Genomic DNA, 106302 nt, shown 5'->3' on the forward strand with positions numbered 1-106302 from the left:
TATATATTAACTATCTATTAATTATAAATTTTTTATTTATGTTCTATATTAAAATTATATATAAAAAATGTCTATAAAATTTATATATATATAATCGAGCCAATTTATAAATTATCAAACTGAATTTACTTAAACTTAAGTTTAACTCATTTAATTTATGAACTTAATTTTAAGTTTAAATTTGGTTTACTAACTTACAAATTTAACTTATCAAATTATTAATAAATTTAACTAAAATTGACTAATAATGAACTAACTTGACTCATTTTTAATCCTAATTATAACAAACGAGCAGTTTCAAACAATAGAAAATAGATTCTCTCAATTTTTTTTAATAATTAAAAAAATAATAAAATATGATCTTTTACCATTAATTATTATAAGTAGGACTAAAAAAAATATAAAAAAAATACATTAAAAAGTTATAAATCACATTTTATTCCCTCAATTTTTTTCAATAATTGAGGGTATCCATTCGCGAAGCAATAAGAATCATTAAACTTGCCACTACGCCTATACTTACGTAATCATTTATTATTTCATTAAAAGCTAATGGCTGGACAAAATATTTAGTGGCAAAGAATTAATGATTGAAACATGCATGTCACGTTTCATCATACATAAAATTTACCGTATTAAATGAATATTAAAATTAAACATTAAAATTAATTATTAATGTAAAATACATTAAATCACTCAGCCCATGACAATAATAAAGAGGTCTCATGGTCTACAAATTTAGCCCAATAGAATACTCAAATTCAATTATAATTTTGGTCTTTATCTTATCTTATAGTTATCTTTATCTTTATTTTTATCTTTATCTTATCTTTATCTTATATCTTTCATAGGCCAATGCTCTATATATACTTAGTTTTACCTTCATAGTGAACATTTTTCAATCAATCAACAATCAATAAAATTTCTTCATATTTTCTTTTCTTTCACAATTTTATTATCTTTGTATATTCTTTCCGTTTTATTATGGTATCAGAGCTCCTCTTGAGTTCTGCTGACATCCATGGATCAAGGAGAAATGGCACACCAACAACTTCATCCGGAGCCTCTTTTGGACCTTTCGTCAGCCCAACACTTTTCTTCTTTCATGGCACTTCCTTTCAATGAAGAAGCTCGTCCTTCAAACTAACTTAAGCTTTTGCCAAATCCAACTACTCATCTTTGTTCTTTCAATACTTTTTCTACTGTTAACAATTCTTCAAATCGAGATTCATTCTTGAATACTAGGATCATTGATTCTGGTGCCACAGATCACATTACATCAAATTTGTCTTGGTTTATTTCTTACACACAAATTTCTCCTATTATTGTTCATTTACCAAATGGTTCTCAAGCTACTGTTTCTTATAAAGGCATTGTTCAATTTTCACCATCCTTGGTTCTTCATGATGTTCTTTATTTACCTCATTTCAACTTTAATATTATCTCTATTTCAAAAATTACTTCAGCATTCACATGTGAACTCACTTTTTCATCTTCTTCTTGCACTTTACAGAGCAACAATTTAGGGACAATTGACTTGGCCAGAATGAGAGAGGGATTATATGTCTTTGAACCCGATTTCGGTAAAAATTCATTCACTACACACACTATAAATTCCATCCAATCTCCACCCATTACACCTTCCAATATATGGCATTTTCGTTTAGGACACCCTTCTGGACAAAGACTTAATCATTTACATAAACAATTTCCTTTTATCTCTATGCATCATGATGAGGCTTGTGACATTTGTCATCTTTCTAAGCAAAAGAAACTTTCATTTTCTCAAAGTTTTAACAAAGCCAATGCAAGTTTTGATTTATTACATTTTGATATTTGGGGTCCGTTTCGACAAAGTTCTATTCATAATCATAAATATTTTTTTACTATTGTTGATGATTTTAGCCGCTTTACATGGGTTACTTTGTTAAAATCAAAAGAAGTGAAAAATCAAATAAAAATTTTATTACTTTAATTGAAACACAATTCAACTCCAAAGTCAAAACTATTCGTTCCGATAATGGACCAGAATTTATTTTACCTGATTTTTATGCTTCAAAGGGCATTATTCATCAACATAGTTGTGTTGAAACTCCTCAACAAAATGGAAGGGTAGAACGCAAGCATCAACATATTTTGAATATAGCTCGTGCTCTTATGTTTCAATCTAATTTACCATCATCTTTTTGGTCTTATGCTGTTAGACATGCTGTTTATTTATTTAAAAGAGTTCCATCATTCGTAATTAATTTTAAAACACCATTTGAGATTATATTCAATCATCCACCAAATTATCATGACATTAAAGTTTTTGGATGCTTATGTTTTATTTCTACCCTAATGGTAAATAGATCAAAATTTGATCTAAGAGCCAAAAATGCTGTATTTATTGGCTTTCAAAGTGGTTTTAAAGGATATATTGTTTATGTTTTAGAAGATAAAAGAATTGAGATTTCTAGAAATGTGATTTTTTATGAAATGATCTTGCCCTTAGTCACAAAAAATGCCCAATTCCATACACTCAACCCAACATTGCCAAACACACCTTCTCAAAAACAAGATTCAGTTAGTCTTCCAGTTGAACCCTCACATATACCCATTGACCCAACTCCACCTAGTTCTTTATTTTCTCCAACAACCTCTCCCTCTTCCTCACTATCGTTACCTAGCCAAGTTGAACCCATGACCACCAAATCACTGTCAACACAAACACCCATCTCTCCTTCCGCACTAGACACTAGTCCACCATCATCTTCTCATCCCCCGTCACCTTCTTCACCACCTGAGCAACCCCATCTTCGTCATTCCGACCGGCCTCACCGACCTCCAGCATATCTCTCTGATTACTTGTGTAATTTCTCTCTCATCTCTACAAATCAATCTCCCTCAAAGTGCAAGTATCCCTTATCTTCAGTCATGTCTTTTTCTTCTCTTTCATCTTCACATAAAAAGTTTCTTTTATCTCTACATTCTGACGTTGAGCCAAAGTATTTTAAGGACGCCAATCAACACTCTAATTGGCGTAGTGCTATGAAAGATGAGTTGGATGCTCTTGAGCTCAACAAAACTTGGCGTCTTGTTGATTGCCCTGCAGGGCTTAAGCCGGTTGGCTGTAAATGGGTCTATCGCATTAAACGCAAGCCTGATGGTTCAGTTGATCGATATAAAGCGCGCCTTGTAGCTAAAGGGTTCACTCAAATTGAAGGTGTTAATTTTTTAGAAACTTTCTCCCCTGTTGTCAAGCCTGCCACCATCAGATTAGTTTTGGCATTGGCCTCTATGAAGCGTTGGCCCATACATCAGTTGGATGTCAATAATGCTTTCTTACATGGGAATCTTTCTGAGGATGTTTATATGACTCTGCCACCCGGATTTACATCTCCTCAACCGAATCAATGCTGTAAGCTACTAAAGTCACTGTATGGTTTACGACAATCTAGTCGTATGTGGTATGACAAACTTTCTCATCTTTTGCTATCTCATGGATATCAGCAGACCTCATTTGATTATAGCCTATTTGTTAAATTCATTGGTGATCAAATTTCTATCCTTTTAGTCTATGTTGACGACATTGTTCTCACTGGTAATTCTATTTCTGAACTTGCTACCATTAAGTCTATTTTGCACCAACACTTTCGAATTAGAGACTTGGGCCCATTAAAATATTTTTTGGGTATTGAAGTTGCTCAATCAGAGAAGGGAATTTGCTTATCTCAAAGAAAATATTGTCTTGATCTTTTAGAGGATTCTGATTTATTAGGTGCTAAACCTGCCTCTGTTCCAATGGATAGTACCACAAGACTATATCAAGACAAAAGTCCCTTGCTATCCGACTCCCTTTGTATATCGCCGTTTGGTTGGCCGTTTTATCTATCTCACCACTACTCGACCGGACATCATGTATGCCACTCAACAATTAAATCAATTCATGGCATCTCCTACTAAATCTCATCTTCAAGCTGCCAAGCATGTGTTACGATATCTAAAAACTAGTCCCGTCAAAGGACTTTTCTTTCCAAGAGAATCAGAAATTCAGCTTCTTGGCTTCAGTGACTCTGATTGGGCCGGATGTCCTGACACTCGACGATCTTTAACAGGTTATTGTTTCTTCTTAGGCAATTCTTTAGTCTCTTGGAAGACCAAGAAACAAACCACCGTTGCCCGCTCATCCACGGAAGCAGAATATCGTGCACTTGCCAACACAACTTGTGAACTTCAATGGATACTAAATGTGTTACAATTTTTACGCATCTCTCCTATCCGCCCACCAGTTTTATATTGTGATAACAGAGTTCTCTTCATATTGCTGCTATCCCGGTTTTTCATGAACGAACCAAACATTTAGAGGTTGATTGTCACTTAGTTTGACAAAAAGCTCAAGTTGGAGTGATGAAACTTCTCCCAATTCCCTCTTCTGGGCAACTAGCCGACATCTTCACCAAGCCTTTGTCTCACTTAGCCTATGACAACAATAAAGAGGTCTCACGGCCCACAAATTCAGCCCAACAGAATACTCAAATTCAATTATAATTTTGGTCTTTATCTTATCTTATAGTTATCTTTATCTTTATCTTTATCTTATCTTTTATCTTTCATAAGCCAATGCTCTATATATACTTAGTTTTAACTTCATAGTGAACATTTTTCAATCAATCAACAATCAATAAAATTTCTTCATCTTTTCTTTTCTTTCACAATTTTATTATCTTTGTATATTCTTTCCGTTTTATTAAAATATATATTAAAAATAAATTAAACTATAATATTTATATAAAAATATATAATAATTAATTAAATAATTAATTTTTTATACACATAATATTTTCGTATAAAATTAGTACGAGATATATCTAATTATTGTATAATTTTAATTTATGATATCGTAAATATCTTCTACCAATATTAATGCAATACCTTGATACTGCCTTCCACATGCTCAACAGTGTTAGATCTGCATGGTGAAGAGGTCCAATTGAAAGAAGCTATGGAGTGTCTGCATCTTCTTTTAGCTGTCGGATTTTGTAGGGAACTTCATAGATGCAGCATTCGGTCGGCTAGCATATCTTCCATCTCAAGTTCTCAGCTGCCACATGATCACCATTTGCATTTACAATCTTTTGCTTCAAAACTGAATACATATATTTAGTGTTTATAAAAAAAATAATTTTATGATTGTAAAAATATTTTATTATTTTGTTATCAGAATTATTCTTATGCTATGACAAATTATATTTTTTGTGGTGATTTGACAAAGAAAAAAAAAATTGCAGGGCAAGAAGAAGGAAATAATATCCTGTTAGACAGCATTAATCTTTGCTCTAATATCACATTAAATTCCTCTCTCGGAGATTACTATTTAGCATAGTATAGAAAAGTGCTAGGTAAACAATAACCATTTTAAACAACATGAACAACCACCAATCAAATAAAAATACACTACACTCTAATTTAATGTTACTAATTAAATTTAAGATTAATTTACTCTTTTAACCCTATTAATTCATATTATTCGCATATTGTTCAAAAATCAATGCTATTAGTTTCACGATGAAATAGATCAAAGTAGACTTTTCAATTGCTAAAGACAAGCTTTCACACACCACTTGCTTAATGCCGCAATCTCTACTTAAAACCATACTCCTCCAAAGAGCAAAAACCTCACACATCTCAAAACATTCCACTCCACAAAATCCCAAGACAACCTTTAACCCGTTTTCCTTTAAAATCTTTAAAAACACAACCAAATCCGGCTATAGTTCCAGCATGACCAACACAGACATTGCTATTTTTAATTCTCAGGAACAAAAATAATTTTCTTTGTCATAATACTTTCAAACTCATGTGCCATTTTCTTAGGAAGAAAAACCACATTGTTGACCACCCCAGTCTAATCCGAAACAAAAATATCATTGCATCGATCCCGCCAAGGCGCCAAATCCACCACAAATCAGCAGCAACAAGATAACAGTTCTCACTCATAGTCTTTTGAATTCAGATAGACCTCTAAGAAAACTAAATTAGCATTTCTCAATAAGGAATGATCAAGAGTATTCCACACCGCCTTAGGTTTGACGCGATCTCATATGCAATGAGCAACTGATTCCGCCCTTTCGTGACACTTAGGACAAGTCTCATTAACTATCAAGTCGCGCTTATGACGAAAGCTCTGAGTCAGAAGAGCATCATGAAGACAAATCCAAATGAGAAATTTGGTATTTTTTGAAATATTTGGTTTTCACACCCAATCCCAATTCAGATCATCTCTCCATTAAAAGTGTTGTTTAGCTAGCCAAGAGTAACTATCCCGAACGCTATACATTTTGGTAGTAGTAGATCTCCAATACCACCTTATTTTCATCGCAGTTTGGACTGTGAAGTGCAACTTTGCAAATACACACGGGGAGCACGGGTCGGTTTAGTTTGGTTCAAGGTAAAATTAAAACTGAACCAATTAAAATGTAATTGGTTTAGTTTGGTTTGAATTTGTATTTTTTTGTGTATGTATTTGAATTAAACTAAACTGATTAAGAACGGATTGGTTCGGTTCGGATAATTGGATACCCGATAACTTTGAGATTCATAAAAAAATCTAAATTTTTATCTTAAAAATTCAGCAAGTACAATAAACATATAACATCAATAGAAATAATCCAAACATGTTAAACACCAAATACATTAAAAACTAAACACATTAAAATTCAAACATATTAAACACTAAACACATTAAATACCAAACATATTAGAAGTTAAATACAAAAATGTAATAGAAATATATATTTTTTTATTTAATTAATATATGATCAAGTTCACGGGTTGGTTCGGATTCTGCACCCCCAGAACCGATATCCGAACCAATCACTAGAAATAGCCATCGGTTTGGTTCGGATTGGACCCGATTACCCGTTGATTCCAGAACCAATTTAATTAGTTTGGTTCGAGTTCGGACAGGTAATCAGATACCCGCTACCCGTGCTCACCCCTACAAATACATGTTTTATATGATTAGGAATAGGAGTTGTCAAAGTATCAAAATTATTCCAAGACTACATAGCTAAGGAGGTTTATAATTTTTTATTAGGTTAAAATAAAAAAATTTTAAAATCTATGAAGATAAAATTCAATCTAATAATTAAATAAAAAAATAAAAATATATTAAAATAAACTATAACTTTTAAATAACATTTGATCTTTTTATATCACAAATATTTAAAATACGTATCAACACATCTAAAATTTTAAAATCAAGTTCTGACATAAGGAACAATCTCCCCAAACTTTTCAAACGGACTTCATCCATCATGTCACAAGTACTGATCAAGACTACCAACACACTAATAAAACCATCCTCTAAAATATGAGTTAATAGTTAAATTAGTCCCTAAAAAATAAGATATTCTTTAAATTCGTTCGTAAAAGATTTTTTTAATCAAATTGGTCTTTCAAAAATTACGAATTAATCATATCGGTCCTTCCGTTACTCCACTCACAATTTTCGCCAACAATTAATGATGAGAAATGTTAACTGATAGCATACATGACACATAACATGTTCAATTGAACGTTGACTAAATATATTTACGAAAATCTATCAATTTAGTCATTATGACGGAATATGATTTTTGTAATTGGGAAAAACGACTAAATTAATAAATTTTTATAAACATATTTGGTCAATACCTAATGAGACATATCAAATATTATATATGTTATCAATTAACATTTTACAATATCAATTTTTAAAAAAAATTGTGAATGGAATGATTGGAGAACAAATATGATTAATTCATAATCGTTAAAGAATCAATTTAATTAAAAAAAATTTCAGAGATAAATTTAAAAAATATCTTATCCTTCCAAAACTAATTTCACTATTAATCCTTCAAAATTTTATAATCTTTAACAATGCTCTTCATTCCAACAAAAAGAGGTATTCTATTGCGCTATAGGTTCAACAATGACAAATTTAATTATTTTAGTAGTTAATTATTTTGTTGAAAAATATGAAAAAAAAATCTAAAAATATATAAATACATAGGGATAATTTGGGGTGACTAATTTTTTGTATTTATATTATGGAATATTATTTATGGAGTATTTTTGAAAAAGAACCGACAATTTTTCATTGTCTCTTTACATTAAATGTTCATATATGTGGTGGGACTTACTCCAACTATATCAATATTTAATTTGTACGATGAAAGACTTCAAAAGTGGTTGCAGATAGTTATTATTGAAGGAAATTGATAACTTCATATTGTCGGACACTGGTAGAGAAATGAATGCTAAAGAAGGAGACAAAGTTTAGTTAGGTATCAATAATTCTTAATTAATTAAATTATTCTTTTACTTTAATTTATTTTTATATTGTTGATTTTTAAGTTGTGTTTAAATTCTATTTTTAAGAGAGAAACATAAAAGGAGACAAAGTTAGGTTAATAGAGAGATAAGCTAATATTTGTTAATTTGTCTCTAGTTTTTCACAGTATTTAACTAATTAACTATCCAATTTCCAATCTTACGAGATTATGATGATTACTGAATTATAAATTAACACCCCCAATTAATCAAAAGATCCAACCAGATTATGATTTAGATGCGCTCCTCAAGAGAAAGGTAGCGTTTGAAAGAGAGATAGAAGTTGAGAGATAGCAACTCAGAAATAGAAATTAAAATAAATTTTAGTATTGTATTTGGTGTAAAGTAAGAAATAGAGATTGAAATAAGAATAAAATTATAATTTTATTTACACAAAGAATAAAATTAGAATTAATTAATTAAAATAAAATATTTTAGATATAAAATATTATTAAAATTTTAGTCTTCACTTCCAAAAATTTTTATCTCATATGTACTCACTTTTAGAAATACTGAAATACTGAAACTTTAATTTAAAAACAAAAATAAAATTTTAATACCAGTCACTAAAACATTCAGCATTATTATTTTATTTTAAATACATAAACCTAAAACCTACTACCAAATTTGGATAACAGAACAACACTGCGAATTAGCAGCGCTTTTGAGGTTCAATTGTTGAAATAATATAAAATTGTTTGATTCCAGCGTCTACTCATAATCTCTGAAATAATACAAAATTACGAAAGGCATGCATGAATAAAGTATTATATTGAAAACAATAAAATAGTACAATTTTCTCATATATTATATATATATATATATATATATATATATATATATAGCTGTCCTGAATAATAATTATTTGGATTTCATCACCATAGATCTTATCTTTCTAAGTTTCAAATGGTAACTCTATGAAAAGAAGTTGAAAACGGCCAAGTATATATGTACCATAAAACAAGTTCAAAATAAATATTGGTGGATTTTGGGTTATTAATTTAAATAAAAGTGTTGGAAATAAGGAGTATGACTAGAATCCAATCAATCATGTATCAAATAATTTGTTATTGTTATTATATTAAAATGTTAATATAATAAGGTCCTTGATTAAATTTATAGATTTATCATTGTGATAGTGATCATAATATTGAGAGATAAATCTTTTATAATTTTAATCTAAATTGTTCTTGGTCATAGAATTATTAAAAAGGACATTAATAATCTGAAAAGATCAATATATATATATAATGGTCTTCATTGGATGAAGATTAATAGATCTCATTTATTAAATTATATATATAGATGGTGCATATAGAGATATGACCATTGAACTGGCTCACTCTGAGAATTCCTAATGGTTATAATTACCGCATATTTGTCAATAGGATATTCTCAAGATAAACATGGTAATAGAGTTTCCTTTGACCTGCAACTATCATAGTAATTAACAATGTATTTATTATACTTTGATTCCGGACACCTAATACCCTAGGGTGCTAGTTGAATGGATATTGGGTATGATTTAAATACTTGTAGAATTAATGATTAGTCAATAAGGAATCCGTCAACTCTCGGTAAAGAGTTTGAGCTCTATGATTATAATGACTGAGATGAATAAAATGTTGGCCAAAAGAATTGAATGAATGAAGAAATGAGTTTCTTAGGTCATTCACAGTTCATTATAATAATGGTAACAAGTTAGAGTTTGACAATTAAGCCATACTCTAAGGGTTAACCAAGAACTGGAAAGATGGAAGGAATTATACTTTGTTCTTCTAAGGTTCTTAGTAAAAATATATTACTTCATACTATCGGGTCGTTGAGGAGTGTTGCTAGACGCCAACCTTGATTAGTAAATTTAGTATGACTAATTTACTACCCGCTTAGTATTGAACCTATTGGGTCACTGACGAATGAATTTTTGCCGGTATAGAAATTATCAAGTGATCAATCGTAGTATAGTCTAAACCGACGCAAAATCCATCATCAAACAAATCTACAATCTATATCCGAGAGTACTAGTCTCCCGAGTCGTTCTCCCTTGGAATTGCCAAAGTGTGCATCTTATTGATTTAGTAAGCCTTGTTGGAATTCTTTGAAGGTTTTAGCAAAGTAATGAGAAACAAACAATCAATTATCAAAAGACTTGCCTTAGGGTTGGCATTAGAAATTCTATCCTTATAGTCCGTTCAATGATGACAACAATTAGGCCTTGCTTCATTTAGTTATCCCCTAGGTATAGAGGGAGGTCAAATGAAAGCAATCAACTTGAGTCACAAGTCCTAGCTTCACCTTATGGGAATCTAGCTTTAGTGCACTCCAAGCCAACTAGCAATCCCTAATTCCAAATCAACTATTGATACAACTATTCAACTTCTTCCAATGACCAAACCCTATGCCAAGTGTGAAAATTCTACTCCATAGCTAGTGTTGACATTTTATCAAACATGTGATGAGCAAGAAAGAAAGTCATAGTAAAATGAGAAGAAAAGTAGAATTGAAAGTATTGCAACACAAGGATCTAATAACAAGTCTCAAAGAGTAACAATGAAAATCAAAGTCTCAAAGTATGGATGAAATCCGAAATTACAAAGTTGAATTCTAGATCTATGAGAATCGATCAATTACAACTACTACTTGAAATTGGAGAAGAAAATCTATGACATGAACAAAGTGGAGTGAGAATTGTAATGGATCTCACCAAAAAGTGATTGAAAATTCAGAAATTGGATGAAGATGAACCATAGTGAAAAGCTTGAAAATCTCCCTCTTCTTCTCCCCAAAGTGTAACTAACTATCCTCCCAAAATATCTAAAATCTAGAAAATGAACTAAGTGTCCTTAACCCTTGCTCCTTTGGTCTTCTTAAGCTTTTTCCGCCAAGGCATTTCCCCCAAAAGTGGGATTCTTAACTACCTCCACGCCTAAGTCACGTGACTTCTTAAAAATCATATTCGCAAATCGGCGCGCACGCGCAAGGTACGCGCACGCGCCATCGAGGCGTCTTGTAATGTGCGTGGAGGCGTGATGTACGCGTGCGCGCCCATGAAGATCATGGCTTAGCCGCTACTCAAGCCGGCTCGTGACTTGGCTCTTGGCTTTGGCTTCACGTTGCTCTATCCGCGCGGGCGCGCCAGGTGCGCGCACGCGCCCATGCGGAAATTTCCAAAGCTCAATTCTCATGCTTCCTTCCTTTGCACCCGTCTTCCTTCTCTCTTCCGGTCCATTCCTACTCTATATCCTGAAACCACTTAACACACAAGTCACGGCATCGAATGACATCAAGAGAAGATTAGAAATGTATCTATTTTAGTGCAAAATAAGCATGTTTTCATTCATGAGGCAAAACTAGAAAAGGAATGCAAACTCTTGTATTTTCATATAGAAAGTGTGTGGAATCATTGATAAAACCCCTGAAATCAGCACAAGATAAACCCTCAAAATGGGGTTTGTCAGTCACACACTAACGAGTGTTCTAATTTTTGCTGTAGAATTATTTAATTATTATTTTGATTTGATCAAATAAATAATTATATTAATTCAGATGGAATATTATTATATTTTTTGCTAGCACCAAGAATATAATAATAGTATAATAATTGAGAATATTAAACGAGATTTGAGAATAATTAGTTATTCTATTTCTGAATTTGAATTTTAAATTTGGATAAGATCTGATTCTGTTTTAAATTGTTATGATATGATTCATAAAATTTGAAGGATTCAGATTTTGAATAAAAAGATATGATTCAAATTTGAATTGAGAATCAAATTTAAAATCAGTAACAAATCTCATACTATATATATGTACGTCAAGAGTACAGGAAAGTCAAGAGAGAATAACAATGCGCCCAGCTTCCGTTGCAACGCCCCCAGCATCCGTTGCAACGCGCCCTGCCTCCGTTGCAACGTCACCAGCATCCGTTGCAACGCGACCTGCCTCCGTTGCAACGCCCCCAGCCAACGTTGCAACGCGCTCAGCATCCGTTGCAACGCCCCCAGTCAACGTTGCAACGCGACCTGCCTCCGTTGCAACGCCCCAAGCCAACATTGCAATGCCCCAAGCTTCCGTTGCAACGCCCCCAACATCCGTTGCAACGCGCAAATTACCCAATCCTGGCACGGGGAGGTAGTGACAATAAATAACAATACCGGACTCATAGAGTCTGGTAATTGGAATGAGTACAATCTAAATCCCTTAACGACCGCCGCGCCCTCCTACTCATCGCGGCATAGCCCTTGCCCCGACGGTCGGGTATAGGTCACGCGCTTCAGCGCCATCCATTTTCGGGGCTAGTTGATTCGGCAGGTGAGTTGTTACACGTTGATTCGCACAATTGGTCATCACGCTTGGTTGAAAAGCCAGTGGCGCGAAGCTACCGTGCGTTGGATTATGACTGAACGCCTCTAATACCTCTACGCACATAAATGTATGTGAGCCTAATTCTTGGAGAAGAATTTTATGGTGTGCAAAGAGTTGCAAGAGGTTTCTCAATTTAGATCAGATGTCCATTGGTCAAAGAGTTGATAGCAAAGGTTGGTCTCGGTGTGGATACGCATAGAGTCTTCGTACAATCGAAGAATAAAGTTTTTACTAAAACGTCTAAAGGTATCTAGATCTGATCTACTATATATTTATTATTGGAATAAAATTTAAGCACAAAAATAAATCTTTAAGGATTACTTTCTTTTCTACCGCTGCGTGTTATGAACACATGGTAATCCTTCAAAAAGAAATGTTAGAGACTATTAGAATTTTTTATTTTTTATCATTATTTAGTCATCAACTTAATTTTTTTAGTCTAGTTTTTTTAGTCTAACAATTCAACAACATACTTTATTCTATACTTTTAAACATTGATAATTAATTGATGGTTAAAACAATAAATTCTAATGACCTTTTAATATTTCTCTTTAAATAATATTTGAAAGATAATTAAAAATCAATTCAAACAGTCTAAAATTATTTTATTTAGTATTTATTAGTTATTGCTAAAATAATTATGTAATTTTAGATGTAATAAATATATAATTACATATTTATATACATGAAATTATGGATATTATATCATATAAAATAACTTTAAATATTATCTCTTTAGTTTATATATAAATTTATCTATTAATTAAGAATATTAAATTTATAATAAAATTTATTATAAATTTATTTTCGCATGAATTATTTATAAACACTTATTATAAGTGGATATGAAGAAATAATAAAAAATATAATATATTGTATAAAAAAAAATGAGACGCAACCCAAGGAATAATGATTTATAATAATTGAACAGATGTAACAAAAAGATGTTGACTATGTCTATCTTCGATTGTCAAACTGTTGATTATTAGTTTAAGCTTTTCATTCCTCTGTTCATTACTTGTAACACAAAAATAGATTGTCAAACTGTTGATTATTTCTCCACACTCGTGGATTCCGTTATGGTACCAGAGCTCTCAGAGCCACCGTGTAAAGTGTTTATGGTTTGATTAATCTAAAAATTAAACTAATTTTTTGGTTAACAAAAAATATAGTATTAATTAATTAATTAAATTAGTTTTATATGATGAAATCGATTATTAATCGGTTAGTAAATTTAAAATCGGTTTTTAGTCGATTATTAAAGCAAAAATTGTTTTTGAAAAAATAACTGATTTATATATAAAAATCGATTTTTACATTAAAAACCGGTTTTTACACTAAAAAATCGGATTTTATACTAAAAAATTGATTTTTATACCATAAAATTCGTTTTTACATGTAAAAATAGATTTTTACACAAAAATTAATATTTTTACATACAAAAATCCAAATTTTTAAATTTTTTTAATTGAATATTTTTAATCTATTTTTTTTTCTTTCTGAATGATACGAGTAACATTTGGAAATCGTTCCTTTTTTTTCTTATCTCTTTTCAGCATTTTCTATAAAAAAAAAATTCTAATATAAATAATTTTCTTTCTAAATGATACGAGTAACTTTTTCTTATCTATTTCTTTCCATTTTTCTCCTTTTCTCTCCCCCTCCTATTCTCTCTTCCTTTTCTCTCCCTTTCTCCCCCTCCCCTCTTTCTCTTCTCTCTCTCCCCTCTCTCCCATTTCTCTCTCTCTCTCTCTCTCCCCCTTCTCTATCTCTCCACTTATCTTCCTTCACTCTCTCTCTCTCATTTTTCTCTCTCCTCTTCTCTTTTTTTTCTCTCTCTCCCCTCCTATCTATCTATCTCTCTCTCCCTTTTCCCTCTTTCTGCCCCTCCCCTTTCTTTCTCTCTATCATAGTTATCAGAACCGAATCGGTAATCAATCCGGTCATATGACCGGATCACTGGGTTACTGGTTCAATCGGTGGGTCACTGATTCACCCGGTTAACCCGGTTATAACTAAAAAAATATAAAATTATATAAATAAAATTAAAATAATGTCTTAAAACTTAAAATTTGAGTCTTACAAATATTAATAATCAAATATCAGGTCTTAAACATAACTAAAAATACAGCAACCAGCAACCAAAAATACAGCAACCAATAGCAACCAGCAACTAAAAATACAACAACCTTTCCACAATTCAGCAGATTTTAACCAGCAACAATAGAACAGTTAACTAATATACCAACCAGCAACCACTAGGCACCAACAATACAATTCAAGAATAATTTTAACTAACTTTCGACCAGCTTCAACAACTACTATAAAAAAATCAAATTTATCAACAGATTCCATAACAATAGGTCAATAACAGAGGCACTGACCTGAGGGAGCAGAGGCACTGAGGCAGAAGATGAATTGTTGCTGAGCTTTCTGACGGCGAGGTGGGGGAGAAGCAGTGACGGACGGGAGAAGTAACGATGCCGCAGAGAGTGACCTCGTCTAATGAGGGTTAGGCGATGTGAGGCACCCACAAACCACAGAAGCAAAAGCAATGAAGTAGAAGCAGAAGAAGCACAACCCACAAACGACCAATATAACAACGAACACGGCAAGGTGGGGGGAGAAGCAGTGACGGCCGGGAGAAGTGACGCCACCACGGAGAGTGACGACGCCGCGGAGAGTGACGATGACGTTTGGCAGTGACTGATGAGGCCGATTGATGAATTTGTTTTTGGTCTCAGACACTCAACTCTCAACACTCAAAAGATCTGTCTCAGTCTCTCAGATCAGATGCCATTAGGGAGATGTGAGTGAGGCAATGGGGAAGGGGGGATAGCCTAAGGTTCATTGATTTCAGATTCAACGAAAGGGGGGGAATGTCTGACGACGCCGTTTAAAAGAAACCAAAAAAAAAATACACAGACCCGGACCGAGTCAAATCACCCGGCTGTGTCACCGGTTTTCATCAAACCCGCCGGGTTGAACCGGGTTTTGCCGGGTCAATTGCATCTCCGGTTCAATGTGTGGCTCGGCCCGGTTAGGTGACCGGGTGACCGGATTTCTGGTCGAACTGACCGGATCGAGCCGGGTCTGATAACTATGCTCTCTATCCTTCTCTCCCTCTCTCCCCATGCTCTCTCTCTTCCCTTCCCTCTTTCTCTCTCCCCTCCTCTCCCTCTCTCCTTCTCTCTCCCCTCCTTTTTTTCTCTCTCTCTTTCTCTTTCTCTTTCTCTTTTTCTGTCTCTCTCTCTTTTCTCTCCCCATCCTCTTTCTCTCTCCCCTCTCTCTTTGTCCTCTTTCTCTTTCTCTTTTTCTCTCTTCTTCTCTCTCTCCTATCCTTCTTCTCTCTTCTTATCTCTCTCATTTTTTCTTTCTCCTCCTTTATCTTCTCCTCCTCTCTCTCTTCTCTCTCGCTTTAGAGAGAAGAGGAGAAAAGAGATAGAAGAGGGATAGAGATTGAGAGAAGGTTGAGGGAGAAAGAGAAAAGAGAGAGTAAGAGAAGAAAGAGAAGAAGGAGAGAAAAGAAAGAGAGGAAGAGGAGGAGAGAGAAAATGGGAGAGAGAAAGAAGAAAAGGAAAGAGAGAGGAGCGAGAGAGAGAAAGAGAGAAAAGAAAAGAAAAGAAAAGAGAGGGAGGGAAAGGAGAGAGAGAGAGGAAGGAGAGGGGAGAGAGAGAGAGAGGAAAGAGAGGAGAGAGAGAGAAAGGGAAAGAGAGAGAAGGAAAAAGAGAGGAGAAAGGAGAGAGATATGGGAGAGAGAGAAGGAAAAAAAGAGAGAGGGAGAGAAGGAGAGAGAAAGAGGAAACGGGAGAGAGAGGGAGAGAAGGAGAGAGAGAAAGAGAAAACGGGAGAGAGAGGGAGAGAAGGATAGAGAGACAAGGGAGACGAGGTGGAGAGAGAGAGGGGAGAGAGAGAGAGGAGGGAGAGGGGAGAGAGAGAAAAAGAGGAAAAAAGGGAAAGAGAGAGATAGGGGAGAGAAGGGAGGAGAGAAAGAGGGAAAAAGGGGAGAGAAATAGGGGAAAAAGAAGAGAGATAAGGGAAGAGAGAATAGAGAGAGAAGAGGAAGAGAGATAGAGAGAGATGAGGGGGAGAGTGAAAAGGAGAGGACAAAGAGGAGGAGGAGAAAGAGGAAAATGAGAGAGAGAGAAGGGAGAGAAAGGAAAAAGAGAGATAGGAGGAGAGAGAAAAGGGAGAGAGAGAGAGAAAAGAGAAAGAAGGGAGGGAGAGAGAAAGAGAGAGGAAGGGGGAGAGAGAGAGGGAGAAGGGGGAGAGGGAGAGAGAGAAAGAGTAAGTAATTTGATTTTGAAATTAGGTTTTGATTTTAATTTGGTTTTAGTTTTGATTAACTGTTAAAAATCGATTTTTTTTACTTTGGTTTTAGTTAACCAATTTTAAAAAATATGGATATAATTTTTAAAATTATTTTATTAAACTGGTTAAGATTATAATTTTTTAACCAATTAACCACATTTTAGTTTTTTTTATGAACACCCCTACCATCGTGTATGAAAAAGTAGTTAAGGTATGAGAAACTCTCAAGCTCTCGCGATAGAGTTTGATGATACAACTTGTGGGGTACCCACTGCTCAATCTTTCAACATGTCTGAAACGGAAGTCGACCATGACATTAATAGTTCAGATTTAGAGTTTAAGGTATTTATTTTTTGGTTTCCTCTTCATTTCTACCTTTAATAGCAACTTAATTTTCATGGAGCACTGCACTACTTAATTTCTCGGGAGAGCATGAGCATTCATCCCTAAAATTATGATGCCCTTCTATTAATCTATTTGTCATAGGCAATTATAAAACATTAACCTTTTTATCTTTGTATTATTGATGTTAATCCAAATCTGAATCCTTTTTCAATATCCATGAAGCAACTTTCATTGTACTTTGTATCTAAGATTTTTATTTGACAAAGCAGGTTCATGATGAAGTGATATTGGAAGGGCCAAGTGAGTCAGCTGAGGTAGCAAAGGCCATAGTTGTAGAATGCATGGCCAAACCCTTCCATGGAAAAAACATTCTAAAAGTCGACCTCTCCGTTGATACCAAGTGTGCTCAAAACTGGTACTCTGCCAAATAGAACATTCCATTATACAGCATGAAGTCCATGGCTCTATTTGGTAAATAAGTCATTTTGTTTGAAAGGCAAAATTAATGCCTCAAATAGGTATTATTATTTTCCTTCTTTGATTTCTATAGAGGTTTGGGGTTGTTTCAAGTGTTATGTTATGGTGATGCTAAAACATAACACATTTAACTTCCAAGACGGAAGCAAAAGGCCAAAATCAATGGTCTCGGCATTTGATTGCTTTAGTTGGCAGTTTTTTTTTTTTTTTTCATTTCACTATTTTGAATTACACCTAATTGTCATGCCTTGCATCATGAACCAGTATAGCCATTTTGCATGATGCCAGCATTATGTGATGTATATAAAATTGGTGGAAAATTAAAGTTTCTATTATTCTGTTTCTCTTGATTAGGGATGAGATTTGCAAACTTTTAAGATTTGTTTCGTTGCCTGTGCATAATTTTTTTTTGTTTGATTTATTTAGATTTTTGTGGACAAAATATTTAATCTAAATTAAAGATACTTAGGAATTATAGATTAACTTATAAATTTTATATAAAAATATTTTAAATTTTTAGATCATGGTGGGTGTTCAGTTAATACTTATTTGTCAATGTTTAAATAACATCCTCTATTGGATATCCACTTAATAATATTAACTTCTGGTTTAGTTGTATGAATGTTAGTATTTCTTTTTCATGTTACTTTTCGTAGTTTGCATACTTTCAAGTTGATTCAAGACTTTCTACGACTTAGTCTATAGACATTCTTTATCTTACAATTGAAATTGAAAAGCATTCCTCGCACTATTTAAGATAAAACATGACGTTTGAATGAGTTAATACTCAATTTGATTTTTGAATTTGAACGAGTTTTAATTTAGTTTTTGTACTTTCAATGATTTTTATTAAGTCTTCAAATTTTATAAACGTAATTCACATTAGTCATTGGGATAATTTTTAACACATAAATGTTAATAGAGCCTTGACATGGACAGATAAATATCACGCTGGAACTTGTAAAATGATGGCATTTTGGTTTCGGCGTTCAAATAGTCGAAAAATGATGTTGGATCATTTGTTTTGGGAGTAAAAGTTTCAATAAACACTACTTATAATGTTTTTCAGCTATTTAAATGCCAAAACAAAAACGGCATTGCTTTACGGAATCTAACGTGGTATCTAACTATTTACGTCAGTATTTTGTTAACATCTGTGCATCGAAAATTATCCTAAAAAAGACTAACTTGAGTCAAGTTCGTAAAGTTTGGAGACTAAATAGAAACAATAAATATTTTAGAGACTAAATTAAGATTTACGTGTAAGTTTAGCAAATTTTTTTGTGCCTTTGAATTTGGCATGAATTTAGCTTCTGATAAATATTAAATATTTAAAAATAATTTATTTTTATAATTTTTAAATATAATATTAATTTTTATTATTTTAATAAATTAGACAGTTACATATAGACATTATAATAATTATCTTTTGTTTATGTACTTAAAAAAAAAGACGTGTAAATAACATATAGAATACAACAATAAAAAAAAAATCACATTCAAACTTGATAGAATTACAGAAAAGGGAGCTACCATATAAAGTGGTCTTCAATAAATACATGGTTTATTCATGTTGATAACAAACATTTCAATTACTTTAAAATACAAATATATTAAATCTACCACATCATATTGAATATTAACATAATCATCCAATCAAATTCAATTCAAACAACACAACACAAACATTAATATAGTACTAGAGTACAACTTGGAGGATCGAGAATACTGTCTGAACAACAGTGAGAATAAGCAGAAAAATGGCAGCAATGGAAGCTACCGTCCTCCACGGAGTGTTGCAGTAGTCGCGCTTCAAAGTTGCTACTTTTCTGTTCCAAGGCTTCTCACAGAAATCATTCAAGCCTTTAAGAATACAACAATATTTCTCATTAACATCTGAAGTCAAAATGTTCACGGCAAGACCATTGAACATTTTAGCCACTGCATTGCTATCACCTAACCAATTCTCAATTATTCCTTTCTTAATCAACAAATCCACATCTTTGTCTGTGTCGATAAGAAAATCAATGACAAAGATGAAGTCAGTGAGGTAGGCTTCGTCCATACAGTGACATTGCTCGAAAGCTAACAAATTTCTCAAAACAACTTCGGTAAAGTCCTCCACTCTAATGAATGGAATTCTAAAAGTATGACCAGAAAGTTGCAAGTCTAGTAAGCATTTACTAGCTTTGTTTACCTCAAACTTCACTCCTGCTTCCCTCAGCTGAGTTGCACTATAGAGGTGTGTTACATGTGCTTCTCTTGAGCATTTAGAGATTGATAAGTCAGAAGATAATAACAGAAGCTTTCTTGTTAGGTCTGTGAAATGAGCTATTCTACCAACATTGGTTAAGGATAGCCCACCCCTATTACCAGAAATGATAACATGAGGAAGGATAGAACGAGTGAGAGTTAACAGTGAAGGATTTGAGGTAGAAGGAAAAGCTAGATTGTAAAGCTTCTCAAGAACAAAGAAAGGGACTTGATTCTCAAGCAACAACAAATCATATTTCAAATAGGTCGATAACCGAGGTGACAGAAAAAAGGCATCATGACTTGACCGCTGATGGAAATAGGACCTGATTAAAATCTCTAATATGAAGCAGCAGTCCACCAATATTACCATAACATGTTCTTCCTCTCTAAGCTTGATGTCATCTGAGTAGCAACCACGAACCTTTGGCTCCAGTTCTTGCACGCAACTCACAAAACTTTCCAGGTTCTTTGTCTCGGTTCTTTCAATGAATTCTTTGAAATACATTGTTTTCTGGCCCTCCATGTTTACCAATTTTTCGTTTCCATGGTGAAAAGGACCAATCGAAACAACCTTTGGAGTATATGCATCTTCGTTGAGCTTGCGAATCTCATGAGGCACCCTATAGATGCAGCATTCATCTGTAAAGAGAGGGTGTGCCTTCTCCATCTTTGCTTTAATCTTCATTATTGCAGCGTCACGAGGATTCGAATTTGCCATCTATATGTAATAATACTTAGGAACATAATAAGATATATTGAAAACAAGACAAAGAATAAAGATACAAAATTTTGTATTTATTGTATTTGATGATAAATTAAAATAAATTATGAAAATTTAAATTTTTTTTATTTTTTATTTAAAAATTTAAGACGAAAAATATAATAAAAAATATAATTATAAAAAATTAACCAGAATAATAAAAAAATAAAAAATAAATTATGCTTCTTATTAGTGTTTCCGTAGTCTTCGAGTTAAGATGAACACAAAATATACTAATTCAATATTTTTGAACACATTATTTTTATTCATGTATTTTCTATCAAACACAATTTAATGTCTCTATATCTCTGTTTCTATGTTTTATCTCTATAAACAAACGCAGTCTTATTTATTATGACATCCTTTAAAAATTTGCCATCTCAACATCAAATTTATTTACTATACAACATGATCTATCTATATAGTTACATTATCATCTTTATAATATATAATAAAAAATAATATTTATTTATAATTAACCAAAAATATTATTTATTTAGCACCGAAAGACTACGGTAATAAAATTATTTACTTTTATATTCTTATGAGAGAACCTTTATATTTGTCCGTATGATTATTTATTTCTTTACCTTTATAATTACTACTATATTATTAGTTAGTGTAGAAAAGACAAAAAGATATTTTTGCAAGATAATATAATAAACAAACTCACCTTGCGGCCTTTCTATGTATAAGAGTCTTGGCCGCCTTTGACTCAATGCCCTACAGCAACAATTGAACTTTCTGTCAGAAATCATTATTTTATGTGGTTTGAATAATAAACACTTCTAATAAAAACAAGACATTGTATGACATGGAAGGAATAGGAAAGACAACCTTACACAAAAACAAGTCGTGTTAGATGACAACAATTCCAAATAAATGGCAATAGATATAGTGATGAAGCTGCGAAAAGAAGCTGATCTTAGCTACATAACAAAGGTAAGTATATCACTTTTTCTTTTTGGATGCTCCTATATATTTATTTTTTTCATGCTCAAAGGCAAGTATCACCAAGATTATGAAATGAGAAACACATTTATACAAGATTGGCATTTATTTTTGTATTGCGTTACAAGATTGATGGTTGAGATTTGATGACTAGAATCTAAGTTTTAATACCAAAAAAAGAAGAAGAGTTTTTGTATTATTATTTATTTATTTTAAAGTGTTTCTATACATTTCAACTTCTATCTTTGCACCATATTCTTTATTCCTCAAACACATTGTTTTTTGCACACGATGAAGGACAAAGCTGCTGCTGTTAGAAATTAAATCATCCTCACTAAGTTGAAAATAAAACCAATATAATTATCTTCTCTTAAAATTATTTGTATCTCTTCCAGATATGCTAATCTCTATTACTCTATATATGTCATGTTGGTTAGTATTTCTTTTTAATCACTCTTGCTAGTTTGTATGATTTCTAGCTTTTAATTGGTACGTTGAGAAAAATCATGGCTATATATATGACATTGTAGCTTTGAATACTAATTTCGGAATAAAAGCGTGTAAATAATGCAAAGAAAACAACAATATTCAAACTTAGAGGTCTTCAATAAATAATAATTACATAACATAGTGACCCTTATATGATATATGGACTACACATATTCATAACAAACATTTTAGTTCTTCCAAAATACAAACATATCAAGTCTACCATATTATAATCATCCAGTCACAACACAAACATTAATGTAGCACTAGTATCTAGTGTACCACTTGGAGGATAGAAAATACTGTCTGAATAACAGTGAGAACAAGCAGAAAAATTCCAGCAATTGAAGCTACTGTCTTCCATGGAGTGTTGCAGTAGTCGCGCCTCAAAGTTGCGACTTTTTTGTTGCAAGGGTGGCCACAGAAAGCATTCAACTCTTTGAAAATACGGATATATTGCACATTGAAATCTGGATTTAAAACAGGCAGTGCAAGACCATTGAACATTTTAGCCACTGCCTTGCTATCACCTAACCAATTCTCAATTATTCCTTTCTTAATAAGCAAATCTACATCTTTTTCTGTGTTGATAAGGAAATCCAAGGCTACAATATAGTCAGCGAGGTAAGATTCCTTCATACAGTGGCATTGCTCAAAAGCTATCAAATTTCTCAAAATAGCTTCAGTAATGGCTGTCACGCTAATAGATGGGACTCTCAAACAATGACCTGAAAATTCCAAATCTAGCATGCATTTGCTATTTTTGTTTACCTTAAACTTTATTCCTGCTTCACTCAACTCAGTGGCACTATAAATATGGGGGAACTCTGGTTCTCTTAAGCATCCAGAGGCTGATGGCTGCAATAAGCGAGAGGATGTTAACAGAAATTTTCTTGATAGATCTATGAAATGAGCTATTTCATCCTCGTTGGATTCTATAAAATGAGCTATTTCATTCTCGATGGATAAGGCTTGAATATGACCAAACAGGATATTATTAGGAATGATGATACTATACAGAACAATATAAAAAGCGAGCCCTAGTAATGGAAATGGAGGAGAATCAAAAGCTAGGTTATAAAGCTTCTCAAGAACAAAGAAAGGGACTTGATTCTCAAGCAACAACAAATCATATGCTATAGGACTCTTTAAATTTTGTGGCAGAATAATGGCATCATGATGTGTACTCCCAAAATGGAACTTGAGTAAAAATTCTAATATAAAGCAGCAATCCACCAATATCACCATAACATGTTCTTCCTCAGTAAGCTTGATGTTATCTGAGTAACAACTACGAACCGTTGGTTCCAGCTCTTGCACGCAACTAACAAAACTTTCCAAGTTGTTTGTGATAGATCTTTCAATGAACTGTCTACAAAATATTCTTTTTGGCCCCTCCATGTTTAGCAAATATTGATCCCCATGGTGAAAAGGACCAATTGAAACAACCTTTGGAGTGTATGCATCTTCATTTGATTTGCGAATCTCATGGGACACCCTGTAGATGCAGCATTTCTCTGTGAATCGAGGTTGTGCTGCCTCCAACATTGCTTTAATCTTGATTGCAACATGAGGATTCCGATTTGCCATCTAGCTGTATAAATAGTATACAAAGGAAACATGTTTATTATAATTAGGTGAATTCAACTTCACGTGAATTTGATATCAGTCAAATCATCTAATAGCTCTCAGGTATCAACTTTACGTAAAGTCGACTATACCTGAGTTTCCACCTAATTGTAATCAACATGTTTCCTTATGATTATTTATTTATTTACCTTTATAACTATTACTATATTATTAATTAATGCTAGTAAAAAGACAAAAAGATATATTTTGGAAGATAATATAATATAGTAAGACAAACTCACATTGCAGCCTTTTAATATATACGAGTGTTGACTGGCTTTGACTCAGTGCCCTACAACAACGGTTGAACTTTTTGTCAAAAATCATTATTTTATGCGGTTTGAATGAAAAACACTTCCAATCAAAACAAGACATTGCATGGCATGGGAGGAATAGGAAAGACAACCTTACCAAAAAAGAAACAGTGTTATGTGATGACAACAATTCCAAATAAATGGCATGAGCATATTCAAGATGAGATAGATATAGTGATGAGGCTGGGAAAAGAAGCTGATCTTTGCTGCATAACAAAGGCAAGTATATATCACTGTTTTTTTTTCTTTTTGGATGCTGCTATATATTTATGTTTTTCATGCTCAAAGGCAAGTATATATCACCCGAGATTATGAAGAAACACATGTATACAAGATTGACATTTTAATACCCCAAAAAATGAGTTTGTGTATTATTATTTACAAGTATTTTTTTCCATAATAATATCACAAAATTATAAATTTTTTTAAAATAAATTGTATTTTATTATTTAACTTTTTATTATAAAATTTTAAAAATTAATAATATCTAATGTTTTATAATAAATATTAAAAATTTAATTAAATGAAAGAAAACGAAGAATAAGAGATTTTTATTCTGCTTTAGTGTCTTTTATGCAGTAAATATTTTATGGGTTAGTATTTTACTATTTTTTTTGGTTAGAAATACTTTTCGAATAGACACCTTCTAGTCAAGATATCAAAAAAAAAAAATAATTAATTGTTATATTTTTATTTAAAAATAATTAATTTTTATATTGTTATTTATTTATTTTTAAGTGTTTCAACATTTCAACTTGTATCTTTGCACCATATTCTTTGTTCCTCAAACACACCATATTTTTAAGCTTCTAAGGCTGTTTCCAAAGTAACTCCTCATTGGAGGAAAATTTTATTCAAGTAAAATTCTTACACTCAAGAAATTCAGCAACATAGTTGATAGAAATTCAGCTACATAACATAAACATTAATAATATAGTATCAATGTACACCTTGGAAAATAGAAAATACTGTTTGAATAACAGTGAGAATAAGCAGAAAAATTCCAGCAATAGAAGCTACTGTCTTCCATGGAGTGTTGCAGTAATCGCGCTTCAAAGTTGCAACTTTTTTGTTCCAAGGGTGGTTACAAAAAGCATTCAATTCTTGAAAAATACAAAAATATTTCACATTAAAATTTGGATTCCAAATATTGACTCCAAGACTATTGAACATTTCAGCCACTGCATTTCTATCACTTAACTGATTCTCAATTATTCATTTCTTAATCAACAAAACTACATCTTTGTCTGTGTTGATAAGAAAATCAAAGAAACAGATATAGTCAGCAATGTAGGGTTCGTTGATATAGTCACATTGCTCGAAAGCTAACAAATTTCTCAAAAAAATTTCAGTAGTGTCGTCCACATTAATGAATGGAATTCTCAAAGTATGACCAGAAAGTTCTATGTCTAGTAAGCATTGGCTGTTTTTGTTTACCTCAAACTTCACTCCAGCTTCATTCAACTCAGTTGCACTATAAATTTGTGTTACCTGTGCTTCTATTGAGCATCGAGAATTAAAGTAATTGTTTAAATAGAATTTTTTGATAAAGTATAAGAAAAAAAAGCTAATATATGTATGCTTTCTTTCCTCTTCAATCGGTCTTTGTTTATTTTTATATTCACATATGGAAAATAATTTAACGTATGTCTTGGTGATTATTTATGTCTTTATCTTTATAACTAATTCTATATCAGTTAATGTAGCAGAAAGGTCAAAAAGAAAATTTTGGAAGATAATACAAGACACACTCACCTTTCAGCCTTTGTGTATTTGGAAAGTGAAACGATATGAGAGTGTCGCCTTTGACTTAGTAGTGAAGTACCCTATACAACAACACCTCACAAAAGTTTTGGAAGTATCACAAGTGATTATATGGCATGGTGAATACGGCACACAAGCTTATAGAAAACATGAGATAGATATATAGCTGAGATGGGGAAAAGAAGCTGATCTTAGCTGCAAAACAAAGACAAGTATATGATCCCTTTATTTTTTCTTGGATGCTCAAAGGCAAGTATCACTGAGATTATGAATTAAGAAACATATTTGTACAAGGCTTAGCCTTAAAGTATACTACAGTATGACTAGTGATTGACACATTATAATTTACTACTGCTAGCTTTTCCTTTTGGCATTACAAGAGTGTGGTTGAGATTTAATGAGTAAAAGCTAAATTTTAATATAAACAAAACGAGTTTGTGTATTATTAACTTTGTTACTTTTAGTACTTTACTTGGCTCACCATTGTTTTGTGACAAAGAATAGCAAGCAAGTAATGCAGAAGAAAATTGTGTAGTTTTAGTTCATTTCACAAAGTATTCAAATACACAATAGAAAGATATTAGAGGATGTATATATTTACGTGTAATCCAATTAGATTGTGTTATATTCCAGCCAGCAAGTTAGTTAGAATAAAACCAGATTTGGTAGTTTTAGTTAGACCATTCAGCTAAGACCAACTATATAAACCTGATAACCAAGATTATCAGTTTAAGCTTTTCATTCCTCTGTTCATTACTTGTAACCCAAGAATAGATTGTGAACCCTTGCGCGTCACTTTGATTGGTTTCGTCATTGAAGGTGGTTACTTGTATAAGAAGCTTCCAAATCAAGGCTGCTGAAACAGCAGCATCATCATTCTCTTCTTCCTTCTTCCGTTCTTGATTCACATATTCTCATCTCTTCTTTTCTTCTTTTTTCTCAAGCTCGCACAATAGAGTTTGATGATACTGCCTGTGGGATACCCACTGCTCTATCATGATGTTTTTAAAGCTAAATTTTTTGATATTCTGGAAAGTTAGTATCATGATAACTGCTAATAAAACAAAATTATGCAAGTGCCTCAAAGTGGCTACTTCTCTGTGCCAAAGATGTTTACAGAAAGCATTCTCAGCATTAAAAGTTTCATGGATAATGTTCTCCTCAAGACTGCTTTCCTATCACCTAAACAATTGATTTGGGAGCATGATTGTTTCAAAGCTACAAATGTTCCCGAAGCAGGTAAAGATCGTAATGTTTCAAACCTTAAGATAGAACATGATGTTTGAATACTAATTTCAGAATAAAGATGTGTAAATAATGTATAGAAACCAGCAAGCAACAATAAAAAAATCACATTCAAACTTGATACACAATTACAGAGAAGGCAGTTGCCTTATGCAGTGGTCTTCAATTACAAGGATATCAAACATTAATCTAGTACTACTGTACTCCTTGGAGAATGGAAAATACTGTCTGAATAACAGTTAGAACAAGCAGAAAAATTCCAGCAATAGAAACTACCGTCTTGCATGGAGTGTTGCAATAAGTCGCAACTTTTTTGTTCCAAGGGCGTGCACAAAAATCATTCAACCTTTGAAAAATAAGGGAATACTGCACATTAAAATCTGGATACATAATGTTCACTCCAAGACCATTGAACATTTTGGCCACTGCATTACTATCACCTAACCAATTCTCAATTATTCCATTCTTAATAAGCAAATCTGCATCTTTGTCTGTGTTGATAAGAAAATCTATCACAGCAATATAATCAGCAAGGTAGGATTCATTGATGCAGTGACCTTGCTGGAAAGCTAACAAATTTCTCAAAACAACCTCAGTAATATCTTCTACTCTAAAGAATGGGATTCTCAAAGTATGACCAAAAAGTTGCAAGTCTAGTAAGCATTGACTGGCTTTCTTTACCTCAAACTTCACTCCTGCTTCCTTCAACTCAGTTGCACTATAAATTTGCAACTTTCTAAGTTGTTTGTCTCGGATCTTTCAATAAATTGTTTGCAATATAATCTTTTATGGTCCTATATTAATTTTTTTGAGGGACTAAAACCAAAACACCCTATATTAAATCCTTTTAAATTAGTTTGTATATAGTCTCCACTCAACTTAAAGTCCTATTAACACCGATAAACAATACGAAAGCCCCATGAGCAAAACAAGATTAGTAAATTACTTAATCCTTTCAATAGTAGTTATTCGGGCAGAGCATATAACACAAACCTTAAAAATAGCCTCCGAAAGACTTGCCTGAAAGGAAAATATATAAACAATTAATTGTTCTCCAAGGGATGCCAGAAAAACTATGGCACATCAAAGGACCAATAGACATGGCAACTTGCTAATGCAGAGAGAACTAGATAAACATTTTTTCATTAATGTATTTCTAATAAGCAAATGCTGAATAAGATCATCCAACATAAACATGTAGAGGGAGTTTTTCATCTTTGTGATTTCAATACTGAGATAATAACTAAAGATTTTTAACCTCGTCAAGTCAAATTCAAATACATTTCCAAATTTACTGAATAATACTTCCAGTATAAATTGCATGAACATGCAAGACAAATATGCCCTAAGGTATTAACCATGGTTACCTCCTATCTTGTTGTCAAAGGCCTCATGAACATCACTATACCTATTGTAAAGAAGACATTCTTCTAGAGTCAGCTTGCTTTTCAAATATGAAGGCAAGGGTTTATGTTTATGTACCTCTATACCTATTGTAATCATAACTCACTAAAATGATTCAATAGTGGATACACCCTTACATTCTCCTTTTAGAGCATAAATAAACTAAAGTAGATAACCAATTCAGAATACTGGTAAGAAGAACTTACCATGCTGCTCCCCCTTGGGGACGGGCACCCCCATGAGTTTCAAGTAATAAATTAACTGTTTGAATTTGTATAGTCATTCCATCTGAAATCTGATGGAAGTCCACAGTCAGTGACAATGAGGAACATTCAAATTGAACATGCACATCAGACAAATGATTTCTATTTGCAACAAACTATCAATCCATATCCTAAACTAGTATCTCTTCATAGATCTTTATTTTTATGCTGCATAAGGATCTCTCAACAATCAATAGCAACAACGTTAAAGTTGACAGGATGGAGAAAGACAAAAAAATGTGGAGTCCAGCTAAGGCATGAAGTGATTCAATTCAAATCTTCCAACTCTGTTAAACAATAGTTTTCTGTCTTCATTTCCATTTTCAATTGTGTACATCCATTGTAAAGTTTAACAACTACAAGCATCACACAACTAGTAAAATACTTTTGTCTTTTGAGTTTCTGGATCTCATTTAGTGAAATAAAATAGACCCTTAGTTTAAATTATATTTATTAATTAGTATATATTAAAAAATTAATCTTCTTCCTTATTTCACAATTTATATGGTGGCGTCAAAGTTATATATTTTAAAAATTAGGAGAAGTCATGCATGAATCTCTTGCAATGAAATTAAATTTAAAAAATAGAATAATAATCACTCAAATATTTTCACTTAATCGCTTTTAATAATAGAATAGCTCAAATAATTATATTTGTGTTAAATTAAATCAGAACAAATCAAGTCTAATAACTATAAAATCTAAAAGATTAAATTTGTAATTAATAAATATGAATATTTATTGTTGTCATTGTTCACATTAAACAATAAAATGTGTATGTTCAATATTATTCATTCATTAAATTCATATTAAATCCTATATCTTCGTTGCGAATGTTTGATTTCTCAATTAAGTATGTGTTTATAATTAAGTGATGTGTTGCAGATTTATTATATATATATTTTTTTCAAAGTAAAAGTATATATATTCCCCTATAAATCATACATATCTTTGACAGAGGACGTAGGTAAACACTAAACACTAAAGACCAAAACGCACCCTTTAATCTATCTTCACATTTGGTCGTCTTTGAATTGATTATCAAATTTTAGTTTTCAATATTAATTAGTAGAAGGCCGCACCTAAACAACAACGTCCACACCTGCATGAAAGGTTCTTTGCTCTCTCTTCAGGTTCCAGTTTGAAACACAAACAGGAAACAGCTATATCAAGGTTCATTCTTTCTTCGTCAAACATAACATTGTTGAAAATCATCTCATTCTTACCCTTCCGCACAAACCACATCACCGCAAGAAACTCCTTTTCTTACTCATACCTCCATCTACCCAAGCCTCAAAGCATTCTTTAGACGAACCCGCCCAAAGAAAAAGTATTGCACCGTTTCCAGTCACCCATACACAGCACACAATTTACATTCCTTTGTTCTGTCTTTTTCTTCAGTTTCTAATAATTTAACAGAGTTGCTTTTCAGGAAGAGCATGACGATCATATATACAAGAATGACGAGGGTCGATGATGAACGAGAACGACTTCAACAACCACCACCGAGAGTTTTTCTGATGCCACTGCCCATGGTTGTTGGTTTTCCGCCTTTTTATTGTGCTGCTCAGCCAAGGTTTGTGGAGCGACTGCCGCTCCTAGAGCCTAGTCCCAATAGTTCGGTTGTGATCAGGCAAGTGTGGGCTGCCAACGCTGATTCCGAGTTCCAAATCATAAGCAGCCTAATTGAACAAGCGCCGACATACTATATGGACCATGCGAGGTGGTCTGGCCACTCCCTTCCGGCATGAACAAGGATCATATATCGGCTGAATTCCAGTGAGTGAAACCTCAAGTGTTATTTAACTTCTTATTTGTTGACTATTTAAGATTCATAACTCTTGAAACTAGCCACTGATGCATAGTTCATTACATAGTTAATACTTAATATTCTAAAATCAAATTTCAATTCCGCTAGAAAACTAAGTACAATCATGATTCATAAAGACTCAATATCTCACAATCACATAAGTTCATTTGAACTTACAAAAGAAGTGTTAGTGTTTGATTGAATCTATGCTAACATTCTTCATCAATAGTAGACACATGTGAATTGAAGCTGATATTTCTAATCTTGTTTTCTTTGTTTCTGAAATTTCAGGGATGGATTTCTTCAGATAATAATTCCTAAGATTTGAATGAGCGATAATGTTGATTGCGGCCAAAACATATTTTGGAGCATTTGTTTGGTTATGATCATATCATATCATATCATAAATAGATCATAAGATAGACTATGTTGTGCTTTGGAAATGCTTTTATTTCTTCTGTACCTGTCTATCTATGTCTTATTTTAAATGCCACTAAACAAAAGAATTTGGCTGAACCTTAGTATATACATATTTATGGCTTAATTTTGATTGATCAAGATATTATTGCTGATCTTATTTTACATTGTATGTTGATTTATTTGAAGATTTATTTAAAGATTTATTACCGGTTATGATGAATACATAAAAACCAAAGTTAAAATATCCATTATATTCAGTATCATTAAGCTGAATAAACATTTCAAAATATATAGAGACAACTTTTATGCAGCAGCAACTGAATCATTCTCCTCCTTTCACCAGACTTTGGATTCACATCTTATATGATCTAATTTGCAAAATAACACAGGCAATCTTGCAAGTAAAAAGAATTAAGGAAATGATAGTAAGACCAGCGCTGGCAAAGGAAACTTTTATGGTAAATAGCTACTTGAAATATATGAATATTTGTAATTATTTTTCTTTCCCTTCAATATATTGTACCTTGGAATAACCTAAATAAATAACGGAAGAAATCATAAAATGTACATAAAACATAAGCAAAAAGAAAAGACCACTCAAATTGAGAGCCAAACTCAATTTCACTTAGACCATGCTTGAGATTAGTCACCATATTCAAAGGGGTATTCAAGACCTCGTCGGGATTCAAGATATATTTTGCTAGATTTGGGTTATATAAATTTATACAAATATACAGTGCAAAAAAATCATGTGTCATCATGTGTGAAATGACATTACTAAAAATAGGAGTGGCAATATCATTTTTCTAATTAAAATATCCTATAATAATCACCATTATCAACTTTTTACTTGAATTTGAAAAGGGGATTGAATCAAGTTAGCTTAAAACCTTAAAATTCAAACTTTGTTTTCACAGCAGCTTAAATTGCAGGAGATTATTTCATTTTATCTCGTGTGTAGAACAAATAAAGAGTAGGGAAAAGGAGAAAGAGACCAACATATATCCTGGTTCGAATTCTTTGTGCAATGAATCCTACATCCAGTCTCCACCACAAACCATGGTGGAATTTCCACTATAATCCACTGATTACATTCACCAATACTATTAGTATTGAATTACTTCCTAATTCAACTAGTATCTACTCCAAGTGCTTTCTCAACTTGGAAGGGGAATCCTAACAGATTCAAAACTCACCAAGTGCTAACCCAACTTGACAAGAGAAACTAATCCTAGTTCAACAACTCAATCACATCAGAAATCAGTAGCTCTTATGCAACTCTCTTGGCTTTTCAACCTCACAAGTTCGGCCTTTTTTCAAAACAGAAAATGACATAAGACAGCCATAACAAAGAAAATCATAAATTAAGCTTGAGTAGAAAAAAAAGATTTCAGCTTCATGTTTGTGATGATGCTCTGTGTGTGTTCTCTCTTTTTCTTGCTTTGAAATTGATGTAGTGAAGCTCCTTATATGTCTTCAGCTTGCCTTCATTGTTGCTTCTTCCTTTTGCTTGTCCTTGCTGCCCGTTAGAGCTGTCACAACTAGCAAACAGTCCTTCTTCATCATGCTCCACTACTCTTGCTGGATGAGGAGCCTGTCCACTCTGTGGTCCATTGTTTTGCTTTCTTCCTAGGCATGCACTCTTTTTTCATTTTCTCCATTTCCCTGCTGCTACTGCTATTTGCAAATTTGTGTTTTGCTCACCCACTAGCCGAATGTTGCTCTGCTGATGTCTTTGGGATAGTGGAGATGTCTCTGTGTCCTTTTTGCTTTCACAGAGTCACACTTGTCCTTGCATGGTCGAATTGTCCTCTTATTGCTTTTATACATAACCATGTAATTGCTGAACGGTGGTACATGGAGGAGCTTTGGCTCTTTAAGTTGCTGAAGCTTATGCTAGTCTTGGGCTTTGTTTATTTTCTTGAATAACCAAAGGAGTAGACCAGCTTCATTTTGGTAGTGAGAGGAGTTATGGACCTGTCACAATAAAACACACATTAAACAATATTGGCTTTCAACCCAAAGCAATGTTTGTATCATTTATAAAACCCAAAATCAACTTGGACTTAACATGCATAAATTTGCATAAGTTCGCAGGAGACACAAATTTAAAGGAAAGTTATGGAAATTTCAGAATTACGAACTCAAATAGTTGTTCACTTCGTTTTGTTTATTTAGAAATTAAAACAACAAAAATCATGGCTACTCTAATGTCAAATAATACTGTCCATGAGAGATTGATCACTTCAAAGCTATTACGGCATAATTGCACCAAGGTTTACGTTAATGTTATTGCAACTTTTGTTTCAGATTTCATTTCATCAGCCTTAAAAATAACTGTTAGTCGCATTTGTAGAGTTGAGACGGAAAGACTTGGGCATTTATTGATACAACTTGGATAAATGTTTCCATGCATTTTATAATTAAAATGGGACCACTGACCTTTCACTCCATATCCAGTGATTCTTTCTACAGTAAGCTCAATCTTGGTAGTATAATTTCAGGCGGATATAGATGATATTTTTATGTTGCAATTATAATAAATCAGATCAATGAATACTGAAGTGAACAAATGCATTCTTGTCTTTATGAATTCAATTCATCATGGAGAAGTAGCTTATCAATGAGCAAAACTAAACACACAAGTAGACATGAATCTAACCTTTTTTCACATATCCTATAGGCCGATTTGATTTGCTAATGACCTCCATATGGATTCAATCCTGAAAAATAATAATTAAAATAATAAAAAAAGAAAAAAAAGAAGTACAAATTGAAAATTTAGATTACTAACTTTTCACGACGTGAACAAGTGGGATGAATTCCAAAAATTTGACTCGTGGTCAATATGCTCTCATTTAAAACATCAACACGTTTTTCCATAAATAATTCATGAATTTTATCAGGACACCACCAGCAAAAGAATAATAAAATTAATCAATATAAAAAGATTTAACCTATAGTATAAGTAATATATTTACAATTTTCATTACCAGGTGCTTCCTTTTTCATCGTGGTACTTTGGGTGCTTGATACAGTTTGTAGTTGTAGCATTGCCAAGAGTATGATACTCCGAAACCGGTGATGGTTGATAAAAGGCCCAATAAACAGCTAACAAAAACCTTATTCTTCGATTCACATCCCAAAATAAAACCGGATCGAGAGCCCACTTTATTCTAAAGTCGGTGTCACTAAATTGAAATTATTTTTAGTTAAGAAGATTTCTCATCATGTTAACTAATTAAAAAAAATAAACAATAAAAAATACCTCGAATAGACTCTCAATTGATTCAAACATAAATCATCAACTTTTTTTATGTATAGAGTGCATTCTTTAAATGGAAAATTTAAAACCTTATTAATAATATTTAGTAAGATCGTGACATCAGACGATAGCTGTTTTTTTTTTATTTTTGTCTTACTCTTTTATCTCTGTTAGAATTTACGTCTCTGTCCATTACATATTTGAACCTTAATACCATCCTTCAAATTTAAATTCCCGTGGTATTCACCTTTTAACTGTAACATGTTTAGACCTTTACAAACAGGTTTAAAGATTGATATAAAATCTTCTCTTATGTTCTCCCACCAATCTCCACCCGTCCATTCACCTTTCAAACTTATTTTTGTCTCTAGCCAATAATCCAAATCCGAATCATAATCTTCTGAAATTATTCTTTTCCGTGATAAAAGCAAAAAATTCATTCTCAAAAATAGATTTTCATCGAAAATACTCTACTTACTTATCTTGTGTATCAACGCTCTAGTTCATCAGCCTTATGGTCTTCAGAAAACTAATTAACCATCACTCTCTATGGAAGAGAGGAAGGCAAATTTGAAAATCCACTATTACCAGACCCGTGCATGTAATCGTAACAAAATTGGCTTTTTTTTAAATATCTCGGACATAACACATTTTTTTCCTAAGTTAAAAAACATCTAAAGAAAATTACAAACATTAAGACTTAATTAATTTTCTAATTTGTAATTTAATTACTTAGTAAATAAGCATCTATTAGCTTAGAAGATAACTCCGTCTTTGATTGTCGAAGGAGTGATGACTGATAACAAAAAAAATATACCACAGAATTATGGCCCAAAAATTACATGTATATGCAAAAACTGCACGTGTAATATATATCTATTTTTTAGGCCATAATTATGTGGTATATTTTTTGCTACTAGTCATCACTCCTTCGGCAATCAAAAACTGAGTTATTCTCTAAGCTAATAGATGCTTGTTTACTAAGTAGTTAAATTACAAATAATAAATTGTGGTATATTTTTTGCTACTAGTCATCACTCCTTCGGCAATCAAAAACTGAGTTATTCTCTAAGCTAATAAATGCTTGTTTACTAAGTAGTTAAATTACAAATAATAAATTGCTTGAGTCTTAATGTTTGTAATTTTCTTTAGATGTTTTTTAACTTAGTAAAAAAAAGTGTCATGTCTAAAATATTTGAAAAAAAGCCAGTTTTATTACGATTACATGCACGGGTATGGTAACAGTAGATTTTCAGATTTGTCTTCCCCTCTTCCACATAGGGTGATAGTTAATTAATTTTCTAAAGACCATAAGACTGATGAACTAGAGCGTCGATACACAAAACAAGTCAAATGAAATATTTTCGATGAAAATCTATTTTTGAGAATACATTTTTTAAATTTATCACGAAAAAGAATAATTTCAGAATATTATGATTCGGATTGGATTCTTGGCTAAAGACAAAAAAAATTTAAAAACTGAATGGACGGGTGGAGATTTGTGGGAGAACATAAAAGAAGATTTTATATCAATCTTTAAACCTATCTGTAAAAGTCTAAAAATGCTACGTTTAAAGGGTGAATACCACGGAAATTTAAATTTGAAAGATGGTATCAAGGTTCAAATATATAATGGACAGATACGTGAGATTCTAACTGAGATTAAAGAGCTAGACAAAAATAAAAAAGAACAGCTATTGTCTGATGTCACGACCTTACTAAATATTATTAATAAAGTTTTAAATATCCTATTTAAAGAATGCACTCTATACATAAAGGAGGTTGAAGATTTATGTTTGAATCAATTGAGAGTCTAATCGAGATATTTTTTATTGTTTATTTTTTTTAATTAGTTAACATGATGAAAAACTTTTTTAACTGAAAATAATTTCAATTCAGTGACACCAACCTCAGAATAAAGTGGACTCTCGATCCGATTTTATAGTTTTCTAAATTACCCAAGATTCTGAAAACCGAACCAGTCATCGAACCGCTCTAGTCACTGATTCACTGATTTATTTGTCCAATCGGTCCAACCGTAATTCAATCTGAAAAACCATTTTAAAATAAAATAATAAATAAATTATAAATATACATACTAAAATATAGTTATAGTCTAATACAAATCTTAAAATATCTTCCAAATTTAAAAACACTACATGAAATGTCATCAATCAAAACCATATGATCTTATCAAAATACAAACTCAAATTTTTTTGAAACACTCTTCAAATATATGTTTAATGTTTGCAAGCACTTTTGTCATCATCATCTTCAGCTTTACACTCATCACTCAGTTAAACAATTGATGACCCTAATTCTCTATGATTTCTTTTGAAAAAATAAAATCCCGTTCAAGAAGGAAACCATAGCCGTAAGTAATTGAGAATATTTGTCAAACTCAGCACCAAGACATAGAACAAGTATACATAAAGAACAATACCAAACAATCCAATTCTCAATTCCATGAATCATAAACTAAAAGGTGTCTAAAATATCCACAGAATCAATCAAATTCAGCATTAAAAAATATCAAAAACTAAATTTTGCAATTAAACACAATAAAGTAAAGATGGGATTTATACTCAGATTCCCCTTCATCTTAAACCATGTCTCATACTTTGTGAGCAGCAACACAAGCACAACCCAATTCAATTGGAACACCAGACTCAGAACTATCACTCTCCAAACCTATGTGACAAATTCTACAATCCCTCTCCAAATCATCTTTATTAATAATATTAACATAGCCAACTAATAAATGGATATTGAAGCTTTAAACTTTATTTAACAACAAGCTGTAACATGGCTCAAATAAGAAATTAACCAAGTTAATTAATACACAACTCCAAACACAGCAAGTAATCTGCTTCATACACTCCTCAAAAGCAGTCCCAAATCATTTACAATAACAGTGAACTATGCTTCATAAACTACTCAAATTATCAAAATCAGAAACATGAAACACACTATTTAGAATCTACAGAGGCATACCAATTTCAAGAAATGCATAATTGGCACAATTTATCAAAGCATGGCAAAGCTAAATTCTCAAAGAAAAATTTTAATTGAACACAAAAACACAGCACAATGGTCAACAGAGCACAGCAGCGAAGAAGACACAAAACAGGCATACCCCACATGCAACACTTAGTTTCAAAGGATTCAAGCCTATGTTACACTTGCGGTATATAGCCGGTCCCAAGTCCGGATAAAGGAGGAGGGTTGTGTTAGGTCTTCGGCAACCAACATAAAAATATAGCCGAACCCCCATGACATGCCATGACATTAACAATGTAGTAATTCACAGTAAAAACAACAAGATTCACAGATTAATTAACAATTTAACACTTATTCAACCCATAACAAATTCACAGATTAACTAACAACAATTATTCCACAATTATTATTAAAAAAGAATACCTAGAAGCTAGAAGCCCTAGAACAAGGCAGAGCAGATCCTAAGCAAAAGGGGGACAACGGAACGACTGAAGGGATGACAAGTGGAACAGAGATAGCGCCGGTGACGATGGAAAGAAGCTGCGCGACGGAGGCAGGAGACGAGCCCGGCGACGATGGAACAGAGCTGCGCGATGGTGGAACAGAGCTGCACGTAACAACGGTGGCTTCGAAGCTCGTTTCCGCGGCCGGAGCTGGACAGAAGCGAGGGAGTGAGATCAATGACGGTGAGAGGAAGGAGTAGTTGGAGGGTGATGGGAGGGATGGGTTCGCTTTTAGCCGTTGTGTGGAGCTAAGGTTGCTGGGTTGGGTAATTGGCTAGGGCATCCCAGCATCAAAAAACGATGGCATTTTGTATAAGTTAAAAAACCGGCCGGGTCCTGGTTCGGTTCGACCGACCGATTTCCGGCCGGTTCGACAGTCCAATATCAATTTTTCAAATCTCCAGTTTCAATGTCTGTCTGAACCGTTATTCCCTTCGGTTTGCGGTCGACCAGCCGGTTCGAACCGATTTTCAGAACCTTAAAATTACCAAATTACATCTCAAATTAAAAAAAATTGCAACCTAAACCCGCCATTTCCACCGTGGACAGTTGCAGATCGCCGTGACAACCGAGACAAAACAGCTTTGCTACGGCCAAGAGCTCAAAATCCGCAACGGCATATCACCATGGCGCCGTCATGGCTGCCATTTTATAACACGCATAAATACCCCAAAGCGCGGCAGGTATATAGGCACAAAAGGTTCAGCGACAGTTTCGGAATTAAGCAGAGTGGAAAAATTGAGTGGGTCCCCAAGTATTGTTAACTTGGCAAACATTGAGAGAAGAGGAATGCCATGCTAAGACGTGGGTTTGCGCATGGTGCGTATAAAGGGGAAGAAAGGAAAGGCAGGCTGAATTTGGGAATTGGCTTGGGAGAGTGGGGTTGCTATATCGCCCTATTTCCGTTGGCTTCTTGTTGAGATCCAGACTCATCAGGGTGAATAATACTATTATACTACTCCGTCTAGTTTCTATGTTTGGTTTCCTACAATTTGGCACCAGAGCTCTTGTTCTTGAAGCTTTGTGAGCCTTCTTTTTAATTCTGCCATGGAGGATAGGATGAATACGTTAAAAGATGGCTAGTGAGGGTGGCTAGTGGGGCGAAAAGGGAAGAAAGGGAAAGCGGTGGCGGCAAAAGGGGAGGGGATGGGTTGGTAGCAAAAGGGGAAGGGAGGCGAGGCACAACAATAAAAGGGAAGAAGGGGAGCGGAGGGGAGGGGTGGGGGTGGATGGCAGCGGTAGATTAAGGGATATATAAATTAAGCATTCTATAATTTAGTAGGTAAAGATTAACATATAGAAATTTTTGTACTTTACATACATAACATATGTCCCAAAAGAGTTTTAATAATGAGTTTACATTTTCAATATATAATATAGTAACTTTGGTCATTCTAACCACAGTTTAATACATGCATATTGGATCACCAGTCTTCAAACTACAACATTTAACTCTAGAAGCAAAAACTATCACTCCAAACAATTTAATTAAAATAATAGAAGCTAAATTATTTTCCTTTTATAAGAAACTCACAATGATTAATAGATGCAACCGCTACTATCACTCAAATTGTGTATTATGAATTAAAAGACTAAACATGAGTGTGGTAGTGTTTTGAGTTGTTATCAATTAGAATCTATTAGTAATGGAGGAACAGCCTAGAGCCAACTCAACAACAAATAAAACGGGGTGCAAACATCAAGCTAGAAAACAGATACAAAATAAAACCCAAAGAATTGGAAACACCCAAAAATTAAATCAAACCACCAAGGTTCACTGGTTCAATGGTTTACTGGTTCGACCGGAATTCAACCGGTTTAATTAAATATTAAATAAAACTATTAAAAAACCTACATATAATTTTAAACATATAAATTTAATAATTTCTAACATAATAAAATTCAAAATTTCAGAAAATAAATTATCCATGATTTAATATTAGAAATTCACAAACAACTTCAAATATCAAAGTTCATAACTAAAAACAAGCAAAACGCACAGTGACAAGCACATAATGTTCTACTATCAAAAGAAACATTAACAAACAAGTTTTCAACTAATCAAAGGCACAACTCATCACAAATCAGAATCATCATCAAGTGGTCCAATATCTCCATCATAAACAGGTAATCCAGAATAGATGTAATTTATCACTACTGACAATAACAATAACAATAAAAATCAATAGAAAAGCTTGCTTAACCCAACAAGAAAGGAAAAGAAAATGCTGCAGCATAAACTCTACTATGTTAATGATTTGGATTTTGGAACCTTCAATATTATTTTCGTATTGACTTTGTGCAGATGACTTTAGAAAAGAAATTGACATATTTATTTAATTAGAAAAACTTTCCTCTCACAAATATTTGTTTCTAAAAAATAGGCCTAGTCATCAAAAAACACAAAAAAACAGCAAACAATATATGAATCTGCATCAGATTTAATCAACTATCAACCATTATCAACCATAATCAAAACTCAACCATTATCAAACAACACAAAAAACAGCAAACAATATATGAATCTGCATCAGATTTAATCAAATATCAACCATTTAATCAAAAGTCAAAACTCAACCAATATCAAACAACACAAAAACAGCAAACAATATATGAATCTGCATCAGATTTAATCAAATATCAACCATTATCAACCATAATCAAAACTCAACCATTATCAAACAACACAAAACACAACAAACAAACCTAAATCTCTGATCTCAAACCCTAATCCAGAAAACTAACATACCAGAAATCTGATATGACAGTGGTGATGAGCAGAGGACCAGGAGGCGAGGAGCAGCGGCGATGAAGACAGACAAGGAGACCCAGAGAGCGAGAGGACCGACGAGCATACCCAGAGGCCAGAGAGCGAGAGGACAGGACCCAGGAGCCCAGGACCGAGACCAGCAGCGACGACGGCTATACGGAGCAGCAGCGGTGGCTAGAACCCAGGAGGACCGAAGAGCGACGGTGACTGCGACTCTGCGAGCGTGAGGGGTGAGGACGGAACTCCGAAGTGCGAGCTTGAGGGGTGAGGTCGACGGAAGTGCGATCGTGAAGGGTGAGGACGGTGACTGCGGGTGTGAGTGAGAGTGACTATGGGTGGAGAGGGTGGAGAGTGGAGACTGGAGAAGCTGAAGCTCTGTGTTGAGTGGGAGCCTGGGAGGGACCGAGGGAGTGAGTGACCGAGTGAGAGTGAGGAAGCTCAAAGCCGGGTAGGGTTTCATTTTTTTGCCGGGGTGGGGGTTCTCGGGTCAGGTCGGGTTGTTGATTAATCGGGTTTTGGGTCTGGGCTAAAACATATTCAGCCTTTTAACCAAAAAAAACCCCTCAGCCTGCAGGGAAAGTCACCCGCACCGCCAAAGCCCATAGTTTAAGTGGTGTGGGTTAGGCAAACTTTTGTCTTTGGTGATCACAAATTTTCAGTTTAATCCATCTTTTTTGGCAGGTTACGCAAGTCAACCCGATGAATTTAGACTCAAACTGGGTTTTGAGTCTGGGTAATCATTTAGGATTTTTTTTTTTTGTTATAAACTATAAAACAAGTCGTTTGAAGGGATTATCCCAACTTTTGATTGTTTTTAATTTTTTATTTAGTCTTTAAATTTTATAAATGTGACTCACATTAGTTATTAGGATAATTTTTGACATATAAATGTTAATGGAGTCTTGACCTGAACAGATGAATATCACGTTGAAACTTATAAAATGATATCGTTTTAATTTTAGTGTTTAAATAGCTTAAAAACAATGTCAAATCACTTGTTTTGGGAGGAAAAATTTCAATAAACACTACTTATGATATTTCTTAGCTCTTTGAATGCCAAAACAAAAACGATATTACTTGACAGAGTCTGACGTACCAGCTATCCACGTCAGCGTTTCATGAACATTTATGCGTCGAAAATTATCCCAAAAAAATTAACATAAGTTACTTTCGCAATGTTTAGAGTCTAAATAGAAGCAATACAAATTTTAGAAATTAAATTAAGGTTCACATGCAAGTTCAGAAACCCAATTGAGTTTGATACTAACTTCATAATAAACACGTATAAATAACATATAGAATACAACAATTAAAAAAATCACATTCAAACTTGATACAATTATAAAAAAGGGAGCTACCATATGAAGTGGTTTGAGGGAGGAAAATATCCCTTTAGGTGCTTAAGAATAATAGGTGATTAGGAGATAATTTTTTAGAAATTATATGTTGTTTGTAATTGGTCTGAACAATTCTTCTTTTTGGGTCGAAATTTCTAACGATAATTAAAAAAAAAATATGAAGTGGCCTTCAATAAATACATGGGTTATCCATGTTGATAACAAACATTTCAATTACTTTAAAATACAAATATATTAAATCTATCACACCATATTAAAGTATTGAACATTAACATAATCCAATTCAATCCAAACAACACAAGACGAACATTAATAATATAGTACTAGTGTATTACTTGGAGGATCGAAAATATTGTTTGAACAACGGTGAGAATAAGCAGAAAAATGCCAGTAATGGAAGCTACCGTCCTCCACGGAGTGTTGCAGTAGTCGCGCTTCAAAGTTGCTACTTTTATGTTCCAAGGCTTCTCACAGAAATCATTCAAGCCTTTAAGAATACAAGAATATTTCTCATTAAAATCTGAAGTCAAAATGTTCACTGCAAGACCATTGAACATTTTAGCCACTGCATTGCTATCACCTAACCAATTTTCAATTATTGCTTTCTTAATCAACAAATCCACATCTTTATCTGTGTTGATAAGAAAATCAATGACAAAGATATAGTCAGTGAGGTAGGATTCGTAGATACAGTGACATTGCTCGAAAGCTAACAAATTTCTCAAAACAACTTCGGTATGTAAATTGTGTGCTGTGTATGGGTGACTGGAAACAGTGCAGTACTTTTTCTTTGGGCGGGTCGTCTAAGGAATGCTTTGAGGCTTGGGTAGATAGGGTATGAGTAAGAAAAGGAGTTTCTTGCGGTGATGTGGTTTGTGTGGAAGGGTAGGAATGAGATGATTTTCAACAATGTTATGTTTGATGAAGAAAGAATGAAACTTGATATAGTTGTTTCCTGTTTGTGCTTCAAACTGGAACCGGGAGAGGGAGCAAAGAACCTCCTTAACTGATTCCAAGTATTAACTCCAAGACCATTGAACATTTCAGCCACTGCATTTCTATCACTTAACTGATTCTCAATTATTCCTTTCTTGATCAACAAATCTACATCTTTGTCTGTGTTAATAAGAAAATCAAAGAAATAGATATAGTCACCAACGTAGGGTTCGTTCATATAGTGACATTGCTCGAAAGCTAACAAATTTCTCAAAAAAATTTCAGTAGTGTCCTCCACACTAATGAATGGAATTCTCAAAGTATGACGAGAAAGTTGTATGTCTAGTAAGCATTGGCTGTTTTTGTTTACCTCAAACTTCACTCCAGCTTCATTCAACTCAGTTGCACTATAAATTTGTGTTACCTGTGCTTCTATTGAGCATCGAGAGGGTGCTTCTATATATATATATATTAAATTAATTGTTTAAATAGAATTTTTTGATAAAGTATAAGAAAAAAAAGCTAATATATATATTCTTTCTTTCCTCTTCAATCAGTCTTTGTTTATTTTTATATTCACATATGGAAAATAACTTAATGTATGTCTTCTTGATTATTTATGTCTTTATCTTTATAACTAATTCTATATCAGTTAATGTTAGCAGAAAGGTCAAAAAGAAAATTTTGGAAGATAATACAATAAGACACACTCACCTTTCAGCCTTTGTGTATTTGGAAAATGAAACGATATGAGAGTGTCGCCTTTGACTTAGTAGTGAAGTACCCTATACAACACATTGAACACAACACAACACACAAGTTTTGGAAGCATCAAGCATCACAAGTGATTGTGTGGCGTGGTGAATACGACACACAAGCTTATAGAAAACATGAGATAGATATATAGCTGAGATTGGGAAAAGAAGCTGATCTTAGCTGCAAAACAAAGACAAGTATATGATCCCTTTAATTTTTCTTGGATACTCAAAGGCAAGTATCACTGAGATTATGAAGTAAGAAACATATTTATCCAAGGCTTAGCCTTAAAGTAGACTACAGTATCACTAGTGATTGACACATTAGTAAATACTGCTAGCTTTTCTTTTTGGCATTACAAGGGTGTGGCTACTTTTCTCTGCCAAAGATGTTTACAGAAAGCATTCAAGTCTTTACAGATACAAAGATACGAAGTATTAAAAGTTTCATGGATAATGTTCTTCTCAAGACCATTGAACAATTTAGCCACTGCTTTGCTATCACCTTACCAATTGATTTCGGAGCATTATTGTTCCAAAGCTTCAAATGTTTCCGGAGCAGGTAAAGATCATGATGTTTCATGTTGAATGGTTGAGTCCTGTTGTGGAAGGAGTGTTGTCTTTGACAAAGATAGATGGCCTTGCAATTGCTCAAGGTTCTAAGGCTCGGCCAATTTTCAAAGTAACTTCTCATTGGAGGAAAATTTTATTCAAGTAAACTTCTTATACTCAAGAAATTCAGCAACATAGTTGGTAGTAAATACAACCAATATAGTTATCTTCTCTTAAAATTATTGGTATCTCTCTTCCAGATATGCTAATCTATTACTCTGTTTCATGTCATGTTGGTTAGTATTTCTTTTTAATCATCTTGTATCATTTCTAGCTTTTAATGAGTACATTCAGGAAAATCATGACTATATGGCATTTTGTGTCTTTGTCGGATGATGATCTTTATTGATTAGCCAACAATGTTAGTCTAGAAATGCATATTGATCTTTATCGTACAGTTGAAATTGGAAAGCCCTCACTCTTTCTAAGATAGAACATGAAGTTTGAATACTAATTTCAGAATTAAGATGTGTAAATAATGTATAGAAACTAGAAAGCAACAATAAAAAAAATATCACATTCAAACTTGATAAAGAATTACAGAGAAGGGAGTTGCCTTATGCAGTGGTCTTCAATCATTTCATAACAAAGTGTCCACATATTGTCATGTTCATAATAAACTCTTCAATTCTTCCAATTACAAAGATATCAAATATTAATCTAGTACTAGTGTACTCCTTGGAGAATAGAAAATACTGTCTGAACAACAGTGAGAACAAGCAGAAAAATTCCAGCAATAGAAGCTACCGTCTTCCATGGAGTGTTGCAATAATCACGCCTCAAAGTCGCAACTTTTTTTGTTCCAAGGGCGTGCACAAAAAGCATTCAACCTTTGAAAAATAAGGGAATATTGCACATTAAAATCTGGATACATAATGTTCACTCCAAGACCATTGAACATTTTGGCCACTGCATTACTATCACCTAACCAATTCTCAATTATTCCATTCTTAATAAGAAAATCTACATCTTTGTCTGTGTCTATCACAGCAATATAGTCAGCAAGGTAGGATTCATTGATGCAGTGACATTGCTGGAAAGCTAACAAATTTCTCAAAACAACCTCAGTAATATCTTCTACTCTAAAGAATGGGATTCTCAAAGTATGACCAGAAAGTTGCAAGTCTAGTAAGCATTGACTAGCTTTCTTTACCTCAAACTTTACTCCTGCTTCCTTCAACTCAGTTGCACTATAAATTTGCACTATCTGTGCTTCTCTTGAACATCTAGAGATTGATAAGTTACAGGACAATAATAGAAGCTTTCTAGAAAGATCTGTGAAATGAGCTATTCCACCGATATTGGATACTGATAACTCACCTTTAAAATCACCAGGAAAGATTATTCTACCAGGAACTATATGATAAAGAGCGAGACTTAACAACGAAGGATGCCTGTCGTGGCTCCGACCAATGAAGGTAGAAGGAAAAACTAGATTGTAAAGCTTGTCAAGAACAAAGAATGGGACTTGATTCTCAAGCAACAACAAATCATATCGTATATAGACCCTTAACTGTGTTGGCAAAAGAATAGCATCGTCGCCACGTGTAAGCATGAAATGGTACCTGAGTAGAAACTCTAATATGAAGCAGCAGTCCACCAAGATCACCATAACATGTTCTTCCTTACTAAGCTTGATGTCATCTGAGTAACAACCACGAATCTTTGGCTCAAGCTCTTGCACGCAATTCACAAAACTTTCTAACTTGTTTGTCTCGGATCTTTCAATAAATTGTTTGCAATATAATCTTTTATGGTCCTCCATCTTTAGCAATTTTTCATCTCCATGGTGAAAAGGACCAATTGAAACAATCTCTGGAGTGTATGCATCTTCTTTAAGCTTGCGGATGTTGTGGGGAACCCTGTAGATGCAACATTCCTTTGTAAAGCGAGCTTGTCCCTTCTCCAACATTGCTTCAATCTTCTTTACAAAGTCATTAGGATTCGGAGTTGCCATCTATATAAATAGATTAATACTTTTCCTTTTTAGTTAGAATTTTGTATACTTATTTGTTACAACACTATGGAAGAAATTATGAAATTGATTATTTGATTACATAGATGCTATTTACATAGATAGATTTTATATCAGTTAATAATAGCAGAAAGTTTAAAAAAACATTGGAGGATAATGCGATATAATAAGGCACACTCACCTTTCAGCCTTTGTGTATTTGAAAAGTGAAACGATATGAGAGTGTGGCCTTTGACTCGGTACAAGTTGAACCTTGTGTCAGTAATCATTGTTTTACAATCAAAAGTTTTGGAAGCATCACAAAAGATTGTATAGCATGGGTGGGATAGGACACACAAACTTACAAAAAAAACAAGTTGAGTTCTGAGATTGGGAAAAAATAAAGACAACTATAATGATCTTAGCTTGCAAAGTCAAAGTATATCACTTTTTTTTTTCTTGGATGCTATAAGGCAAGTATCACTGAGATTATAAAATAAGAAACGTATTTATACAAGGCTCAGCTTCAAGGTATACTATGATGAGTGATCGACCCATTAGTTAATACAAATTTATTACTTCTAGCCCTTTTTTTTTTGGTATTCAAATACACAATAGAAAGATATTAGAGGATGTATATTCACGTGTAATAACCAATTAGAGTTAGTTATATTCCAGCCAGCAAGTTAGTTAGAATAAAACTAGATTTGGTAGTTTTTGTTAGACCATTCAGCTAAGACCAACTATATAAAGCTGATAACCAAGACTATTAGTTTAAGCTTTACATTCCTCTGTTCATTACTTGTAACACAAGAATAGATTGTGAACCCTTTCTCTGATTGGTTTCGTCATTGAAGGTGGTTACTTGTATGAGAAGCTTCCAAATGATAGTCACGAAATGCATATTAATCTTTAACTTACAATTGAAAAAACTCGCTCTTTTTAAGATAAAACATAATGTTTGAATATTAATTTCAGAATAAAGATGTGTAAATAATGTATAGAAATTAGAAAGCAACAATAAAAAAAAGATCACACTCAAACTTGATACAGAATTACAGAGAAGGAATATGCCATATGCAGTGGTCTTCAATAATTACATAACAAAGTGGCCACATGTTCATAATAAACACTTCAATTCTTACAAAATACAAAGATATTAAATCTACCACACCATATCGGGAATTAAACATATAATCATCCAATCCACACTACACAACACAAACATTAATCTAGTACTAGTGTTTTCAATGGAGGATAGAAAATACTGTTTGAATAACAGTGAGAATAAGCAGAAAAATTCCAGCAATAGAAGCTACGGTCTTCCATGGAGTGTTGCAGTAATCGCGCCTCAAAGTCGCAACATTTTTGTTCCAAGGGCGTGCACAGAAAGCATTCAACTCATCAAAAATATGGGAATATTGCACATTAAAATCTGGATACAAAAGGTTCACTCCAAGACCATTGAACATTTTGGCCACTGCATTGCTATCACCTAACCAATTCTCAATTATTTTTTTCTTAATAAGGAAATCTACATCTTTGTCTGCATTGATAAGAAAATCAAAGAAGATGATATAGTCTGTGAGGTAGGGTTCATAGATACAGTGACATTGTTCGAAAGCTAACAAATTTCTCAAAATAACTTCAGTCCAGTCATCCACACTAATAAATGGGATTCTCAAAGTACAGCCTGAAATTTCCAAGTCTAGTAAGCATTTATCATTTTTGTTTACCTCAAACTTCACTCCAGCTTCATTCAACTTAGTTGCACTATAAATTTGGGTCATCTTTTTTCCTCTTGCGCGTCCAGAGGCTGATGGTTGGAAAAACTGAGAGGATCTTAATAGAAGCTTTCTTATTAGATCTGTGAAATGAGCTATTCTACCAACACTAGATAAAGTTAGCTCATTTTTATAACCTGGAGGAATAGTATCATTAGGAACCACAAGAAGAGTGAGACCTAATAATGAAGGATGGTTACTATTCAAGGTAGAAGGAAAAGCTAGATTGTAAAGCTTGTCAAGAACAAAGAAAGGGACTTGATTCTCAATCAACAACAAATCTAATGCTATAGGGCTCCATAACCGTGGTGACAGAAAAATGGCATCCTGCAACTGCTTGAAATGGATCCTCAGTAAAAACTCTAATATGAAGCAGCAATCCACCAAGATCACCATAACATGCTTTTCCTTACTAAGCTTGATGTCATCTGAGTAACAACCACGAACCTCTGCCTCCACCTCTTGCACGCAACTCACAAAACTTTCCAAGTTCTTCGTCTCGGATCTTTCAATGAATTGTCTGCAATATAATCTTTTATGATACTCCATCTTTAGCAGTTTTTCATTTCCATGGTGAAAAGGACCAATTGAAACAACCTCTGGAGTGTATGCATCTTTATTAAACTTCCGGATGTTATGGGGCACCCTGTAGATGCAGCATTTCTCTGTAAAGTGAGGTTGTCCCTCCTCCAACATTGTTTTAATCTCCATTACAGCTTCATTAGGATTCTTACTTGCCATCTATATAAAATTATAAATACTTGACTTTTTAGTTGACTCGTGGTCAAATTTCTTATAACTATGCACCAATTATTTTCGGAACACATTAAAATTCAAAATAAGTTAAATAATATATGTGTATATAAAAATATAAATTTGATATTTCATAACAAAATTTTATTATATTACTTATAAACAAATTTGATTATTTGTTTATTACATATTTGATTATTTTACTTTTTGACAGATTTGATTATTCTAATATTATTTTATTAGAAAAATATTAAATCAATATGTATAAATATATATAATAATAATTAATGTAGTAACCAATTTTTAATATACATATTTTTGTATTTAGATCTGCAATTTTGATTTTCATAAAATACTCTAATTTTATCCTTGATCTAAAATAAATTAATAACACAAAATTCAAGAAATATGACTGAATGCATATAGTTTTTGGTATTTAAGAATTAACTAGTATTTTTATGTCTAAAATCAAGTAAATAACTAAATTATGTATTTATTTTTATGTTCATATGTGGAAATAACTTAATTTATGTCTTTATGATTATTTATTTTTTTTTTATAAAAATAATTCTATATTAGTTAATGTTAGCAGAAAGGTCAAAGAAACTTTTGAAGGATATTGCAGTATAAAAAAGTATAGGTAGACAATGAAAATACTAAACAATGTGAATAATGATATATCAGATGTTTAATTCATTAGGTGTGCAGATAGTTATTCTAATATTAAGATTTAGGTGGATAATTTAGGAGTGTAGTGTGTTTTTACTTTATTGGACCAATTTTAAAATCTATTGTTTATATTGTTCACAAAAGTCATTCTCTACCTAGCAAATCGCTTGCAATATAATAAGACACACTTACCTTGAGGCCTTTGTGAATTTGAAAAGTGTTGCCTTTGACTTAGTACCCTACACAACACAACACAACAACAGTTGAACCTTTTGTCAGAAATCATTATTTAACAATCAAAAGTTTTGGAAGAATCAAAGAGTTTGAATAGCATGGGTGGAATAGGAAACATGCACAACCTTATAAAAAATACAAGTTGTGTTATGCGACGATAAAGATATAATATTATATATATAGCTGAGATTGGGAACAAATAGAGACAAGTATAATGATCTTAACTTGCAAAGTGAATACAAGTATATCACTTTTCTTTTTTTTTCTTGGATGCTATAAGGCAAGTATCACTGAGATTATAAAATAAGAAACATATTTATACAAGGCTCAGCTTCAAGATATACTATGATGCAGAGTGATCCACCCATTAGTTAATACAAATTATTACTTCTAGCCTTTTTTTTAGTATTCAAATACACAACAGGTATTCACGTGCAATAACCAATTAGAGTTAGTTATATTCCCGCCAGCAAGTTAGTTAGAATAAAACCAGATTTGGTAGTTTTTGTTAGACCATTCAACTAAGACCAAATATACAAAGCTTATAACCATAGTTAGAATAAAAACTAATTTTTTTCTCTTTTCCCTTCGTACTCATCATTCATTCTTATATTTATTATATAAATCAACATTTAATTCACAATTTTTTTTATCTTCTTTTATATAATCTCATACTTCTTTCTTTTTCTTCTTCTCCCTCTTAATTCTTGCTAATTTTTTGCACAACTAGAATTTGATTGATAACTATAATTTTTAATTTTATTTTTTTTAATTTAGTAAACATATGTATTATTAGGTGATTGTGTGATTGTATTCATTAACTTTTTTATTTTTTTTTTTGTGTAATTATTGTATTCATAAATTATATAGTATGTTTGTTGTCTATATATCACTTCTTTTTTCTTTCAACAATTTATAATTTTTTAATATCATTTAGTTGTAACAATATTGTTAAAAATGAGTAAATGGTCAAATTAATCCTTAAAAGATTACTCGTTCTTCAAATTGGTTATCGAAAGATTTTTTTTAATCAAATTTATCCTTCAAAAATTTTAAATTATTCATGTTAGTCCTTTTGCCACTTTCTTTGTTGATGGTATCAAAATTTGCTAATGTAACATGTTAAGTGACACTCCAACATACACCTAGAAGTCTTAATTGACTATAGCATGATTAATTTATGAAATTAGATCAAATCAATCCCAAATTAAGGGATTCTAATGCCTCAAGTTCAATTCTCAATTAGGTTTTGATTTGATCTAATTTCATAAACTAATCACGTTAATAGTCAATTAAGATTCCTAGATGTATGTTGGGGTGTTACTTAATGTGTTAGATTAGTAAATTTTAATACCATCAACAAACAAAGTGACCAAAGGACTAACGTGACTAATTTAAAATTTTTAAAGGACGAATTTGATTAAAAAAACCTTTCGATAATCAATTTGAAGAATGAGTAATCTTTCAAAGACTAATTTGACTATTTATTTTGTTAAAAATACATGTTATCATGATTCATAAAAAATAAAATTAAAAATTAAATATCATTTTTTATTATTAAAACTTTAATAATATTCATACTTGTATTTTATCTAATAGTTTTATCACTGTATCATAGTATTTAAATATAACCCTAAAAATATAAAAAAAAACAAAAATAACTATTTAAAAAAAATAATGATATAAAATCAGATGAATAAACTTTAATGGAATGTTTTTATTATTTATAGTCTAATTTATGTATAATTTTTTTATAATTATTAAATTTTGAATTAAATTTTTTATTTTAAATTATCATTTATTATCAACCATTATAAAATTTAAATTAATAGTTATATGCTATTAGACAAAATTTTAAAATTTTTAATTAATTAAATTTAATTCATATTATTATTCAATTAAATTACAAAGTAACAATTAAGCACATTTATTATCTATATGAAAATTGTATATTTTTTCTTTGTACATCTTTTTAGTTGAATAATAATATTATTAAATTATATATAAATTGTCAAATTAAATAAATATATTTTAAAATATTTTTTACAAATTAACTTCTAAATTTAATCAAAACACAATTAAAAATAGAAAGTCAAAACACAAATAGTTACTTTATTGATAATTAAAAATAGTCAAAACACAATTTAATCAAATAGAAAGTCAACTACACGTGAGTAGTTACTTTAAGTAACATTATACTTAATATTACTTCGTATATTCTGTAACATATGATATTAAGTTATTAACAAATATCACAAAGTATCTCATAAAATAAGAAGTATTGACGTAAGTAATAACGCATAAACTAAAGAGAATGAAGTTAATATAATTTACTCAAATAATATAAATTAGAACATGGATGTTCGAGCTAACAAGTAGGAGAGGACCCATTGCAGCCCAATCTCTAGAGCTTCCAGTTCCACAGTCTGCTCCTGCCAAGATAATGGTGTCTTGCCCTGCAGCCTTGTACCTCTAAACAACAACATACTCAATATTCAACTTCATAAAGTGATTTATGAATTGATATTAGCAGTCTAAGAAAAAATTTATGAATTGATATTATAAAGAGATTTTATATATATTCAATATTAATAAAAATAATTATTTTCATAATCATTAAATGTTAAATAAACATATAAAATAATTTATATTATCAGTAATGTAAAATTAAATATTAAAAAAAAACCAAGAAAATAAAGGGGAAAGCATTTAGTAACAAACCAGCATGAAAAAGGAGTATATTTTGTTAAGAAACTTTGTATAATTTCATGCATTGCATGGCGAAGATAGTGTTTGGTGACCTAAAAGCCAAAACAGAAAGCAAGATGCCAATCATACCCGCAGAAAGCTATCCATGGCACAGCGTATATATATATATTGGTGGAAAATCAGGATTTTGCAATAGAGCAAACCAAGCCTTATGTGAGTTTCTCTAGTACCACCAGGTACAAGATGTTAACTATCACTGACGACAACTTTATGAAGAATGGCACCGTTGAACTTGAACAAGTATGTCATTTACCTTTCCAATGGCCTCTTAGAAATGATCTATTGGTCTACAACGGTCAGTTTCCACATTTTCAAGGATTTTGTTCTGTTGGTCGCCGCTTTTGCTTTGCTGGTGATGTGGGTAGTCTTTTAACACATCCGCACGTGGGTTTTTACGATTGTCCCTACTCAAAGCTGTGGTGCCTTAAGTATGAGGATCCTACTTGGGTTTGGAGTCTATGTGGAACCATGTTCTGCTCCCGATTAAGTCCCTTAGTAGTCCCATACGATGGCAAATCGTGCATCTTTGGGAGTCACTATGGAATTGCAAAGTGGGTTGAGATCTATAGCCTAAAATCAGGTCTATGGGAAAAAAGGGAAGTGCCCGATAGTGCTCTCTTCTCAGCTCACTCGTACTTCCTGTGGGAGGACAGCACCAAGACTCGCAAGAAGACCCTCATTGTATTGTATTCTTTTCATGATAATCATCATTTGCTCTAGCCAAAGAAAGAAGTGTGTAGTTTAGTATAGGGGTGTGGTGGATATTAGGAATTAGAATTGGAGCATGAATGACAAGTAGCCAAAGAAAGAAGTGATGGATAGCTGTAGCCACCTTGAATCCAACTTTGTTGCCAAGACATGCATGCCAATCTGCCTTTCTACAAGTATACAAATATTTTGTAAGCTGTGTATTTACCTCTTTGGCCCTGAAACACAGGACTCAACATCTCCCAAGTCTAAGTGCAATTCAGATGTATATACTCTTTTATCATGATCCAGGAAAGCAAGCAATGATTTTGCTAGATTTATTAACTAGAGTTCATATCTTATTTAATATAAAATAACATAATAATTATGTTCAAATAAAATTATTTATCTATTTTTATTATATAAAAAAATTTAATACTAAATTATTGTGAGATAAATTTATGTCATATAATTATTTTTTATAAAAAAATATTAGGATGTCATTAGAATTTATTATTTTTAATCATTAGATAGTCATCAATATTTAAAAATATGGAATAAAGTATATTATTAAATTACAAAACTAAAAAAAACTAAATTAAAAGAATGGAGTTAATGGGACAAAAATAATAAATTCTGATAATTTTTAGTATATTTTTTTTCTATTGTGTTATGTCAACTATTTTAAATAGGTGGCAATTACTAAAAAAGTTTTTTTACCATTGAATCATGTCACTCATTTTAAATAGGTAGCATTTATTAAAAAAATCTCTTGTATTATAATTTTATTTTTTATAAAAAAAATTTGGTTTAATTATTCTGTTGGTTCTTATAGTTTCGCAAAATTTTTAATTGGGTTTTTATATTTTTTTTCTTTTTAATTGGGTCTCTGCACCAAATTTTTTTAAATTAGATCTCTCTTAGCGGTAATTAGCTTAATTTTATAGGGACCCAACTAAAAAATAGTGCAGGGACCCAAATAAAAGGAAAAAAAAGTGTAGGAACTCTATTAAAAAAAAATTAGTGCGAGGACTTAATTAAAAGGAAAAAAAGTACAAGGACCTAATTAAAAATTTCGCAAAACTATAGAGACCAATAAAGTAACTAAACCAAAAATATTTTATTAATCAATAACCTTAATTAATTGAATTTACTAGAAATCATTAAACATTTTAAATATGAAATAATGGTTGAATGTAATTAACATCTATATTAAAATAAGGGCAATTTACTTAAATAAAATGTTTAGAGATCAATTTTATCAGAATATAACTTTCTAAACAGCAAGACGCAAATGCAACTTTTCACAAATATATAGAAATCACTATTGGCAGTAGCATATTAGAGAAGTACGTAAATTGCTACAGGTAGCCGCAGTTTACATAGAACATTGTGCAAGCAAAAACCGCTATAAGCAACAACGATTTCTAAATGATTGGGCTTGGTCATAAATAGCTACAAGCAGTAGCGGTTTATGTGTGCTGTATGCATATGATGCTTGTCTATATATACCCCTCCAAGACAAAGAGGTAGTAGTGGAGTGCCATTTTTCACAAATGGATGGTGAGGAGAGTTTTCTAGCTCTAGTGCATTACTCTGGTAAAATTTAGAAAAGCAAAAGGTACGGTGTTAAATTTATGGATAGGAAACCGCTTAGTCTTTTTATCCGGTCATCGAGTACATTGGCCGATATAAAAAGCAGCATATTACTGAAGTTGGGGTGTGTGGGACAAAGTGGGTAAAAAAGTTGTTCTACAAAATTTCTATTGCGTGCTATTGTGTCAAGCAGTGTGAAGTATGAGACATTTGTGATAGAATCCGATGAAGATATGCAAGACTTGTTTCATTGTCAATGAAGTTTTCCTAAAGTTAGAATACCCAAATTGTTTGCCAAGTTGAAAGATGGCGTCGACAGCTCTGGGACATCAGCGCTTAATCCTCAGTCGATGACGATGGAGGGTGTGTCAACGTCGATGCCTGTGGTAGCACCTACTTGTCTGATCCCTGATCCTCCATGTGGGTAGTTGGTACTACTAGTGTGCCTCGAAGTATTCCTAATTTTGCAGTTGAGACGGGACCAGATTGAGTTGAAAATGAAATGCGAGACGATGATTCGGACGATGAGTCAGTTGACATTGTTGGGGATAGTGATGATGATAATCCGAGCAATTCACATATACCCCATAGGTCATCGAGTTCAGGCACACATCAACATCCTTCACACTTGTCAACCTTTAACTTGGAAGTCATAGGCCAACAGTAGAACATCGATGCAAATTTTGGGGGTCAGGGACTTTATGATGCAATCGCTTTAACGAAATTTCAGATTGACCAATCTTTTCAAAATAAGGAGGAAGCTATGCTAAGCGTGAAGGATTATAGCATCCGATGTGGAGTTGAGTACAGGGTGATGGAATCAGACCATCTGAAATGCCATGGGAGATGCAAGGAGATTGGCAAAGGGTGCAGATGGATGATTCGCATCACGCTCTGACAAAGAAAAAGCATTTGGGAAGTTAGGAGGTACAACGGTCTGCACACGTGCTTGGCCACATTAAAATCAAGCGATCACAGGCAGCTTGATTATCATGTCATATGTGCGAAGATCTTTCCGTTGGTTAGAGCCAATGCATCGGTAAAGGTGTTGCAGCAAGCTACTGAAGCGACCTATGGATTCAAGCATAGCTACAGAAAGGTTTGGATGGCGAAGTAGAAGGCAATAGCACAGATCTACGGCAGCTAGGAGGAGTCTTATGGCGAGTTGCCCATTGGATCCTTGGGGTGACCTTCACCATGGAGGGTACGATTGCTCTGTTGAAGACCTCTCCGATTAGAGTGGGTGATTAGGTTGATGAATCAACTATATATTTTCATCGTCTTTTCTGGACATTTCCTCCTTGTATTGATACTTTTCGACAATGCAACCTGTTAGTCCTCATCGACGGTACTCACTTGTACAGCAAGTATGGAGAAACTTTGCTGCTGGTTATTGCTCAAGACAATACTCTTGTCCCCAAATAACTGAGTGGATATATAACAACGTCATAATATAGGAACGTGCGTATATGTGAACAGTATCCTCGGTCGTATCTGCTGGTAATACCCTAAACCTCTAATGGAATCATGTGAAATAAACTGTCATCTGCTTGACCTTATTCGGCGGTGGCAGCTCACCGAATAACTCCTGAAACTATTCCCAAGCTGGTCGGTCACTCTCTATAAATTTTTCAAACTCAGCCAGACACCCACTAATGGCTTTTCCATCGACAGACAACCCAAGCTAAAACGCCACATCTTGCAGCGTGACGGTGCACTCTCCAAAAGGTATATGAAAAGTGTACGTCTTGGGACGCCACCTCTCAATGAACGCACTGACCATAGGCTCATCCAACCAAAACCAGCGACTGTTTAACCTGGTTAAGTAGTACAAAATAGCCCTCTCCGGAATAAGGTATGATTTGTTCATTCATAGGCATATTCTGTTGTCACTGAAAGCAGTAGATACACCTACTCAACTGCACCATGTAGTAAAGATAACCACAACGCATTTAAATTCCACTTGATACACTGAAAAATCCTAACTAATTACACCAAATAATTAAATAATTACCTAAATAAATAATCAAATAATTAAATAAAATTAATTTATTAAATAATTAAAAGGAACCCTAAACGTATTAACACTAAATAATTAAAAATTATTCTACTTCATACATGCATAAATAGTTAAACACTAAATAACATCATCAGCCTCTCTAATTACAACATCATAACAAAGTCTAATATTCTATCTGTATTCAGTCTAACACCCTAAATTATAAATCTTAAGATATGCTATTGTCCATGTCCTATACGCTACAACATACTACACTTTATATTCCAAAGTCTAATACTAAATTATAAATATTAATTTATGGATCATACTACACATCCATGTAATTTTGTATCTAATTCTATTTAAGTTGGCCCAACACAAAAAAAATCTAATACCATTAAATGAAACGTGAAATAGACGCCTAACACACACGAAACGACCGCTCTTTCCCAACGCTTCTTCTTCTCACGCTCGTTTATGCACGGAGCGTCTTCTTTTTCTTTGCCTTCTTCTTTGCGTTCCTCCTTCTCCTCATTCTCCTCCTTCTTTTTCATGTTCCTTCTTCTTCACGTGTTTTCTCCTTATCGTCATTCTTTTGTTGTTGTTGCTGCTGTATTTTTTTGTCTTTTTCTCCTTCTCTCTCTGGTGAAGAAGTAGTAAAAGGTGAGGAGAAAGAATTTTGAATTGTGCAGAACAGAAATAAACTGAACACGTCATTATGGTAAAACAATTATATAGTACTGAGTGAACGAAATATAATACATTATATAAAATCAAATCCAAACAGTTTTCTGCATAATGAATCGAACCACGTACTCATGGTGAAATAATTGTATAATATTGAGTGAACGAAACATAATACATTATATAAAATCAAATCCAAACAGCTTTCTGCATAATGAATCGAACACAGTACTCATGGTGAAACAATTGTATAGTACTGAGTGAACAAAACATAATCCATTATATAAATTCAAATTTAAATAGCTTTCTGCATAATGAACCAAAAACGTCATTATGGTGAAGCAATTCTATAGTACTGAGTGAACAAAATATAATCCATTACATAAAATCAAATTCAAACACCTTTCTGCATGATGAACCGAAACACACACTCACGGTGAAACAATTGTGTAGTACTCAATGAATGAAACATAATCCATTATACAAAATCAAATTTGAAACTCATCTGTCTACAATTTAGATATTATTAATTCAATTCAGATTTAGAACACCTCCGTCTATTCAATTCAATTAAAATAAAATAAGCAATTACATTCCATTGAATTCGATTCAAAATTGAATAATCCAAACCTCATTAGCTTGATTCGTTTCGGAAAAATAATCCAAATCGCTCTCATTCAACTGATTTGAAATTGATTCATTCATTATTTCAATTCAGAAGTCCAGATCGAAGAAGAAAACAAAGAAAAAGAAAGTTTATGTTATATGTGGTGCGTGAATCACAAACGATTTGGAGATTGAAGAGGCGCGTATAGCAAAAAAGACTTGGATAACATCCATGTATTTTTTACATGGATGTAGAGCATTATTGTTAATTTATATATTCTATTTTTCATACCCTGGATGTAGAGCATTATTGTTAATTTATATATTCTATTTTTCATACCCTATATATTCTAGATCCAAAATTCCAAAGTCTAATACTCAACTATAAAGGTTAAATTATAAATTATAACTCCTATACCTGACATACTAGATTCTATTTTACAAATTCTAGTACTAAAAAAAAAATAAAAACAAGCTAACTTCGTCGACAATAGCACCGACAATGTGGGCAACAATAATGTTCAGTCGGTACAAACTCTGTTCATCTGCCATGATGTTCAATTGAAGGTCACCGCTGAAAAAACTCGAATCCGCTTTCAAATTTCTCCTCCCTCTATCTATAATTTTCTCTCTCTAACAATATTCAAACTCTATGCCAAATGAAGAATCCACGATTGGCTATTGCGATTTTATAGTCCCTTTGAACGTAAACCGCGGCTGCCTCCAATTGTTTACATACAAACACTACAAATTATTGATTGTAGTGGTAAGATTCTAAATTTTTAAAAATTAAATAATTAATTATTTATGAGTCATTACATTTTTGTTGAAATTTTGTTTTTAAAAAAATTATTTTACTAAAATAATTAAATAGAATTTTGTGATTATTAAAATTTAATTTAATTATAATTCATTTTATTAGTTTAAAGTATTTATTAAAAATTATTTTGATACGCAAAAAAATTTAAATTGATTATTATTATTATTATCATAACACTAATCTAATTGTATTATTATTATTATTATTATTATTATTATTATTATTATTATTATTATTATTATTATTATTATTATTATTATTAAAATTAAAAAAATGGCCGAAGCCATTAGATGGAACACACATATATATATTATAATAATTGGCCATTTATAAATCATTCATCATCGCCACCGATTCATACACAAAAGAAAAAGAAGATTAGGAAACGTGGCTTAGTGCATATATATGTATGTGTATAAACATAACACATATTTTGTTTCATTAATTCACCATGCCACCTAATAAAGTTTATACCACAAATTCAAATTAATCATAACATTCATCCTTTCCATTCATTCATACTTGTCACGGGAAAGAAAAAGAAAGAAAGACCGAGAGAGAGAATGTAAGCTTCCATAGAATCGTAATTCCACCGAATTATTTCTGTCTTCGATTTTTTGTGATTTTTAATTCTAATAAAAAATTTAATCTAGTAAAAGTGTTTGTATTCTCTTTTTTTATGTATTGACGTCACTTTTGATCAATGAAAGTTAACGGTGATGTAACTCCCTTGTCCCTTAAGTTTGGCCAACTGAAGTTCTAGGAAGTACAGACGATTTTTAACGTTTTTCTCTACAACAATTCGGTCAGAAAATTTTTCTGGAATTATCGTTAATTTTGATTTCATACGGAGATAGAGAATTTCATTTTTAAAATTATAAGTTTTAATTTAAGAATGCCAAAAAATTTATTGAATAATTATAAATAATTTATACATATTTTTTGTGTTTAATTGATGAGAATTTGTTGTATTGTTATTGTGAGTGTTGGTCAATTTGGTGTTGCTTGTTAAATTGAAATGTGAATTGAGACGATGTTTGATGCTGGGATTTATGATTATAGAAGTGGATGGTAACTGATTTTGGTATTAGTATGATGGTGAATAAGTGCTGATGAAGGGTTCGTAAAAATACGCGAGAAGGTGATTTTGGTTAGTATTAAATGTTAAATGAGTATGGTCGGAGGGATTTGTAAAGTCTGAATGAAGAAATGAATTTCCTTTAATTTCAAAAGCAAAAGATTTAAAACGGGGCTTATTTTATTGAAATAGAAAGAGGTTTAACTTTAAAGAAAATGATTTAATTTTATTTGATATTTTGAACAATGTGAATATTAAAAATAATTTGTTACTTGGAAATATTTTGAAAAGGGTTTGAAAGGTGGTTAGGTTGGGACTTTTGAAAAGTGGCAAAGTCCGGATTTTAGAGAAAATGCTGCAAACATTTTTATAAAATTTTGAGATTTTATTTAAAGTATTATTTAAAAGAGAATTTGATTTAAGGACGTATTAATTAATTTCGATTTATTAAGAAAAGATTCTTATTTTCAGTTCGATTTATCAAGAAAAGTATTATGTTTTAAGTTATGATTCGAGTTCGGTTTATTAAAAAAATAAATTTTATCTTGATTAAATATTAAAGAAGTTTGGGTATTTAGAAATCAAAAGTTTTGATGCTAAAATTGAAAGTATACATATAGGGTGATATGAAGGTAAGAGTAATTGATTATTTGGTGATGCAGAGGTATGTGTAATTAAGCGGTGATGTGGAGGTACGTTTAAAAATGTAGGTGATGCAGAGGTGTAGGTATGTAATTGGTGATGTGGAGACTTAATAAAAAAAAAGGAAATGAGAACTAATGAAGGAAATAGACTCTTAAGAGGAAAACTCTTAAGAGAAAAAGAACGAGAAAGAATGAACAAGATAGATACTTGAAAAGTGTATGTTAAATAGGTCTTGTGCCAAAGTGCTAATGCGGAAGTGTCCGCCTAACTGATAGCCTAAGGTTGTTAAAGCGGGAATGTCCGCCTGAATGATAGCCTATGGTTGCTAATGCGAAAGTGTCCGCCTAACTGATAGCCTATGGTTGCTAATGCGAAAGTGTCCGCCTAACTGATAGCCTGTTTCTACCGTGATGCCAAGATATCCTAACTGACATACCCATGATGATACTTGTGCCTGACTGACACGGTAAGAAACCATATTCGAGGTTCGCTCCGAGTAACGTCGGGTTGCAAGTAGATAACCGACGCGTGAGCTCATGGCCTGCGTAGGACAGACATGCATCATATTGTTTGCATATTTGTATTTGATTGTGCTTGCTTATCTTGTTTTTCTGCGATTGTGCTGTTTGTCTTATTGCAATTTGTTGTGCGTTGAGCTGTTTCTTGTGCTATTGTTTCTCTGTGATTGAGATTTGTTTTAAGTTCAGAAATTTAAAGAAGGTAATTAATTATATAAAGTAAAAGTAAAAAGTATTTCTAAAAGTTTAACAAAATAGTTTTATTGAGTACGTTAATTATTTGCATTATATTCATTACTTTTATGGCATTTTTATTCTCTACTGAGAACATATAGTTTATTCTCACCCCAAAATCTTCCACCATTTCAGACACAGGTTCAAAGATTCTAAAGCTGCGGATGAATAGTTTGAATTGTTTATAAATTAAGTTGTTTTCCTAGAGTTCACTCACCGTTGTTAATCAAGATTTTATTTTATACAAAGAGATAAGAGTTGTATTTGAGTTTCATTTAAATTCTTGTGTATAACATTTATTATTATTATTATTATTATTATTATTATTATTATTATTATTATTATTATTAGTAGTAGTAGTTACGCTACTTGGTGATCCTTGAAACGAAAATAATTTTCTGGAATTTTCTATAAAACTGAAACGCAATATCGAACTAAAGACTCAATATTAGATAGTTAATAAAGAAAATAGGTTAGTAATGTCTTATTTTTAGTACGATCATGACGTGTTAAAAGTTAGAGTATTACAGTAACGATTTATGACAAAGCCCAATCGTTTAGAAACTGCTGCCGCAGTTTTTGTTTTCACACTGTTCTACGTAAACTGTGGCTGTCAACAGTGGTTTACCATTTACGTACTATTCTAATCTACTGCTACTAGTAACGATTTCTATAGATAAGTAAAAAGTTACATTTGTGTCTTACCGTTTAAAAAGTTATATTATGATAAAATTAATCCCTAAACATTTTATTTAAGTGAATTGTCCTTAAAATAATAACAATAATACTTTTCAGTTATAAATATTTAAATTGAGTATTATCATGTTCTACTTATGTATATAATCAACAACACTCTTATTGTTATTACAGTATTACTTCATCCATTTCATAATTTTTTACATGAATTGCCAAAAATTTCTTACTTTTAATTTTGGTACAAAATATATTACAACTGTTACGGTGGGTAACCGGAGATTAATAAGATGGATGACGTTTGATGGCCCAAGTGTATGAAGGAGGAGAACTCCGGGTGTGTCTGCAACTCGGGAGGCTCCGTCCGACTTGCTCGCGTGCAGGAATGGGGGGTGGTACCTGCAAAGACACTCCGATGCCTAAGTTAGCAAGGGTGTGAGCAGGTCTAGAGAGTATTGGGCTTAGAAATACCTGATTGGTGTCAGTGTACTTATAGTGGTGAGCCAATAACCACCGTTGGTGTAGTGCCGTATCTTTAGGGCGTTAACCGTCCCATTATCTTGAGGAGGTTAAGATATGGCTTTATGAAGTGGTTAGAGAGATTTTCGGGGCGGTTACTCATTTGAATGAGTGTTTATCTGCCAGCTAATCTCATAACCGACTTCTTCATACTAAGTCGTGGTTGACACCGACTTCTATGGTGGAGGTCGGTGCCTTGCTAGGCTTAATCTATTGGATCAGGCCTTTTGATTGGACCTAGGCCCTTAGCATTGGGCCAGGGTATGAACAGTGCCCCTACTTGAGCCCAAGATCCTGTTAAGGTTTGGGTTCAAGTATTCAACTCGGGTTCGCAGCCGACTTTCACGGGTTTTGAAACCGACGTGATTTTCGCGACCTTTTGTTTCTGACAGTTACGTCAATTCAAGCGTCGTGTCCGTTGAGGGATCATTTAGGGATTGAGGGCTTTGGTAATGGTGCAGTCTCATTAATGACTGCCTCGTTTTTACCATTATGCCCCTCAGCCTATTTATAAATACTTTTCCTCTCTTTCGTCTTTCCGTTTCTGCAATCTTTCAAACTTCTCTTTTCCCTGCTCGTGCTGCATTCTTGTGTTCGAAGATTTCCGTTCTTTCCAACCTTCATTTCTTCGGATAAAGGTTAGTTTTGTTTCTTCTATGTCATGCTTCGCATTTGCATGTTTTGTTTTGTGAGTGGATAGGTCGTCCTGTAGATTCTGGCTTCGTATCTCTCCTCTTTAGGGGCCGTGTTTTTTGATTTTTCTTTTTCTTTTTCTTTTTGTAGGTTTCTGCCACTTTTTTTTGTATAAAAAATGGCTTCCGTAGATGTTCTTTCTTTGTGGGTTGATGACACTGTTCTTGGGGAGGAACCCCTGGTCGATGCTGAGTTTATCACTCATCTTCGTACTCATCACCGGCTCTGTACTTCGGAGGAGGACGAGCCAAAATATGAATTGATCACCCCGGGTCCTGAAGACCGGGTCTGTTTTGGGAGAGTTAATGAGGCAGTCCCTCATTTTTTCTTCATGTATGAATGTATGATCACCCGCTTGGGTGTTTTTCTTCCTTTCTCGGATTTCGAGATATCTGTTTTGCACCACTGTAAAGTTGCCCCTACTCAACTTCACCCCAATTCTTGGGGTTTTTTGAAGATCTACCAGTTTATTAGCCATGCTCTGGACTTTCCGACCTCTTTGAGGATTTTCTTCTTTCTTTTCCATATGACCAAGCCCTTTAGTGGGCTAAACAACAAACAGCAGTGGGTATCCTTCCGAGCCATACAAGGTCGGAGGATTTTCACCCTTTTTGACGAATCTTTTCATGACTTCAAAAACTATTTTTTCAAAGTTCAAGCCGTAGAGGGTCACCACCCCTTTTTCCTTGATGAGCACTCCTCCCCTCGCTTTCCCCTTTATTGGTTGCCGGCCTCCCCTTGTGAAAAGCATGGTCCAGATGACCTGGACGAGGTGGAGGCGGCCATTGTGGGGTTTTTCCGAGAAGCGTGGGGGAGGTCCCCATACTTGGATACCAGGAAAATCCTTCAAGAAACGCCAACCTTTGTTCAAACTCAATTAGGTAGTGCATGCATTCTTGATTTCCGAGTTGTTTCTACCGACTTTGAACATTACCGATTTGATCATTACCGACTTATGACTGTTGGTTGTTTTTCTTGTAGATATGGCAAAGAAGAATGCTCAGGAGGCTTACCAAAGGGTCCAGGAGGCTAAGGCGAAGTCCCGGGCTAGGTCGGGGGGTGCCAGGGCGATCACCTCTCCTCCTCTTCTTCCTCCTCCTCCTACAAATACTGGGACTCCCTCTCAACCTATTGTTATTTCTTCCTCAAGTTTGTCTCGACCATCCCCTTCTGCCCAAATTCTCTCCGAGCCAGAGAAGAAGAAACGCAAGACTTCAGAGTCTGGCTCTTCTTCTTTTGATGGTGGGGTTAAGGCGGATGCTTTGGCATTCGTCCGAAAGAACATCTATCCTTTTATAAATATGGATGATGTTTCTGTTCGAAACCACCTCACCACCATGGCCGAGGAGAGTTTTAGGACAGCGGGTGTTTGTGGCAAACTTTTGGACATTTTTGAGAAGACTCCCCTCAGCTCCTTGGGGGCATCCTCGAAGGTTGAGGAGTTGGAGGGGAGGATTCTTCTTTACGAAAAACATGAGAAGGAGTTGAAGGAGGAGAGAGATAAGTTGAAGAAGGAGAGGGATCACCTTAAGGAGGAGGAGGGTAAGCTGCGGGCTCAATGCACTTTGGAGGCGAATTTGAGGAAGACGGCACAAGACAGCTATCACAGTTTATTTCAAGATATTGTGGCCGTGAGGAAGGACTTACTGAATTCTCGGAACGCATACGCCGAGTTGGAGGACTCTATTGCCGATGGTGCCGAGGAGTCTTGGAGAATTTTCTTGGAACAAGTCAGAGTTATCACTCCCGACTTGGATCTTTCTCCTCTACATCCTGACAAGGTAGTTATTGATGGCGCCATCGTTTATCCTCCTGTCCCCGAGGTTGTCTCTGAGTCAGATTTGAAGACTCGGGGGCAGAGGATTATTGGGTCTCCTCCTCGAGATCCTCCGAGTTCGTCCTCCGTTCCTCCGACTTCCTCTTCAGCTCCTCCTCCTGGTCCTGGTGGTGGTGGTTCCTCTACTCCTTTGAAGAAGTGATTTTTTATTTTTATGGCTATATGGGGGCCCGGCCTGTGGGTCCCCCCTTTTTTAAACTCATTTATTGTTGTTGGTTTGTGTGAACAATTTTTGGCCTTTTAAGGCCGTAAACAAAATGTTCTGCTCGGTGCCCTTTTTTGGATAAGGGCTTTTTCAAACAAAGGTGAATGCCCCTTTTTTGGATAAGGGTTTTAAGTTACCTTTTGCGTGTATGCTTTTCTGATTTTCCTGAATTCCCCTTAGCTTTTTCTTGAAAACCTTTCTTTTTGGATTGTTTGTTTTTCGTTGAGGACTTTCGAGGCGTCCTTGAAACTTCTCCTTAGGTTTTCCTATCTCTTTTTGTTATTCCTCATACTCAGCTTTTGTTTTAGCGAGTTCTCATGACTTAGGTTATTTTTGCGATGCGTTTTTCTTCTACTCGGTTTTACACTCCGATCTATGGATCGAAGTATTTCCAAGTTTTCATACTCAGGATCTCGTTCCGACTTATGAGTCGGATTGTTTCCCGAGTTTTTACGATCAACTCATATAACCTCTTTACACCGACCTGTACCTCGTCGTTTTATCCTGACGACCATCTAGGTCGATTCATGGGATTTTCACGTTTTGTCGAGCTTAAGTCGGCGCGTTTCGTAGAAAGACTTAGAAAAATAAAGGAGGATATTGTAAGAGATATTATAAATGAAAAAGATCTTTATTGATTGGGGAGGTACCTTCTTTCGCTACTAAGGGCTTTGATAGTCTGTTCCCTTAGTCTCTACTATGATGCCTCGTTAAAAACCCTTCTCCAGAAAAAACCCTTTTGGGAAAAAATCATGAAGTTGGGAAAAGAATACATCAGGGAGTAGAGTTCGCTTTTAACTATAGTACCTTTTTAAATTACAAGCATGCCACGACCTTGGTAGCTCAGTGCCATTTAGGTCGGTTACTTTATAATAACCTTTCCCTAACACTTCCTTGATCTTGTATGGCCCCTTCCAATTTGCGGCGAGCTTTTCTTCTCCTGATTTGTTGACTCCGATGTCGTTCCTGATTAGGACCAAGTCGTCTAGGGCAAATGTTCTTCGAATGACTTTCTTGTTGTACCTGGAAGTCATCCTTTGTTTTAATGCCGCTCCTTTTATTTGGGCCCCCTCTCGGACTTCGGGGAGCAAGTCGAGCTCCTCTTTGTGCCCCTGTATGTTTCCGACCTCGTCATGGAGAATTATCCTTGGGCTTTGCTCATTGATTTCTATTGGAATCATGACTTCCACGCCGTAGACTAGTCGGAAGGGTGTTTCTCCTGTGGCGGATTGGGGAGTTGTCCTATAAGCCCATAGCACCTGAGGGAGCTCTTCAGCCCAAGCTCCCTTTGCTTCCTGTAGCCTCTTCTTGAGGCCTGCCAGTATGACCTTGTTAGCTGCCTCGGCTTGCCCATTTGCTTGTGGGTGCTCCACCGAGGTGAATTGGTGCTTGATTTTCAGACTGGCTACTAGACTTCTGAAGGTGGCATCAGTAAATTGAGTTCCATTGTCTGTAGTGATGGAATAAGGTATTCCATACCTTGTGATGATGTTTTTGTAGAGAAATCTGCGACTTCTTTGAGCGGTGATAGTGGCTAATGGTTCTGCTTCTATCCACTTTGTGAAGTAGTCTATTCCCACGATCAAGTATTTAACTTGTCCTGGTGCTTGGGGAAAAGGACCTAACAAATCCATTCCCCATTTTGCGAAGGGCCAGGGAGAAGTGATACTGATGAGCTCTTCTGGTGGAGCTACGTGGAAATTTGCATGCATCTGACATGGCTGGCACTTTTTCACAAAGTCTGTGGCATCTTTTTGCAAGGTCGGCCAATAGAATCCTGCTCGGATCACTTTCCTGGCGAGTGACCTTGCTCCTAGATGGTTTCCGCAGATCCCACTATGTACCTCCTCCAACACCTCGGTGGTTCTCGAGGTCGGTACGCACTTTAATAATGGCGTTGAAATCCCTCTTCTGTAAAGGACATTTCTTACCAAGGTATAGTGTTGTGCTTCCCTTCGGATCTTTTTGGCTTCTTTTTCCTCATAAGGGAGGATGTCGAATTTCAGGTATTCGACTAAAGGGTTCATCCATCCGAGGTTTAAACTGACTACCTCAAGTGTCTCTTGTTTCTCTTCTGTTTTTGCTACCGAGGGTTCTTGAAGGGTTTCTTGAATCAGGCTTCTGTTGTTTCCTCCTGGTTTGGTACTTGCTAACTTGGAGAGGGCGTCCGCTCTACTATTTAGATCCCGAGTTATGTGTTTGACCTCGGTTTCCGCAAAGCGCCCGAGGTGCTCCAAGGTTTTTTCCAAGTACCTTTTCATATTAGGGTCCTTTGCTTGATATTCTCCGCTTATTTGGGAGGTCACCACCTGTGAGTCGCTGTAGATCGCCACCTTTGTGGCACCAACTTCTTGTGCTAGTTTTAACCCGGCAATCAAGGCTTCATATTCTGCCTGGTTGTTTGAGGCCGGGAATTCAAATTTTAAGGAGACCTCTATTTGGGTTCCTTTTTCTTCTACCAATATTATGCCTGCGCCGCTCCCTGTTTTGTTGGAAGATCCGTCTACATAGAGTTCCCATTTAGTCGGTTTTTCTTCTTGTTCTCCTGCATATTCTGCAACGAAGTCGGCGAGGCATTGGGCTTTAATTGCTGTCCGAGTTTCATATCTCAGATCGAACTCGGAGAGTTCTATCGCCCATTGAACCATTCTCCCTGCAACATCCATCTTTTGGAGGATTTGCTTCATGGGTTGGTTTGTGCAGACTCTTATTGTGTGAGCCTGGAAGTAAGGTCGCAACCTTCGCGAGGCTATCACTAAGGAGTAGGCAAACTTTTCAAGTTTGTGATACCTTAGTTCGGGGCCTTGTAGTACCTTACTGATGAAATAGACCGGGTGTTGTCCGACCTCGTCTTCTCTGATCAGGGCTGATGAGACAGCCCTGTTTGCTACGGATAGGTATAGAACGAGGTCCTTTCCCGGTATTGGTCGAGTTAAAATAGGAGGTTGGCTTAAGAATTTTTTGAACTCTTGAAACGCCTCCTCGCATTCCGGAGTCCATTCAAATTGGCACCCCTTCCTTAATAAGGAAAACAATGGAAGGGATTTTAGTGCCGATCCTGCCAAAAATCTGGAGAGGGCTGCAAGTCGGCCATTGAGCTGTTGAACCTCTCTCAAACAAGTCGGGCTTTTCATTTCTAGGATGGCTCTGCATTTATCGGGATTGGCCTCAATCCCCCTTTGTGTTAGCATGAACCCTAGAAATTTCCCTGCCTCGACCGCAAAGGCGCACTTTGCAGGATTTAGCCTCATCCCATGCAACCTTATAGTGTCAAAGACTTGTGAGAGGTCGGTTAAGAGGTCGACTTCTTCCTTGGTTTTTACTAACATGTCGTCGACGTATACTTCCATTAGGCTCCCTAGATGGGGGGAAAACACTTTATTCATCAGCCTTCGATACGTGGCTCCTGCATTCTTTAGTCCGAATGGCATGACCACGTAACAATAATTGGCTCTTGGCGTGATGAAAGATGTTTTCTCCTGGTCTGGTTCATACATCGGAATTTGGTTATATCCCGAGTATGCATCCATGAATGATAGGTATTGATACCCCGAGCTGGAGTCCACCAGGGTGTCAATACTTGGTAGGGGATAAGGGTCCTTAGGACATGCCTTATTCAAGTCGGTATAGTCGACGCACATTCTCCATTTACCATTCTGTTTTTTAACTAGCACTACATTGGCTAGCCATGTTGGGTATTTAACTTCTCTAACAAAGCCGGCTTCCAGGAGCGCCTGTACTTGTTCTTCTACTATTAAGGCTCGTTCTGGGCCGAGCTTGCGTCTTCTTTGCTGTACAGGTCGGGACCCCGGGTAAACCGAGAGCCTGTGGGACATGAGCTCGGGATCAATCCCGGGCATGTCGGAAGCCTTCCATGCGAAGAGGTCGGAATTAGCTCTTAGGAGTTCACCCAACCTTTGTTTTAGGGTTTCCCCTAGGTTGGCTCCTATGTAAGTGTTTTTTCCTTCCTCCCCACCGACTTGTATCTCCTCGGTTTTTCCTCCCGGCTGGGGTCGCAGCTCTTCTCTGGCCCTCGTGCCGCCGAGCTCTATGGTGTGGACTTCTTTGCCCCTTCCTTTCAGATTTAGGCTCTCATTGTAGCATTTTTTTGCCAATTTTTGATCTCCCTTCACCGTTGCTATTCCTCCTGGGGTTGGGAATTTCATGCAAAGGTGGGGAGTAGATACCACTGCTCCGAGGCGATTAAAGGTAGTCCTGCCGATTAAGGCATTGCAGGCTGACCCTTCATCTATGACTATGAAGTCTATGCTCAGAGTCCTTGATTTTTCCCCTTTTCCAAAAGTGGTGTGAAGGGGTAAGAATCCCAATGGTTTTATTGGCGTATCCCCTAATCCGTATAGGGTGTTGGGGTAGGCTCTCAACTCTTTTTCATCTAACCCTAGCTTGTCGAAGGCGGGCTTGAAAAGGATGTCCGCCGAGCTTCCTTGGTCTACTAGGGTTCTGTGGAGATGGGCGTTGGCTAGGATCATAGTTATCACCACGGGATCATCATGCCCGGGGATTATCCCTTGCCCATCTTCTTTTGTGAATGAGATAGTGGGGAAGTCGGGTGTCTCTTCCTCGACTTGGTAGACTCTTTTTTGATGTCTTTTGCGAGAGGATTTAGTGAGGCCCCCTCCCGCAAATCCTCCTGAGATCATATGAATATGTCTCTCTGGAGTTTGCGGTGGTGGGTCTCTTCTATCCATGTCATCTCGCTTCCTCTTTCCATGGGTGTCCGACCTTTCCATGAGATATCTATCGAGCCGACCTTCTCTGGCCAGCTTTTCTATCACATTTTTAAGGTCGTAACAGTCGTTGGTGGAGTGACCATATATTTTATGGTACTCGCAGTAATCGCTGCGGCTTCCCCCTTTTTTGTTTTTAATAGGTCTAGGGGGTGGCAGCCTTTCAGTGTGGTAAATCTCTCTATATACATCCACTATAGAAGTTTTGAGAGGAGTATAAGAGTGATATTTTCTGGGCCTCTCGAGACCGAGTTCTTCCTTCTTCTTGACTTCCCTTTCCCTCTCCTTGGATGAGGGAGGGGGTCCGGGTCGCCAACTCAGGTCTCTTAATTTCGCATTCTCTTCCATATTGATGTACTTTTCGGCCCTTTCTTGTACATCACTTAAAGAAACGGGGTGCCTTTTAGATATGGACTGTGAGAAGGGACCTTCTCTGAGCCCATTGATTAATCCCATTATGACTGCCTCTGTGGGCAGGTCTTAGATCTCCAAACATGCCTTATTGAACCTTTCCATATAGGCTCGCAAAGATTCTCCGACCTCCTGTTTTACTCCCAGGAGGCTCGGTGCATGTTTTACCTTATCTTTCTGAATTGAAAACCTCATCAAAAACTTCCTTGAGAGGTCTTCAAAGCTGGTGATTGATCTTGGTGGGAGGCTATCGAACCACTTCATTGCCGCTTTTGATAAAGTGGTCGGGAAAGCTTTGCATCTCGTAGCGTCGGAGGCATCAGCTAGATACATCCGACTTTTGAAGTTGCTTAGATGATGCTTTGGATCTGTGGTCTCATCATAGAGGTCCATATCGGGGCTTTTAAAGTTTCTAGGAACTTTTGCCCTCATTATGTCCTCGCTGAAAGGATCCTCTCCACCCGGGAATTGATCTTCTTGGTCGTCGCGAGAGTTGTGACCCTTGAGGGAGGACTCTAGCTGTAAGAGTTTTCTCTCTAACTCTTTTCGCCGTTCCATCTCCTCTTTGAGGTACCTTTCAGTTTCTTTCTGCTTCTCCCGCTCTTGCTCCAATTGTTCTAAGCGACTGTGGACTAAACCCATTAATTCAGTTACGTGGGATGGTCCACCTTTTCCCGATTCTCGCTCATCTGAGGGGTTTGCCTTCGGGTTTTTTACCCCGGAGGTGCCTTCTCCATGTTGATCATTAACTTCCTGGTGGAAGGTTAAATCCACATTGTCGTTACCTGCGTTCAGATTCTCTTCTTCGGAATCCGTTTCCGCACGGACTTCCTCGTGGGATCTATCCGCCATCGATGGATGATCTCTCGGGTCCCCGGCAACGGCGCCAATGTTACGGTGGGTAACCGGAGATTAATAAGATGGATGACGTTTGATGGCCCAAGTGTATGAAGGAGGAGAACTCCGGGTGTGTCTGCAACTCGGGAGGCTCCGTCCGACTTGCTCGCGTGCAGGAATGGGGGGTGGTACCTGCAAAGACACTCCGATGCCTAAGTTAGCAAGGGTGTGAGCAGGTCTAGAGAGTATTGGGCTTAGAAATACCTGATTGGTGTCAGTGTACTTATAGTGGTGAGCCAATAACCACCGTTGGTGTAGTGCCGTATCTTTAGGGCGTTAACCGTCCCATTATCTTGAGGAGGTTAAGATATGGCTTTATGAAGTGGTTAGAGAGATTTTCGGGGCGGTTACTCATTTGAATGAGTGTTTATCTGCCAGCTAATCTCATAACCGACTTCTTCATACTAAGTCGTGGTTGACACCGACTTCTATGGTGGAGGTCGGTGCCTTACTAGGCTTAATCTATTGGATCAGGCCTTTTGATTGGACCTGGGCCCTTAGCATTGGGCCAGGGTATGAACAACAACATAAAACATCATTAAACAAACAGACCAATATTTATATTTGCTTTATAAATTTGTTTAGTACTATATATACAAAATAATCAAAAGTTGACAAAATTAAAAATATTTATGAATATCAAATAAAATGAATTATGGGTTATATTTTACGTTGATACAGCTACAAATTCTTAGTCTTTTTTTTTTGTCTTGGCCCAATACCATACAAACCAGGAATCCGGGTCGGGTTGAAAAAACAAAACCCTACCCTAATCCCCTAACACCCGCATCCTCTCTTCGTCTTTCTCACTTTCAATCTCATGGCATCCGGCAGCTGCGCGGCCGTCACCACCGCCTGTCCGCCGTCGATCCCGGAGGCTGCGTTGACACCCTTCCACCCCGCCCCTATGCCTCAAAACATCGGTTCTTCTCTGTCTTACTCCGTCTCTATTACTGTTACAATCGATTTTCTCCGCCGCCGTCTGATGCCCATGTCCGCACGTGAAGCCGCCGTCCGCCGCATCCCCGCCGGTAATCTTCGTCGCCAGCACAGCTCCCGTTGGCTCCCCGTCCACGTCGAGTTTCTCCTTCCCTGCTTGGCTGCCTTGCCCGGGTGTGTTGGTGCTGTTTACATTGTCGTTTCTCCTCTCCGGCGATGCCACATGAACACCGTTGATGACTGAGAGGGGGTGTAGAGTTTCCGAATTTGGCATCAGGTCGCTCCGCCGCAGTGATTCCGCGAAATCACCGGTCTCGGCATTTGACTGCTTTAGTTGGCAGTATTTTTTTTTCCACTATTTCTTTAGTTGGCCAAAATTTCTATTATTCTATTTCTCTTAATTAGCGATGAGATTTGCAAATTTTTAAGATTTTTTAGTTGTCTGTGCATTTTTTCTCTACATTTCATTCATTTAGAATTTTATAAAGAAAATATTGAAAATAAAAGTTTCCAAAATTAAAAATATTTATGAATATCAAATAAAATAAACTCTAGGTTATATTTGACATTATATATAATTTTAGATAAAGTATATTTTTTTATTCTTTAAGTTTGTTAAAAATTTGAGAGTCCTTTTTAAGGAATTCGATTTCACTCTCTAAAATTATTTAGTTACTCTAAAAAAAATAAGTTAATTTATACCATTAATCATTTTTGGATTAAGATAATCAAACTCACAACTAATAAATATTATAAATTCAAAAGTGAATAAGGCATTACTTACTACTTTACTAAACTAGTCACTTTAAAGGATTTTTTTTTCAAATTCTTACCCTAAAATTGACTTTGCCATCTTTTTTTTTTTTTTCAGGATTAAAGTTTCCCGTAATGCACGGGTCATTAAACTAGTTCTTAGTCTGAAAATGACTTTGGCAGGGTCTTTACTCTTTAATAACCAGATTATCAAAGACGCGTTTCACTTTCACCTATCATAGTGGTGATTTCATTTTTGAAGTACTTGAGATGAATCTCTTGTAACTTTGTTCTTTATCAATCAATCAGTATTGCCATATTCTGTTTCTGGTGATCAACCACAAGAAGAGATCAACACAAGAGTCCTTGAAGACTTCTGAGTAACTTGGGAAAGCAAATTGAGGTATGGTTTCATGAATTCATATATACCTTGCAAAACTTTTTCTTAAGACCAGTAGCATATATATATCTAGGTGTAGTCAGCTATCTGAATCAAATGATTTGTTGTTATATATGATAAGAAACAATTGTTTAAACCTACAGAAAGGGAGAAAATTTGGAGTAATACAACATCACCTTGCACTTGCTGCCATATCTGTGCTTGTGAGCTTTATAATGGGTCATCAGGGACATGTTCTGACGACAAAACCAGAACATCTTAGGAGGAAACTGGAGACAAAAGTTGAGCAAGTACAAGAACAAGTAAAGAACACAGTTCAAGTTGATAGAATTGAAGGCGGTTGTTTTATGCAGTTTGACTTTGAATCAAGAGAAAGCACTTTCAATGGAATCTTGGAAGCCTTACAAGATGATAGCATCTCCAGTGTGGCAGTGTACGGCATGGGTGGAGTAGGAAAGACAACCTTAGCAAGGCATGTAGGTAAAAGAGTAAAGGAGATGAACATGTTTGACCTTGTTCTACCTGTTCATGTGACAACAGCTGAAAATGTCAAGAGGATTCAAGGTGACATAGCTGCCGGGTTAGGACTTCGATTGGGAGAGGAATCCGATCTAGCTGAAAGACAGAGACAACTATCACTTAGATTAAGAAATGAAGAACATGTACTCATAATTTTGGATGACTTATGGTATAAGCTTGATCTGAAAAAGATTGGGATTTTAAACAATCACTGTAAAGTTCTCTTAACTACGAGAAGTCAACAAGTTGCATATTTGATGGGATGTCAACGCAGCTTTCATCTATTTCTTTTAACTTTGGAAGAAAATTGGGATTTGTTCAAGAGGTGCGCAGGCATCCATGATGATCGGTTCGAGCCGGACTTACTTGCTATAGCAAAGGAAGTTTCAGCACACTCTGAAGGATTACCACTTACCATTTCAATATTGGGGTCAGCTCTAAGAGCAAGAACTGTTGACCTGTGGAAACAAGTCTTAAAAGATTTAATGAGTTCAAGAGGGAAGGGTTTGAATTGGGAAGATGATAGTACTAATTTTATAACCCAGATAATAGTGGTGATCTATAATATTATACTTGCAAGCAAAGAAGCTAAAATCACATTCTTAATATGTGGTATGTATCCAGCAGATCATGAAATTCTCATTGAAGATCTGTTCCAACATGCAATTAGACTAAGGTTGTGCAGCAAAACTGATGTGACTGCAGCCATCACTAGCCTCAAGGACTCTAGCTTGTTGATGCCTTCCATTACAAGTAAAGACCATGTGCTAATGCATGATTTGGTCCGTTATGCTGCTAGGAAGATAATCTTTAAAGAGAAACCTACCAACAGGGACAATATCAGTGAGTATATGAATGCGCTTTATAATGAGGAACATTTTCAATGGCAAGAGGCATTACATCAACTTCTTTGTCGGTTGTTTGGTGCAACTGAGTATCCAGAATCTTCTTCTTCAACAAGTTCGGAGCTCCAAGTCGCACAGTCCTACTCCTCTACAATTCCTAGGCCATCAGGGAAGATGGTGGATTTTTATGGATTGTGTCAGGTTGACAAATCATTTCTGCCACTGCTCAAAGAAGCATGCACCAAGAATCCAAATCTGATAGAAAGCCAGAGAAAACACTCTGAAATGTTAAGGCAGAGTGCTTTTGATAGCTTAGGAAGGTTGTTGTTTCTGTTGCATAATGTTAGGATTAGAGATTGGATAAACCATAAACAAGAACTGCAGATGTATTGGGAGCAGGCAAAGCTCATGAAGTTCGATTTGGAATGGTTGAGTCCTGCTATGGAACGAGTCCTATCTTCGGCCGATCTTGCAAGGATCGAAGCATTGCGTGAGGAAGAGAAGTATTGGAACGAAGAAGCTTCTAAGCTAAGAGAGAAACTCAAGATTGTGGAGGATAAAGCTGCAGTCATTAGAACTGAGATTGTCCTCACAGAGTCTAAGTTGGATGGTTTTGCAATTGGTTATGGTTCAGAGGCTGGGGTTGTTTCCAGAGTCAGTCCTTGGAGGAAAATTTTTCTATTTAGATAATAAAATTCTTGAGATCTTAATGAATATAGCTAGTGTATTACTTATTATGCAAGTTATGGCATGTTGATTTGTACTTCTTGTTATTCACTTTTACTAGTTCTTCTTGATATTGTCACTGATATATAGAAAATTAGTTTAGAATCATTGTTCTGCCAGAGATCGATTTTATAGTTCAGTTAAATTTTTTTCTTAGCTTATAGAAAACATGAGATAGATATATAGCTGAGATTGGGAAAAGAAGCTCATCTTAGCTGCAAAACAAAGACAAGTATATGATCCCTTTAATTTTTCTTGGATGCTCAAAGGCAAGTATCACTGCGATTATGAAGTAAGAAACATATCTATACAAGGCTTAGCCTTAAAGTATACTACAGTATGACTAGTCATTGACACATTAGTAATTACAAATTTACTACTGCTAGCTTTTCTTTTTGGCATTACAAGAGTGTGGCTACTTTTCTCTGCCAAAGATGTTTACAGAAAGCATTCAAGTCTTATACAGATACAAAGATACTCAGCATTAAAAGTTTCATGGATAATGTTCTTCTCAAGACCATTGAACAATTTAGCCACTGCTTTCCTATCACCTTACCAATTGATTTCGGAGCATTATTGTTCCAAAGCTTCAAATGTTTCCGGAGCAGGTAAAGATCATGATGTTTCATGTTGAGTGGTTGAGTCCTGTATAATTGTCTTCTCTTAAAATTATTGGTATCTCTTCCAGATATGCTAATCTTTTACTCTGTTTCATGTCATGCTGGTTAGTATTTCTTTTTAATCACTTTTGCTATTTTGTATCATTTCTAGCTTTTAATTGGTACATTGAGGAAAATCATGATTCATGACTATATGCCATTTTGTCTTTGTTGGATGATTAATCTTTATCTTACAATTGAAATTAAAAAGCTCTCGCTCTTTTTAAGATAGAATATAATGTTTGAATACTAATTTCAGAATAAACATGTGAAAATTAATGTATAGAAACTAAAAAGCAACACATTCAAACTTGATACACAATTACAGAGAAGGGATATGCCATATGCAGTGGTCTTCAATAATTACATAATAAAGTGGCCACATGTTTATGATAAACACTTCAATTCTTCCAAAATACAAAGATATCAAAACTACTACACCATATTTGGAATTGAACATATAATCATCCAATCCAAGCTACACAACATAAACATTAATCTAGTACTAGTGTACTCCTTGGAGAATAGAAAATACTGTCTGAACAACAGTGAGAACAAGCAGAAAAATTCCAGCAATGGAAGCTACCGTCTTCCATGGAGTGTTGCAATAATCGCGCCTCAAAGTCGCAACTTTTTTGTTCCAAGGGCGTGCACAAAAAGCATTCAACCTTTGAAAAATATGGGAATATTTCTCATTAAAATCTGGAGTAAAAATGTTCACTGCAAGGCCATTGAACATTTTAGCCACTGCATTGCTATCACCTAACCAATTCTCAATTATTCCTTTCTTAATCAGCAAATCCACATCTTTGTCTGTGTTGATAAGAAAATCCAAGACAATGATATAGTCAGCGAGATAGGATTCATTGATACAATGGCATTGCTCGAAAGCTAACAAATTTCTCCAAACAACTTCAGTAGTGTCCTCCACTCTAAAGAATGGGATTCTCAAAGTATGACCAGAAAGTTGCAAGTCTAGTAAGCATTGACTATCTTTCTTGACCTCAAACTTCACTCCTGCTTCCTTCAACTCAGTTGCACTATAAATTTGTGCTACCTGTGCTTCTCTTGAACAACTAGAGATTGATAAGTTACAGGACAATAATAGAAGCTTTCTAGAAAGATCTGTGAAATGAGCTATTCCACCAATATTGGATACCGATAACTCACCGTTATAATCACCAGGAAAGATTATTCTACCAGGAACTATATGATAAATAGCGAGACTTAACAACGAAGGATGCCTGTCGTGGCTCTGGCTCTGGCTCCCACCAATGAAGGTAGAAGGAAAAACCAGATTGTAAAGCTTGTCAAGAACAAAGAATGGGACTTGATTCTCAAGCAACAACAAATCATATTGTATATAAAGCCTTAGCCGTTGTGGCAAAAGAATAGTATCGTCGCCATGTGTAAGCATGAAATGATACCTGAGTAGAAACTCTAATATGAAGCAGCAGTCCACCAAGATCACCATAACAAGTTCTTCCTTACTAAGCTTGATGTCATCTGAGTAACAACCACGAATCTTTGGCTCAAGCTCTTGCACGCAATTCACAAAACTTTCTAACTTGTTTGTCTCGGATCTTTCAATGAATTGTTTGCAATATAATCTTTTATGGTCCTCCATCTTTAGCAATTTTTCATTTCCATGGTGAAAAGGACCAATGGAAACAATCTCTGGAGTGTATGCATCTTCTTTAAGCTTGCGGATGTTATGGGGCACCCTGTAGATGCAACATTCCTTTGTAAAGCGAGCTTGTCCCTTCTCCAACATTGCTTCAATCTTCATTACACCGTCATTAGGATTTGGAGTTGCCATCTATATGAATAGATTAATATTTTTCCTTTTTAGTTAGAATTTTATATACTTATTGGTTACAACACTATGGAAGAAATTATGGTATTGATTATTTGATTACATAGATGCTATTTACATAGATAGATTTTATATCAGTTAATATTAGCAGAAAGTTAAAAAAAACATTGGAGGATAATGCGATATAATAAGGCACACTCACCTTTCAGCCTTTGTGTATTTGAAAAGTGAAACGATATGAGAGTGTGGCCTTTGACTCAGTACCCTACACAACACAACAAAACACAAGTTGAACCTTGTGTCAGTAATCATTGTTTCACAATCAAACAAGAGATTGTATAGCATGGGTGGAATAGGACACACAACCTTATAAAAAAACTTGTGTTATGCAACCACAATTTCAAATTTCATGAGGATAGATATATATAGCTGAGATTGGGGAAAAAATAAAGACAAGTATAATGATCTTAGCTTGCAAAGATAAGACAAGTATATCATTTTTTTTCTTGGATTCTCTAAGGCAAGTATATATCACTGTGATTATGAAATAAGAAACATATTTATTCAAGGCTCAGCCTCAAGATATACCATGACGAGTGATTGACACATTAGTTACAAACACCTTTTCTTTTTGGCATTACAAGAGTAGTGTGGGTTGAGATTTAATAACTAGGCTAGCCATTACTTAATTTACTGAAGCATAGCTTCTCTTGTTTTCTTTAAAATAGAACATGATGTTTAATTTGAATACTAATTTCAGAATAAACGTGTAAATAATGTAAAGAAAGTAACAATAAGAAAAATATCACATTCAAATGTTGATACAACTGCAGAGTAGCCCTATATATATAATATACGGGCTATAACCATATTGAGCATTGAATATATAATCATCATCCAAGCTACACAGCACATGCATTAAGCTAGTACTACTTGGAGGATAGAAAATACTGTCTGAATAATAGTGAGAATAAAGAGAAAAATTCCAGCAATTGAAGCTACTGTCTTCCATGGAGTGTTGCAGTAATCAAGCTTCAAAGTGGCAACTTTTTTGTTCCAAGGATGATTACAGAAATCATTCAACTTCTCAAACATGCAGAAATATTGAACATTAAAATTCATATGAAGGGGAAGCTGCTAGCTAGGTGTCCTAAGCTTGTGCATTGAAAGTGATTTCTCTGGATTCGAATCGCATAAAGAATACAGAATAACATCGCATGTTCCATCAACTTGAACTGTGTAGTAGTTGACTAGTTCATGAACTTGGTCAACTCTTGTTTCTAGTTTCTTAGTCAGAATATGTCCTTGATGATCCATTGTAACTGTATGTGTGTTTGCAGCGCTTACAAACACAGATGGCTGCAAAAGTTATCCTGATTTTATTACTTTTATATTGCATCATGCAAAAGTTGTATTTAATCCTCACTAATAAATAGATTGGTTTTTAAGAAATCTGTAACCTGTAATGATTCTTTTTCATATAATTTGTTATTGTGAATTAATTATTGATTCTTTGAGGCTTTTTCCCCATGTGATTAATCGCAGTTTTTAAACATTTCTTTCTCCCTTTCATATGACCATTTCTTGTGTTGGAAGAAAGCAAAATTCAGTGATTCAGTAGTTCACCTGGCCTCCAAGTTTGGCTTACACTATTTTTTTGTATGAATTATTGTCTCAACTATCAATCATCTATAATAAATTCACATTTTTCTCACATCCAAGAAATTAAATTCTCATTGAACATGCTTGAGTAACAAACATTTCAATTAATATAGTAACTAATGTACTCCTTGGAGGATAGAAAACACTGTTTGAATAACAGTGAGAATAAGTAGAAAAATTCCAGCAATTGAAGCTACCGTCTTCCATGGAGTGTTGCAGTAGTCGCGCTTCAAAATTGCTACTTTTCTGTTCCAAGGTTTCTTACAGAAAGCATTCAAGCCTTTAAAAATACAGGAATATTTCACATTAAAACCTACATTCACAAGATTCACTGCAAGACCATTGAACATTTTAGCCACTGCATTGCTCTCACCTAACCAATTCTCAATTATTCCTTTCTTAATCAGCAAATCTACATCTTTTTCTGTGTTGATAAGAAAATCCAAGAAAAAGATATAGTCAGCAAGATAGGATTGACTGATACAATGGCATTGCTCGAAAGCTAACAAATTTCTCAAAACAACTCCAGTCCAGTCATGCACTCTAGTAAATGGAATTCTCAGAGTATGACCTGTAATTTCCAAGTCCAGTAAGCATTTACTATTTTTGTTTACCTCAAACTTCACTCCTGCTTCCTTCAACTCAGTTGCACTATAGAGTTGTGTTAGCTGTGCTTCTCTTGAGCATCCAGAGGCTGATGGTTGGAATAAGTGAGAGGATGTTAATAGAAACTTTCTTGATAAATCTGTGAGTTATGTTACCAACACCGGATAAGGTTAGCTCATCAATATCACCGGGAATGGTACTGTGAGGAACCATATAAACAAGAGCGAGTCTTAATAATAAAGAAGGATGGCTTGGGTTGCCACTATTAAAAGTAGAAGGAAAAGCTAGATTGAAAAGCTTCTCAAGAACAAAGAAAGGAACTTGATTCTCGAGCAACACCAAATCTAATTCTACATAGGTCTGTAACCGTGGTGACAGAAAAATGGCATCATGACTTGTCCTCTGGTTAAAATGGTAATTGAGTAAAAGCTCTAATATGAAGCAGCAGTCCACAAATATCACCCTAACATGTTCTTCTTCACTGAGCTTGATGTTATCTGAGTAACAAGGACGAACCTTTGGCTCCAGCTCTCGCACGCAACTCACAAAACTTCCCAAGTTCTTTGTCTCCGATCTTTCAATGAATTGTCTGCAATATTTCTGATCCTCCATATTTAGCAATTTTTCATTTCCATGGTGCAAAGGACCAATGGAAACAACCTTTGGAGTGTATGCATCTTCATTAAACTTGCGGATCTCATGGGGCACCCTATAGATGCAGCATTCCTCTTTAAAGCGAGGTTGTCCCTCCTCTAACATGGCTTTAATCTTCATTACTTCATTAGTATTATTCCAACTTGCCATCTATATGAATAGTTTGCTCTTTTAGTTAGCCACTTGTCAAATTAGTGTGTATATAAGAAGGACTATACTAAGTGTACACCAAAGGCATAGAATATGGTGAAAACTCATGACGTGAAGTTGATAGTTGAGCCGTTAAATGATTTGACTAAATTTTCATCTAACGGCTTTTAGTTATCAATTTCACGTGAATTTAACTGTACTTGAGTTTCTACTATAGAATAGGTAAAAACTCATGTGCAGTCAACTTCACGTGAAGTTGATAGTTGAGAGCCGTTAAATGATTTGACTAAATTTTCATCTAACGGCTTTTATATTTAAATATAAATGCACATTTAAAATAAATTAAACCACACATGTATTAGATACAAATACATTGATGGCTGATTTTAGTAGTTAGTTTAGTGTTTGAATAGTATTTTTGATATGATATGTATTTGGTATTTATTACAGAAAAAACGATAAATATTTCCTGACTTTTTATCTCGAAGATAAATAAATCATCAACTAATTAAAAATACATAAATATTTTTCACTCTCTACAATGTGAAACATCTAAATTCTTCTAAAAATCCTATTTGTCCTTATATATTTTAGATAGAAAAACTTAAATGTTTCGTATTTTAAAAAATGAGAGATATATATTTTGTATTTTTAATAAGTTAGTGACCTATTTTTTTTATTATTTTATTGTAAGTAAATTTGATTATTCTAATAATTAATTATTTTACTGTAAATGAATTTAATTATTCTAATAATTAATTATTTAGTTATAAAATATGTAAATTAGTATGTATAAATATAGACAGCAGTAACTAATGTAGTAGTTGATTTGTAGTGTATATAATTTTGTATTTAGGTCTCTAATTTTTATGATCATAAATACTCTAATTTTATCCTTGATTTAAAATAAAATAAAGAACACAAAATTCAGGAATCATGATTGGATGTACGTAGTTATTGGTATTTAAGAATTAACTAGCTAGGATTTATTTATGTCTAAAATCAAGTAAATAACTAAATTATGTATTCTTTCTTTCCTGTGTCATTCGGTCTTTATTTATTTTTATATTGATATGTGGAAAAAACCTAATGTATGTCTTTATGATTTTTTTTTTGTTTATAAAAACTAAAATGAGACCTTCCCCATACGTCAAAAGATAAATTAATTATATTATATTATATAATATATTCTAATAAGTGTTGCATAATTTAAAAATTGATTAGATAATAGGTAAACTATGTTAAATTTAAATTGTTTTATATTAGAAATATTTTGTAGAATATTTATTTGATAATTTGAATATAATTTTATATAATTATTCAATTAAAATATAATATAATTAAAATATAGTTTATTATTTTAAAAATTTGAATTTATTTATTTTTAAAAAAGATATAGACTTTTTATATTAGAGTTGTATAAAACTATATCTTCATTTGTTGCTTCTGTTTTTATATTTGTTTTAGTTGTCATAGTTTGTCTTCTCATATGGTAATTTTTGGGTTACAAATAATTAAAGAAAAAAATTTTAGAAAATGAATGAGAATGAGAAACGCCAAAAGTATAAATTAGTTTTATAATCATGATATATTTGAATATAATTAGTAAGGAGATGTACCAAATTTGAACTTACTTGGGTTTAAAAAAAAGAACAAGAATGAAAAATATCAAAAATATAAATATAAAATTATGAATTAATTTTATAATCATGATATATTTGAATGTATTTAGTAAGAAAATGTGGTAAATTTAAATTTATTTGAAAGAATTTTTGCTGATTGATACAAGAGATTAAGAGATAAAGAGTAGTAAAATCTTATGTAGCATGTATAAATAGATCAAATAATATAGTAGTAAGAGTATTAATAATAGATAAGAATTTTTTCTTTTAATTTTTAAAAATCTTTTATTAAAAGATAATTGGTTGATTTTTAAATTTTGCCAAATAGATAAAATTATTGACATGATATCGCTAAAAAGAAAAATATAGCTTAAATACACTATAGAAAAATTAATGTACCAACTTTTATAGAATAAGAATAGATAATTCTACATTAATTATGTTAGCAAAGGAGAAATTTGGAGGATAATGCAATATAAAAAGACACACTTACCTTGTCAGAAATCAAAAGTTCTGGAAGAATCACAAGAGTTTGAATAGCATGGGTGGAATAGGAAACGTGCACAACCTTATAAAACATACAAGTTGTGTTATGTTCCAAATTTCAAGAGCAACATTATTCAACATGAGATAGATATATAGCTGAGATTAGGAAATGATCTTAGCTTGCAAAGTGAAGACAAGTATATCACTTTTTTTTTCTTGGATGCTATAAGGCAAGTATCACTGAGATTATAAAATAAGAAACATATTTATACAAGGAGTGTGGTGGTTAGTTAGTAATAATTATTTTTATTAGTATAGAAAAATTAATGTACCATATAAGAGTGTGGTGGTTAGTTAGTTTGCTTAATATTTAAAGAGAGAAAAAGAAGCATTAAGATAGAAGTTGAAAAGTATGAATAGAAAAAGGAGCAAGGATAGTGGAATTAGAAGAGGACGGTTGTATCTACCCAAAAAAAGGGTTTACAATCACATACCATTGAGTTTGTATCGGACCGTGGGCGGAGCTCCAAACCACCGTGACCAAGAATCATTGGTTCAAAGCCCTTGTCGCATGGCTTGATCCAAGAGAGAGCCACAACTCAGCTAGAGTAAGAGTAGCAGAGGCTTTTAGAAGATCGGCAGAATGAAAGGCTTGCTAATGCATATGGAAGGCCTAGAACTGCGTTTCCGGATTTAAAGTAGAGAACAGACAACAATAGTCAATCATTTAGGTTGTATCAATATCTCACATAAAAAGTATACACAATAAAAAAAATATATCATAAGCTAGTATAAATTGAAGAATATAAAAGATATGTGCATCAATAATCACGACTCATGACAAATTTTTGCCTATATACAAACACACAGAAGCATTTCCTTACTTGACTTTTCTTTTCTCCCCAATTCTACTGGCTTAGAATATTTTGCTCCATACAAAACTTACAGAGAATACACAAACCAAAAGTGTGTCAAATAATATGATCACATTACCTTGTGAATTTCAGCAAGTAAAAGAAGAACTGAAGCATTCTCAACTTGCAGATTGTACTTGTAGCACACGCAGAAGATGAAACGCAACCCTTTAAACAGTGTGTTCTCTTTTAACACTCACTAACACTAGCAGCAACCAGTACCTTTTTCTCCTTCCTGGGATAAGAAGCTAAGGTCTAATTCAGCCAAATTAAAATTCTTTGCTTAGTTATTATTAGGAAATAGGAGCTGTAAAATAGCTGGGTTTCTTAAGTAAAGTGTACATATTATAATTGAATAATTGTCATGAAAATTGATACACAAGGTAAAGTCAACCTTTTGAGGAATGGTTTGACAGATAAGTTACAACAACCGAGAAAAGTGACACTTGGCAACATAGTCAACAAGGCCTCGTTTGTACCCTAGATAGAATGGACACCAGGCACAATGATTATGCCTTTTTACCTCTATCACTTGCTTTAAAATAACTAGTCACCAAATGAGGAATTAACAATTCATTGTCCAATTTCAATATCACTAGAGATACTAGAAAAGAACTAACAGTTCAAATACCTGTAATCCAAGTAGCAATGAAGATTCTCCAAAGCAGCAATGTAAAAGAACTAACAGTTCAAATACTACAAGATGCATACTTTTCAATTATATCAGCTTGCTCTTGTAAGTACCCTTGCAACTGCCAGTTTGTGCGCAGGAATACTGCACCACTAGGATCATCATCTCTTAGCATGTTACTTGAAGGATCTCCATAAGGACTAGCTACTCTAACATTCACTCTGTTTAGATGCCGAATCACCCGGAACATCAATATCTGTGTTTGTAAATTTTGACCAAGCATAGTTAGATCACTATGTCAAGAAACAGGCCAAAAAAAGCATAAATTATAAAAAGTCCTGGTTTTATATTCAGACGCCTTCATGAACCAGGATGAGTTTATTTAATGTTCTGATTTTATTTTTTATTTTCTATCTTTAATTAAAGGATGAACTATACAAAATAGCAAACAGAGAACAGCCCAATCACAACCATACCATCAACTAAACTCAGAAGCGTATTTGGTAAATGAAGATGGAATGGAATTCTTTCATTAGCCTCCTTTCTTGCTTCAATTTCTTCTGAAACCTTTTCATATACAAAATTCTCTAGGTCCATGTTCTTATATTCTGAATTCGTCTCCAGATTACTACTAGAATCATCTAAACTAAGTGCTTCGTAAGGAGGACAATTTGAGAATTCTTCTTTACAAAATTCTCTAGGTCCATGTTCCATTAACATCAGGTATGATGTGCACTTTTTGGCCTGTCATCATCTAGGCTTAGTATCAAACATAATCTACTGTTATATGTAAATGTAAAGAAAGAAATACGGCCAGTAGTCCATTTTCGCAAACATAACATTCACTCAACATTCCTTTGCAATTGTATCTGACTATATACTTTGGAAAGGAAAAGTCTAAAGGGTAAGTTAAAAAATAATTAAAATTATGAATTCTAATGTTAAGTATCATATTTAGATGTGGAGCAATTCAATAAATCAATATTAGAAAAAAATGACACCATTCAAATAGTGGACAGTGAAACAGCAACAAAGATTGAAAAAAAAAAAAACCCAGGTTAATAAGATGGACCGAGGATCTCAGGCATATTCTGAATTACTTCCTGAAAAACTCAAATAGACAATGTCATATTCATATTATGTTTTACAACAATGAGACCCCAGAAGTCAGAAGTCAGAACCTTGTGAACAGTTGCGGGTCAGATACAAAATTTGAATAGGGGCATATATCTCTACTAATTTTGTAACTTTATTTTACAAATATATGATCCTAACTGAATTTCGACATTTAGAATTAAGAAATTACTTGATGAAAGAAAACCTACCAAGAGCATTTATCATTTAAAAGAGCATCAAACAAAATTGCCAAATGCATAACATTAAAAACATGTTCAATATGTGATCACCTGTTAAACTTCTTGTTTCCATACACATCTCTATCGCTGCGGCGCTGTGGCCCTTCTCCCCGATCAACGCCCTCTCACGCTCCTTCTCGCGCTTCCCTTCTTCTTTCTTCATCCTCTTCTCCTTCTTCCACCCTTCCCTTTCCCTCTTCTCGGTTCCCCTAATTTATTATTTATAAATGATTTTTTTAAATTAATTCAACAATTTTAAAAACTAAATATCTAACAACTTAAATTTAAAAATTTAAAAAACAACCAGCTAAATAAATAATTTAATTTATAATTTATAAATAAAATTTTAAAAATTTCTAATAAAGATACCTAAACAAATAATTCCCAAATTCAACAAAGATAAAGATAAAGATTGTAATGTCCCAAGCTTCTTTTTTTTTTTCTATATTATAAGTAAACCAGTAATTGTTCTTATTTTTATGTTAATTTCTATTCAATTATCACTTTTTATGTTAATTCCTTCAGTGAACTCCAAGATAAAAGTGATTCTGGAATTCTCTGCTTGCAAGGGTTGCATACATGGCTATAATTCCATTCAAATACAGAATGATATAGAAAACAATGAAGTAATTCAGATACATAATAATAACAATGACATTCAAATAAGTGATGTTTCAGATATGAAATGAAATCAAGGCCGAATAGGGTGACTCACTTAACAAGTCTTAACTCAATTATGACAAAAATAAGCAGAAAGGCACCAATTTAATGAATAAGAGTGGCATGGAGAGAGGGAGTAACAAAGTCAGAACCATGATGATGGTGTTACTATGATAGCACTTAGCACCAGAATTCGTGTTTAGGTAAGAGTGGTTGAAATCATAGCAAACATAAACATTAGGGATGAGTTGTGCAGAAAATGGAAAAATATGTTTGTATTGTGAATCAGAATTATTATGTGTCTCAAGTACAACATATATAAGCTATGCTAAATGAAAAGTGAGTCAGCTTGCTAACTCCAAGACTAGTCACAACAGAATAACTGATAACTAACTAGATAACTTGCTTGAAGAACAAATAACAGCAGAAGAGAGCTTGAGAAAACAAAACAGATGCAATGACTCTATACTAATTTGAATATGCCTCTATTATTTATTATTGTATATGAAAGAAATGTGTACACAAAAGTGATTCTTTTCATTTAAGTTAATCCAAAAGATCTTTTCGGATAATTTAAAAAGCTATAATTTATATCTTTTTTTTAGAAGATTTTTTTTTCTTATAAGAAAGATAATTTTTACATAATAAATAAAAAATATATTTTTATATTATTATACCTGAATATAATTAATAAACAAAAAAAAATTTATATAATATATCCAAACATAAAATTATTTTTATTTTTTTATAAAATTTTTTAAAAGAAGATAACTCTCTCAAAAAAAGATAACTCAAACAAACCATATTAAAAAAGAACTACCACAATATATTATTTTGCCTTGTTTTGTAAGTAAACCAGTAATGGTAAAGCAAACCCTTTTAATCCTATATTATACCAGATTGTAGTAGTGATTGTACCCACACGAACTTGTTTGTTTCTTCTTTCCTTAATTAATCCTACCAAAGATCGAGTCTTGAAACCCTTGTTCACTCGAAACATCAACAACCAAGCTTTTCAATGGCAGAGGCAGAGATTGCCCCAAGAAAGAGACTCATAATTAAGCTTCGTTTGCCGCGTTCAAGAACAGTGTCATCTGAAGAGTGCACACTAAAGCATGATGCTGATACTGAAACGCGTGGACCAGAATTTATGGCTTCTGAGTCATGCGGCGAGAAGAGGAAGAAAGATCAGCATTGCACCACTACTGAATACTCGTGTAATGTAGTGGGAAAGAGCCATGCAGAAGGTTCTAGAACCTTGTCAACTGATGCACAGTGCAAACAGAAGAAGGACGATGACGGTGCTGATTCTCGCGGAGACAGAAAGAGAAGAAAGTTGGCAACTTCTGAAGTTTCTGTTTCCACAAAATCTTCTGTGCAAGAACACCACAATGCATGTTTAAGAATCCCAAGAACCGGTTCTAAGGTGCTTGACTCGAAGAACACGAAGAAGGAAGAGGAAGAACATCACAATGCATGTTCAAGAATTCCAAGAACCGGTTCGAAGAAGGAAGAGGAGATGAAGGTTGTTCTGAATGAGCAGAGAATGGATCGTTACCAAAAGATGCAGTGTTGGGTGATCTTGAAGCGCTTCATGGTTGGAAGAGATGGCTGGGCTTTCAATAAGACTGTGGATCCCAAGAAGTTAGGGATTGTTGGTAACAAATGTGAGAGTGTGTTGTTGAAGCCAATAGGGTTTGAGGATATAGAGTCAAAGCTGCACAAATTCGTGTATTCAGGGCCTCATGAATTTGCAAACGATATGAGGCTTTTGTTTTCTTATGGATTCATGTACCCTCAAAGGGATCAGATTCATAGAGTTGCAAGGAGATTCAGTGAGAGCTTTGAAATTACTTGGAAGGCTTTGACAGAAAAGTGGTCAACTGAAGAGAGGAGAAGGAACAAGATCTTCAAAAGGGGAAGAATGAATAATAAAGCGGTGCACCAAAAGTTGTAGTACAAAGCTCTGAAACTGTTATCAAAGGAAGAAGCAGAAAGTGGAAGAAGGCCACGTAGGCATCAACGTGTTGGATTCAACTCTTTTGCTAAGTACTATATTATTCTTTCCACAATTTTCTTTATCAATGTTTCTCAAACAAACTCGAGCCAACTACTTTCTTTTTTTAATTCATCTTAAGTGTGATGAAATTGTGAAATTCGTACGCTTGGTTTTTAGCTTCAGTCAAATTTTAACTTACTCATATTTGTCACACTGATGTATGTTTTAATTTCTTCTATTAATAATATTTTAATTGTTCTTATTTTTATGTTAATTTTTATTTAATTATCACTTTTTAAGTTTATTTGTCTTTATGTCATTAACTCGTCCATGACAAAGCATATTATTCTCTTGTTAAAATTACTTTAATATTTAATTAGGCTCGCCATTATTTAATTACTTAATAGCTTCTCTTGTTTTCTTTAAGATAAAACATGATGTTTAATTTGAATACTAATTTCAGAATAAACGTGTAAATAATATAAAGAAAGTAACAATAAGAAAAATATTACATTCAAATGTTGATACAACTGCAGAGTAGCCCTATATATATAATATATAGGCTATACATGTGTTCAAAACAAACATGATATATTGAGCATTGAATATATAATCATCATCCAAGGTACACAGCACATGCATTAAGCTAGTACTACTTGGAGGATAGAAAATACTGTCTGAATAATAGTGAGAATAAAGAGAAAAATTCCAGCAATTGAAGCTACTGTCTTCCATGGAGTGTTGCAGTAATCAAGCTTCAAAGTGGCAACTTTTTTGTTCCAAGGATGATTACAGAAATCATTCAACTTCTCAAACATGCAGAAATATTGAACATTAAAATTCTCTGCTAGCTAGGTGTCCTAAACTTGTGCATTGAAAGTGATTTCTCTGGATTCGAATCGCATAAAAATACAGAATAACATGGCATGTTCCATCAGCTTGAACTGTGTAGTAGTTGACTTGTTCATGAACTTGGTCAACTCTTGTTTCTAGTTTCTTAGTCAGAATATGTGATGATCCATTGTAATTGTATGTGTGTTTGTAGCGCTTACAAACACAGATGGCTTCAAAAATTATCCTGATTTTATTACTTTTATATTGCATCATGCAAAAGTTGTATTTAATCCTCACTAATAAATAGATTGTTTTTTAAGAAATCTGTAACATGACTTTTCCCCCATGTGATTAATCACAGTTTTTAAACATTTCTTTTGTTGGAAGAAAGCAAAATTCAGTGATTCAGTAGTTCACCTGGCCTCCAAGTTTGGCTTACACTATTTTTTTGTATGAATTATTGTCTCAACTATCAATCATCGATAATAAATTCATATTTTTCTCACATCCAAGAAATTAAATTCTCATTGAACATGCTTGAGTAGAAAAATTCCAGCAATGGAAGCTCTCGTCTTCCACGGAGTGTTGCAGTAGTAGCGCTTCAAAGTTGCTACTCTTCTGTTCCAAGGTTTCTTACAGAAAGCATTCAAGCCTTTAAAAATACAGGAATATTTCACACTAAAACCTACATTCACAAGATTCACTGCAAGACCATTGAACATTGTAGCCACTGCATTGCTATCACCTAACCAATTCTCAATTATTCCTTTCTTAATCAGCAAATCTACATCTTTTCTGTGTTGATAAGAAAATCCAAGAAAAAGATATAGTCAGCGAGATAGGATTCACTGATACAATGGCATTGCTCGAAAGCTAACAAATTTCTCAAAACAACTTCAGTCCAGTCATGCACTCTAGTGAAAGGAATTCTGAGAGTATGACCTGAAATTTCCAAGTCCTGTAAGCATTGACTATTTTTGTTTACCTCAAACTTCACTCCTGCTTCCTTCAACTCAATTGCACTATAGAGTTGTGTTAGCTGTGCTTCTCTTGAGCATACAGAGGCTGATGGTTGGAATAAGTGAGAGGATGCTAATAGAAACTTTCTTGATAAATCTGTGAAATGAGTTATGTTACCAACACCGGATAAGATTAGCTCATCAATATCACCGGGAATGGTACTGTGAGGAACCATATAAACAAGAGCGAGCCTTAATAATAAAGAAGGAGGGCTTGGGTTGCCACTATTAAAAGTAGAAGGAAAAGCTAGATTGAAAAGCTTCTCAAGAACAAAGAAAGGAACTTGATTCTCGAGCAACACCAAATCTAAGCCTACATAGGTCTGTAACCGTGGTGACAGAAAAATGGCATCATGACTGGTCCTCTGGTTAAAATGGTACTTGAGTAAAAGCTCTAATATGAAGCAGCAGTCCACCAATATGACCCTAACATGTTCTTCTTCACTAAGCTTGATGTTATCTGAGTAACAAGAACGAACCTTTGGCTCCAGCTCTCGCACGCAACTCACAAAACTTTCCAAGTTCTTTGTCTCCGATCTTTCAATGAATTGTCTGCAATATAATTTTTTCTGATCCTCCATCTGTAGCAATTTTTCATTTCCATGGTGCAAAGGACCAATGGAAACAACCTTTGGAGTGTATGCATCTTCATTAAACTTGCGGATCTCATGGGGCACCCTATAGATGCAGCATTCCTCCTTAAAGCGAGGTTGTCCCTCCTCCAACATGGCTTTAATCTTCATTACTTCATTAGTATTCCAACTTGCCATCTATATGAATAGTTTGCCCTTTTAGTTAGCCACTTGGTCAAATTAGTGTGTATATAATAAAGATTAAAATAGTTGAACCTTTTGTCAGAAATCAAAAGTTCTGGAAGAATCACAAGAGTTTGAATAGCATGGGTGGAATAGGAAACATGCACAACCTTATAAAAAATACAAGTTGTGTTATGCGAGGACAATTCCAAATTTCAAGAGCAACATTCAACATGAGATAGATATATAGCTGAGACTGGGAAATGATCTTAGCTTGCAAAGTGAAGACAAGTATATCACTTTTTTTTTCTTGGATGCTCTAAGGCAAGTATCACTGAGATTATAAAATAAGAAACATATTTATACAAGGCTCAGCTTCAAGATATACTATGATGCAGAGTGATCGACAAATTTATTACTTCTAGCCTTGTTTTTAGTATTCAAATACACAATAGATATTCACGTGCAATAACCAATTAGAGTTAGTTAGAATAAAACCTGATTTGGTAGTTTTTGTTAGACCATTCAACTAAGACCAACTATACAAAGCTGATAACCAAGACTTTTAGTTTAAGCTTTACATTCCTTTGCTCATTACTTGTCACACAAGAATAGTGCACATTCTTTATCTACAATTGAAATTGAAAAGCTTCTCTTGTTTCCTTTAAGATAGAACATGATGTTTAATTTGAATACTAATTTCAGAATAAACGTGTAAATAATGTAAAGAAAGTAACTGTTCGGTAGTCGGGTTCCGGACAGGTCGGGTGTGCAAGTGAAGGGGTGGATAGGTGAGGATGCCTTAGCCTTGGTCGCGCTGATTGCGGGTTTGCCGAGCTGTCGAGCACTTGTACTGGTGAATGGGCGAAGGGGGGTGTCACCTGCAAGGACACTCCGACGCTTAAGTCAGCAATGTGCAGGCGAGCAGAATAACGAGGTGAGGGGATATGACGTACCTCGGGAGAAGAGCCAATCTTCCCCTTATATACATGTCAGTGGTGGGCCCTTCATGGGATAGGCCCATGTTCCCAAGGACGCTGTCCTGCAGCCGTGTGTGAGCCGTACAGGACGCGTGTCCGGGTCGGGTGGAGGGCGCGTGTCCGGGTCGGGTATGGCTTGGATCGGGTCGACCCGCGCTGATCTTGGGCCGAGCCGTAACAGTGCCCCCACGCGCCACTGGTAGTCGTGGGAGCTACCAATGGCGTGTCGTCTCGCATCTCGTCTGGTCGGACGCTCGTGGGCAGGATGTGCCTCCAACGCGCGTCTTTTGGTTGCTCAAACAACCGTTTCATCGCTTCGTTTCCTGCGCCGAGCATTGAATGGTCATAATGGGGTGAAAAAACCCCGTTTGAAAAGACCGTTCAGCCCCCAGGCGTTTCGCGCTTTGGAGGCAGTTTTTAAACGATCGGTTTTGATATTTCTGCACTTTTTTCACACTCCCTATTTTTCCTTTCTTTCTCCCCGCTACAAGATTCCAAGGTGTTGCTGTGGTGCCTCCGTTCGTGTTTCTTGCATCTTCCCAGACTCGCAATCATCCTCTTTTCATCAACTTAGGTAACTTTCGAATCATTCCCCCCTTTTATGCATTATTTTTGGTATGCTTGTTGCTTGGTTCTTTTGATGTTACTGCGTAGCCCTTTAGTTGCGAGTAGACGTGTTAGGGGGGAAAGTACCATTCCAGGGTAGGCTTTTTCACGTTCTTAGCCATTTAGTCTTGTTTGGCCTTAGTCGGGAAGTCGTGGGGGGGGTGTTTGTGTTCGGCCTGAGCAACCGATCTCTTAGACTAACTGGATGGTACCCCCATGTAGGTATGGCTCGCACGGTCTCCCGGACATCCGTTAACCCTGCGGCGTACGACCAATATGCTTGGGTCGTCTCTGATGTAAGGGATTCACCCAATCAAATGGGCGAGGAGGAGCTCACCGAGTTCCGACAAGCCGGGTATTTGTACGGTGGGACCGACGAGGATGCCAATTACGACGTTTTCGTCCCGGCTCCTCACGAGCGATTGTACGAAATCAACTTCCAACCCCGCCAGGTCGCCGACTGGATTTGGTTCTACAAAGCCATGTTCACTCAAGTCGGAGTTCGCATTCCGTTCTCAGCCTTTCAAATGGCGCTCTTAAACCGAATTTCCGTGTCACCGTCGCAGTTGCATCCGAATAGTTGGGCTTCGATCCACTGTTTCGAGATGGTCTGTGAATATCTCGAACTGCCGGTGTCTGTGGATGTTTTCCTCTTTTTCTTCACCCTCACAAACCCTTCCAAGGAGGGGAAACATAGAAAAGGGTTCATGTCCTTCCGGGCTGTCCAGGGTCGGAAGATTTTCGGTTTGTTCGAAGATTCTTACCATGGGTTTAAGGACAAGTATTTTAAGGTCCGCCCGGCCAAAGATCGTCACCCCTTTTGGTTGTCATTGGAGGGGGTACGGCTCATCCCGACTTATTGGAGCTTCGGGGCAGGGGCCAATAGTTTTATTAAGGTAAATTATAGAAGCATGTCGGCAGTAGATAAGCAGATTGCCGAAGTGCTAAACGCAGTTTTTGGGAAGAACCCAGTAAATCCCCATCTCCTCATGGGTGACCGGGAGTCCGGCCGTAATTATATTTGTGAGGAGCTTTTCACTTTGCCCTTTGTCTTTTTTCCTTTTATTGATATTGTGTGGCGACTAACCGACCTCTTCGCTTTTCTGCAGTGGATATGTCTGCGTCGGTGACGGGTCTTCCCGACCTGTTTCAAACCTTTCTTGGCGGTGGTGATGACGAGGAGGGTGACGACCAGCCCGCCCCCGAGGGGCCTGATGCTCCTCCGGAGGGCCAGGATGTTCCCGAGCAGAGGGCCGCAACCGGCGAGATCGGGACCTCGGCTCAGGGCGCCGCGGTTGAAGGTGGCAAGGTGGTCCACGTTTCCCCTATCCGTGAGGTGACCGGGATTGGGGGTTCGGTGCCCAATCCGGATGATGAGGAGGAGGTGGTAGAGGTCTCCAGCCTGAAGAGAAAAAGGAAGAAGACATCCACGACGTCGTCTAGTCCTGAGGGTGTCCTTACTGTTATGGAAAGGAATTTCGACGCTTCAAATTTTATAGACACCCAGCTGATCCCCGGTACCGAGGAGCATTTCCATGAGTCCTCCCTTGCCGGGCAGGCAAGGTGGATGTACCGCACTCTTCTGCGCGGCGCGGTCATAGCTCGGAAGGCCGAGTTCGAACTGTCCGGGATGGAGTCTCTCTGTCGGAGGTTGGATTCCGCTGGGAAGGCCAATAATGAGTTAAAAAGTGAAGTTGAGACCCTTCGGGAACAGCTGACTCAATCTTCGGAAAAATTGGATGCCGCCGAGAAGAAGGCCACCGCTGCCGAACAGAAAGCCGCTGCCGCCGAAAAGAAGGCCACAACTGCTGAGGCAAAACAAAAGGAATCGGACGCGACGGTTGCACGTTTAGTCGAGCGCGAGATGGCTTTGGAGAGACAAGTCGGCGCGGCGCAGAAGCGTGCGGCCGAAGTCGAGAAGGAGAAGCAGGCCGTGGAGGCCGAACTGGCAACATGGAAAGCTAAGTACAAAGATGTCATCAAACAGGGCAAAGGCGCGATTTTGGGCACCGAGGAAGCCCTGAAAGCTCAAATTAAAATCGTTGCCCCTGAGTTCGATACGTCGGCAATCGGTGTTTTCAAGATTATTAAGGATGGTCAAGTTGTCGATGTCCCCAAGAAATGAACTCTTTGTTTCATCGTTTTTTGTTTAGCCGTTTTATTTTGGCTTGTAATCAGTTAATTTCAGCCGTTTTGGCTTATGAACAATTTAATCTTAGCCGTTTTTATTTTGGCTTGTGAACAATGACTTTTTGGTCGCTTGCTCGTGTTGTCGTGATAAAGTTTCTCTTACTCGTTTGATTGCGTTATCGTTTCTATTAACCGTTTTTGGTTTATAGTCGTTTACTCTGGTGGCCCGTGGCCTCTCGTGTAGTTATTCGTTAGAATGGTAGTTGATGATCTCCCGGGGTGATCAGTCCCGGGTCAGGCGTCGTCGTTAGTCTTGACGGGACGGTTTATCTGAAAAACGGAGATAGAATAGGGTGGAGAATTTGCACAAGTATATCTTATTCGGTAACCACATAAAGGGCTCGAAAGTTACTTTAAATGACAAATTTTACTACTTAGCTAGATTAGCCGGCATGTCGCTCCGTCCTCTAGGAGTAGAATCTTCTAAGGTTGTCCGCGTTCCATGTCCTCGGGACCTCCTTGCCATCGAGCCTTTCTAACTTAAAGGCTCCTTTTCCCATCACCTTTTTGACTCTGTAGGGACCTTCCCAGTTTGCCGCTAGCTTGCCCTCTCCGGGGGTTGGTGGGCCGACATCATTCCGCCTTAGGACGAGGTCGTCAGGTTCAAATTCCCTCTTGAGCACTTTGGTGTTGTATCGCAGAGCTATTCTTTGTTTTAGCGCCGTTTCCGTCAAATGGGCCATTTCCCGGGCTTCATCTATCAGGTCCTTTTCTACAGTTTCCTCCACTCCTTTCAAAAGCAATCGCGGACTCGGTTCACCGATCTCTACGGGTATTACCGCATCCACCCCGTACGTTAGTCGGAAAGGAGTTTCCTTGGTGGAGGACTGCTCGGTTGTTCGATAAGACCAGAGGACCGACGCTAGCTCGTCGGCCCAAGCACCCTTCTTATTATCCAACCTCTTTTTCAACCCTGAAAGGATAACCTTGTTGGCGGACTCCACCTGTCCATTCGTCTGGGGGTGCTCTACCGAAGAGAACCTTTGCCTTATACCCAGGCCGCTGAGAAATTCCGTGAACTTCTTGTCAGTAAACTGCGTGCCATTGTCCGAGATGACGGCTTCCGGTATCCCGAATCGTGTTATCACCTGCCTCCACATGAATCTTCTGCAATTGGCCGAGGATATGCTAGCCAGTGGTTCGGCTTCTATCCATTTGGTGTAGTAATCAATCGCTACTTTGAGATATTTGACCTGCCCAGGGCCGACCGGGAAGGGCCCTAAGAGGTCGACTCCCCACTGAGCGAACGGCCGGGAGGTCGTTAGCAAGCTTAACTCGGAGGCCGGTGCCTTGGCAAAGTTGGCATTCTGCTGGCACTTTATGCACTTTTTGACAAACTCTTTGGAATCTGCCATCATCGACGGCCAGTAGTACCCAGCTCGGATTAACTTCCTTGCTAGGGTTTTGCCTCCGATGTGGTGCCCACAGCAGCCCTCATGGACTTCCTTGAGGACATAGTCCGTCTGGTCGGGGTGTAGGCACTTCAGTAGGGGTTGGCTAAGCCCTTTTCTGAACAGCTGTCCTTGGATAACGGCGTATTTTGCCGCTTCTCTTCTTAATTTTGCCGCATCCTTTTCATCACCAGGGACTTGGCCGTGTTCTAGGAAGTTGGTGATGGGGTCTAGCCATGAAGAACTTAGGGTTGTTATGGGTAGTGCAATTGCCAGTTCCCTTGTCATGCCTTGGATGAGAGACCGGTTTCCCTCCCCTGGCTTCGTGCTGGCCAATTTTGATAGGAGGTCTGCCCGTGTGTTCCTTTCTCTGGGCACATGCTGGACCGTGACCTCTTCGAACTCTTGGCTCAAGCTTTTAACTTTTTCCAAGTACTTCTGCAACAAGGGGTCCTTGGCTTGGTAGCTGCCGTTTACTTGGGAAGTGACGACTTGGGAATCGCTGCATACTTCCAGCCTTCTTGCTCCGACCTCCGCCGCTAGGGTCAAGCCTCCTATGAGGGCTTCATACTCTGCTTGGTTGTTTGAGATCGGAAATTCGAATCTAACCGACTGTTCGTATACAACCCCAATCGGGCTTTCCAGGATGATCCCGGCACCTCCGAAGGTCTGGTTGGAGGCTCCGTCCACATGGAGCTTCCACCGTGTAGCCGTGTCTTCGCCTGGATCTCCCGTTACTTCAACCAGGAAATCCGCCATGGCCTGCGCCTTGATGGCTTGCCGGGGCTCGTACCGTATGTCATATTGAGAGAGTTCGATGGACCAAGTCATCATCCTTCCCGCTAGGTCGGGTTTTTGGAGAACTTGCCGGATCCCTTGGTCCGTTCTGACGACCACTTGGTGACTTTGGAAGTATTGTTTTAACCTTCTCGAGGAAGTTAAGAGTGCCAAGGCTAGCTTTTCTAACTTGCTATATCTTAATTCTGCTCCTTGTAGGGCCCTGCTTATAAAGTAGACTGGCTGTTGGGCTTTCCCGTCCTCCCGTATCAGTACTGCGGCCAGGGCTTCACTTGTTATAGCGAGGTATAGGTATAGTGGTTCCCCGTCCCTTGGCTTCCCGAGAACGGGAGGTGCCGCCAGGATTTCCTAGAAGTGTTGAAAGGCTTCTTCGCACGCGGGTGTCCACTCAAACGCCATCCCTTTCTTCATGAGGTTGAAAAATGGCAGGGCCTTTGTCGCCGAGGCTCCGAAAAACCGGAAAAGTGATGTCAATCGCCCTGCCAACCTCTGGACGTCCTTGATACAGCCCGGACTCTTCATCTGAAGTATTGCCTGGCATTTCTCCGGGTTAGCTTCTACCCCTCTTTGAGTTATCATAAATCCTAGGAACTTGCCGGCCTCCATGGCGAAGGCGCACTTGAGGGGGTTTAGCCTCATACCGTGTTGGCGCAGGGACGCAAATACACTTGCCAGGTCATTTAGGAGGTCGTCAGGTCGTGTTGTTTTTGCCAGGATGTCGTCCACATAGACTTCAACCGTTTTCCCTATGAGGTCGTGGAATATCCTGTTCATCAGCCTTTGATATGTCGCCCCCGCATTTTTCAAGCCGAATGGCATTACCTTGTAGCAGAAAGTTCCTCCTGGCGTTATGAACGCCGTCTTATCTTCGTCTGGTCGGTGCATCGGTATCTGATTGTAACCGGAGTAGGCGTTCATGAAACTCAGATACCGGTATCCCGCCGCGGCGTCGACGAGTGCATCTATGTTGGGGAGGGGGAAGCAATCTTTGGGGCATGCTTTGTTAAGGTCAGAGTAGTCTACGCACATTCTCCACTTGTCAGTGTGTTTTTTCACCAATACCACATTTGAGAGCCACGTCGAGTAGTCTACTTCTCGTATGAAGCCTGCTTCTAGGAGGCCGGCCGTTTGCTTGGCTACCTCCTCTGCCCTTTCCGCCGACATCTTTCTCCTCCGTTGAGCTACTGGGCGTGCTTCCGGCTTGACGGCTAGATGGTGTGAGATGATTTTTGGATCTATGCCCGGCATGTCGGCTGGTGTCCAGGCGAACAGGTCCCTGTTGGCCCTTATCATTTCCATCAAAGGCTCCTTTAGCTCCTGTGGTAGGTTCTTGTTAATGAATGTGAACTTTTCCCCATCGTCACCGATTCTGATCTTCTCCAGGTCCCCTTCTGGTTCCGGCCTCGGCTTGTCCTCTACTCTGGCATCAAGGTCGGCTAGGAATACGCCGGATGCTTCCTTGGACTTCTTTCTAAGAGAAAGGCTGGCGTTGTCGCAAGCGACCGCCGTCTCGAGGTCTCCTCTTATGGTCCCTATTGATCCATCATCGGTGACAAACTTCATAACTAGCAGCTTGGTGTTGATTATGGCCTCAAAATCATTGATTGTTTTTCTTCCCAAGATGATGTTGTAGGCTGTGGAGTCTCGGAGAATTACGAACTCGGCCATTGCCGATCTTCGGCCTTGCATCTGTCCCACCGAGATCGGTAGGGAAATGACTCCGTCCGGTTTGATGAAGTGGTCGCCTAACCCGATGACCCCGTGCTGGTGAGTCGTCAGGTCGGCATCCTTCAGCCCTAGTGCGTCGAACACGTTGCGGAACATGATGTTTGAATCAGCTCCTGTGTCGACAAGGATCCGTTTGACGAGGCCGGTTCCTACCCTGGCCGTTATGACCATGGGAGGGTTTTCCGGGACGTCGCTGAACCATTGGTCTTCCGGGCCGAAGGAAATGGAGGGAGGTTTCTTGGAGCTCTGCACCGGCGGGGATGAGATCGCCAGTACCTTGGCGTCTTTCTTATGTGCCGACCGTGATTTTGGTGCAGTGTTCTTTGCCGTTACCACGTTTATCACAGTGAGGCCGTGGTCTCTGTCCTCGGGTTCTTGTCGCCGTTTGGACGAGCGGGCTTTGCCTTCTTCGTCTTGATCGCGATAACGCCTCCTCGGCTCCCTAATGAGATGGGAGAACGCTGCTAGCTTTCCTTCCCTTATCGCTTGTTCCAGCGCATCCTTCAGGTCAAAACAGTCCTGCGTTTGATGGCCATAACCCTTGTGGTAATCACAATAGAGGTTCTTATTTCCTCCTGTTCGGTCCTTAAGTGGCCGGGGCTTCGGGAGAATTCCTTTCTCTGCTATCTGCTGGTAAACCTCCACAATAGGGAGAGTGAGTGGAGTGTAGTTATTGAATTTCCCGACCCGGGGGAACAGTCGAGGTGCCCTGTTTGACGCTTCCTCCCTAGCTTTTTCCTTCGCTCTCTCTCCGTCGACTGGTTGTCGGGCTTGGCTGTAACCGGACTGCCGCTTATTGGCAGCCACGAATCGGCTGACTTCCTCGTCGTTTATATACTCCTTGGCCACTGTTTGGATTTCATGCATCGTCCAAACCGGTTTCGTGGTAAGGTGTTTTCGGAAGTTCTCGTTGAGGAGGCCGTTTGTTAGGCAAAGACTGGCCACCGAGTCGGTTAGGCCGTCAATTTCCAAGCATTCATCGTTGAACCGATCTAAGTACTTCCTGGTCGGTTCTCCTTGTCTCTGGGTTACCCCTAGAAGGTTGATAGGGTGCTTAGCCTTTGCGATCCGCGTTGTAAATTGGGCCAGGAATGCACGACTGATGTCTGAAAAACTGTAGATGGAACCTTGCGGGAGGCCGTTAAACCATCTGATCGCTGGCCCTGCTAGGGTTACCGGGAAGGCGCGGCATCTTACCTCGTCCCCCACACCCTCCAGATTCATCCTGGCCTCAAAAGTCGTGAGGTGTTCTAGAGGGTCTTGAGTTCCGTCGTACCTCATGTCCGTTGGTTTGTCGAAGTGTTTCGGCAACCGGACCTCCAGGATAGATCGATGGAACGGGGTGACGCCCATTATCACGGGTTGTCGTGTTCTCTCGGATCTTCTTCCTTCCCCGTCTTCATGACCTCTTGCCGCTTGGCGGGTGGGTCTGCCGCGAGAGTAGATGATCGTGTCATTTCGTCTTCTCCTTATGGGTGACTCCTCCCGCGTGCTATCTGCTTCCGTCCGGGAGGCGGATGCTCGTCGCGAGCGGCTTCGGTGAGAGTCTCCCTCCTCAGGAGACGGGGTATAGCTGGGATCGGTAAACCGTCCGTCCCGCTCCTGGTCGGCCAGTTGTCGTTCTAGGTTCTGGACTCTGTGGCGTAGCTCCTGCATTATTATGGCGCTATCGCCGCCCGTTCCCCCGAAGGGTCGTGTTCTCGTGTGTTGTTAGGGGGATCTCCGCCCTCCCCTTTGCGAGGCGACGGAGGCTGCCCTTTCCGCCTCAGCCGCTCGAGCTCGGTCGCCGAGACCTAGCGCGACTTCCATTTAGGCAATCGTCCCCACAGACGGCGCCAATGTTCGGTAGTCGGGTTCCGGACAGGTCGGGTGTGCAAGTGAAGGGGTGGATAGGTGAGGATGCCTTAGCCTTGGTCGCGCTGATTGCGGGTTTGCCGAGCTGTCGAGCACTTGTACTGGTGAATGGGCGAAGGGGGGTGTCACCTGCAAGGACACTCCGACGCTTAAGTCAGCAATGTGCAGGCGAGCAGAATAACGAGGTGAGGGGATATGACGTACCTCGGGGGAAGAGCCAATCTTCCCCTTATATACATGTCAGTGGTGGGCCCTTCATGGGATAGGCCCATGTTCCTAAGGACGCTGTCCTGCAGCCGTGTGTGAGCCGTACAGGACGCGTGTCCGGGTCGGGTGGAGGGCGCGTGTCCGGGTCGAGTATGGCTTGGATCGGGTCGACCCGCGCTGATCTTGGGCCGGGCCGTAACAGTAACAATAAGAAAAATATCCCAATCAAACTTGATACACAATTACATAGAAGGGATACGCCATATGCAGTGGTCTTATAATTACATAATAAAGTGGCCACATGTTGATAACAAACATTTCAATTCTTTCAAAATACAAAGATGTCAAAACTACCACACTATATTGAGAATAGATCATCCAATATAAACATTAATCTAGTACTAGTGTACTTCTTGAAGAACAGAAAATACTGTCTGAACAACAGTGAGAATAAGCAGAAAACAATATAGTCTGTGAGGTAGGATTCTTCGATACAGTGACATTGTTCGAAAGCTAACAAATTTCTTAAAACAACTTCAGTCCAGTCATCCTGGCCTAAAGTTTCCAAGTCTAGTAAGCATTGACTCTTTTTGTTTACCTCAAACTTCACTCCACCTTCATTCAACTTAGTTGCACTATAAATTTGCAGTAACCTTTCTCCTCTTGAGCATCCAGAGGTTGATGGTTGGAAAAATCTGAGAGGATCTTAACAGAAGCTGTGAAATGAGCTATTCTACCAACACTGAATAAAGTTATCTCATCATCATAACATGGAGGAATGATACTATCAAGAACCATGGAACCAGTGAGCCTTAATAATGAAGGATGGCTTCGATTGCCACTATTTAAGGTAGAAGAAAAAGCTAGATTGTAAAACTTATCAAGAACAAAGAAAGGGACTTGATTCTCTAGCAACAACAAATCATAGTGTATATAATTTCCTAACTTTTTTTTTTGTCTCCCTAGCATCACCAAATTTTGATGAGTAAGTTTTTATTGTCAAGTAAACACTAACATGATAGTTTCACAACCATGTTATAGCACCTATATAACCAACTTTTTCCTAAACTAGAGTGAGACCTGCGCAATGCGCAGAGAGATAGATTATTTATACTATATAGTATATTTTAATAAATGTTATATTAAAAATATTTTAGAGAACATATTATAGATAGATTTTGAATTTATTTATTTTTAAAAAAGATATAGGTTATTTATATTAGCGTTATACAAAATTGTATTTTTTTTTTCATTTTTCGATTTGCATTAATGGCTACACTACTTTGTCTTTTTTGAGGTTTTTTTTGTTTGTAAATTATGAAAAAAATAAATGAATGAGAATGAAAAACATATAAAAATGTTATATTAAATTTAAAGAATTTTTGACAATTAGTATAAGAGATTAAGAAATGAAGAGTAGTAAGAGTCTTAATATGTATAAATTGTAGAATTTGAATATTTGTAACTGAAATTTTTTATAATTATTATTATTATGACACTTTTAATGTATGTTTATTGCATTTAATTAGTACTTGATGTTTCAATTGAATAATAATAGATAAGAGTTTTTTGTTTTAATTTTTTAAAACATTTTACTAAATAGTGATTGGTTGATTTTCATCTAGCAATTTTGGGTATTAACTCTTTCGAACTGTCATTACAACTGCAAATCCTTCTACAACAAAGAGAATAAGACATGGTCAAAGAATGATAATCCATTCCAAGTAAATTGTGGAAGCAATACTGCACATGTGGAATAACAATTTGAAAAAGAGGAACACGTAAATGTAAATTGTGGAAGAAGTACTCCACATGTAAAATAACAATTTATAATTTAATGATGAAATATTGCAATCGATAGTATATAGGGAGCAATAATTTTAAATGCACACTAATTTTGGTTGTGACTGTTGGACAGAACCGTTAATAAAAGAGAAATACATAAACTTGTGCTACTTGCAATGAGTTCACAATTAAAATATTATTTATAACAAATAAATAGGGCTATTGAAAATGATATTGAACAATGAAAAGAGTAGACGGCAAAGTTGAAAATCTTTAGGAAGATACCTGGGTCAAATTTCCTACGTTGGCGCGGCGTCGAATGGTGATGTTGGTCTGAAACCCAGAATCGAGCTCTGGCAGAAAATCGCAAGAGGAGGAATGGAGTTTGCCCTGGTTTCTGCAATTTATGCAATACGGCTCCGCCAGAAATGGACATCACAATGTACAATTTGTTTTGAGGAAAAAACAATGGCTCATGGGATCGAAAGAGAATGGAGGAAATAGGATGGGACCGGAAGAGGATGGAGGAAATAGGATCTTAGTAGGAAGATGTGCTAAGAAGGTGAGGGTTTGAGAAAGGTAATAAGCTTTCTGATTTTGAGAGCTTTTTGTTGGGGTAAATGTTAATTTGTATTTTTGTTGTTTTAGAAATAAGGATTGATTTGAAAAAAGTTAATTTGTTGGTTTTTATTGTGTTTTTAGTTGTTTTTTGTGTTTTTTTTATGTGAAAATAAAAGTTGATTTGGCAAAATTTGAATGATGGATTCTAAAATTTTGCCAAGTAAGCGTTGGTCATGACATAGCGTTAGTAGAAGAAGAGAAATAACTTAAAAACAATGTGAGTAAACCTATGTACCTACTTTTATATATTAAGAATAGATACTTTTCCATTTATGGAACATGTTTAAGCTAATATCTATGAATAGAATTATTCTTTATTATTTAACTAATTACATTGGTAATCTTAATTGATTATCCTATTTGGTAACACATGGAAAAGGAGACAACTCAACTGACTTTCTCACTCACATTTTGTTCTGTTCAAAGAGAAAAGCTTCAAATTTAAACATATATATCCAATCCCGTCTTCTTATTTGTTTAGTTTTTTTTTTGTGTCTGATAAAACAAGAAACAAAGAGCAGCTAAGATGGAGATATCATCTCCTTCCTAGTGATCTGATCAATAACACTACAATGAATTAAAAATTCAGTGTAAGGACGAGAATGACTCACCGCTGTCTTAGCTAAACGGTCAGCTACCGAATTTGCTGTTCGTTGAATCAATTGAACTTGAACCACCCAATTTCGCTGCAGGATCTCAGAAATCTTCAAAAGAAGGTCTGTGTATTCTCTCCGCATCTGGGATGAATCCTTTTTAATCAAGAGATAAGCCTCTAAACAATCTGTTTTGCAAATTACCTCCCTGTGACCACTTTCCCAAGCCAAACAAAGACCCCTCCAAATTGCGAATATCTCACACCAAGTAATAGTTCCTATTGGAATGCTTGCTGAACAACCCAATAACCATTTACCCGTACTGTCCTGAATAGCACACCCAAAACCAGCCAGTTGATCTTGTTCCAAAAGACTAGCATCGCAATTTAATTTAACAACATTGATTGGGGGAGGACACCACGAGTCACATAAAATGGTGTGTCACCTGATTAGAACGCTTGATTGCAGCATACTCGGCTGCAGAGTGCCTGATAAGATTAAGAACTTTTTCCTTGCTCCAAATGACATTCTGATTAAAGATATCATTGTTTCTATCCCTCCAAATCCACCAAAGACCTGCTGCAAAAATTTCTTCATTGGTCCGAAGTTTTAGACGAAGCCAACTTTGAAAATCCAATGCGACATCCCAAGTTTGCATTCCCACCTTCAAGCTCTCCCAAATCGGGCTCACTTTATTACAAAGTCTGAGGCAATGTTCTACAGATTCTGGTGCTTCATGACATCTGGGGCAAAGATCCGTTGCTGTTAAGCGTCTTCGGTAATGAAAGCTGGCAATGGGAATGGCCCCATGCAAGATGAGCCAAATCAATCCCTTGACCTTTTCAGGAATTCCTAAACGCCAAAGCCACAACCAATTCTCATTTGTATCCCACGCAACCTTTCTTTCAAGGAGCCATTCATAACCATCCCTTGTTGAGTAAGTCTTTGAGGCATTAGATCCCCAACACCAGTTCGGATCACAACCTGCCTGCACTATAGGGTTGTAAGTTGTAATATCTAGTTTTAGGGTCTCAGGCAACACAGTATAAAGATGATCAAAATTCCAAACTCCCCCAGACCACACGTCATCTAGGGAAAGACCAGTATCTGAAATATGCACAAAAGGGATCTCTGGAGCCAAAGGCCCCGACGGTCTCCAAGGATGATACCAGAAAGATTGAGTTAAAGAACCAATGCACCAAACATAGCCATTTTTAAGCCTACTAGCTGTCTTTGTGATGTTGCGCCATATGCTCGAGGATTGCGTAGGGCATTGGAGATCCAGCCCAAAGCTTCCTTGAACATATTTAGCTAGCATAATGCGCACCCATAATTTGTTCCTACCATGGAAGAGTTGCCAAACTAGTTTACCAAGGAGGGCAGTATTAACACATTGAGTGTCGCGAAGACCAAGGCCGCCATACCTCTTGGACGTGATCACAGTACTCCAATTCAACAAATTTAAGCCCCTCTCGTCTGTCTTTCCTTTCCACAAGAAATTACGAATAACAGAATCAATCTTAGAACACACTTTGTTGGGGAAGAGGGAGACCTGCATTTGATATATAGGTAGAGACGTTGCCACAGATTTTATAAGACATAATCTGCCGGCCCTATTAAGCAGCCGACCCTTCCAGCTAGACAATCTGCTTTTTATTTTCTCCACCGCCTCCAGGCAAGCCGCTCGAGATGCCCGCGGATGATTGATGTTGACCCCCAAGTACTTGCCTAACTCATTAGCGAATCTGATAGAAGATGCACCAGCCAGTACATTTCTACGAGTATTGGACACGCTCTTCGAACAAACAGCTTTGGACTTATCTATGTTCACCTTCATGCCCGATGCCTTACAGAATAAGTTCAGAGAATGCATTACCTGTTGGACTTGTGTCTTACTTGCTTTACAAAAAAGAAGAAGGTCATCTGCAAATATGAGATGGGAGATTCGTGGACCTCCCCGAGAAACAGCAACCGGGTCCCAAGCCCCCATCTCCACTTGATTAGATATGAAACAAGCTAGCATTTCCATACAAAGTACAAACAAATACGGTGACATGGGGTCTCCTTGTCGCAACCCTCTATTGGGCTGAAAACTATCCAACCTATTCTCATTCCACAATATCGAAAGAGATGACGCCTGAATACAATTCATAAT

General features: G+C 35.9%; 10 protein-coding genes, 1 long non-coding RNA gene and 1 pseudogene across 13 annotated transcripts; 2 read left to right on the forward strand and 10 right to left on the reverse strand.

Annotated features, from left to right (window-relative positions):
- Positions 1 to 19512: 19512 nt before the first annotated feature.
- On the reverse strand, positions 19513 to 21594 carry LOC130942262 (UPF0481 protein At3g47200-like). Its single transcript, XM_057870987.1, has 2 exons — positions 21543 to 21594; positions 19513 to 20827 (listed from the first exon to the last, which is right to left on the reverse strand). Exon 2 carries the CDS (start codon positions 20825 to 20827, stop codon positions 19553 to 19555), a length of 1275 nt encoding a protein of 424 aa, XP_057726970.1. The 5' UTR covers positions 21543 to 21594; the 3' UTR covers positions 19513 to 19552.
- Positions 21595 to 22582: 988 nt separating this feature from the next.
- Positions 22583 to 23710, reverse strand: LOC130939223 (UPF0481 protein At3g47200-like). The gene has a single exon (XM_057867343.1). It carries the CDS (start codon positions 23708 to 23710, stop codon positions 22583 to 22585), a length of 1128 nt encoding a protein of 375 aa, XP_057723326.1.
- An 8003-nt stretch (positions 23711 to 31713) lies between these two features.
- Positions 31714 to 35247, reverse strand: LOC130942176 (uncharacterized). Its single transcript, XR_009070829.1, has 3 exons — positions 34152 to 35247; positions 33821 to 33881; positions 31714 to 33135 (listed from the first exon to the last, which is right to left on the reverse strand). It is a non-coding gene; the product is annotated as an uncharacterized LOC130942176 (long non-coding RNA).
- Positions 35248 to 35257: 10 nt separating this feature from the next.
- On the reverse strand, positions 35258 to 41156 carry LOC130939224 (uncharacterized). Its single transcript, XM_057867344.1, has 2 exons — positions 40676 to 41156; positions 35258 to 36471 (listed from the first exon to the last, which is right to left on the reverse strand). Exons 1-2 carry the CDS (start codon positions 41154 to 41156, stop codon positions 36467 to 36469), a joined length of 486 nt encoding a protein of 161 aa, XP_057723327.1. The 3' UTR covers positions 35258 to 36466.
- Positions 41157 to 42288: 1132 nt separating this feature from the next.
- LOC130939225 (uncharacterized) lies at positions 42289 to 44328 on the reverse strand. The gene is made up of 6 exons (XM_057867345.1): positions 44251 to 44328; positions 43705 to 43775; positions 43415 to 43446; positions 43027 to 43170; positions 42390 to 42685; positions 42289 to 42294 (listed from the first exon to the last, which is right to left on the reverse strand). The coding sequence occupies exons 1-6, from the start codon at positions 44326 to 44328 to the stop codon at positions 42289 to 42291; spliced, it is 627 nt and encodes a 208-aa protein (XP_057723328.1).
- Positions 44329 to 45129: 801 nt separating this feature from the next.
- On the reverse strand, positions 45130 to 46314 carry LOC130939226 (UPF0481 protein At3g47200-like). The gene has a single exon (XM_057867347.1). The coding sequence runs from the start codon at positions 46312 to 46314 to the stop codon at positions 45130 to 45132; it is 1185 nt and encodes a 394-aa protein (XP_057723330.1).
- Positions 46315 to 47494: 1180 nt separating this feature from the next.
- Positions 47495 to 48805, reverse strand: LOC130940212 (UPF0481 protein At3g47200-like). The gene has a single exon (XM_057868286.1). It carries the CDS (start codon positions 48789 to 48791, stop codon positions 47559 to 47561), a length of 1233 nt encoding a protein of 410 aa, XP_057724269.1. The 5' UTR covers positions 48792 to 48805; the 3' UTR covers positions 47495 to 47558.
- A 24417-nt stretch (positions 48806 to 73222) lies between these two features.
- Positions 73223 to 76204, forward strand: LOC130940356 (disease resistance protein RFL1-like). Its single transcript, XM_057868466.1, has 2 exons — positions 73223 to 73485; positions 73626 to 76204. The coding sequence occupies exon 2, from the start codon at positions 73698 to 73700 to the stop codon at positions 75534 to 75536; it is 1839 nt and encodes a 612-aa protein (XP_057724449.1). The 5' UTR covers positions 73223 to 73485; positions 73626 to 73697; the 3' UTR covers positions 75537 to 76204.
- Positions 76205 to 76599: 395 nt separating this feature from the next.
- On the reverse strand, positions 76600 to 78433 carry LOC130942156 (UPF0481 protein At3g47200-like). Of its 2 annotated transcripts, XM_057870850.1 has the most exons (3): positions 78414 to 78432; positions 78250 to 78312; positions 76600 to 78050 (listed from the first exon to the last, which is right to left on the reverse strand). In XM_057870850.1, exon 3 carries the CDS (start codon positions 78048 to 78050, stop codon positions 76737 to 76739), a length of 1314 nt encoding a protein of 437 aa, XP_057726833.1. In that variant the 5' UTR covers positions 78250 to 78312; positions 78414 to 78432; the 3' UTR covers positions 76600 to 76736. The 2 variants fall into 2 exon arrangements, with proteins under 2 accessions (XP_057726833.1, XP_057726835.1); XM_057870852.1 differs by having other exon boundaries at positions 78250 to 78433.
- Positions 78434 to 79852: 1419 nt separating this feature from the next.
- Positions 79853 to 85423, reverse strand: LOC130942114 (uncharacterized). 2 transcript variants are annotated; one of them, XM_057870807.1, is made up of 6 exons: positions 85249 to 85423; positions 84773 to 85028; positions 84221 to 84687; positions 83722 to 83906; positions 83235 to 83309; positions 79853 to 81119 (listed from the first exon to the last, which is right to left on the reverse strand). In XM_057870807.1, the coding sequence occupies exons 4-6, from the start codon at positions 83776 to 83778 to the stop codon at positions 80361 to 80363; spliced, it is 891 nt and encodes a 296-aa protein (XP_057726790.1). In that variant the 5' UTR covers positions 83779 to 83906; positions 84221 to 84687; positions 84773 to 85028; positions 85249 to 85423; the 3' UTR covers positions 79853 to 80360. The 2 variants fall into 2 exon arrangements, with proteins under 2 accessions (XP_057726790.1, XP_057726791.1); XM_057870808.1 differs by lacking the exons at positions 84773 to 85028; positions 85249 to 85423 and having other exon boundaries at positions 84221 to 84704.
- A 2382-nt stretch (positions 85424 to 87805) lies between these two features.
- LOC130939227 (uncharacterized) lies at positions 87806 to 88744 on the forward strand. Its single transcript, XM_057867348.1, has one exon. The coding sequence runs from the start codon at positions 87806 to 87808 to the stop codon at positions 88742 to 88744; it is 939 nt and encodes a 312-aa protein (XP_057723331.1).
- A 1400-nt stretch (positions 88745 to 90144) lies between these two features.
- LOC130939228 (UPF0481 protein At3g47200-like) lies at positions 90145 to 91409 on the reverse strand (annotated as a pseudogene).
- Between the last annotated feature and the right edge of the window lie 14893 nt (positions 91410 to 106302).

This window comes from Arachis stenosperma, chromosome 7 (assembly GCF_014773155.1).
Source record: "Arachis stenosperma cultivar V10309 chromosome 7, arast.V10309.gnm1.PFL2, whole genome shotgun sequence".
Classification (NCBI taxonomy): Eukaryota; Viridiplantae; Streptophyta; class Magnoliopsida; order Fabales; family Fabaceae; genus Arachis; species Arachis stenosperma.

What these genes read in the sequence shown, in the direction of transcription:
- LOC130942156 (XM_057870852.1), bottom strand. Translation starts at nt 78,050, where the DNA reads ATGGCAACTCCAAATCCTAATGACGGTGTAATGAAGATTGAAGCAATG.
- LOC130942114 (XM_057870807.1), bottom strand. Translation starts at nt 83,778, where the DNA reads ATGATTCTTGGTCACGGTGGTTTGGAGCTCCGCCCACGGTCCGATACA. An exon ending in GGTCCGATACAAACTCAATG is followed by an intron (nt 83,310 to 83,721) that starts GTATGTGATTGT and finishes ATGTTTTATAAG; the next exon opens with GTTGTGCACGTTTCCTATTC. An exon ending in AACTTTTGATTTCTGACAAG is followed by an intron (nt 81,120 to 83,234) that starts GTAAGTGTGTCT and finishes CTATTCATATAG; the next exon opens with ATGGCAAGTTGGAATAATAC.
- LOC130939227 (XM_057867348.1), top strand. Translation starts at nt 87,806, where the DNA reads ATGGCAGAGGCAGAGATTGCCCCAAGAAAGAGACTCATAATTAAGCTT.
- LOC130939226 (XM_057867347.1), bottom strand. Translation starts at nt 46,314, where the DNA reads ATGGCAACTCCGAATCCTAATGACTTTGTAAAGAAGATTGAAGCAATG.
- LOC130939223 (XM_057867343.1), bottom strand. Translation starts at nt 23,710, where the DNA reads ATGGAGGGGCCAAAAAGAATATTTTGTAGACAGTTCATTGAAAGATCT.
- LOC130939224 (XM_057867344.1), bottom strand. Translation starts at nt 41,156, where the DNA reads ATGAAACCCTACCCGGCTTTGAGCTTCCTCACTCTCACTCGGTCACTC.
- LOC130940356 (XM_057868466.1), top strand. Translation starts at nt 73,698, where the DNA reads ATGGGTCATCAGGGACATGTTCTGACGACAAAACCAGAACATCTTAGG.
- LOC130940212 (XM_057868286.1), bottom strand. Translation starts at nt 48,791, where the DNA reads ATGTTGGAGGAGGGACAACCTCACTTTACAGAGAAATGCTGCATCTAC.
- LOC130939225 (XM_057867345.1), bottom strand. Translation starts at nt 44,328, where the DNA reads ATGAAACATCATGATCTTTACCTGCTCCGGAAACATTTGAAGCTTTGG. An exon ending in AAATACACAAAGGCTGAAAG is followed by an intron (nt 43,447 to 43,704) that starts GTGAGTGTGTCT and finishes ATATATATATAG; the next exon opens with AAGCACCCTCTCGATGCTCA. An exon ending in TGCTCCCTCTCCCGGTTCCA is followed by an intron (nt 42,686 to 43,026) that starts GTTTGAAGCACA and finishes TTATCAACACAG; the next exon opens with ATAAAGATGTGGATTTGTTG.
- LOC130942262 (XM_057870987.1), bottom strand. Translation starts at nt 20,827, where the DNA reads ATGGCAAATTCGAATCCTCGTGACGCTGCAATAATGAAGATTAAAGCA.